This window comes from Mesoplodon mirus (genome assembly GCF_964341445.2).
Source record: "Mesoplodon mirus genome assembly, chromosome: 11".
NCBI classification, from domain to species: domain Eukaryota; kingdom Metazoa; phylum Chordata; class Mammalia; order Artiodactyla; family Ziphiidae; genus Mesoplodon; species Mesoplodon mirus.
In genome coordinates this window covers 41,255,235-41,396,959 of record NC_138987.1, presented here as the reverse complement: position 1 = coordinate 41,396,959, position 141,725 = coordinate 41,255,235, and the positions used below count along the sequence as shown (strand labels likewise).

The window sequence follows — 141,725 nt, the reverse complement described above, 5'->3', positions numbered from 1 at the left end:
GGTCAGAGCACTCCTGGTGTGGGTCAGTGGCCTGGGGAGGCGTCTCGGAGGATTGCTGTGTGAGCGGAGGGCTGAGAGAGATTGTTCTTTCCAGGTGGAAATGGGGGAGGGGTGAAGCTGGGAGCAGCACCAGCAAATGTGGGCAGGTGTGAAAGGAGAGCAGGTGTGCAGGGGGACCCACTGTGGCTGGGACAGGATATGAGACGGGGAGGGCATGGAAGGTGAGGTTGGACAGACGGGCAAAGGCTGGGCTGTGGAGGGCTGGGTGCAGAGTTTGGATGTGACCATCGAACTTTTTAAAAATCGAGGTATAACACACATGCTGGAAAGTACATAAAGTGCACCAATCTTAAATCTACAGGTTGATGAATTTTTACCTATGTATACACCCTTCTAATCACCCTCATCCCCGGCCCCCAGAGAGATGGCTTGTCCCCTTCCTGGTCACCACCCTCCCCACCAAAGGGAGTCGCTGTTCTGACCAGCAGCCGTTGGTTCGTCTGACCCATTTTGTACTTTCTATCAGTGGAATCATGCAGTCTGGTCTGTACTCTTTCACGCTGGCTTCTTTCACTCAACACGACGTCTGTGAGATTCATCCGGTCTCTCGCACGTAGCAGCAGGTCATCCTTTTGCATTCCTGTGTAGTGTCCCATCGTACACGCGTGCTACACTTTATCCATTAACCGGTTGATGGGCACGTAGGTTGTTTCTCTTCTTGACTCTTGTGGGTAAAGTGCTAGGAACATACCTGCACGTGTGTTTTGGGGATGTAAGTGCTCACTTCTCTCAGGTGTAAACCTGAGTGGAGCCTGGGTGGACCTGTGTTTGCCTTCAGAAGACACTTCCCAGTGGTTCTCCTAAGAGGAGGAACCACTTCACGCTGGCCCCAGCCGTGCGTGAGTTACAAGTGTGACAGCTGGGGTCCTGAGCTGATTTGGGGACATACATGCTGTGGACCATTTAGAAGTGGAGAGAGGCAGCGGTGGCCTGCATGGGGAACAGGCTTCAGGGTGGCTCCACTTGCTTTGCTGACAGCCTCGGTGTGGGCTCTGTTTGCAGGACACCTGAGACCTGTGGGTGCTTCTCATGCCCTGCTGCCCTGACCTGACAGATGCCCAGTGTCACCTGGGGAGATTCTGCCCCCACAGGTCTGGGGGAGCCCTGGGGTAACAGTCTGATGCAAAACCGCAGGGCTCAGACTCCTGTTGGAAAGCTCGCCACCCACCCATCTCCATCCCCAGCGGAGAACCGGGATGTGTGGATTGGGTCAGAGCTTGCAAGGCTCCCCAGATCCAGGTGTGATGGGCATGGCGTGTGTGATGCCCCTCTGCAGGCCGGACTCTGGTCAGGGCCTCCACCACCCCTCCCTCCTTCCTCCCCTTTGGGCTCCACACTGCCCAGCTTCTGTCTGCACCACCCGTCTCCAATCCCAGTCCCGCCACCAGCCCACCTGGTCCCTTTCGGATTCCTGCTCCCATTCTCACAATAGGCAGCTGAGGCTTGGAGGCGTGGCTTCAAGTGCCCATGTTCAGGGTGGCCCGTGGCAGAGCCGGGACTGGAGCCTCTGAGCCACAGCCCAAGCCCCTCCCGCTGCACCACCCTCAGGGCTTGTCCCTCCAGCTCCTTTCCCGGGGACACACTGAGTGTCTTTGCTCCCTCAGGGAAGGTCAGGGGTGGGGCTTCTGCAGCTCAGATTCAGGGGTGTTGACTTGGGGGGAGGGGAGGGGAGAGGGCCCCCTCCCAGCTTCACAGGCTGGGAAGGCTTCCCAGGCTTCTCTGCAGAGACTTTCCTCAGCAGGAAATCACCTCGCAATGGTTAACACCCACTCATGTGAGAGAAGACAAATTAAACGCCGCCTTAGGCTCTAGTGTAGCTGGAGCCAAGTGACCAGTCGGTCGCGTGACAAATGGGGCTGGAGCTGACCTTTTTCGAGATGGCTGAGGGGGCAGACAGTACGACAGGAGGCTCCCTGGGGGCGTCTCCCAGCATCTGGTCCAGGGACAGGGATCATGTTACAGGAGGGACAGGAGATCCAGGGTGAGGCAGGCTGCTCTCAAGGACCCTCTGTGGACTTGAACAACCAGACTGAGACCATCCCCAGGACGTGGAGTCCAACACCCTCTATCTGTCCATCCCAGGTGACTGGACTCCAAGCCCAGGTGACTTTCTGTGATGTCACAGAAATGAAAAGTGAAAGGATGACACTCTTTGATGACCTGCTGAAGCCTGTGTCCAACTGCAAGCTCTTATTCATCATCGGTGTCCCTGTGGCCCATCCTCCCATCTGACAAGTGGCCCCATGGACCACCTTCCATCCCACAAGTGTCCCCATGGTCCATCCTCCTGTCCCACGCAGTATCTCTGTGGTTCATTCTCCCCTCCTACAGTGTTCCCATGGTCCCTCCTCCTATCCTATCAGTGTGCCCGTGGTTCATCCCCCTGTCCCACAAGTGTCCCCATGGTCCATCCTCCCATCTCACAAATGTCTCCATGGTCCATCCCCCTCTCCCACCCACTGACAGGTGGTCCATTCTTCTGTGTCACACAATGGTTCTGGGGTCCTATCCTCCAGTTCCACATCACGTGGTGTGCAGAGATAAAACACCACAAGCAAGCAGTCAATTATGAAGATCTGTGTTTGGGACCTGAGCGCCGCTCAGGGGGATTGCTGCACTGGGCACAAGGCTTTGCTGGCAGAATTGTTATTCCAGCTGTGGGCCTGGGGGCTGTGTCCCCAGATCAGAGACCAGTGCCTCCTCTGGCTCATTTTCTTGCATGTCAGGTCCCGGGGGAGAATTCCACATCAGCTGCTTGATCTACATGGAGAACCAGCCTGCAAAGCTCACACGAACCATTGTCTTCATGGCTCAGCGAGGTAGGTATTATTACTATTACTGCTGTTATTGTTCCCCCTGCACCACTTTCCAGATGTGACACAAGGCACAGAGTGGCCAGTTCCTTGCCAAGGCCACTCGGGGGAGCAGAATAATGCCCTCCCCCAAGGATAACCACACCCTAATCCCTGAACCTGTGAATATGTTGCCCTACGTGGCAAAAGGGACTTTGCAGGTGTGATTGAATTAAATGTCTTGAGATGGGGATTATCCTGAATTATCCAGGTGGACCCAATGTAATCACAAAGGTCCTTATAAGGGGAGGAGGGAAGCAGGAGGGTCAGAGACAGAGAAGGAGATGTGCTGAGAGAGAGAGAAGGGGGAGAGACGAGAAGATTGGAAGATGGAAGATCCTATGATTCTGGCTTTAAGAACAGGAAGGGGCCATGAGCCAAGGAATGCAGGTCACTTCTTCCAGGTGCTGGAAAAAGCAAGGAAAAAGATTCTCCCATAGAGCCTCCTGAAGGAGTACAGCCCTGCTGACACTTTGATTTTAGGACTTGTGACCTTCAGAACTATAAAATAAGAAATTTGTGTTGTTTAAAGCCCCCCCAGTCTGTGGAAATATGTTACAGCAGCTACAGAAAACTCATACAGCCACACGCCCAGTATGTGGCAGAGTGCACACAGCCCAGGGAGCTGGCCCGACCTCAGTGCTGTCCACCATGGTGTCAGTGGGGCAAATGGCCGTGACTAGACAGCAGGGCTCACAGGCCTTGCTCGGCCACTTGGCTCTGGTCCTGGCTGGCATATCTGGGCGCTTCATTCCATTCCCCCAGCTTCTCACCAAGGATTCCAACGATGCTTGTTAACTGAGAGAAGGTGCAAGTTGCTTGGCTAAGGCAGGCGCTCTCAGCCCTGGCTGGGTGTGTGACTCTGAGAAGGTGCCTCAGGGGTCTGGGGACAGGGCCCAGGGTGTTGAGAACCGCTCACTGGGGACTTCCCATCTATTCAGGGCCCTCAAAATTGTTACCATTGAGATCACAGCCATGATCGACTTGGTGGAAAAATAAGGTATATTTCATCAAAAATCATTCTGAAGCGACCCTTCAGCTCTATTCCACACATTGAGGGTTTTGCAGGGGTATGTGCACGGGGACATTGAGGGTGCATTCATTCATTCATTCATTCACTCACTCATCCTGTGCCTACTGTGTACGTGGCATCCAGACATCTGGCTGTGGCTGGCTGGAGCATACAGTCTAGAAGGGAGACACACGGTTGCAGTCGAGCAAACCAACGCCAATTACAAACTGACAAGGAGATGGAGGAAGCACGTGGAGTCCTAGGCAGACGGGAGAGTCTGTTGGAGTGATTGGCATTCAAGTTGTCCAGTGCCTGTGATTGCGCCAGGCACATGGTAGGGCCTCAAGGACCACTTGTAAAACAAAACAGGCAGAGGGCAGTAGGCTGGCAGGCAGGGATGTGCCCACCATAGACTAGACGACGGTGGCTCAACCCTGGGGCCCTAAGCTGGGGAACGGGGCTTGATTCTTTTGAATCTCATCTTGACCACTTACTAACTTGCCACCTTGCTACGTGTGTTTATCTCTCAGCCTCGGTTTCCTCATCCACAAAATGGGGATGATCACAGCCCCCCCCCCCAGGATCGTAAGGATTCATTGGGAAAAAAACAACAAAACACAGAAAGCCTTTTGTAGAGTGGAGGGAGAGATGAGGCCAGAGCCAAGCTGGGTGGAAGGAAGGATGTTTACAGGGGCCTGGATGGGGGGGCCCGGTGGTGGGCATCGGGGTGTCCTTGGGAGTTTGTGGAAGGTCCAAGCTCTGAAGCGTGACCTCATCTGCACAGACCTCTTCTAAGGCCCTCCTAGGCCTTCAGCAAGATCCTTCTGGCTGCAGTGAGCAGGGCCAGATTGGACAAGGGGGTAGGACAGGAAGCAGGATGGCAGCGTGTGCTGGGGGAGGGGTGGCTGCGGGGATGGAGGGAAGCAGGTGGATCCCAGTGTCATTTAGGACTCAGTGGAGCTGTTTGTGTGGTGGCGGGGAGGGGATAGAAGGTGGGGATTTGTCATGATGACTCTGGCGTGAGTAATTGGGTGGGTGGAACTCCATTTACTGAAGTGGGAAGAGCAGGAGGGAAGCAGAATTGATGGCAGAAAAACATCAAGTTTGGTTGTGGGCAGTTTTGGAGAAAAGGCACAGAGAATAGAGGAAAAGAGGCAGAGGGGGAAGCTCCGGATCTTCCAGCGTTCATGGATTAAGGGGCGTGTCCTCAGCCCCTACAAATGTGGGGGGCAGGGTGGGAGGGGAGGACGGGGTCCCACGCCTTATTCCAGAAGGACTGTAACATCAGGAACACCTAATTAAGACTCTGTCAACGGGACCCGAGAACAGAGCAGGGTTATCCGTCGCAGAGAACAGTTGGGAAGGATTAGGGACAGCCACGCGTTTGGGACGTCTCGTGCTTTGTTGAGAACGCCACTCCCGGCTCTGCAGAAGGTTCTAGAACACCCGTCCAGGTGGAAACTGGACTGAACTCCTGCATAGAACCTCCCTTCCCCGAGGGCTGCATTTTCTCCCGGAATCCAGGCAGCCTGCACGCTTCACCCCTCGTCCCCATAGAACCTGGCAACCCCCTGGCCCAGGGCCGGTTTTTCTTCTTGGGCTCCTCTTCAAGGACGCTGACGAGCCCTAGACCGGGAGCTGCAGCCAAGAGGAACCTGGTGCAGCTGCCGCTGCCACCTGTCCCTGCAAACTCCGCCAAAGGGTGCCTTCCCCAGGGGGTAGGAGGAGTGTGGCTGCAGCCTCAGAGCCTGGACAGCAAGGTCCATCCTTCCCCCACCAGCTGGGCCAGGGTGTCTTCAGGAGGGTTTATGCTCCTTACTCCTCCCCCTCCCCTCCCCCTCCCCCCTCCCCTCCCCTCCCCTCCCCTCCCCTCCCCCTCCCCCTCCCCTCCCCTCCCCTCCTCCCTCCCCTCCCCCTCCTCCCTCCCCTCCCCCCTTCCTCTCCATCTCCTCCCCTCCCTTTCCCTTCTCTCTCTACATCACCACCTGGCTCACCGCTCACTTGTTCACGTGCTTCCTCAGTGAATACCTCGTGAGTGCTAACGTGGCAGGCACTCTGCCAGGTGCAGGGACCCACTTGCAGCGACAACAGGATGGTCCTTGTCCCCAAGGAGCCGACACTCTAGGGGAGAGAGAGACAGACAAGTAAAGCAACGTGGAAGACAGAAGGCACTTGGGAGGAAGGGTCAGCAAGGAGAGCCAACCTGACCCGAACAGGAGAAAATGAAATCCCACTGGAGCTGCTGTGGCCAGGGAGTAAAGAGGAGTCTGACCAGGTGTGAAGGCGGGAGATCGGAAGGAGGGACATTCAAAGGCCCTGTGGGAGAGATAGCCAGCAGCCAGGGGCATGAGAGGCTAGTGTGTTGAGCTCAGAGGTGAGAGAGGTAGGGCACATCAGGCAGGCAGTGATGTGACCTCTTCCTGAACCAAGGGACAGGCGTGCAAGGAGAGGTATAAGGGAGGCCTAAAGAAAAGAGTAAATAGACCAAGCCACAGCCACAAAGCAGCTCAATCCCTATCTGACTACCTGCCGAAATCAAAAGCATATTCTTTCTGGGGGAACACAGAGTCCCTGAAGTTTTTACACGACGTCTGACATTCAATTAAAAAAAAAAATCACCAGGTCTATAAAGAAACAGGAGCAGAAGGAAAAACATTGACTCATAGAAACAGACCCACAGCTGATCCAGAAACTGGAGTCATCGATGTGAAAATCAAAATAAACGTGATTAATGTGTTCAGGCATGTAGGTAATTGTGGGGAATTTTACCAGAGAACAGGAATCTACAAACCAAACCAAATGAAAATTCTAGAGTTGGAAAACTCCATAACTAACATCCAGAACTCAGTAGATGGTTTAGTAGCATATCGTTTATAGCTGAAGAGAGGATTCATGAACTGGAAGGCACATTTCCATAAAGTACCCAGAGTGACACACAGAGAAAAGAGAATGGAAGTCTTAGAAAAGAGCTTCTGAGACGTCTAGGATGTGCTGGAAAGTTCTGACGTGTGCAATCGGAGTCCCATCAGTAGCCAGACACACGGACGTCACGTGCCACCTAATGGGTTGCTTTGAATAGGACGCTGGCACCCTCATCTGGGACCCCCAGCCTCTAGAACTGGAGAAAATAAATGTCTGTTGTTTTAGTCACCCCAGCTTTGGTATTTAGTTAGAGCAGCCTGCGCAGACTAAGACACTCCTATAGAAAGGAACACATCGGTTCCCTTTTCCCTTGGGGCATTGCCGTCTGGATGAGATGCTGCCGGGTTCCAGGCACTCTGGCCTCGGGGATTCTCCACCATCCCCAGGGCCTGCTGCAGGCCCTGCCCTCACTGGTCCCCGCAGCTGGATGGATCTTCCCCAGCAGCCTGTGAGGATCCTTCCTTCTCTTTAGGTCTCTGCTCAGGCATCCCCAGGACTGAGACCGTCCTGACCACTCCAAAGCCCCCCACCCTCCCCGTCACGGTTAACATGCCTCCTGCCTTGTAATTCCTCAGGGCACGCTGCATGCCTGACAGCCTGTGTTTGTTCTCTTGTTCGTGAGACAGCTCTCTCATGGGAACGAGATTTCTAGGACTGAGCAATTTGTTGTGTTCATTGCTCGATCCCCAGTAGGGCCTTAATATGTATTTATCAGTTGAGCTAACGAACGAACGAACAAACAAATGAATGAATGAACGGCACATCGGGTGGCAGAGCAAAGACTGGGAAGGAGCCTGGGCCCTCAATGTGCCACGGAGCGGCCACCTGGGACCCCAGGCAAGCGGGCTTATCCCCTTTGGGGGCCCATTCGGGTGGGAGGCTTTGTTACTCCCCGCCAGGTCCCCAGTGCACCCCACACTTATGCCTGCCCTGCTGACCGTCTGCCTGGAGTGAGGGTCCCCCAGCTCTCCTTCTGACCATTGTGACCACAACGTGGCCCTGCCCCCTGACCACGACGTCTGGGGTAGCGCCCCTCCCCACTGACCTGCCTTATTCCCTTCACGACACGCGCTGTTGTGCTGTTACCTGAAATCGTCTCGCCCAGCTGCCTCCAGCCCCCGATGCTGCCCCGTGTTCTCTAGGCTACGACGGGGCAGAGAGCAGCTCAGCCCTGCTTCTCCCCACTTCCTCAGGGACCAGAAGGGCTCCTGGCACATAGTGCTTGCTCAATAAATACTGGTGGATGCACGGATCTCTATTTCACAGAAAAGCAGACAAACCTGGAGCAGTTAGGTGACGAATCAAAAGTCACACCGTTTATATCAGATGTGGTACCCAATTCCAGGGCTCCCTTCGAGGGACCAAACTGTCTCTCTAGAAAGACAAAAAAGAAAAAAGAGCAGGGAGAGAGAAGATGAGGGAGTGTAAAGGCCCTGAAATCAAAATAATATTTGTAGAAAGGTTTGGTTTGCTGGGGGATGAGAAATGAATTATAAAATCTATCCATCATGTACATTTCTTTCATCATGATGTACGCCGAGGATTCTGGAAACGTGGACTGTGGAGACCGAATGGTACCTCAGGACGCACCTACTACAGTCGCCCACTCGGTGCTTTCACGTCTTCCAGAGCAGGAGTGCAGGGTAGCACATTAGGTGTCTGTTGCTTGGAAAATCTGCCATCTGTGAGAAGATCAAGGCTGTTAAATTATCTCTAAAATAAAAATAAATGCTTAGAGTAGGAGCTGGGAGGGGCCCCCTTGTGAGTTCTATGTGTGAGTCTCAAGGTTTGGGTCTGAGCGTCTATTGTGAATGTTTAGGAACCTGTCTTTGCTATTTCCAGTTCTAGAGAATGTTCCAGGTGGTGAGGGAGCTGATGGTGGGTCTCCAGAGGCCAGGGGTCACTATGGGGTTGGCTTCCCCCTGAGCCTGTGTTGGGAGGTGCTGCTCTGGCCCCTGTCCTCCTGGGGCCCTGGAGGCGGAGCCCGTGCTTTTCCTCAGCCGGTAGGGGAGCCAGTGCCCAGGGGAGTCGGGAATAACCAGCCCCAGGCCGTGGGAAGGCTTTCTGGTGGCGGCTGAGCTGCCCACAGTGACTAAGAATGATGCGTGAAAATAACAGCTGAAAATGTCACCACCCACCCCCCAAACTTTCCAAGAAAAAAAAAGGAAACGTTGGCCCAGGGAACAGCAGTCTGTGAGCAAAATGAAGAAGCAACAGTTTATTTGTGGCCAGAGACTAGGCTTCCCTGAAATGAACAATGCTCGTGACTATCTTTGTCCATTACCCACAAACCAGCCGGTACCTTGATGGACGCCTGCGGCTGCAGCCCAGTCCATTCCACGCGGCAAGGCCCCTCCCTCCCACACCGGGAGCGGCACAAGTTAGTGGTGACGTGGCAGGTCAACTATGTAATGCAGAATATGCCACGTACAGTCCGTCAGCCTCGAGTACTCGTGTATAAAGAGATCATTCCTGTCCAGGCTGCCTCCCAGGGTGGATGCAAAGCTTTGTGAGAGTAACTGTGCTGTCCATCAGTTTCCATCAGTAAACCCCCTTATCACGACTGTCCTGTCCTTCCTTTTTTTTTTTTTTTTACATCTTATTGGAGTATAATTGCTTTACAACGGTGTGTTAGTTTCTGCTTTATAACAAAGTGAATCAGCTATACATATACATATGTTCCCATATCTCTTCCCTCTTGCGTCTCCCTCCCTCCCTATCCCACCCCTTCTTGACTGAGGTCTTATTTGATGGGTGCGAAGTGGAGGCCACCACATCACCCGAGGGGCTGTCCTTTGCCCCCTCCCGCCCCAACAGGAACCTACGATGCTCCCTGACCTTGGGTCTGAGAACAGCACCAAGTGCTATCCTCATGGAGACGGAAGGGGCTCCTGTCAACTGCGGTCGGGGGGCCCCAAGGGGCAGGGCATGCGGGAGTGCAAAGCATCCCGAGCAGCACGGGCCTTCCTCATAAAGGGCCAAATAAAGTACTGAAAAGTGTAACCAAATGACTTTGAGAGCCCAGTGACCTGAGTTGGAAGGAGAGTCAAAGGGTATCCCATCCACCCTGGGTAGGGCGGGATTGTTACCTGGATGCACAGATGCGGCTCTGAGGCCCCCTGGACTCGCCCCCGCTGTGCCCCACTCCCTGACCTCCCTCCTAGAGAAAATCCAGAAGATGTGGGCTGTAAGATCACTTTTTTCACTTTTAGTAAACAGGGTGATTTTAAGATTCTGATCATTACTAACAAGCCTTTAAAACCAGCCCTACTATTTACTAGAACAATCCAACAAGAGAGAACGATAAAATCTCAGACAGAGAGGAGAGGAGAGGGATGGGGCAGGGGAGGTGGTGGAAATGGGTGAGCGCAGAATTCAGGTAACAACATGGATGGCGTCTCTAGTTAGAATGAGGATTTTAATGCTGATGGTGGCTAATATTTATTCAGCTCTTACTGTGTGCCCGGCAGACTCTAGTGCTTTCCTGGGTTCACGAGTTTAGTCTGATTAACGACCACCCTGTGGCCTCCACATCTGCTCTTATCCCCAGCCCTCTGATGAGGTAACTGACGCTCAGAGACATGAAATGAATTACCCAGCATCATTCTGCCCGTAAGTGGCTGAGTCGATTAGATCATCTGTGTGTGTGTGTGCGCGTGCGCATGTGCGTGAGACAAAGAAAGAGAGCCTGTCATTGTCTCTTGATTTCCAGAACCTTCCCCTCTGAAACTGCGGTATTCACAATGCAGTTGATGAGGATATGAATGTATTTCTTGTGGATTTATTTATTCAGTCAATAATAGACTTGGTATCTTCTTAGGCTGTTTCTGACTATCATATTGCTGCACTCTGCTTCACAGTCGTTAGATTCGTTAAAAAAAAAAAATCCAGCCGTAAAGAGTTAGAGATGGGGGCACTTTCCTGGCAGTCCAGTGGTTAAGACTTTGCCTTCCAGTGCAGGGGGTGCAGGTTCGATTCCCGGTTGGGGAGCTAAGATGCCTAGGGGCCAAAAAACCAAAACATAAAAGAGAAGCAATATTGTAACAAGTTCAATAAAGACTTTAAAAATGGGCCACATCAAAAAAAAATCTTTTTTTTTTTTTTTTTTTGCTGCGTGTGGGCTTTTGCTAGTTGCAGCTAGCAGGGGCTACTCTTCGTTGTGGAGCACGGGCTCTAGGCGCACAGGCTCAGTAGTTGTGACTCGCGGGCTCTAGAGTGCAGGTTCAGTAGTTGTGGTACGCGGGCTCAGTAGTTGTGGCGCACAGGCTCGGTAGTTGTGGTGCACAGGCTCAGTAGTTGCGGCACACAGGCTCAGTAGTTGTGGCTCATGGGCTCTAGAGCACAGGCTCAGTAGTTGTGGCGCACAGACTTAGTTGCTCCGCGGCATGTGGGATCTTCCCGGACCAGGGCTCAAACCCGTGTCCCCTGCATTGGCAGGTGGATTTTTAACCACTGCTCCACCAGGGAAGACCCACACATTAAAAACATCTTAAAAAAAAAAAAAAGTCAGAGATGGCACACGGAGCAAGGCAGTGCCTTTGGAAACCATCCTGCCCAGACCTCCCTTATTTGAAACTTAGGGACGCTGGGGAGGCCAGGAGGAGGGAAGTGAGGTGGTGAGGGCAGCCTGAGGCCGAGCCAGCGCCGATTCAAAGCCCCCTGGCTGCCCCTCTGTGACCTCCCTCCTGTGGTCCCTCCTGGGACCCCTCTCCCACCCTACCCAGCTAACCCCGCTCCTCCTGTGTGGTCCCCGCTGTCTGGCCCTTGGCTGAGAATGGCTGAATCTATCCTAAATCTATCCCTGCTGCTGAGACCTCTTCATTTATTCATGCAAGAGACCCTCCTGAGGTTGTTCCCTGGGTCGGGATCCAATCCCACATGAACAAGTGACTCCCCACCCAAAGGGGGCCTGAGAGCCCCTCGCAGTGCAGCCCTGACGCCATCCACCACTGCCCGGATCATCCTCGGTGGAAACCCCAGTGTCAGACGCCACGCTCCTTCCCCTCTCCCTTGCCCTCCCACCAACATCCTCCAGTCCCTGCAATCTGCTTCTCTCTGGTCCTGAGTCCATCCACTTCTCTCCAAGCTGGGAAAACTCCTGGCATGTTCTTCAAGGCTCATCTTCATGTCCCCACCTTCACAAAGCTCACCCTTTCCACCAGGTGGGGATCCCCGGCCCCTCCTTTGGCGGCTGTAGCCCCTTATTTCTGTCTCTGTCCCAAATCCCAGTCAGGGTCTGTCTTCTTAGTGCAGCACCTGACACCCTATAAACACTGAGCAAGCATTTGTTCCATGAACAGATGCGTGGACGAGTAGAATCTATGACTTCTAATGCTCTGTAAAAGCCCTTCCACGCCATTGGCTCTCCCCACATTATCATATTTTTGGTCGAGGTAATTGGGGAAGATGGTATTGTTCCCATTGTACAGGTGAGGTAAGTGGGTCCACTACACCTGGGAGCCATGTGTGTGCCTTTCTGATCCTGCTCTGGCTGATGGTCAGACTAGAATGGCACCTGCTTGGTCCTTGGTGGAGAGTGGACACCCTGATTGGGATGTTAGTGTCGCTCATCGGATTTTTTGGTGAGGGTAAGTTCAATCTGGACATGTAGATTTTGAAGGTCTTTTAATGCTCCAATCTGAGATTTTCTGTTGACAATTGGTACAACATTAAGGTGCTTTCGGATCTTACATTTGCAAGTATCTGTTCATATTAGACTCTCAGAACCATGAGATTATAGAACTTTATACTCAATAGATCATAAAATTTTAACATAATTAAGAAAAAATCTAAATATACTCACAAGAACATGGATGAATCTCCCAGAAATTATATCAAATGAAAGAAATGAGACACAAAAGGGTACGTACTGTGTATTCCACTTATGTGAAGTTCCCAGACCAGGCAAAACTAATTTATGGGGACAGAAATCAGAACAGTGGTTGCCTCTGCAGGGGTCGGGGTGGAGGGGATTGAAGAGGCACAAGGGAACTTTCTGGGGTGGTGGGAATATTCTAGATCTTTATTGAGGTGTGGATTCTATGAGTGTGTACATCTGTCGAAACTCATAGGACTATACTCTTAAGATCTGTGCATTTCCCTGTGTGTTAACATTTGTATTTGAAAGATAAAGACGAAAAGCTCTAGGGATCCCCCTCTCCTCTATGTAAACGTGTCCCATGTCGGGGAACCCACTGCCTATGTCACAAGACACCACCCGGTGACAACAGGGACCCTCTGACATGGGCCCCAGGGGCCCTGGCCAGCTCCTCCTCTGCAGCCAACACCCATCCAGCCCCCACCCAGGTCCTTCAGGGGTAGGAGAGCCAGGGCTGCCAGATGGCTGAGGGACCAGCTTTATGACAGCCAGGTGACCAGGGTTTGGGCTGAGGGGGTGAGCCGTCCATGTAGCACTCGTGCTGTCAGCAGCTTGCACTATTTGTAGGATGCTATGTCTTCTGTGTAGTGATTCATCCTTTCTACTTAAGTACATCAGTGTCTTTAGAACACAAAGCGTGGCATGAAAACAAGTTCTGCAAATGGGGAGGGAGGGTGTTTACATCCCAGACCAGAAACCAGTAACTTGGAATCCTGGAATTTATGAGCTGGAAGTTTGGGGGCCACTGAGATCCCCACCACACACACACACACATACATACACACACACACACACACACACACACACCCCAACCTCTGTTCTTGCTCAAGGGACCATGCAGAGCCTGCAACATATGCGGTTATCTCTTCATGGATCACGTCTTTTTCTTTGGAGGGTAGGTGTGACTTGGGGAACAGTCAAAGGAATGTAGATGAAAAAGAAACGGTGTAGAACCTTGAATAGTGTGACTGCAGAGGGACACACCTGAGGTGACCCCGCTGGGTCTGCCCTGGCTGATCCCCTCTCCCTGGGTGTAGGTGTGCCTTGGGCCTCGCTTCTCCCCAGAATATGGAGACAGTGTCCGTCCTGGGATCGGGAGAGTCATTTGTCAAAGGTTTCAGGATGTCACGCCCTTGGTTATACCCCCTTGCCTAAGACTCCCTCTGGGCAGAGGAAGTGGGAGACCCTCCTTCACTGGCTTTGGGGAAATAGGTTGCCGAGCTGAGAGGGTCTGCAGGGGATGCGGGGTAAGAGCTGCAGGGGCCTCTGGGAGCCGAGAGCAAGCCCTGTTGACACCCAGCAAGAAGACGGGACCCCAGTCCTGCAACCACAGAGCACTGAACAGGCCTGAGGCAGGACCCTGGCCTGGCGGGCACCTTGGTGGCACCTGTGAGACCCGACCAGAGGGCCCACTGAGCCGGCTTCCCACCCGCAGAAGCTGTGAGATAACCAACGTGTGCATCTTTGCCAAGTTCGTGGGATTCAGCACAGAGGAACAGAAAGCAAGTACAGCAAGTTACTGTCCTACACAGGGGACTTGGTGTTCGTATTTGCCTCTAAATCCTGGGAGGATACAGAAGCTAGTAACCAGGAGAAGCTGGTTACCTACTGTGTGTGTGGCGGGAAGGTGACAGGGGTGCCGGTGGAGAGTCTGTACTCTACACCTCTGTTTACTTGGCTGATTTTGCAAAAAGTAAATGTCGAAACCTATTCAGAACCTGAGTAAACTGACGGTGACTGTGGTGATAGTGATGGAGCCACTGTCTGAGGCACCGCATGTGAAATAACTCATTTAAGCCCTTCACACCCCTGTGAGGTGGAGGCTATTATCACCTGCACTGGGGAAACTGAGGCCGCGTAGCTTCCTATCTCCCTTGGGCTAACAGAACCCTCCCCCCGACCCCCCATCCTCCGGAGCTGGGCTCTGGGCCTGTGTCCTGCTCTGCTCGGCCGTGTCTCAAGTCCAGGGCTTGCCGAGGAGGCCTGAGAGCCCGCCGTTAATGCAGGCAGGGCAGGGCTCTCAGAGGCTGGGGAGGTGGGTGTAGGGCACCTGCAAGGCCTTGGGTGCCAGGGTGACTATCACAGCTTGGCAGACTCCAAACTTCATAGCCTGCAGTTAACTTTCAACAATCAGACCTGGGAGGAGGCTCCTTTACATTCTGGATATTTCCACACCACGACCTCTGTAATTCACGTCTCTATGCGTTAGCATCCGCCACCGTCCCCTTCACTCATTCTTGAATCTGCTTTGTTAAAAATTCCAATGGAAAAATCTCCTTTGATTTAAAAAAATTTTTTTTCTTTAAAAAGGAGTTTGTATTTCTAACCTTGTCATTTTACGTGTATGAGTTAGATTTCGTCAGCGGATTCTTTGAGTTTCTGTATTTCATTATACTTTACTATTTTGGGAGGTCCATATGCAAGGATTGTTTCACAGGTACCATGTCTGATCTCAGTGTGTCTTTCTTTGGTTAATAAAAACCACAGTTTGTAAATCAGGCATAAAAAAATGGCATTTCCCTCAGCTCCCAGGATGATGCAACGGTAAATTCAGCAGCTTATGTCTTCCTTAATTTTTTTCCTTTTATTTCTTTTGTCTCAATTTCCCTGGGGAAGGCCCTGCAAATAATTTCTTTAGGAGGTAAGGAGAACTGTGTTTCTGCTAGTTTTTTTTTTTTTTTTTTTTTTAGATTATCATCAACTGATTTTTAATTAATTTATTTATTTTTGCTGTGTTGGGTCTTCATTTCTGTGCAAGGACTTTCTCCAGTTGTGACAAGTGGTGGCCACTCTTCATCGCGGTGCGCGGGCCTCTCACTGTCGCGGCCTCTCTTGTTGCCGAGCACAGGCTCCAGACGCACAGGCTCAGTAACTGTGGCTCACGGGCCTAGTTGCTCCGCGGCATGTGGGATCTTCCCAGACCAGGGCTCGAACCCGTGTCCCCTGCATCAGCAGGCGGACTCTCAACCACTGCGCCACCAGGGAAGCCCTCTACTAGTTTTATTTTCATGTCCACGTGCGCCTGCCGAATATCTCCACTGTGTCAACCGGCTGTGAAGCATCCTTCTTAAGTACCCACCCCACCCACGGGGGTTTAATTATACTCCTCTTCTCTCTCTCTCTCTTCCCCTTCCTCCCGGTGGGTCGTCTTGAATCATGATGGAAAGGGCAGCGGAGCAGAGGGGTATAGAGTTAAAGACACTGAAGTTTGACTCCTGGGTTTGCCGCTATCCTGTTTGCTTTGTGTCCTTGGGTAATTGCTAAACCTCTCTGGTTCTTGAGTTCCTACCGTCAGTGGGATCATCTCTGCATCTCTATAGTGTTGCTGGGACAAAGGACCTCTTTACACAAGATGGTTGCTGTCACGATTGTCGTGAATCATCCTTAATCAGTGCCTGGCACACAGAAACTAGCCGTTAGGCAAGCCTCCTGCAGTGGACCGATTGCCAGTGTGTTTGATGGGTCATCGTGAGATGGTCTACACAGTGAACAGGTGGTTATGGCCAGGCACACATCAGCCTTGTGGTTGACTCTCCTAGTGGACCTGGACAGCCTGGAATCCTTCTTTCTCTACTGAGGCACAAAGGTGCTTCTACCAAGGGCTAGGATCTGCTGCAGCAAAACCCAGGTGTTGGGCTTCCCTGGTGGCGCAGTGGTTGAGAGTCCGCCTGCCGATGCAGGGGACACGGGTTCGTGCCCCAGTCCGGGAAGATCCCACATGCCGCGGAGCGTCTGGGCCCGTGAGCCATGGCCACTGAGCCTGCGCGTCCGGAGCCTGTGCTCCGCAATGGGAGAGGCCACAACAGTGAGAGGTCCGCATACCGCAAAACATCTGTAGGTTGGGTGGCCCACTCGGTTCACAGACGGCTCTGGCACACTAGGGTGGTCCCTGGGCCCTGTGAGTGTGTCCTGTGACCTGCCTCCCTGGCCACAGCAGATTGGTCCATGGAGTGACCGACCGTTCACCCCAGTTACCTCCCTTCCCTCCGCGTCTACGAGGATTAACGATGTACAGTGACTGGTCACCACCGTCCCTTCACTCCCCAGTCCTGGGTGATACAAGAAGATGGGCACCTGCCACTGAGCAAGTGATATGTGACCTGAGCCTTAGAGGTCAGGAGGAGGAGAAAGGAAGAGGGGTGAGTATCGCAGGATGCGGGGGAGAAGGTGCAGAGATTCAGGGTCCTGCACAGGTGGGCTCGGCACCGGGTGGTGTCTAACCTCGCCACGAGGAGGCCAGCAGCAGCTCAGGCAGTGGTCGACCCAGGCATTTTGCAACCCGAGCAACTGAGCAGCTCCCATGGGTCACAGGAAGGTCTGAATCCCAGAGCCCCACACACCCAGATGCCGCTCGGTGCAGCCAGGCTGGAATCAGCTCGCTTTTTCCTGGAATCTTACGCTGAACAAGCATCCCCGTCCTTCCCCTCTCTCTCTCGGGGAACTGGCAAAGCAGAGGCCCCTGGGGTGTTTTTATTTTCCTGGAAGCTGAGAGAACTAACGTGTGCTATGTGCTTTAGTGTGTGATCTTCATAAAACCCATAACTGTGTTAATTTAAAACCAATTTCATTTCCTTTTAAATGTGGCAAAGTCACTGGTCTTAATTCAAGGACTCCAGTACCTGAGGTGTGATGTGGTAGGCGGGTCGCAGGGACAGAAAGGAAAGAAAAAAATGCCACTTGGATGTACTGAGACCCCCAGGGAAACCCCTGGCGGGGAGAAGTTCTGGGGGATTTGAGGTTTCGTTTCAGGTTGAGGAAATGTTTTTGATGTTTCCCTTTGAGCAAAGCTCCCCACTGGACCAGAGCAGCGGGGTGGCCCAAGCAAAGACACTTGGAGTTCAGTTTCCTGGGATTTGCCCTGAAGCCCCCCAATGCCGTCAAGCCAGGAAATGCTCTCAGGGGCTCTCAATAGCACATGGGGGTCCCCAGGATGGAGTCTGGGTCACAGCCAGGTGTGTACAGTGATCTGGACTTGTAGAATCTTTGAATCTTAGACTCAGGAGGCAGGGACAGTCCTGTCTCTTGCCTGTTTGAAAACCAGCCCTAGGAATTCCCTGGCGGTCCAGGGGTTGGGACTCCGAGCTTTCACTGCCGAGGGCCCGGGTTCAATTCCTGGTCAGGGAACAAAGATCCTGCAAGCCATGTGCTGCGAGGCCGATAAGATAAGATAAGATAAGAAAACCAGCCCCTTAGCAGGGCCTCTTGTGCTTTCAGGACCTGGAACCAGACTTGCCCCACACCCCAACCCTCTGATGCTCCAAGTGCTTCTCTTCCTGAATGGGCCAAGCATCTGTCACCTACAATGACTGTCCATAGCTTTTGGACCAGGGCCCAGGCTCTCCTTTCTCCCAGCCCCACCCTGCCAACTCCACACTCCTGCGACCCCCAATGTCTTTCCCTGCTGAACCCCCATTCTTAATTTCACTTTGGAGCCTTTTCTGTTCTTTCGCTCAGAACTTCTCCCCCAGTCGTCTTATATTTCAAATCTCAATTTAAATGCCACTCCCCTGGGGAAACCCTCTCTGATCCCTGGAATCTATCAAGGGCTGGGGCCAGGGGCTGCAGACACAGTGCCTAGGCTCCAGGGGCCCGCAGCCTGGTGTGGCTGACAGAGCTGCAATGGGGCAATGACAGGGCAGCAGGAGAGGCCCTGGCAGGGAGGCACAGGTGTGTCGAGCCCTGAAAAGGACAGGCGTCCCCTCCCTGGGAAGCCACGAAGTTGGCCCGAGGAGACGGATAAGGGACTTGGTGCCAGAAGAATGGCCCTGAAAGTGGAGGACCCAGAAATTGGTGAAAGGGACAGAAGCCCCTCCGAACCACTGGCCCCATCAGCTTGTGCTTGGGGCCGCCCGACTGCCATTCCAGCAGCTCACTTTGCAGCCCAAGCTCAGGGTGCCTGTCACCTCGGGTGCCAGTCGGTGAGAGACACAGCGCTTGTAAACCGTGTACCTCATGGAGCCTTGTCCTGTGTCTGAAACACGCCGATGTCCCAAGAAGAGGAGATGCTGAGCACAGGTGACTTGGGAGGGCGACACCGGCACTGCGGGAGCACCCACCCCTGGAGGAGAGCAGTGTTTTCTCCTGACGTCTTTCCCCACCGCAGTCCCTCCCTCCTCCTAACCTGCAGGAACCCTCTAAGCTATTTCCCCCTTTGCAATCGACCCCACCCCCGCACACCCAGGAGCTGGTTCTTTCTAGGTGAACAGAGAAAAATGGCACCTAATTAAGATTAGATGTGCTGTTGTGGTTCTTTGAAACTTATTTCCCTCTGCAAGTTAATAATCCCTACCGATCACCCCTTTCAGGGCAAATAATTCACCTTAGGAGACAGTGGCAGTGTGCACTGTACCTGATTCACCTTAAATGGCTTTGAACTTTTAAAGTGCCCCCCCTTTAATGGTGTTGTTGAAATAGCTCAGGATTCTTATAATGATTGTAATTACAGCTTCTGTTTAGTTAGTACCAATGATATACTAGACACTTCACTTCCATTCTCTCAGCTTCTCAGAACACCTCTGCAAGCCAGGAATTATTCAGAGAGAGAGAGAGAGAGAGGGAGGGAAAGGGAGGGAGGGAGAGAGATGAGCAGTTTAAAGGGAATCAGGGGACTTCCCTGGTGGCGCAGTGGTTAAGAATCCGCCTGCCATTGCAGCAGACACAGGTTTAATCCCTGGTCCAGGAAGATCCCACATGCCACAGAGCAACTAAGCCCGTGCGCCACAACTACTGGGCCTGCGCTCTAGAGCCCGCGAGCCACAACTACTGAGCCCGCGAGCCACAATTACTGAAGCCCACGCGCCTAGAGCCCGTGCTCCGCAACAAAGAGAAGCCACCGCAATGAGAAGCCCACGCACCGCAACGAAGAGTAGCCCCTGCTCTGCACCTAGAGAAAAGCCCGCATGCAGCAACGAAGACACGACGCAGCCAAAAATAAATAAATATTTTTTTTTAAAAAAAGAAAAGTTAGAGATTAGGGGTAGATATCACACGACTTAAAGTCACACAGCTGGACAGATTTGAACTAAACCTGCCGGCCATGCTTCCTCCATCCCACAGTGAGGCTCTGATTCAAGCATCTCAGAGCTAGGAAGGACCTTAATCTCATCCCCACCCTGCCGGTTTTATAGGTTAAGATGCCCACCGTCTGGGGGAGATGAGGACAACTGCAGAATTCAGAGTCCTTGGGGAGGAGACCCCAGGGGGTCCCCTGGATGAATGAGGATTTGGGGATGTCTGTGCTCGCTGGGTGGGGGCTGGGAGGAGGTGGGGTGATAGCCAGCTGGACCTAGGCCAGCAGAGACCTACATGCTGGGGCTGAAAAGGAACAGGAATGTGCCTGGAAGGGGACAGACTGCTGCCAGGTGGGTCTGCCGAAGAAGCAAGCGGGCCAGGACCACCAGTATCACCCCCGAAGCTCCCGCCACCACACCGCGCCCCTTCCGGCCACTTGATGTCACAGGTATTTACAGCGCTTCCAACGGGCGGAATCCATTGTAGATTCCCGTGCTGTTAGGTTACCCAGATCTCTGTGCTCTGCAACGAAACCACCACTTAGCCAGAAATCAAATAGAAGCAGCAGCAACCAAGCGGGCAGGGAGGAGGGGAGGGAGGGAAGACAGTGCAAAGGCCCAGGGATGACATGAGCGTGAGCTTGGGGAACATGAGAGACTGCTGGTGTTCCATGTAGTTGGAGTGACCGGTGAGGCTGGGAGGGGAGGGCGCCAGCTCTCCGAAGCTCTCCATCCTGGGGCTGATGACTTTGACCCGGGGAGGGACATATTCCCATTTGGTGAATGAGCTGAAAGGAGGCGGGGCCGGGGCAGCAGGGCCACAGGAGGTTTCCAGGTGAGAGAAGCATCCAGGTAGTCGTGGGCACGGGAAGAGCCACTTTGCCGTGGGACCTGGGGCCTCACTGTCCATGGGGGCAAGAGCCGGCTTGGGGATGGCCCAGGCTACTGAGCAGCATGGGTGGGGGGCCATTCACCCAGGTCCCAGATGCAGGGGGAGGAGGGGGCTTGGGGAGGGGGGTGTTCTGTTTTAGACACATTCTGTTTACTTCTCCGGGGGGATGTCCTCACAGACATACCTGGAAAGTGCACGTGAGGGAGGCCACCTGCACGGAGACGGAGATCTGGTAGCAAATGGTCATTTCCCTTCCCCCAGTTCAGGCAAAATCCTAACAGCCAAGCATGACAGCACTGAAAGCGGTATTAACAATTTGCACTTTAATATATATATCAACATGTAAATATGTATACTTATTTATAAAGTTGTGTTTATGAGTACTTAAGTTTAATATATTGTCTATTATATATTAATACATATTATAAATTTATAACTATTAAATAATCGTTAAAAATTTTAAATTTAGAACAAGGTTTAAAGAAATTCCTGTACACGATTTAGCTCCCTTGCCCAGAGTCTTGAGTTGGCACTACTCTGCTTAATCCCACACTGTTTGTTTAATCCTAGGCTCAAGGCAAACCATTTCCGATTCACTTTAGTTTCTTTATTTTATTTTATTTTTTTATTATTATTATTATTATTATTTGCAGTATGCAGGCTTCTCACTGTTGTGGCCTCTCCCGTTGCGGAGCACAGGCTCCGGACGCACAGGCTCAGGGGCCATGGCTCACGGGCCCAGCCACTCTGCGGCATGTGGGATCTTCCCGGACCGGGGCACGAGCCCGCGTCCCCTGCATCGGCAGGCGGACTCTCAACCACTGGGCCACCAGGGAAGCCCTATTTTTTATTTTTTAAAAATATGTATTTATTTATTGGCTGCATTGGGTCTTAGTTGCAGCTCACGGGCTCTTTGTTGCAGTGTGTGGGCTTCTCTCTAGTTGTGGCGTGTGGGCTCCAGAAGGTGTGGGCTCAGTAGCTGCGGCGTGGGCTTAGTTGCCCCGTGGCATGTGGGATCTTAGTTCCCTGACCAGGGATCCAACTGGCATCCCCTGCCTTGCAAGACGGATTCTTTTTTTTTTTTTTTTTAATTTTTTGCCTTATAACAAATTTAATCAGTTATACATATACATATGTTTCCATATCCCCTCCCTTTTGCGTCTCCCTCCCACCCTCCCTATCCCACCCCTCCAGGCGGCAAGACGGATTCTTAACCACTGGACCCCCAGGGAAGTCCCCTGCTTCCCTTTAAACTGCTCATCTTGTCCTCGCTCCATCTCAAGGGCCCCTCCCACTTTGACTCCAGAGCCGCTGGGACCGGCTTCCTCCAGGTGATGGAGGTTTGCTCTGCCATCCCTCTGGCTCAGCACATCATCTGCTCGTCTCCTGACGTGAAGCAAAATGAAATACTCTGGAAAGCAGGGGCCTCCCGGTGATCTCCAGAGCAATCTTCACATCAGCTTTGGACAGATATTCCAGAGTGTCCTGGGGTAAGTCCCCCTAACCTAATCCCCCCCCCCACCCTCATGCTGTGCACCATACAGGCCTGGCTTTCCTTATTTCCTCTCCAGCTTTGCCACCAGTGGTGGGTAGAATGGTGGCCCCCAAAAGATATGCCCACATCCTAACCCCTGCATCCTATGAAGGTGACTGAAAGTTCTGGGACCAATTCCGACATGGAGCGGGGTCCCCACCCCTCCAAGCAGTGCCCCAACACCAGCGGGGCATCCTAAAATTCAACTCAGTTCCGACACTATCTACCCGGAGATGGCAACAGATCCCACAGATTAAGGCTCCGTTCCCTAAGACCGCCCCACTTCAGTGCCAACCTCAAGTCCAAGTTCTTACCTGTGCTTACAAATCAGAGGTTTCCATGACCCCCTCCTTGGGTTCAATTAATATGCTAGAGCGGTTCACAGGACTCAGGAAACCTGCTTACTCACTAGATTACCAGTGTATCACAAAGGACCTTAACAGATACCAGTCAACATCCAGATGAACAGATACACAGAGCAAGGTCCTGAACAAAGGAGCTTCAGTCCTCGTGGAGTTTGGGGCCCTGCATCGTGGAAGCCTTCTGGTTCCCCAACCTGGATGTTCTCTGCACCCTGTCCTTCTGGATTTTTATGGAAGCTTTATTGCTTTGGCACGGTTGATTAAATCATGGCATTGGGCATTGATTCAACCCTCCAGGCCCTCTGCCTGGTCCAGAAGTCATGGATGTGGGGCCTGAAGTTCCAACCCTCTGACCACACAGTTGGACCTCCTGGTAACCAGCCTCAGCCCTAGGTTTCCAAAAGGTGCCTCATTAACATAACAAATGATGCCCTTAGTGATTTTGATGAAGGGGTATGTACCATCAAGCGCACATCCTGGAAGAAGGTTACCGCTATTCTCAAGGAACAGGTACCTTAGTTAATGGTTTTAGTGCTTTTCTAAGTATGGGAAGATGCAAGAATCCAGGTTCATAAAAAATTTCTCCTGAAAATATTTAACTCTCTGAGGGCCACTTCTGTCAGTTTTCCCAGAGCACAAAGTGCCTCACCCTGATCTTTGCCCTGAATTCCTTTCAGGGTGTATTGTGGCCACTACAGTGGATAATGGCTTGATTCTTGTAGAACTGGAGGGTGGGCAACATTCTTTAGTTTATAATCCCTTCCCTTTTGATCTTAATTTCAACCAAAGTTTGGGAGACATTTCTCCACCAGTTTGTCCCACTGGTCTAGGAATGCTCATTCCCAGGTCAGGTGAGGATTTCATTGATGGGCCACTCAATGTGCTATTGGTAGACTGTTAACAGCAGCCAAAAGCCTCTGAACCACCTGTCTTACTAGTCTGTCAAGGAAACGGTTCCCTCTTGTTGCTTCTTCCCATAGCTAGAGTTACACTATGACAGTCATTGATCTTATAGGACTTATATTTGCTCAATCATTGCAAGTGGCCTAATCATCGTTAATTTTATCTGAGGCTCAGCCACACATTTGGTAATGCAAGAAACAACAATCATGCATTTGGTAATGCAAAATAGGCAGAATACAAGTAATACAGCTAGTGACATTAATTAGGTCATAAGGGAAGTATTTAAGCTAAGAACTTCAATTAGGTGCAGCCCAGTATCTCTCCAGGTCATCTGACCAGTCTATTCTGCACCAGTCGTTATCTTTAAGGGAAATGTTATGTTGGCACTGTACGTAAAGCTCACCAGAGATATCTGCACGTACAAGGTGAGTGGTGGGTCATCAAGACCCCATCATGATTGAGAAAGGAATGTTATCTCCTAAGGAGTTACATGGCTGGGGCCAGAAGGAGAAAAATGGATTTTTATGGTTGAGCAGGTGTTTCTGCCGCTGGGGACGTCTGCCTAATGTAGATGCACAGTGCACACTAGAGGACAGGGAGAAGGCCCAAACGGGCCGAGTAAAATTTTATGTTTAAATATTTCTTGTGTTGCCTTAAAATATGAATTTTTATTTCATCACCTAACACATCGCCTGTCACAGTTAACCTTCAAAAGAGTTAACTTTTGGGGTGAATAGTGGGATACGTACATTCTCATTCTTTTGGTATATCTTTAGCCAAACAGACCTTAGACATTTTTTTTTTTTTTTTGTGGTACGCGGGCCTCTCACTGTTGTGGCCTCTCGCATTGCGGAGCACAGGCTCCGGACGCGCAGGCTCAGCGGCCATGGCTCACGGGCTCAGCCACTCCGCGGCATGTGGGATCCTCCTGGACTGGGGCACGAACCCGTGTCCCCTGCATCGGCAGGCGGACTCTCAACCACTGCGCCACCAGGGAAGCCCCAACATTTTTTATTAGAATTTGAGGAACACCCTCTTGGGAGCTGGCCTTTCGGCAGGACAAGTGCCCGGATTACTTCTGGGTCTAGCTGGGATAAACGCCTGCAGGAATCTGCATGTCAAGAAATAAAAGTTGATGCAAAGGCAAGAACAGACCTGTGGAAAGAGCACAGATTTATTATAATCTCTAACTGACTAAAGAAATAGAATGTAATGCATATGAGTTGTTTTGTGGTGGATAAATATTGAGCAGGGTATAACTAAGATCTATATTGATGAATGTTTAAAAAATCCACAGATAAGTTGTTTCACCAAAAACTTTTTTGGGGGGCTTCCCTGGTGGCGCAGTGGTTGAGAGTCCGCCTGCCGATGCAGGGGACGCAGGTTCGTGCCCCGGTCTGGGAAGATCCCACATGCCGTGGAGCGGCTGGGCCCGTAAGCCATGGCCGCTGAGCCTGTGCGTCTGGAGCCTGTGCTCCGCAACGGGAGAGGCCACAACAGTGAGAGGCCCACATACCGCAAAAAAACAAAAAAAGCAAAAAAACCTTTTTTTTGAAGAAAAAAGCTTTCTGTTGTAAATAGAAGGGTGTGAAGTCAGGAAACAAGGGAAAGAATAATCAAACAATTCTCTGGAGAAGCCTCCAAGAAGTATGACTGTAGGAGGGCCCTTCCTACTGATTAACCGTTAATAGAGTCTCGGGAAAAACCCGAGTTCCTGTTGCTCTCTCTTCTGGGAATGACCTGCCAAGCCGAGAGGGAGAAACTCAGTCAGCCTCCTAAGGATGCTGGGGGCTGGGGAGCTGGCAGTGGAGCCCCAGGTCCGCAAGCATCACTTCGTGGCTTGAGGGGAAATAACGCCGTCATGCTGATAAAATGATGAGGCTGAGCTATCAGTTATGATTCAACGAAGAGCATCCAGAACAATGGCATGTGGAGTGACTGAATTCTAGAACTGGAAGAACCATGCTGACGTTGGATCTGATCTCTGTTTAACAGAGAGGAAGCTGTGTCCTAGAGAGGTGAACTGACGGGCCCAAGGTCATCGTGTACCAAAGAAATTGGCCTTGGCCTTGGCCAAAGATGGGTCTGGCTTTTGTCCCCGGCAAAACTTTAGATTTCTTCTAAACCCTAGGAATTTCCCGAGAGTAAAATTTTATTTTTATTTTATTTTACTTTTATTCTTTTATTTCCCTAAAGAAATATAAATTTCTTTCTTATTCCTGGAGTTTCCCTCAGACCACACCTGGCAGTTTATGCTGGTAAAGGAGGCTCATGATGGGCTGCAGAATGGAGCCCCAGTAAAAATCCTGGACCAAAAATCTTGGTTGCACTTCCCAGGTTGGCCGTGCTACGTGCGCATTGTCACACATGGATGCTGGGACAGTATGCATCCTGAGGCCAATGGAAGCTTTGAGTTTGGAACTTTCCTGGACTCTACCCCACACATTTCTTCCTTTGGCTGGTGTCAGTCTGTATCCTTCCCCTGATAAACCATAACCATGAGTATAACAGCTTCCAGTGAGCTCTACGAGTCTTCCAGTGAATTATCGAAACCGGTGGTGATTTGGGAACCCCTGAACTTGCAGTTGGTGTCAGAGGGGAGGGTGGTCTTGTGTAGAAGATGCCCTCCTACTCTGTAGTTGACCTTGACTCCCTGAGGTTGGGACCAGCTGTCTTGGGCAGACAGGGCCAACTCTAGGAATTCATGCAGTGAGCTTTGACTGAGCCAGGGCTGGCATGCAAAGCAGAAGGGCCCTTTAGATGATGACAAGGCCAGTGGTGGGACGGAGTGGGCAGAGGTGGAGAGCCTTGTGTGAGCAACTGAGTGGAGTTAAAGGACAAGAAAACAGGATCCCCTCCCAGAAAACAGTTTGCACGTTTGCGCTGCAGAGGGAAGCCAGGCCAGCCCCTCGTGAGTAAGGCTCTCCAGGGTGGTCAGAATTCCAGGGAAAGGCAACCTTGGGATTGAAGGGTGTCCACGGTTTGCAAGGGCAGAGGCTGGTGACTGAGAGGTGAGGGACTGCCCGAGTGACCCTAAAACCAGGAAGGACACACACAGTCCATGTCCAGTCTTGACCCCAGATCTGTGTTTGTCTCCTATGGCTGCTGTTACAAATTATCCCAAACAGTGACTTAATTAATACAACATTGTAAATCAACTATACTTCAGTTAAAAAACGGACAAATAGGGCTTCCCTGGTGGCGCAGTGGTTGGGAGTCCGCCTGCCGATGCAGGGGGCGCGGGTTCGTGCCCCGGTCTGGGAGGATCCCACGTGCCGCGGAGCGGCTGGGTCCGTGCGCCATGGCCGCTGGGCCTGTGCGTCCGGAGCCTGTGCTCCGCAACGGGAGAGGCCGCAGCGGTGAGAAGCCCGTGTACCGCAAAAAAAAAAACAAAAAAAACAAACAAACAAAAAAAAAAACGGACAAATATAAATAGCTAAAATCATAATCGAGTCATAGGAGTAGAATCATTAGTTAATTAAAAAAACAAACAAACAAACAAAAAAACCCCACAGTGGCTTAAAACAGCACGAATATATTCTCTTACAGGCCTGGAGGTCACAGGTCTGAAATCAGTTTCATGGGGTAGAGCCAAGGCGTTGACAAGGCTCCATTCCGACCCCTCTCTCATCTCAGTGGCAATGACATTCATCATTGTCACAATCTAGTGTTAAGAGCAACACAACAGGGCCTACAGGCAGCTCCCGAGCTGCGGCAGGACTCCCCTCTGTGGGGCCCTGGGAGAAGGCTCGCTAAAACCTCGTCCTTTCCTGGTCAATGGGCAGCCTCATGGGTGTGTAGCCTGGGCAGTTACACAGGGTCGGGCACTCAGAAGGAGTCTGTGCTGGATTGAATGCTCTGCTGTCACTGCCTTGAAATTCTTAACCATTTTTGAACAAGGGGCTTGCGTTTCATTTTGTACCGAGCCCTGTAAATTATGCCGCTGGCTCTTGCCCAGCCCTAACCCCTTACCTCCAGCAAAGACACCTAGAAATGAACTTCATAGTTTTTTGGACACTTCACATAATTTTGGTTAATATTTCATTGCATTTTTCTGGCCTAAGCATTCGTAAGTGTTATTACTGTCCCTGGGAATAAAGTTTCTGGCAACAAAGGATGTCCTTGTAAGGCGTTCTTTTCATTAAGAGAGGCAATATTGTCAATGAAGATTCAAACACAGGCACCATTTGAATTAGGGAGTGATTCTTCCCATTTAGAAGACGGTCTCGTTTTTAGAAAATGATTCCCTATGGAATTCCTTTAAATAGCCCACTTTCCTAATGCATTTTTAATGTGTTTCAACATATTAAAAATTATTTACACGCAGTCCTCCCAGGTCTGTTCATTTAACCAGTGTGCTGACTCCCACTCGGTGTCGACCCTGCAGTGTTCTGGAAGGACTGTGACCGGCAGGGCAGGGAAAAAAGGTGGTCCCTCCCAGAGGAGCTCCGCCTGTTGGGAGTGGCCTGCCCTGCGGTGAGCAAGGGGACAGGGGGGCGTGTGAGCCCAGGGAAGAGTGCAACTACCCAGGGAGCCCGGGACGTTTTCCCAAAGCAGGGGAGATGCAGATGGGACCCGATGGGATGCCCTGGAGCTTGCCAGGCGGAAGCGGGCAGGAGTGCGAATTCCAGGGACAGAGGAGCTTGTCACAGGGGCTGAGGTTTGAAAGTGGGTGGGGACTCTGGGAAGACCCCAGGCATTGTGTGTGGGGAGGAGGGGGGTCGGCTTGGTTGGCTGCAGATCAAGGGTCCTCGTGCTAGTCTGAGGAGGCAGGCAAAGGGCAGTGGGGAGAGAGGAGTGTCACCCCCAGAGCCGTGTTCTAGGAAGATAACTGCTCATGGGAAGGCAGATCAGAGGCTCACGATCCTGGAACTGTGGGCAGCTGAGAGGCGCTGTAACAGTCATCGGAGAACAGTGGGGCCCGGGCAGGCGGAGGCCCTGGGGGCTGGCAGGTAGGAAGCTTGCAAACAAGACCTGCGGATGGCTGTCCCTCAGAGGGTCCTGAGGGTAGGACGCACTGGGGGGAGAAAAGATTTTACCTGCTGCACGCTCCATCACATCTCAGGATCGGGGCAGGAGGGACAGGTGTCAAGGGAAAAGGGGTCCGACGGGCCTGGTCCAAGTCAGGTCTCAGGGGGAGAAACTGTGTCCCCGGTGTCACAGAGAACCTGGTTTGAGGGCCCCAAGCCAGAAGGCCCTATTCAGTGGCTCAGAACAGTGCTTGTTTTATTTCCCACAGGTGCTACTCTCTCCTCCAGCCAGAGTTCCGTGTGACCAGAGCCTCTTGCAGACCAGACGGGGTGGGACCCCCGGACGCCATGGGACAAGCAGGGCCATCTCTTCACCTGGGTGGGGGAGAACCACATCTGGCTACAGCCAGTCCATCGTCAGAGATGCGGAAGGGCTGGAGCATCACTACCCTCCTTGGTCCTGGGGTACAGGCTGATAGGTGGCATCTCTCCCCTTTTCTTTTTCATTCAGAGCTACTGTGTGTCCGCGCTGGGCCAGCTCAGGGTGTCCTTTGGCTGCTCCCAAGCTCCGTTTCCCTGTCATTGGCCAGGCAGTGAGAGAAATCCAGGCTGGCCTGTGGGGCTGGGGAGAGGGCAGCCCGTGGTTTTGGGGGAGGAGGCTGGTCTGAGAAAATGAAGCAGGGGTGGCTATGACCAAGGGGAGGGGCGATGCAGCTTCCCTGGTGGTGGCCAGGCCCCTTCCTTTTACAGACGAGGAGCCTGGCTTGGGGAGAACAGCAGAGCATTTCTAAAGCCTCCCAGCAAGGAGGGTGCAGGGACCAGAGGGGAGCCCCCGAGCTTGGGGTCAGCCCCCTCTGTCCCCAGCCATTTCCTGCAGTGGGAGGTACCGTGGCCTTGTGTTGGCGGAAGTTGGAGGTGCTGCCCCCTGGATCTCTCACCTGCAAGGACCTTGGCAAATGCTTTCATCTCTTGAGCCTCAGCGTTCTCACGTGGACCACAAGGCTCAGAGGCCCCTCTGGCTCCGAACCCTCACGGGGTCACACGGGGATCAGACCAAACGAGGTGCCTGGGCGGTCCTCTGTGCAAGTTCCAGACCAAAGCTGCCCAGGCCTCCCCCAGGGGCCGGCTAGTGCCCTGGGCCACCTGGACAGAATGCGGGGACAGGCCGCTTCCTCTGTTAGAGGCAGCCAAACAAGAGAGGACAGAAAGGGCCGGATGCAAACATTTGTTCCCAAGGGAAATGGGTGTTGCTGGCAAACTGGAGTGTTCTCTTCCGCTTTCAAAGCGCACCAGGTCAAGCAGACCCAGGATGAGCCGCCAGGCGAGTTATTGGTGTGACACGCATCTGTGGCCGCCGAGGAAAACAGCATCTAAATATCACCCAAGATCAAGGCCATTCACTAGAGGGCCTGGAACAGGGGTCAGTGTGCACCTGCTGAGGAATGTTCTTCATGCTGGGACAGGGCGTGGTGCCAGTGACCTGGTTTCCTTTGCGGAAACGTGCAGAATGTGGACAGACCTGACTTTCCTTCCGTGGGCTGAACAGAAAGAGCTCCTGACAAAGATGCTCCTGTTCCCCTCCCCTACTCTTCCCGTCTGCCCCTGGGTTTAACTGTGCTGCAGGCTTGGTATCTAAACAGCTGCCATCTTAGCCTGAAGCCTTAGAATAATCCTGGGGTCCAGTGTGTCTTGGGTTTTTTTGTTTGTTTGTTTGTTTTGCATTTTTAGGAGATCCAGTACATCATCACCTCTCCCGGGAGAACAGCCTTGGGTGAGCAACTGTTTTGAAATCCTTCTCTGGCCACTGTCAGGCAAATCCTCAGAACTTCCATATTCACATATTTTCTCACATACTTAGCTTTCTCGTTCCTCCCTGATTTACAAACCTTGAGCCATCTTCTAATTCCCCAGTAAATTAGTAATTATTCCCATTGACACTAGTTCCTGGCCCCTTGCAACGTTATAATCACGATCCTCATCTCAGCATTATAAATGTTATTAATACCTCATAATTCCTTAACTACTCTTCTCGCTAGTGACTGCCACGTGGCCGTTGAGAGATTTTTACCTGTGTCCTCCCCAGAGAGTGACAAGGCTGGGACTAGAACTTGTACCCCTGCTTCCCAGCCAACAGTGTTCTCAGGCCACAGCGGTCAGCCCTCGGGCCAGTGTTTGTTGGGCATCTTTTGTGGGGAAAAGGATCTATTGTTTTAATTAACTTTTATTGGAGTAGAGTTGATCTGCAATGTTGTGTTGGTTTCAGGTGTACAGCAGAGTGAATCAGTTATACATATACACATATCCACTCTTTTGTAGATTCTATTTCCATATAGGACATCATTGGGCATCTTTTGTAAGCCCAGCAGAGCTGCGACGTGGGGGTCAGGACACCAAGCTTGGACCTGGGCTAGTTTCGGTCAGAAACAATTACTTACCAGCTGTGTTTCCTTAGCTAAGTCATTAGATAAGTTGGCCTCAGTTTTCTCATCTATATAATGGGGTTGCTAACACCTACCTCAAAGGATCACTGTGAAGGATTAAAATGAGACAACATGGAGGCTTCCCTGGTGGTGCAGTGGTTGGGAGTCTGCCTGCCAATGCAGGGGACACGGGTTCGTGCCCCGGTCCGGAAAGATCCCACATGCCGCAGAACAGCTGGGTCCATACGGCAAAATAAAAAAAAAATAAAAAAATAAAGAGACAACGTGGAAAGCCCTTAGCATGATGTCTGGCATTTAACATGCACTTCACTCAATAAGCAGCTTATTCTCTTTTTTTTTTTTTTTTCCGGTACGCAGCCCTCTCACTGTTGTGGCCTCTCCCGTTGCGGAGCACAGGCTCTGGACGCACAGGCCCAGCGGCCATGGCTTACAGGCCCAGCCGCTCCACGGCATGTGGGATCTTCCCGGACCGGGGCACGAACTCGTGTCCCCTGCATCGGCAGGTGGACTCTCAACCACTGCGCCACCAGGGAAGCCCAAGCAGCTTATTCTTATGATAACTTTAAAAGCCTGTCAGGTACTTGGCACAGGGTGGGTGCTAACAAGGGCTCTCTAATTTGGAATCTGCATGCGAGAGGAGAAGCAGGGAGACAGGGTGGGTGAGACAGGAAGCAAGGCAGTCTTCTGCTGCTTTGGCATTCAGCTAACTGAATGGGTAGAGAATAAAATAGATTTTTTCGAAAGTCCTTGAAAGTTTTTGATGAGCTATGGAAAAAATATGTGCTGAATATGTGAATGAATAATTGAACTCACTTTCTATGCCTGCAAACATCAGCCACCGAAGGAAGAGGTAGCGGGATTTGAGGACAGTAGAATATCAAGGTTGAAGATGGGTTTTCCCCCTCATCACGACCAGAGGCAGAATATTAAACCCAACCCTCTGGAGAGTATGGGAAGTACCACCTGATGCAGCCAGGCCGGGGTGATACTAATTAGGAGAATCAAGTCCAGCCTCAACCCTCCAACCAAGGAGATTTAGGACTTTGATCAGGGTGGCTCCGAGAAGGAGGTGGAATTCTCAGATTGGGTGAGGGGTGAGCCTTGGTTGAGGAAGGAAAGACGGGGAGCATATTGGTGTCCTGGGGTGGCCATAACAGAGTCCCACAGTGGGCAGCTTTATTTTATTTTAATTTATTTTCTTTTTTGACCGAGCTGTGCAGCATGTGGGATCTCCTTTCCCTGACTAGGGATCAAACCTGCGCCCCTGCATGGGAAGCGTGGAGTCTTAACTACTGGACCACCAGGGAAGTCCTCCAGTGGGCAGCTTTAAACAGCAGAAATGTATCATCTGAAGGTTCTGGGGACCAGAAGTTTGAGATCAAGGCATTGGCAGGGCCGTGCCCTGTCTGAAGGCCCTAGGAAGGAATCTGCTCCATGCCTCTCCCTTGGCTTCTGTGTTGCCGGCAGTCCTAGGTCCGATGTCACGTGGCCTTCTCCTCTGTGTCTGTCTCCGTGTCTCTCCTTTTCTTGTAAGGACACCAGTCATACTGGACAAAGGGCCCACCCTACCCCAGGACGACCTCATCTTAACTTGATAACATCTGCAAAGACCCTGTTTCCAAATAAGGTCACCTTCTGAGGTTCTGGGAAGGTTGTGAGTTTTTCGGGGACATATCCGACCCCATACAGGAAGGAATGTGAAGGAGAGAAGGAACAAGCGGGACTGACCACAAGCCTTGCTCCCCCTCTGCCTGCCCCTGCAACAGGACCTGGCCGTTTGTGGTTCACAAAATGTCCCCCAAACAAGCTTGGGGGAGGGCAGGACCATAACACCCCAACCTCGTCATCTCCCCAGCCTCCCCCTCCCCACTCACCCAAACCCGCTCCACTGTCCCGTCCCCCAGGCCAGAATCCTGAGGCTGCCCTGGACACCCTCCTCTCTCTCGCTCCCCTCCCCTCCCCTGTCAACCTGTGTCACTTTCACCCTTCCTACCCCATGGGTCCTACTGCTTCGCTCCATCCTGGGTCCCCGTCCCAGCCTCCAGGGTCGGGGGCTGAAACCCCTCCATCCAGTGGTGGCCGAGTGACTGCTGATGACCGGCAGGTCCTCGCCCCAAACCTTCAAGGCCTGTCCTCTTGGCCTCTGATGCCAGGACCTCTTCCAGGTGGCTGCTTCGCAGGGGTGCCATGTGCGCTTTGGGGATCCAGCTGAACCCGGCACTGGCAGTTCAGGGGTGGGGGCCACCTTGTCTCCTGCCCACTGCAGCCCGGGCACTGGTCCATCCCAGCACCCACTGCACAGCTCACTTAGCAGTGTTGCCCAGGAGGAGGAATTCCATTCGCTTGCTTAACGTGACAGCCAAGCTTCAGACCCCCCAGCCTCAGCCAGTGGAAAAGACAAGCGCAGGATCCCAGAGTGACACCATGGAGCCCCGTCACCAGCCCCCAAGAGGCTAAAGTCTGGGCAGATTTGGGGCAGCACATCAGGGACCACAGAGAGTTACTGAGCTCTTCTCTCGGTGCTCAGACCAAACTTGCAGCCCCTGCTTGGGATCCCACCCAGATACCCTAACCATCAGAGTCTCCCTCGGACGCAACCCCTCCCTGCCCTACCTCTCGGCCCATCAACCCGGTTTGTTTAGGGCAAGATCACTGTCCACTTGGGCTCACAGGTCAGACACGCAGAAGTACTGGGGAGTCCTCTCTGTCCCCGCGGTCTCGCCTGAGGTTGGCCTCAGCTCTAAGCACCCCCTTACCCCCTCAACCCACCTGCCTCTCCACCTGGGCAGGGCCAGATCTGGCCCGTCCTCCCAGGGCTGCATCCTAACCTGTCACCCTGACCCACATCCCCTGACATCTGGAATCTGCAGACAGTGACACTGTCACGGCACTTTATGTGTCAATGGCTCCCCTCACCTATTGACCATCCCAACTGCTTTGGGAGGCGTCTGGCCTCTGCCTCTGTTCCTGGCATATCTCCATATCTCAGGATAGGGCAGTTGCCGTCTTGCCCTGACCCTCCCGTGCCCCCTGAGGCTTCTGTGATCACCTGTGATGCTCCAGTCTCCCGAGTGGGCGTGGCCTATGGGTTCAGATTCAACAAGAGAGAAGTAGCTCAGCTCTCTCCCCTCGAGTAGGACAAGTCGGAAACCCTGGGTCCCATCGCGGTAACCTGCTCCTTAAGTCACCTTGCTTGGGCTTCCTTCTTAGACCCCACAGGTTCTTCTTGGGATCACCCCCAGGGATCACCTCCCAGCTAAACTCCTTCAATTGAATCCTAGTCCAGGGTCAGCTTCTGGCTTAAATCCAAGCTAAGCCACCACCTCCTTCCTCTCCCGGCATAGCTGTGTCCACACCCACCTGTGCATTTATTCCTCCACGCCAGAGCTCACTGGGCCCCTCGCCCTGCAATGCCCTGCCCACAGCTATACTTTGAAAGCAACGGAGCTCAGACTCAAGCCCAAGCCTCCAGGATCTCAGTTGTCACTGACATCTACCAACTAGGTGACTTGCAAGTAAACTAACCGCCTAGAGCCTCAGTTTCCCCACGCAGAGTGGAGGTGATGGCAATCACCCCAGGGTGTCGTGAGGGGTTAGTGACATAATAGAGTGTGAAGCTCGCCAGTGGAGATGGGGACTGCCTTCTCGGTGCTCCCCACCCTGTTTATACCTCTTGCTGGCATCTATTCTGGGTCCTCTTCTGAGGTGGTGGGTTGACGGTGTTGTCCCCGTCAGACTGGGAGCCCCTTGAAGGTACCAATGTCCCCATAGCCTCCAGCACGACACCTGTCGCGTGAAGCAAGAGCCAGTTCTTTCTCACTCTGTTCCCCGACAATCACCACCCTGGAAGCACTTTGGCTTAGTCCACGGAGAGGAGAACCAGGCTTGGGGTCAGACAAGTCAAAAAGAACTTCCACTCTTGCTCTGCAGAAAGGTTCCAGGCTCAGAATCACGGCTGGGTCAGAAATCTGGAAGTAAAACCATCACAAATGAGAGAGAAAACCAGAGAACCAATTCCACTCTCGGGTTCATTTGGTCTTGCACGTGCAAAGGTGAGAGAGACCGAGGACTTGTCCCCCTTCCCCTCCCCGCCTGCGTGTTCCCTTCCTCCTTATAAGGGGGCATCCTCCATGTATGTGCAACACATAGACACGTTCTTGAACAAGAACTGCTGACTTAGAGCCTCTGATGATGTGGGTGTGAAAGTACTAATTAGGATGGAGCTCTAATAATAGGAGCTTTGGGACAGAGACAGCGTCAGGTGGGACCGAGGCTCGGCTCCCGTGGGGACGCACTTGCCTTCGCGGTACCTGCAGTGGGGCTCCAGGCCATCAGGAGTGCACCCGGGGAGCACCTATCCTTCTCTGGGCACTTTCTCACTTGATGTACATCAGCCACTTTTACCAGGGGAACCAGGCCTCGAAAGCAGTTTCTGACTCCCAAGATGGCCAGGTACCACCTTCCCACTCTGTCCTTCCCAGAGAAGTTTGTGCTGGGAGCTGGTGCAGGGATGCCCCCCTGAGGCTGTGGGCATGGCGGCCGCACCTTGCGTACAACCCCAGTCTCTCCAGTTCCCCATGCTCCTCCCGGCGGGGGTCCAAGAGCGTCTTCCTTTGGGGCTACCTCCTCTCGAATTACTAAGAGCTGCATTTGGGGATCTGGCAGACCCGGGTTCAAATATAGGGCTCCCAACACACAGCTGTGTGGCTGGGTTAGTTCACATCGCTGCACCTCAGTTTTCCCATCTGTAAATGGGGCATCATGTTACTATTTCCCAGGGCTATTATGAAGAGACAATCAAATAACATACGTAGCAATACCTAGTCAGTGCTGGCACTTGAATGTACGTCCTCTGCAAGCGCTAATTCTAGTCTCCTCCCCCGCCCAGCTGCCACCTTCCTGGTTCTAATTCTCTACCTCAGCCCAGCCGACATCCGTTTTGGGGGAACAGAGGTGTCCACTGGGGCTGAGACAGAGGAACAGATTGGAGGTCTGCTGTAGAACCTAGCACCTATCATTGGCAGTGCTGTATAGAATACTTAAAATTCTGCCTACAGGGTAGATCTGCTGTCATGTGCCCTTACCACAAAAGAAAAAAGAACAAGTTTTTTTGTTTGTTTGTTTGTTTGTTTGTTTTGCAGTATGCGGGCCTCTCACTGTTGTGGCCTCTCCCGTTGCAGAGCACAGGCTCCGGACGCGCAGGCTCGGCGGCCATGGCTCACAGGCCCAGCTGCTCCGTGGAGCGTGTGGGATCTTCCCGGACCGGGGCATGAACCCGTGTCCCCTGCATCAGCAGGCGGACTGTCAACCACTGCGCCACCAGGGAAGCCCGAGGAACAAGTTTTTAATAAAGGAGGCGGAGGGAAACTTTTGGATGAATAAGTTCATGGTCTTGATTGTGGCGGTGGTCTCATGGGTATATCCTTATCTCCAAAACTCATCACGTTGTACACAGGAAATATATACAGCTTTCTGTATTCCAGTCATACCTCAATAATGTGGTTTCTCTGGGTTTTAAATTCTGCCTCTGAAAATCATACTGTTGTTTGCAGCGTAGGTAAGAAAATGCATGGGTAATAGGAAAACAGCCACACCACCTCCACAAAGCTTTTGATTCTGAACCTGTAATAACAGCAGGAAGGAGACCCAACTAGAAGGGCAGGTGGCCAGAGGTGGTGGAAACGCCCTGGGTTTGGAATCAGACAGCTCTGAGCTGGAATCTTTTTTTTTTTTAAATAGATTTATTTATTTTTATATTTTTATTTATTTATTTTTGGCTGCATTGGGTCTTTGTTTCTGCTCGCAGGCTTTCTCTAGTTGCGGCGAGCGGGGGCTACTCTTCATTTCGGTGTGCGGGCTTCTTGTTGCCATGGCTTCTCTTGTTGTGGAGCACGGGCTCTAGGCACGTGGGCTCAGTAGTTGTGGCTCACGGGCTCTACAGCGCAGGCTCGGTAGTTGTGGCGCATGGGCTTAGTTGTTCCACGGCATGTGGGATCTTCCTGGGCCAGGGAAGATCCTGGACCCGTGTCCCTTGTATTGGCAGGCGGATTCTTAACCACTGTGCCACCAGGGAAGTTCCCTGAGTTGGAATCTTGACTCTAGCCCACTCTGGCCAAGACCTGGGACAAGTTATTAGCTTCCCTGGGCTTCTAAAAAGTCCTTTACAAAAGCGAGTAATTACATCTGCCCCCTGGGTGGGCAGGAGGCATGAGATTTACTTAGATGATGATGTAGTGAAACAGTCTAGTCGGCCTGGGGGTGTGGGCACATATGGTGATGGGTAACCCACCCATGCTGGTTTCCTTTCTCATCTCTCCCTCTTTAAATACCCAGGGAGCCTCAGCCTCACACTGGCACCCTCAGGACCTCCATCTCAACGCATCAGAACCTTCCCCATCCTGCCCCTCCAGAGCAGTCTTGTGTGTGTGTGAAGCGATTTGGGATTGCAGGAACAACCTGGTCTGGTTGATTGTCAACCTATAATCCACAACACAGAGGATGCGTCCTTCCTTGTCAGCTGACTTATCAAGAGGTGTATAGTTTAGAAATGCGACTGTGGATCAACGAAGGTTTTTGCAGGGAAAAGCTTTGAGACTTCTTGGAAAAAGTGTATTTGAAACAAAAATTTCAAACTGTAGTCAACCAATGTCTGGCTGATATCCATGAGGCGAACCCAGGAGGCCGGAGCTCCAGTCTGTCTCCCCCCTGACCTTGAACAACGTCTTTCCACTGAGTGCTGGGGCAGGAAGGGCCCTTACAGGTCAGAGAGGGGAAACACCACCCAGGTATCCCTGGTCAGGGAACTAAGATCCCACGTGCCGTGGTCAAAATAAATGGAAAAAAAAAAAGCGGGAGCGGGAGTGGGTGGGATTTGGACACAGGCACACAGGGTGGAGGCCACGCGAAGACCTAGGCAGACGTCAGGGTGATGCGTCTACAAGCGAAAGAGCGCCAAAGATGGTCAGAAAACCTTCAGAAACCAGGGGAGAGGCCTGGAACTGTCTCCCTGGGAGCCCTCGGAAGGAACCTGCCCTGTGCACACCTTGATCTCGGATTCCGGCCTCCAGACTATGAGAGAGTAAGTGTCTGTTGTTTAAGCCTCCCTGTGTGCGGTGCTTTGTTACGACAGTCCAGGAAACTTCCACAGGGGCCCTGTAGTAAGTGTTAATTTCTGCTCTGGACCAATCAGCCACATGGAGTTCCTCAAACTCACTTGAGCCAGGCTGCATCCAGAGTGGTTGGATCCCTGTACTGAGAGGCTGTGGGAGGGATTAAGTGAGCACCACCAGTGGACAGATGCTTAAGGGAAGAACTTCCTTTCTGGAGATCATTTCCTTTTTTTTTTTTTTTTTGAAAACAGCACTTTTAGGAAAAAATATATCTATAAGTCTGCGTTCAGAGCAGAGGCCCTGAACACTGCAGGGCGAGTGGGTCCTGTCTGGTACCTGGAGGAGGGGATGGGCAGCCCTCCCTCCAGTGTGTCAGCGAGGGTCCAAGGGGTGGGGACTGTGCTGTGCTGGACGTGTGTCCAGGGCATTCGTGGCGCCCCAGGTCGTGTCCCCGTGACTATGAGCAGGTCCTGGTAGCTCCTCTGTGCCTGCGTTTCCTCACTCGGTGGGGGGTGATCATCACTCCTGCCCTCCCCGGCCTCTGGAGCTGCTGTGTTGGTGGCATCAAGCAGACTCTCCGAGGGCCAGGGCGTGGAGTTGACAAGGGATGTCAACGTGTTTCTGGAGTGCCGTCCACGTGCACAGCCCCCCGGGGGGAATTCTGAGGCCCCAAACGTCCTGAGTTTCCTCCACCACCAAGTGTGATGCTTATTTGGCAGGAAACCCTGCCCTGAGCTGACAGGAGGCTCTTCACTGCTCTCATTCCACTTCTGGTGAGCAGAAGTGCATCTGGCTGTGGAAATACGGAGGTTTGATTATTGAGGAATGAGACGACCTGCTGGAGAGGTCAGGAATGTTTGGTACACACTTCAGGTGACTATTAAAATCTGAGAAATTTTGGTCACTGTGTATCAGAACGTACCTGGCCCCGTGCTGGGTGCTTGCTAGACATCGTGCCGTCTTCTTATGAGCAGACGCAGGAGTGAGGGTCCCAGAAACCGCCCGAGAGGCCAGAGAGCTGCGGGACAGTGGGACCTGGAGTAGAGCCTGTGCCTGCTCAGTGGAACTAAACTGTGTGTGGGATTCCTGGGGCCACTGTAACAAGGTACCACCGACTGGGGAAGGGGCACTTAAAACCACAGAAATGTTTTTGTTCACAGTCTGGAGGCCAGAAGTCCTAGATCAAGGTGTCAGCAGGGCTGGTTCCTTCTGGAGGAGAATCCTTCCCAAGTCTCCTGCAGCTTCCTGTCGTTCGACAATCCTTGGCGTTCCTTGGCTTACAGACGCCAACCTCTGTCTCCGTCGTCACAGGGCCTTCTCCCTGTGTGTCTCTCTCCGCTCCCCTACTTATAAGGACACCAGTCACATTGGATTGAGGGCCCACCCTGATCCAGTACAACTTCATCTTAGCTAATGACCCGAAGTGTGTATGATGTGGGGCTGGAGAGAGGAGAGGATGGCTCCAGGAACTGATGGGTGGGGCTGCTGAGCTCAGACTAGGATGTGTTGAGTGGAGATGCCCAGCAACATCCAAGGGGATGCACTGGGGCAGCTGGGGTACAGGTCTGAGCCTGCCAGTGTCCGGCAGGTGTCTCCCAGGCACGATACCGCTCAGCCTCTGAGCTGGTAGGCAAGTGACTGGACAGGGTCTGGCCACCCACTTTGCAGGAAGCAGAGTGACAGTCTGTCATGCTGCTGTTTGCTCGATGGCTCGACGCGGGGAAGCAGTTACTTTTACTCTGGGGCAGAATGTCCCCCTTGCTAAGTAAGCTCTTCATGGTGAGTCTTCAGAGGGAGGAGTGAAGAATTGATGTGTAGAAATTAGAAGAAGTTCCCAGAAAAGGTGGCATTTGAAGTGACTCTTGGGGGATGAAGAGGATTTTAAAAAGTGGGTTCTGAGAGAAAGGGCATTCCAGACGGAGGGCATAGGGAGGGCACAGCATGGGCCAAGGGAGGGTGTCCCGGCGTGCAGGATGCTTTCAGGGAAAAGTGTGTCTGAAGCAGCAGCACAGGACTCCTTGTAGGTTTTGTTTTTGTTTTTGTTTTTGCTTTTTCTCCACATAACCAGTTCCCTCACTGTCAGAGAGCACCCAGTCCTAGGCCTTTGTCACTTGCTCAGGAATTAGGTAACTGAAAACAACAGAGAAGAGGATCATTGACGGAAACTTGCAAACAGCACCATTTCCCAGCCAGACTCTGCCTGAGGCTGTGTAGGTCATGGACAGCTTGAATATCCTCTCTGTTGATTTAATTACATACATGGCCAATGAAATGATTATGAAATTTTACTGAAAAGCCAGTGACATTTACAGTGATTACAATAGGAACCCTCTCGCATGCACTCTCCCTCTGGCCCTGGGAACACTGGTCCCTGGGCAGTCCACTTTCCCTGGCTGGCGTCCAGGCCAGCTAAAGTGCTAAGTAGAGGGGACACCATCCAAGTTGGGCTGAACCTGGAGTGGAAGAAGCCAGAGTCAGACTTTTTGTTTTGCATTTGGTGAGCCCTGCTTTTCCCCAGCTGGCGCTAGACGAAACCGATGACAGCACTTAGCACACGCATTAGTTTTCTGAGTTTTTGACAAAGCTCACAAAGTAATCAGTGATTCCTCACTGAGTGTTTCCCAAAGGCTAGGTGCTGGCGGTGGGGAGAAGCCCCTGGTGTTTGGGGGGCCCAAGAAACACAGAAGTCACTTGTGGCAAATGTCCTGACTAGGAGGTCAGAACAACACTGGGGTCCCGACCTGAAAAAAATTCCAACAACTTCTGCTGACAGTAGAAGCAAGGGGCGGCATGTTGGCACATGCTGAAAGGGGCCATTTGTTAACTGCCTGTGCCTGGGTATTTTTTGTGCTGCAGAGGAATACGAAGCTATAATGATTTATCGGTGTAAATGTTTAACGTTTACTTTGAGTAATACGGTTGCACCATTTCTCCCCAGCATCTCTCAAACATACCAGGATGCTACCGATACGGCACAAAGCTTTCCGACGTTAATTGGTAAAGATGGTAACTCCACGATGCTAATCGACTCGGAGACATTAACCTCCTGGCTGCGGGGCTGGGAGTTTTGAAATGCGATCTCGGCAGCTGTAGTTATAACTGTTTAATGTCATATTGACCGGGCACGTTTACGATTTTTAACAACAGTCTTAAAAAGTCCAGTGACATCTGTTGAGAGTTTAATTGTGAGTGTAAAAAAAATCATTAAAGGAACAGTCAAGAGATCAATTTTCATACTGTTTAAATAACACGGTGGCCATCAGGCGGTGGCGGAATCTGGCGACATGAGTAATTTAATCTCCCAAGTCGCAGCTCCAGTGCACAGGAGGCAGTAGGGGAGGGAGGCGGACGGAGACAGAGAAAGAGGGAGCAGGGGGAAAGAGGGGTCGGCGAGAGCCAGAGGAGAACAGAAATGGAAAAGTGGACATTTCCCCTCCCACCGGAAAGTATCTCCAACCCCGGCCTCAATCTGGGCGTCCGGTTTTCCTCGGGTTTGGCTGGGGGCGGGGGCAGAAAAGAGGAGGAACGGCTGGCGCGAGCGGTCCGGGGGCTAGTGCCCCAAGACGCGGACTCGGGAGTTTGCGCCCCTCCGCGCCGCCACTTTTGTTCTGCGCTCCAGGCGCCGGGCCGCGGCGGGGCGGCAGTGCGCACGCGCGGGCGGGGCGGGGGCGGGGCGGGGCGGGCGGCGGGCTCCGGCACCGCCCCCCGCCGCCCCGGCCCGCTCCATCCGGGCACTGCCGAATTAGCATCGTGCCGCGGCACAACTTTGCCGAGGCCCAGCGAGATACAGGCGCACGCGCCGGAGGAAATATAGTCCCTGCTGGCTGGCGGCTCTCGCGGGCGGCGGCGGCGGCGGCGGGGCGGGCGCGCGCGCGCGCGCGGGGCTGCGCGGGGCTCCCGGCGCCGGGGGGCCATGCGCCGGGCCGCGCCGGCAGCCTGGGGACCCGGCGCAACTTGCCGGGCAGCCTGAGGAGTTGGGGCGGCCGCGGGCTCGGCGCCGCGGCGCCCGGCCGCCTTTCTTCCCCCTCGCCAGAACCCGCCTCCCTTTTGGCCGTGGGGGAGGGGGCTCGTGTCCCCCCCTCCCCAGAGACCCGGTCGGCCCCCGTCCGCTCCAGCCCCCGCGGAGCCGCGCAACTTCCCCGGAGCCGGGGCCAAAGTGAGCGCAAAGTGCTGCCCAAGTTGCCGGGATGGAGCTGCAGAGCCGGCCCGAGGCGCTCGCCGTGGAACTCGCGCGCCACCAGGTAGGCGGTCGGGGGCTGCGGGCCTGGGGTCGGGGCTCCAGGCACCGGAGACCCGCGTCCTCTTCCCCGTCGCAGGGTCTTCCGGGCTGGAGGGGCTCGGAGGGGCCCCTCCTTGAGCCTGCCCCAGGGGCGGGTGGAGTATGTACATGAACGGACCCCCCTTTGGGCTTCCCCTCTGCCCCCCCCCTTTCGTACAATCCTGCACAGTTTGGGCGTCGAGGGCCCGTGGGACCCGAGCCTGGTGTCTTCTCTTTCTCGAGCAGGGTCTGCAGGACAGGGGTCCCGGGAGGGGACCTCTTGGTGCGCCTGCCCGGGGTGCGTGTGAGAGTGTGTGCGCCGACCCCCTCCGGCCCCCATACCCCGGTGCAATCCTGCACAGTTTGCAAAAGTAGTTTTGGCGATTGTTGCTCGGGCGAGCAGCGGCGTGGCGGCCGGAGCCCGAGCGGTATTGCGGCGTGCGCGTGTGTGTGTTGGGGAGATTAGGACGCGACTTGAATATTTATGAGCTTTGCTCGACACGGACTCGCCGTGTTTACTTGGCTCTTTGTTCCTCCCCCCTCCCCCGGCACACACTCACACTCACTCGCACACGTACCCCGGCCTGCAAACTTGCACGGCTCGGGCCGCGCCGCCGGGTGGCCACGGCCCCCGCCCCGCCCCGCGAGCTGCCCAGATGCGGCGGCAGCCACAGGTAAGCGGCCCCGTGCGGCACTGCCCGGCCGCCGCGCGTGCGGGACGCGGCCGGGGGAACTTGGGGCGCGCGGCTGGCGGCCCGGGGGCGGCGGCCCGGGGGCTGCGGCCCGCGGGCCGCGGCCCGCGGAGCTCCGGGCGCACTTGACGCCCGGGGCGGCCGGCCTGAGCCCGCTCCTCCGTGTTTCCGCAGAACGGCGACCTCAAGAAACAGCTCCACGAGAGGCAGCCGCGGATCGCCGCGCTCAGCGACAAACAAGTAAGCGAGCTGGAGCCTGCCCCCCGCCTCCCGCCCGGGGTGGGGAGGAGGGGTCGCCGGGCACTTTGGCAGCACCCTGAAAAGTGCCGGCCTCGGCGCCGCGCGCTCAGACTCCCAAAGGAGTCTCTCCAGCCCTCAAAGTTACCCGCCTCCCCTTTTCTGGAAAGAAAGAGCCGGATTCTTGGAGGCCGAGGGGGGAGAGCGCGGCTCTCGCGGTGGCCGAAAAAGAGAAGCTGCACTTAAAAGGCGGCGAGCAGCCCGGCGTCCATTTTGAGTTGGTGGACATGTTTTTGGAATGTGGAAATTTCTCCCGGCTCAGTGTCCCCCCGCCTCACGCTGTTGTGAGGGTGGGGGGGAGAGGGGGCGGTAATTCGGGCCTGGACACCAAACTACTTGGAAGCGATTTCTGGGTTCCGTTGCAAATCTTATTTAAAGAATCGTTCCTCCGGGCTCCCCTCCCCTCCACTTCTCCAGCATCACTTTTATTCTTGGAACCTGACGCCAGCTCCCGGGGAACAAAAGAAAGGCGCCCCCAGGACCCCCCCAGTTCTGCCCCAACTTTGGTCTCCGGGCATCAGGTGTAGACTGGGACACGCAAGAAGCTCCTTGCGATGGGGGGCACGGTCGCCGACCCCTCCCGGCCCCTCGGCGAGGAAAAGTTGTCCATTGTGACTTAGTTGCGCTGAGCTCAGCGGTAGGGGTTTCAGCACCACGAACAGATGCCGCCGCCGGAGCGCGGCCGGCCGCGCGCCCCCGCCCCCTCCCTCCCCGCCGCTCGCTCCCCTCCCCCTCCGCCCCTCCCCCTGCGCTCCCTGCCGGCACACGCACTCCCGCCCCTTCCCCGAGCCGCCCGGAGCCGAGAACTTTGAGCGGCGCAGCCAATGGCGCTCTCGGGGCTCCGAGGCTGGCGGGGGCGCCGGAGCCCTCCCCGCTGCCCCCTCCCCCCCTCCGCCCGCCCCGCGGGCCCGCCCCCGCCCCGCCGCGCCCCCGGGCCATCGATCGCGCTTCCTTCGGAATGCCGGCCGCAGCCGTCAGCATCAAACTTGGCTCGCGCTGGCCCCCGCCCCCCCACCGGCCGCTGAGCTGGCCCCCTTCTTCCTCCCCCAACTCCCGGTGGGGGCGGTCCGTGCAGAAGCCCCCTCCCCGGAGGGATTGGCGGTGCGGGGAGAGACGTGGACGAGACTGGCGGGGGAGAACTCGGAGGCCGGGTGTTCATTTCGAGTCTTTAAAGTTGAAAAGTGGTGGGAGGGGGCGCGCGGGAGATGAGGGGGCCGGGGGTTGCGGAAAGAAAGATGGCTGTTCCCGCGGGTCCGCGCCTGGTCGGGGGCACCCGGCTGGACGGGAGGGTTGGGACGAATGCATTAACCCCTTTCTGGCGGTGCCGCGGCCCCCCTCCCCGGCCGCGCGCGCCCGCCCGGCCCGCGCCCCCGCTCAGGAGTGGAAGCTTCCATTCCCGCCGGAGCGGGGGGGGCCGGCGCGCGGCCCCGGCGAAGTCGGGAGTTCGCGGGGGGAGGGGACCCAGGCCCGGCATTACCATTTTGATTGCTTTGATGCCATTTTTGGAGGGGGAGGGGTTGGAAGACCCTTCTCCGCTGAGCACAAAGATGTTTAATCACTGTATGGAATCAAATCAAATACTTTCTTTAAAAAAAAAAATCCACCACCAAATCTGGTACAGTGTGATAGCCGAGGGTTACTAAGCCTTTTTTTCAGTGGGTAAAACGGCAAGTTGTTGACTCTTATGCTCGGAGTAGAAGATTTAAAAGAGAGAGAGAGAAAATCCAATAATCCGGCAGCTTTTATCGCAACAATGTCTCTTTATGTGTGCTTCTACATGGCAGTAGTTTTACTGTTTGGAGTGGCTTTTCGGAGCTTAGGTTTGATCATTTCTGTATTGTAGCAACTATTTCAAGGCTGTTTAAATTTTTATGATGATAGTAAATGAGTGGCTATTTATTATCTGTCATGCTTGAATTTAGATGAGGCAGAGAGAAACATTTGAAAATCATGTTTGAAGGTTGCGGTGCCGCTCGGCGAAGGAACTGTCCTACTCCAGGCTGCCTTTGCCTTTAAATTTGAACTCGGAGAAGGATGCTTGTGAACGGAATGTACCTCCATCTTTTTGTGTGTGTGTGAGTGTGTGTTTAAAAAGAAAGAAAGAAAGAAAAAACCAAAAACTTTTGTTCTCTGGCCTTTTAAAAATGTTTCTCTTTTAAATGACTAAAAATAACATCCGGTAAGTATCCAGCGTTTGTCCTGGCCATTGGAACTTGTGTTTGTATCTGTAAGTGTGTTGTTTTTCCTTCTTCCTTTGTGGCATTTTATATAGCAAGGGCTCATAAAAGAGGGAGGGAGGGCCTGGGGCTGTGGTGTAGCATGCTAATAAAGCTGCCTTGTCTCTCCCAAGCTCCGCGGTGAAATCCTTCAGAGGTCACCTATGAAATGAGTTGGGCAGACTTAACATTTACTGTCTTTCTCTCCTTGGGAGAGTTTGGTGGAGATTGGCAGCTTGGCTGGGGAAAGGTCGATGCATGAGCTCTTGGAGGTGATTCGGGCTGCACCCTGGGCTTTGAAGAGGAGCAGTAGGCTCTGCTTAGTCACCCCAGCGCCTGCCCAGGAGGAGCTGAAATGCCGGATCAGGGATTAAAAAGCCAGTGTTTCAGAGTTTGCTTTTAACTCAGCAGAATAGTAAAGGTAGTGTCCCTTTAGTGATGTGCTTGGGGAAAAACTCACACCATCTTCATCTCGGGAGATGTGGTTTTTGTCCTGCTCCCGCTTGGAATATGGGATAGAGAGGTTACGTTTCAATTAAAAGTGCACATGAGGATGATGAGCTTGATAGTAAAACGGACAGATGACCCCATTATCCACATTTGTTAGAGATACAATAGCAGCGAGTAATACCTTTTGGTGCCTAGCCACCAATTTCCCATTCATGCCCTTGGCACTGGAATTTATTTAGTTATTTCTAGAAACATGGACAAGTGCTTAAAGATGTTTATCAAGGACTCCTAGAAGAAGATGGGTTGTTTGTTGGTCAGAAGTAGAGAGATACAAATTCTGTGTAAGTGTCCAGCGTTTCTCCCACCATTGGTGGACTAGGGGATAAACAAGAAACCAGTTTCCATAGGACCGTGCTATTTGAAGACAGAGTTCATATTTTTTCCTTAAAAAAAAAAAATAAAGAGAGAGCTGTGGGGCAGTTGGTCAGATCTGAGTTGTGAGCCAGCCCGCTTTGGCTAGGCTGCATTCCCAGGTGTGGCGGCCCCTCACCACTGGGTTGTGATTCCAGTGGAAGATGGACCCCTTCCTTGTCTTTAACAAGATATGATGTGTGAAGACTTCATTAGTTGCTCCAGTGGTTTTACACCGTGAATTTGCAGCACATGCAGAGAGGCAGTAACATTTTCATCTAAATTGTCAAGCAACAAGCACTTCCGTGTAAATAACAGACCCATCATAAATCCTGGAGGGTTTGTGTTTTTTTCCTCCCTCTTTGGAGTTCTCGGCACAACATGTAGATGCCACGTGAAGCAGGCATCTTCAGACCTGAACTTCACGCAAGTTCAGCTTCACCACAGAGTGAGAGGAGCCTCCTGTATCAACTGCAGTCCGAGCTGGCGTGGCGGAGCGCACTGGCCTCCACCCCAGTGAACTTGGGGCCTTGTGTGCTGCTCCATCCGTCGACTTGATGGACTCTGGATTCTAAGGGGATGTCCTCAAGTGCAGCGATAAAAATATGTCTTCTTGAAAGGTATTAAGTATGTGGCATTCGCCCAGGCGCTGAATCACATCTTCGCTGTGATTCACTAGCTATTGTACATTGGACACCAGAGGGATTCCACAGTGGAAGCGTCCACCAAACAAAATTGCAGGGTGGGTTTATTCTGAAAGCACCCCAGTTGTTTTCAGTCCTTCGGTAAAAGGATGTGCCATTGTCCAAGCTCTGCCCCCGAGTCTGCTCTCATCCAGGAGGCTAAATTTTAATCTTCCTGACCTAGAGTTCAAGATCTCATTCTTAAAATAGCACCATTACATGTGAAAGAGAAAACTAATGCTGTCTCTCCAAGCTCCGCCTTTCATATTCTGGAAAAGAGCATGGGGTTGAGACAGCAGGGGCCCAGTCCTGGCTTTGCCCGCTGCCACCTGCTTGGCCTTGACCCCTGACTCCCCTTCCCATGGCCAGAGTCTCCCAGACCCACACTTTGAGCCATATTCCTGGGGCCCCTCTTACCCTCCATCTGTCCACCCCTCTGGTCCCTCCCCCATCATCCCTTAGCTGGAAGATTACAGTAGCCTCCACACTGCATCCACTTAAAAAAAAAAAAGCTTTATTGAAATATAATTCATGTATCGCATAATTCACCCATTTAAAGTTTACAGTTAAGTATTGTTTTGTACGTTCACAGATATTTGCAGCCGATCACCACCATCGATTTTAGAGCATTTTCCTCATCTCAGAAAGAAACCCTTTGGGTATCATCCCCGCTGCACATCCCACCCCCAGACCCTAAGCAACCGCTAATGTACTCTCTGTCTTTATAAATCTACTTTTTATCGCTATAGAGTTACTCTTTCTGGACTTTCATGTGAATGGAGTTATGTAACATGTGGTCTTATCTGACGGGCTTCTTTCACTGAGCGTAATGTTTCAGGGTTCATCCAAGTTGTAGCGCATGTCAGTACTCGATTCTTTCTTACGTCTGAATAATAGTCCATCGTATGGGAGACCGCGTTCTGCATCCATTCACCAGCTGATGGGCACTGGGGTTGTTTCCACCTTTAGGCTCTTGTGAAGAGTGTACTGCGTTTCCTCGCGCCCCCTCTGGTTCATCCTCCACCAGAGTAAGTGTCTTAAAACTTGAACAGGATCATGGTGCTCCCTTGCTTGAGACCTTCCAGTGGTTTTCCGCTGCTCTCTGTGGGGGTTGACCCTGCCCCCCTGCTCGGCCCCCGACACTGCGGCTCCTTGGCTGTTACCCAGCAGGGCCTCGGGTACCGCGAGCATCTTCCTGTTCTGGAGACTGCTGACCGTTATCCGTCCTCATCTTTTCATAAAAGTCCGATGTCTCTGCTAGACCATAAGTCCCTGAGGAGCAGGGGCTGTGCTGCTCCGCCCCCTCCCCCTGTGTTCTGAGAGCAGTGCCTTGTCGGGCTGGATGCCTGTGGGTTGAACGAGCAGATGACTGTAAGAAGATAGGTGTGCGATCTGTGCTGATGAGAAGCGTGGCCCGAGAGGAGCCCCTGGGAGTCGTCCTTTGTAGGCTTGTAGTAAACAGAGTTTTAAAATCATATGTTTGGAATGAGCAGGCAGAGATGAATAAGACTAGAAGCTCCCTGGTCTCGGAAACCTCACAGGAGAGCGAGGTGCAGGTAACCATGTGTCAAGGAAATTCCAGGAAAGTTCTGTGAAAACCATGCCTTGCGGGCCCCTGGAGATGGAAGACAGCTTCCTGGGGGAGAAGGGTCCCCAAGGACGCCTGGGGTCGTGGACAGGAGGAGCCGGTGGCCCAGCTGAGGGCTAATGGCCTGAGAAAACCTGCAGGTGCTGGCGAGTTTCTGGCAGTGGAACCATGGGAGAGAGACAGACACACAGCAGAGAAGGCAGGCTGGGGCCGGAGCCAGCAAGGCACCGAATGCCAGGTGAAGGGCCTGGGTTTTGTGCCAGGGCTGGGAAATGGCCGGGGGCTTTCAGGGCTCTGGTGCTGAGGGGAGATTAGAAGGGAGAAGCGTGAAGGAGGCCTGAACCCACTCCCAGCTTGGCCCAGCCGTGTGAGCTCCCTGATGTCTGTCACCTGCGTAGGAGGCTCTTGCAGGGATGGTGGCACCCATGTGTGACGTGGGAGAGGAGAAGAGGCTGCTGGACCCGGGGTGACTGGCACATAACAGGCTGTGAGGGCAGGGACTTGTGCTAAACCTCCCCCTCCTGCCTTCACCAGAGCTTCTTAGGGCTGAGAAGTTAGTGGGGGGACACTTCTGGAACCCTCTAGAAGATGACTCGGTGGGCATCTGTGCGCGATTGGTTTAAGGGAAAAAAATGTGTGTGTGTGTATAACATATTTACATTTATAGGTTATATTTTTATTGTTGACTTTGTTTTTTTACTGTTTATAAAGTGTATAATAACAAATAGTAATTACAGTTGACCCTTGAGCAACGTGGGGGTCAGAGGTGGCGACCTTCTGCACAGACACTGTGTATATAGTTGGTCCTACATGTAAGGCAGGGCCTCTGTATCCGTGGATTCAGCCACCCGTAGATCACATAGGACTGCAGTATGCACTACTGAAAAAATCTGTGTGTAAGTGGACCCGCATATAAGTGGACCCGCGCAGTTCAAACCCACGTTGTTCAAGGGTCAGCTGTGTATCGATTTGTGCCAATAAATATGCGTGAAGTCTATGCAGTGTATATAACATCAGTTGACAATTTGTCCAGGATTATATTACCAAAATGAGAGGAAGAATTTGTTGAAATAAGACAAATAATTACCACGCCCCTGCTAAAGTAAAATCTTGCTGAGGAAGGCAGTGATTCTTGCTATTATTTCTGTAACATTAGGAGCTAAGGAAGAATTCGACTTTTAACAAAGTTTTTATTGTAAAAGCAACACCTGCTCGTTGGGGAAAAAATTCGCAGCGCAGATGTGAGAGTCATAATGCGTGACCCCTCTTCTGCCCCATCCTACGTGTGGACGAGAGCAGCGCTGGCTCTGAGGTGTGTTCGTAGGATGTGTTCTGTGCGCACGCGGCGTCTGTAACATGGGTAAACGTGCTTAGTGGATATGCTACTAAGCATGCTATGCCTAAACTTGCTTTTGGCACTTGGCATTGTGTTCCGGACATCTCTTGGGACCAATGCAGTTTAATTCCTCAAACATTTAATAATGGGCTCCTGCCTGGTGGAGGATGCTGGGGTGATGGTGGGTGATGTGCTGCTGTTAGTAATAGGGGCATCTCATGTTATAAGGCTTTACCCTTGCGAAGTGGTTTTCCTTGGTCTCTGCTTGCAGAAAGTTTCACATGTAGTTGGGGAGGCTGGCGTATCCACCGTTACCTCTCCCGTGAGCTCTCTGCAGGATAGGTTTAGCTCGTGGGCTCGGCCAGCAGCAGACGGGGTGATGTGCTGTGGTGAGGTGCATGGGATCGCTCTCTGGAGGTGACATTCGCACCTGTGGAGAAGCAGAGACATTGCACACCCAACGCCCTGCTATCTGCAGCACTGATCTTCTTCAGTGGGTCTGTTCCATCGCGTCTTTTTATTTGATTGTCGTGATCGTCTCACGGCTTGGGTCAGGTGGGGCAGGTGAGAGAAGGGCAGCTTCCCAAGGTCAGATGGCTTGGGACCCTGGAGAGGGTGCCCTCTGTTCAGTCCCTGCCTGGCCTCTAGCTGGCCCCCTGCCTCTAGGGTCTGACAAAGCGTAGCTGGAAGAGCAGAGGCCTGACAGTCAGGACACCAGGGCTCCTATCCCAGCTCTTTGCCTCCGGCTGTGTGGCCTCGAGCAAGTCATTCTGCTTCCTTGAGCTCTGTTTCCTCTCTGTAAAGTGGGTGTAGTAGTTGTAAAAACTACCTCACCGGGTTATTGAGATGAAATCAGGTCGAAGATGAGAAAGTGCATCTAAACTACTGAGCAGAGCAAAGGGGTTGATCTGAAGAGAACTGTGTTGGCTGCATCAGTGACCCCAGGACACTCCTGCCACGCCCTGCCCTGCACCTGGGGGGCTGGAGCCTTCACACTGTTGCTGGTCCCTCCTGGTAGAGGTTGACGGTGACTGCGCCGCCTTCTCTGCCAGTCCAAGGAGTTGGCTCTGATACGTTAGCCTCTTAAAACACCTGCTGTCGGAACTGTAGGATTGATTTCAATCAACTTTGAATTTTTTCAAGGCGATGACTCTGATGATAACTTTGGTAATCCCATGATGCCTCATTAGAGCTGCTGGCTATGATGATTAGCCCTGTGATTTAGCGGGTTTTTCCTCCAACGCCTTTGTCTATTCAGGACCGAATTGCGGGCTTGCCGCCGTTTCTGCTCCACTTGCACGAGCTGATGCCTGAACGTGGCTGCTGTCCGGTCCGCCAGCGAGCCCGGCTCGGGGCCTGAGCACGTGGTGGGGGGCCCTGCCCGCGGGGCAGCGTCTCGGGCGCACCCTGGTCACGCACGGAGGGCTTGAGGAGGCCCCTTTGTGGCGTGTGTTGGCTCGCCCTCCGAGGCCCTTGCCGCAGACATGGGAGGGCTTTGGGGGAAGAGATGGTTTTCTGGAGGAGGGTACAGCTGCTGTTCATCTTCTCCACACTGTTTGGAATTTACAGCTTTTAAGGAAATATAACTCTGGATTTGACTTTCCTTGCAGAAGAGTCCCGCTAAGAAGGCTTTTCACTTTTGTCTCCGAGAAGCATGTAAGAAAGAGGCTAAGCACGGGCTTTACAACTGGGTAGACTAGAGTTGTAAACCCCGCTCCGTGCTTTGAAGGCTGTAAAATGGGGTAACAGTGCAGCGCCCGTGAGACAGCCGAGAGCTGGCGTGTGGGGTGCTCGGGAAATGACACGGACGTGGCGCTGGCAGGATTAAATGAGATGAGACGTGACACTCGGGCCATGGTGAGCCCTCAACAGGTGGGATGCGGGCGTCACAAGTCACAGCTTTCCCATCTGATGCTGACCCTGGGCCAGGCCCCTTCTAGTGCTCTCCACGGACCAACTCGGTCACTGTTCACACAGCCCTTTAGGGAAGGCCCGCTCTTAATTACCGTTTTACTTGGGGGATGGCTGAAGCCCAGAGAGGTTGAGCGGCTTGTTGACATCACACGGCTGGCAAGGGGAGGAGCTGTGATCCAGTTCTGGGCCCTTGTGCCCTTGTGATCTTAGCCCCTACGCTGGAGCCTGTGGCGGAGACATGACAACACTTTGTGCCCTGCATATAAAAAGTTTGGTGTGTCACGTAACTCCAGGGCATGTGTTCCAGTAAAAGGAAATGGAGATAGTATGTCAGAGAGAACCAACCACCAGCGGGTTAGCAGCTGTTTGTGATAACGAGTGGGAATTTCACCCTGAAGTGGAAGGTTGTGGAACTTGGGAGGGGGCCTGGGTCTGCATCCGGTCTCTGCCTCTGGCACCGGGCTGGGGAGTGTGGGGCAGGCTGGGTGAAGTGAGGGGTCTCGGCAGTGCAGAAGCTGAGCCAGCGGCGGGCGGGAGGTTTGGACTTGACCCCGAAGCAGATACTCCTCCACCCCCTGCTTTGTCATCCCCGCTGTGGCCTGAGCCCCTCTCTGGCTTGGCTACTTCAATATTTCCTGTTATCACTGTTGCTGTTTTCTACTTTAAGGTGGAGGCATCTTTCTCATTTTGAAACGGCCTCTGTTCTCCAAAGGAACCAACATGCTTCCTTAAGTTTTTTTTTTCCCTTTGGGTCATTACTTATTGTTTAGTAGTAGTTTCCGAGTGTGTGATGAGAAATGCTGATGCAGTTTTGTTCTGGTGATGACCTCTGACTGCCACCAGCGGGCGTCCCTGAAGCCTCAGATGGGCTGTGCTTTGCTTTTTTTTTGGCTTGGCACCTGTGTTGATCTTGTTAAAGCACAGCAGAAAGAAGTACATCCATGGGGAATTTTTTTTTCTTTTTTTGTTCAGGGTTGAGTGGTCCTTAGCCCCCAGGTAAGATAAGGTCAGGTTGTGTGGGTCCTTGTCTCAAAGTGGGAACAGTGCTGCTTCCCAAGCAGGGTTGTCCCAAGGGTCAATGAGGACGTGTGTCTCGAGTTCCAGGTGGAATTCCTGGCTGGCCTGCAGCGGGGCAGCTGAGTAATAGGGGAGCTGTTATCAGCATAGTTTATTAACAGTCATATGAGAAACAGGGACCTGGCAGTGCCCCAGAGATGCAACTGCCATGGAGAAGTAGACGGGCAACTGTAGCTCTTTGTTGGGACAGAGACTTCTGGGTTGCTTCTTTGTCTCCACAGACGGGTGTGTCCGCAGTTGGGACTGGGCCCTAAATTGGGATTTGGTCTTTGGACCCGAGACTTGGTCTGATGGTGTAAAACATAGGATGTGCAAGGCCGGGGGGCCTTTGCGGGGCACCTCCCCAAGCCCCCTTTTTCCAGCTGGAACTACGGCCCTGAGTAGAGGTGGTGATGGCACCCGGGGGCCCCGGGGGTCCCAGGGCTCCAGTCTTCCTGACCGCAGCGCAGCCACACGAGAAGCCCGTGGTTTTCCTTTAAGCCATTAAATTCTGTTCTCTGGTATTTTGTTTCAGAAGCGGCTTGCCCACAGGGGTGGCCGCTGTTTGAGACATGCTGGGGTCCCACACACGATGCCCTCGTGCCGACAGTGGGGCTGCTGGGGGCACAACACAATAGTTTTCAGAAGGTGGTCATACTTTCAGAGCAGCTGGCTTCCGGTTGGCACAGGTCGGGGTCGCAGCTCTGGCAGGACACAGTGCATTCTGGAACTGTCCGTTTTATGAAACTTATTGCATCAAATTGACTGTCGATCTCTAGGTGCAGGTACGTTGCAGGAAGCTGAGTACCTGCCGGGCCTGCTCGCCGCCCAGACTGCCTGCATGCGTGTCTGCGCTGGGGGGTGGAGACTGGTTGTGGACGTGTGTATGGCCGAGGCCGTAACCTACACATTCACAAATGGGGAAGCGTCTATCAGATTTTGCAAAGTCACCCTCCAAAGTAGAAAAGGTGATAAAAAGCACTAATTTGGGTAGGGATCAGTCTTTAGGGGAAACAGTGGCTGCCTTTTGATCTCTTGGGTGGAGGCAGCAGAAAGTTACTTGAAATGGCAGGTGGGGGCCCAGCAGGCCATCGTGGGGGACACCGTCATCAGTCTGGGGAGAAGCTTTTTGCCCCAGGAAAGAGAACAAGGCAGGGATGGGGCAGGCAGAGAGAGGAAGGGAGAGGGGTGTGTTTCCTTTCCGTGTAACTCAGGCGGAAAGCCAATCTGCACATGTAAATGAACTTGAAAATGCAATTAAAAATATATACATATTAGAGACTGTGATCCAGAATTTACTGTGAGATGCAGGTTACCAGGTGACAAGCCGCATTCCTTACAATCAGTGACACTAGCTCTTCTCCGTGATTAATGCGTCTCAGTGGTGATGAATGCACCCCAGATGAACGCCGCATTATTCCTTAAGCTACTGCCCCGCTGAGTGCAGAGTTTTCTGTGCCTTCATCACCAACGTCCTTCTCCTAGCTGTCACTGCCAAGGGGACACGGGCTCAGGAAGTTTCCTCCAAGGGCTTGTCCTGGCTCGACGAGAGGTGACAAAACAGTCAGCCGTGTTGTTGTGGACAGAGGTCAGAGGGGCCCTGGATGCTGTTACGGCTGCAGGCGCTGGGAAGTGGGCACGTGGCAAAGAGCGCCCGGCTGGGTCTTAGAGCAGGATCTGGGGCCTGGGAGGCCAGGGAGGTGCGGCGTCCGGGGCTGGAAGGGGACAGGGTGGCAGAGCCCCTGTGTCTCGTGCTGCTTTGTGTGTCCTCCAGGGTGTGCCCACCAGCGTGTGCAGAAGTGAGCACTTGGATGGTGAGGGTGGCAGCCACAACTCGGTGCTGAGTTGCGACATTCGGCACATGCTACTGGGCGCCCAGTCTGTGCTGGGCACTGGGGACACAGCAGTGGACAGAATAGGCCCTTGAGATGTGCTCACAGTCCAAGAGGGGAAACAGGCAACAGGCAAAAACCATCATAAATGAGTTATGGAGTTGGTGGGAAGGTGACCAGTGCTCTGGCAAAGGGTAGAGCGGGGGAGGTGTGCAGGGCTGGGGGCAGGTGGCTATTTTAAATAGGGTGTTCGAGAGGGGCCTCAGGCCTTGGAGCCAAGGCCTGCAGGAGTAGCTGGAGGAGTGAGCCCTGTGGCTCTCTGCAGGAAGAGTGTCCCAGGTAGAAGGAACAGCTCGTGCAAAGGCCCTGAGATGGGTCATGCCTGGTGTTTCCTGTGGAGGCCAGTGCGGCCGGGAGAGTGAGTGACAGGTGAGTGTGAGGGTGGAGGTCAGAGAGCTGATGGAACAGGGCGGCAACTGGCCTCTCCAGCACGGCTGACCCCCACCTTTAAATCACCGACTGGCCGTGATGAAGAAGAGAAAGCGGCCCTTTCATGGGGCAGAATTTTGACTAGACGCTGGAAGGTACCAGAAGGCCAATTTCAGCTCCAGGTCTGGTGGAATTCCCTTACAGAGAGATCTGCCTGGGGCTAGAATTAGTTGTTCTGAGACCTTTGACCGCCAAGGCAGCACCTCATAGCAAAGGGGAAGCTGCACCAACGCCAGTTGGGTGGGAGCCCAGGCTCATCAGGGTTCCATCCCTGACCAATCCCAACCTGAGATGCTCTGACCCTCGCCGGATCACAGACTCTGACGCTGCGGGCAGGCTGGAGAGCGGTCCTGCTGAGGGCCGGGCCTGCTGGGGAGTCATGCCCTGCGGCGCGAGGGGACGGGGCAGGTGGGGCAGCCAGGCCAGCGCCACCCCTGCCATCACTTGGCGTGGGCCCCAGGCAGCCTGCTTTTTTGATTTTTTTCAAGAGGAGCCAGAAACCCATGCTTATGAGAAATCTGCAGTTTAGATTTGGGTGGTATGTTATGGCCTTTTCTAGACGCATTGGCCCAAAGGACACTCCACAGCCCAGACCGAACCTGCATCCTCTGGTCGCCCTTCCGAGTCCCCTCGTCCGGCTCCATCAGGCTGGCCGTGATCTGGTAATTCCCTGCCTCCGTGTCCCCCGCTCACCATCCCGCGTGGTACCTACATTCAGAGCTATGGGGCGAGTTGGAGTCAGATCATGAGCCCTGAGGTCCAGCGAGCCCGCCGCCCCGGAGCCCCCAGCGCTGTTATGGGGGGAACAGTCGCTGATGCTGCGACTAGAGGGCCGCTGAGTTTCTTCAAGAGCCTTCGTGTCTCATTTAGATAAAGAAGTGGCACTCAAATATATTTCTGGAAATAAAACAGTCCCGCCCCCAGCCCCGGCCCAAGTCAGTGGCTTGTTGAAGTTAGTTTATTAATGAGCCTGCTGAGTGGGCTTGAATGGGGGCTGCGCTCTCATATCGCGGATCTAATTATAAACATGAGGGACGCTACCAAATAAGCAGCCTTTAAAGGGAGAAGAGTCTGACAGCTTGGTTTAAAGTGTCCTTTAATGAACTTCTTTGGCACTTGTATCTTAGCAACACATTTTATTACGTCCCGGTGCAGCTGGACTCGGGCACGGTAATTTATCCCCCCCCCCAGCTCCCCCCACTCTGACTTTCTTTGGTGACTGGAGGGAGGAATGTACTGACCCGGTTTTTCATGGCTGGGCTTGCATCCCTTCTGCTTTGTTTAGTTGATGAAAAAGGCAAACAGGGTGCCGGGAGCAGGGGACCTTGCAGGCCGGCAGGAGGGACGGTGGCCCCAGCCTGGAAGGTGGGCGGCTGCCCAGCTCGGATGCCGGTGTCGCAGGCTGCCTTGTGGACATGCTGAATCTCTCTCCAGCACACCCTGGGTTTGGGTATTTTTATCTGGACTTCTTTCCTGTTTTGACACTAATTTGGATACGGCGGAAGTAGGGACATTTGCAAATCTTTCCTCGTAATCAGCAAGCCTGTGAGTGGGGATGGGAAGTGTTCTAGATGAAGTGGACGTGGGGGAGGGCAGCACAGGAGCAGGGCTGGGGCACTGGGCTGGGGGGACCTTCCGGCCTGGCTGCTCCTCAGCCCAGGGACCTCGGCCGGTACTTCCCTTCCCTGAGTCTTAACTCTCTCTTGTCTGCTGTATGAGGCTCCTGCGGCTGCTGTAACAGAGCGCCACGTGCCGGGCAGCTTAAATCTACTCCCTCCTGGTCTGGAGGTCAGAAGCCTGAAATCAAGGTGCCTGCACGGCCACGCTCCCTCCAGAGCCAAGGGGAGGATCCTTCCTGCCGCTTCCAGCTCCTGCGGGCTGCTGGCGCTGCTGGGCTCGCGGCCGCACCACTCTGGTCTCTGCCTCTGTCTTCACGTGACCGTCTTCCCTCTGAATCTGTGTCTTCTCTTCTTACAAGGACCCTAATCATTATATTTAGGGCCCCCCAATCCAGTATGATCTCAACTAATTATATCTGCAAAGACCCAATTACCAAATAAGGTCACACTCTGAGGTTTTGGGTGGATGTGAATTCTGGGGGTGGGACACTGTTTAACCCAGTGTATCTACCAGTTGAAGCTAGTCACGCCTCCTCAGATTATGGTTGGGGGTCCAAGTAGGTGGAGGTTCCTCCCTGCTGACCCTGCCAGGGCCTCCTTCCCTACAGCCAGGAGCCGAGATGGAGAAACAAAGGTGACCTGCCCCGTTGCAGGAGTGGGCTGGCTGTGTCTGCTGAACACATTACCTTCTGGGGGTGGGAGGATGGAGCCTGCACTCCCCTGTGGCAGGTGAGAATGTGCCTTTACTTCTTCCAACAACTTTGAGTCCTACTCCCGTCCCCATTTTTTTTACTTTTTTTTTTTTTTTTTTTTTTTTGGCCACACCACACAGCCTGCGGGATCCCAGTTCCCCGACCAGGGATCGAACCCAGGCCCCCCTGCAGTGGAAGCGTGGAGTCCCAAACACTGGACCGCCAGGGAATTTCCACCGTCCCCATTTTTCAGGGGATGAAACTGAGGCTCAGAGCAGTGCAGTTACTCATCCAGGGGCTTAGCTTGGGCTGACATGAACTGGGGTGGCCTGGGTCCCCAGCCCCTGCACCGACTGTGTATCATACCAGCTGCTACCAAGACAGAACACCCAGCCTGCGCAAGCAGCTGGCCCCTGCCAGCAGGGCCAGTGTGCTGCCAGCCCAGGGACGCCACACGTGTGTACGGGATCTGAGGTTCACCAGCGCCCCCCTTCCCTGCATCTGATGCCGTGTGGCCCTTGGCACCTTGGGGAGTGGCGGATTGGGGGGATCCCTGTTGCACTGAGGGTGAGGATGCCAAATCCCTGCTGCATCCCCAGGGCTGATGGATAAGCTTTGATCTTTCTGAGTCAGTTTCTGCATCTGTAAAATGGGCTAACACTTTACCATCTTCCTCAGAGGGTAATCGTGAGGATGAGATGAAAAAACACAAGGGGAAATCCGGCCTGTGGGCTCGGAGGGCTGGGTGTGGGGCCCACAGGATGAGCAGGAGGCCCCAAGGGTCATGTGACAAAGGGCGGGATGTCATCCCACCAAAGTGTGTAGCTGGTTGCCCAGCAAGTCGCCTGCCCAAGTGGCTCCTTTGCACATGTGCGTCCCATTCCCCCAGAAGGTCCTGGAGTCCAGGCGAGACTCAGGAGGAGCTGTGGGAGCTGCCTCCCAGTGGACACACGTGGGGCCACGTCCTGCCTCTGCCTCTGCAGGCTTGGCCATAGAGACCTCTTCTGCCCTGCGCCCCGGGCTGCGTGCACGTGTGCTCTCCTGGCTCCCAGGTCCTGCCAACAGGTCGGGGTTTAACCGTCGTCCTTTAGGCAGTGCCTCCCCGACACCCACTGCCCTGGGCCCCAGTTCTTTGCCTCCAGTACCCACCCCCTGATGCTGCTACTCCAGTGATTACTAGAGAGTGGGAGCTGCGTGAGGTAGGGCCCCCCCGAGGCCTCTCCTGTCGCGCTGGCTCTGGGCACATTGCAGGAGCTGGCCAATGGCCTGGCCCCTGGGGGACTGGCCGTGTGTGGTTTGTAAAGGAATCCTTTTCCCCTGGGCCACTCTTTAATCAGGTGCTTCAGTGTGGACCTGCGGAAACATTTGTTGAAAGACCATTGGTCATTCAGTTGGTCATTCAGCCAGTATTCAGTGAGTGACCATTGTGTCCTCGGCGCCAGGTGACCGTGGCCTGAGAGGTAAAGAGGAGGAGGTGGCCTTGGGTCATCGTTATTATCAATATTGTTGTCATCAGTAAAAGTCTGCTTTACCCCATGTAGGTGCCTGCGTGTCCTTTTACCCCTACCCCCCACCCCGCTCCATCCACCCCTCCTAATTCTCTAGGTCCTGCCCTGTGACAGATGTCAGGGACTTGGATGTATATGAGACACAGCCTCTGAGAACAAGAGTGAGAGGGAGAGCGGGGGAGAGGAAGGGAGGGAGGGGGAGCGAGCAGGCCGACAGCCGCTGCACCCAGCTGTCACGGGGGCTCTGGTACAAGCCTCTGGGGTGAAGCTGCCGGTAGCGGGGGTGGCGCTCAGTTCTTGCTGGGAAGCATTAGAGTGTGAATCTGCCCATTTGACAGATGAGGAAACCGAAAGGTAGAGAGATTAGGTGACCTGCCCAAGGCCCACAGCGAGTGAGGGGCAGCACCTGGATTCTGGAAGCTTCTGCTTGACTGCAGGAGGCCCTCTTACACCCACTTTGCAGATGAAGAAACTGAGGCCCTGCGAGGCCAAGTAACTTTCCCACCTCACCAGCTCCAGGTCCCCAGCCAGGTCTTCGACCCCAGAGCTTTCCCTTCTCCTGGGCTGTGCTGGAGGAGGAGTCCTGCAGCCACGGATGGAGGAGCCCTGCCCACCGTCCTGACCTCGAGCTGGCTCGGCCGCGCTCACACTGCCCGCTCCCTTCCCTTCCTGCTGTCCACTCCCCTCCCAGCTCAGAGTCCAGTTCAGGCTGCAGCTCATTCGCATTGCTCTGCGCCCATCACCACCGTCCTCCTGAGCGTCCACTCTGACCCGGCAGGCAGGGCGGCACTGTCCTTACGTGCCACGTAAGCTTCAAGTGGCTCTGTCCAAACCCTTGCAGGATCCTTCCCTGGAGGGGAGGTTAGCGGTACTTCCTAAGACTGCAGAGGGTGTGGAGGGACGGGAATTGCATGGAGCTGAATTTTGTCCTAACCTCAAGAACTTTCTAAGGATCAGGGTGTGCATGGAGAGAGCTGGCTACCCCAGGAGGTAACAAGCTTCTGCCACAGTGAGGGATGCTGGGGGTGTTTGCACGTGGGGTTAGACGGGGCCAAGTGGGATCCCCTCCGACCAGGAGTCGGCCCAGCAGTCTGAGCAGTCTGTGGCCCCAGCCACGGCTCCGTTTACTGAGTGCATACTGGGAGGCACCAAAGGAAGGGAAGTCCAGGGTTCTTGGCAGCCCCTTCCCCCTCCAAACCCAGCTGGCCCCCTGGCCAGCACAGAAAAGCCAGTGGGGACGCTGTCCCGTGTCCCTAGGTGAGTCCTCCTGCCATGTGCCTGGATGGAGGCCAGCAGAGCCAAGAGTCAGGCTGGAGGAGGGGGAGGCGATGGAGGCGGGGGAGGCGAGCGCAGCACAGAGCCGCCAGCCAGGACACGGCCTCTGGAAAGACCCCTCTTTCTCCAGGAAGGTTTACTCATTCTCACTTCACATCCTTGGTGCACAAAGGCGAAAATTACAAACGTTCATGACTGACTTGTGCCCCAGCTGGAGTAAGGCCCGCTTGTACTGCTCTGGACAGCAGCTGAGGCTGTCCCCGCCCCTCAGGGACAGGTCCCCCGTGACAGCCCCGAGAGGTGGGCAGGCCCAGAAGTAGGCTCAGGAGGGGGACCTGTGTTGATCCCACTGTTGACCGTAGCAGCTTCCCTTTGGAGGTGCACAGAGCTCGCCTCGGACGGGCAGTTAGTGGACTTTTGCCTTTTCTTTTTTTGTTAACACACCATGGATTTGTTAAGTAACACTGAATATTCCATTGTGGAAAAGTATATAAGACGTAAGATTTACCATCTCAACCATTTTCAAGTGGACAGGTCAGTGGCGTTAAGTACATTCACGATGTTATGCACCCCTTACCGTCATCTCTTCCCAAACTGAAACTCTGTCCCCGCTCAACACAACTCCGCATCCCCCTCCCCCAGCTCCTGGCAACCGCCGTTCTACTTTCTGTCTCTGAATTTGATGACTTTCGGTCCCTCTCTAAGTGGGATCATACAGTGTTTGTCCTTTTGTATCTGACTTATTTCACTGAGCATAACGGCCTCGAGGTCCATCCATGTTGTAGCCTGTATCGGTGCTTCACTCCTTTTTAAGGCTGGATAACATTCCATCCTATGTATACACCCCCTCTTGTTTATCCATTCACCTGTTGATGGACATTTTAGCGATTTCCACCTTTTGGCTCATGGGAATAATGCTGCTGTGAACGTGGGGATACAGGTTATCTGTTCAAGTCCTTGCCTTCAGTTATTTTGGGTACATACCAGAAGTGTAATTGCTGGGTTGGACTTTTGCTTTTCATCGTAGACAAACCCATGGCAGAGAGAAGCTTGAGCTGTTGCCTGGGTCGTCCCGAGTCTAGACAGTCTAGGGTCAGCCCCCTCCATCAGAGCGACGTCCTGTGACTTTGGGATCCCTAGTTTTGACATCATCATCTTCTAGGGAACTTGGGGTGTCCCCACTGGCTTCCCAGTCCCTGGCCAATCTCTGCACTGTGGAGGTGGGTGTGGGTCATGTGGATGCAGCAGAAGCATCCATGAAGCCTGTCGGTTCCTTCAGTGCACACTTTACAAAGGGGAGTTCGTGTCTACGAGGATTTCCCCCGCTAGAGTTTTGTGTTGACATTAAAAACATGGACAATGGGCTTCCCTGGTGGCGCAGTGGTTAAGAATCTGCCTGCCAATGCAGGAGACACGGGTTCGAGCCCTGGTCATGGAAGATCCCACATGCCGCGGAGCAACTAAGCCCGTGCACCACAACTACTGAGCCTGCGATCTACAGCCTGCAAGCCACAACTACTGAAGCCCGTGCGCCTAGAGCCTGTGCTCTGCAACAAAGAGTAGCCCCCGCTCGCCACAACTAGAGAAAGCCCCCGCGCAGCAACGGAGACCCAACGCAGCCAAAAATAAATGAAATAAAATAAATAAATTTAAATAAAAACAACGGACATTAAACATGTGACCTGCTTGTGGTAGTTTGTGCAGACGTTACAGTATGTGATTTATTTTCCATTTTTTTCCTCTTACAATGATTAGTTAATGCAGATATGGGACCGATTCCCTGGAGTCCTCTCACTCATTAACGACTAACATCTATACAGCGGTGTTTTGGTGTATCCAGCACTGCCACATATATTAACCTACTGGAAGGTCACGTTTCACGGGTGAAAAAGCCATGTCTACGGCCCCCATAGGTAAGAACCCAGAGGAGGGAGGCCCATGGGCTTCGGAGGCCGCTTCCTGGAGCCACTGTCACCACGGCCAAGTCTTGCTCATTCCCTGACCAGGGGTTCAGGGATGTCATTGTTGAAAGGTTCCCCAAGTCTGCTAATGAAATGGCTGGCTCTTTGAGTGATTCCTCAGCTGGGTTCCCTCGCTGTGTTGGCCTGGCCTGGCCCAGGGTGAGGTACGCCACCGCCAACTTGTACACAGGCTCCTCCAGGAAAAGAGTAGCAATCCACAGACTCTTCGCAATTAAACTTCTTTTTCTGGCATTAGTATTTCTTAAACTTTTGTTGTTTGGGCTCTAGCAGAGGACAAAATGACTTAAGTAGCAGACAAAAACGTACAGTTGGCTGTGATTATTTTGAGGACTAGGAAGATGTCTGTTTTTGCGTGCAGATAAATGCATTTCTGTTTTCTACAGTAAAGTCTTTTCTTGGTGGGATTAGATATGTCAGTAGTTCATGGCGTTCTGCAGTATGTTATCTCTAGGCTCTGCTTTTCTAGTTCAATTTGACAGATGGCTGACCAAATTCTCCAAGGATTCCCTCTTCATCATTCCCACTGGCTGAGTCCTTTCTGTGACAGGGAGCTTACTACCTCCTGACAAGTCCACCCAGGCCTGGACAGCTCTGAGTTTCAGGGCAGTCCACCTTGTTTTGAGGCCCATCAGTTCTCCTACTTCCCATCCATCCATCTACCCACTGGGGGAGACCTTTATGATCCATGGACCGGTAGGCAATGGAGTGTGTGTGTGTTGTGTGTGTGTGTTGGGAGCTCCATAGAGTTAAGAACCGTAAGCCTCAGTGTCTGCCGTCAGGGAGCCGCTCATTACCATGGAGAGAGCAGTTAGACAGCAGCCTGGGATCAGGATGTGATGACCAGAGATGGCAGCCAGTGGTGCTCTAGGAGGTCAGAAGACGGGGAGACTTCTTGCTCTAAACCTTGACCCTGAACAATTCCGTGTGGTTTCAACTCTCAGGTCCCATCTCTGATCCTTGTTTGCCTTGTGACCTTGAGCGGGTTATTGACTATCCTTCAGCCTCCTTTTACTCACCTGAGAAGTGGAGATAATACGAGCAATTGCCTGTAGAACTCGAAGGATGGGGCAGGGTGATGGATGGTAGGAGCTTAGCAAAGAGCCTGGTGCACAGTGAGGGCTCCGGAGAAACGAGTTCTCACCCTGTGTCTCTAGGCCAGGCCACTGTCCTCCGCTGCTGAGCTTCGGAGACACCCATCTCTCTGGAGTCCCACTGGCCTCAGCTCTCATCCCTACCACCGTCTTGCCAATTTCACCTCCTAAATGTTTCTCTCACTTTTTCCTGCCTCTGCTACTCCAGTTCACCTCTCAGCAGCCTCCTGACTGCTCTCTTTGCCTTTAGGGTCTGTCTTCCACACCACCACTAAGGTTGTCTTTTTAAAGTATAGTCCTTAGGTGACTTCTCTGTGCTTAAAAAGCATGTCCCACACCCCACTGCCCACAGCAAGAGCTTCACATCTTCCTTAACCTCTTGCCCAGGTGAGCTGAGTCAGGCAGAGGAGCTGCTGTGTTGAAGCTGGGGCCAGGCCTAGAGCCCCACCGTACAGCCTCAGGTCCAACTCCAGGACCACTGGCAGGTGGAGACACCTGGGGCAGCGGGGAACACAGTCTGTAAGTCAGGAACTTGAGGAGGAACATTCAGAAGTTCTTTGCAGTCAGTAGACAGGGCCTTTCATTTTCTGGTTTCAGAGAACTTCCTCAGCCTCATCTCCCAACACGGAGCTGTTAACCATTTCCCAGACATACTAAATGCCTGTGGGTCACGGGTCTTAACCTAGGGCAGTGCTCCTGCCTGGACTGCCCTTTCCTCTTGAACAAGATCCTGACCACCCCCCAAAGCCCAGATTAGCTCCTTACCCTCAAGAAAGGCACCTCTGGATTCATGTGGATTGGGTCCTACTGGTGGTAATGATGGTCACGGTGGTAATGGTGGTGGTGGTAGTGATGATGATGGGGCCAAAGGGGGTGGCAGGGATGGTGATGCTGGTGATATTGGTGGTGAGGATGATGAGATGATGGTAATAAAGGGGATGGTGAGGATGGTGATGTAATGATGCTAGTGATGATAAAGGTGATGGTGATTATGGTGATGATGGTGAAGTGGTGATGACATCAGTGATGATGGTGGAACTACCATGTATTGGCCACTTCCTGTGGTAGGTCTGCGTGTTTCCAGTTTAACTTACTTACCATCACACAGCACATTCCTATGAGGAAATATCATCCCCACTGTACACTGGAGGGAACAGAGACACGTATCAGGTGCTAGTGCCGCTCAGCCTTGGCTTTATTACTTTGTGGCGATCAGACCCCTCAGTAAAATGTCTGTGTCTGACACACAGGCTCACAGCAGTTACGTTTGAGTTAATGGATAGTGGATGTGCCTTAGAAACTGTAAACGTGATGAAAATGTTGTTGCTGTTATATTATGTCCTAAAGACAAGATGTTTGTATAAAGAAGAAGAAAAAAGCTTTAAAAGTTCTAAAGTCACTTATGTGGACACCCAGGCAACAAAGTTCCTTGTGCACCACCTGGGAACCCCCTACAGAGTTAAAAACAAGATGACGTAAAACACAAAATGCTGCTAACATTACTTTTAAAGACTGTGGGGCTCAGATTGCGTGTTTCGATGCAAACGCATCTTTCTTTGCAGTTATTTTTGTGACCTTTGATGTCACTCAGTAGGTCTGAATATCCCAGGTCAGCTCCTTGGAAGCTGTCTGTTCCTCTTCTGTCTGAGCCTGCAGTTCTGTTGGCCGCCAGTGGGCACCGCTGAGGTCCTGGAAGGAAATCACAGGCGTGGAAAATGGGATATGATTTTTCTTGAAAATTAAAACTTTAAATGAAAAACAACAACAAGATAAGTAATCCTACCACCTTAAAAATGTACTTGATAAATTGTGGAGCAAGATTTAATACAGATAAGTATACTTGTCAAGTATTTTCACGGATGTAATTGCTACTTAACATATTTTTTAACTCTCAGGTGACCCTTTACTCTTGGCTAGTGGTTTCAGGCTTTGCAAAGACTCGGGCCCTGCTTGAATCTTCGCTCAGGGCCCCTCAGAGCCTGCCCCTTGACTGCCTGCATCTGAATCTCCCAGGAGCTCGTTTGCCAGCAGATGCCTGGTGTCACCCCACACTTGTGGAACCAGGAGCTTCACCACTGGGCCCAAGAGTGTGTGTGACAGGCTCCCCTCAAGATTCTGGAGTCCCTGAAGTGTGAGGACCAGGGCTCAGGGTGAGGATAACCCTTCCCCTGGCCACCTGACCAAACGGAAAGGTATGGACAGCATGCTTCTTCAGCCCTTACTGGATCTTTTCCTCTTTTGTGATGATGATGGAGATTATTGTGGTGATGGTGGTGATGGTGGTGGTGATGATGATGGTGATTTTGTGATGATGGTGGTGATGGTTGCCATCCCTTGCTATAACCTCAGGGAAAGATTGAGGAGATTAGAGCCTGGAAGGAGAGGCCCAGCTCGAGTCCTCACATTACTCATCTCACACACTTGGGTAAGGCGTGGAAACTTCCTGAACCGCATTTGCCCTGCCTGCAAAATGGAAGTAGCAATATCTTTACTAGCTGTAAGGCTTCTGCAAATATTAGTGGTTTCATTATTAAAACTCAGAGGACTGTACTCGATTCTAACCATGTGACATCTTTACGTAAAGAGGGAGAGGTGGAAGGAGGACCAACAGTTTGTGAATAGTCTGATGTCAGGCTGTTGTCCCTTATATTTGATGTATGTAGATATTTCCGTTCACTTGCATTGGTCCCTCTAGGTTGAATTTTAAAACGTATTTCTTTTAAAACTTTAAAAAACAAACCCAGAAAGTGCAAAAGATAATCTGGAGTCGTCATCACCTGCCCTTTGGCCTGGGTCCCGCGTCCCCGGTCCTGGCTCTTGCAGGCTGGCCACTGGTACCCGCCGGCCGCCCCTCCTCACAGCCTCGGCTCTCCTCTCCTCGCGGGGGCCTTGCCGTTCACGGTGCTGCCACCGCTGCAGTCTCTGCCCGGGTTGGCGAGCTCCCCGGGCCGAGTGGCCTGGGCGGCTGGTCCTCGCCAGGAGTCACCAGCCAAGGCCAAGGAGTGAAAGCAGCCCGGCTCTCTTTTCCCATTTTAGGTTATTGAATAGGTTTCCCCCCACTTTGCCTTTGCTCTATCCAGATCAGATTTTGTTTTGTCCACTGGAGCTTCATCCCCTAACTCCGTGGGCTTTGATCTCGCCGTCGCAGTTGAGGCGTCTTCTCTTGCCGGCCGCTCCTTCGGCCCAGGTGCCTCCTTCCTGACACAGAGCATGCTGCTACTGTAATACATACTCACCCCTAATGACCTACTTAAAAAATAAGCATTGATTTCTAGATAAAAATCACAATTAATTTTAAATGCCCTCTGTAAACCTTGTTACAAATAATTGCCAGAAACACACAAAGTCTGAAATTAATGAAAATCGACAGCCTCATTTGATGCAGGGTGTGCTTCTCATTTTTTCAGTTATGTATCTGAGCCTCGTGGATATTGCTTGGGCAGAAGCTGTGGCTGCAAGATGCCGGGTGGGGGGATTTGCTGGAGGACACCATGCAGGAGTGGGAAGCACATGGGTTTGGGGTTGCCCAGTTGCTGCTGGCAGCCCTGCCTCCTCTTTTGGTGGTTGGATGACCTTCTGAGCCTCAGGCTCCTCATCTGTGAAATGGGTTTAGTAGTAGCAACCTCCCAGGATCACTGGCCAGTGATGGCAAGGATGCGCCTGGTCAGAGTCAGTGGTCCGGGCTTAGTCTCACCCATCTTCCTCCCCACTCTCCCTGCAGCAAACCAGCCTTGCAAAGTCTCCATGGTTTCATTCATTCCCTCCCTCCCTCACTTCTGCTGCCAGATAAACAGAAGCTGACAGGAGGCAGAGAGGACAGGGATATCAGACAGTTCCTGTCATCTGGACAAAAGCACTGGCCTGGGAGTCGGGGAATGACTTGGTCCAGGCCAGGCCTGCAGACCCATCCACGAGGACCTGTTTCCACCAACCCCACTCCTGTGCTCTCGAGGCTGGCGGGGTGGTCGGAGTTGGCGTTTTCCGAGGCAAAGGGAGCCGGCCGAGGGCCGTGGCTGGGAAGCTCTGTGATCACCTACCCTCCTGGTGTAACGCAAGCCCCTCTCTCAGCACTGGGTGGGTGTGTAGGGCGAGGAAATTCTTCTGCAGGATTGCTATAGTAACTGGATGCATTTATATTAAGTTGCATTCATGGTCAACCCTTTGTCAGGTTCCATTCCAGAATTCTCAGAATCACGCCGGTGTGTCCTTGAGCAGAGCACCCTGTAGCCTTCACATTGCCTCATTGGTCCCTGTGTGGCTGTTGTTTAGGCCCACGGAGGAGCCAGTGCCACCTTCCTCCCGCTTCCCCTTCCTGAAGGAGCACAGGTGCAGGGCCAGACCCGCCCAGGACTGACGCTTAGGTCCTGCTCTTCACTGATCACAAATGCTGGGCGGGTACTTAGCATCCTCAGCACCTCAGTCTCCTCAATCTGCAAGCAAGTAGAGGGGCATCTGCCTAATCGTGAGGCTGTTTGTTCAGTGTTGGGAAAACAGACGAGCAGCACAGGGCCCCTTGCCCTCGACGAGCTCACAGCCAGGTCTGGCGACAGATCAGAGCAGCCCAACTGGTGAGTGGAAGTGGGGGGCTCAGAGGTCTGTGGGATCCTGAGAAGGAGCCACCGGTCCAGCCAGGGGTGCAGGAGACTGCATCCCCGAGAGGGTGAAGGTGACACAGGAAGGGTGCTTAACAGATCATGCAGGCTCCATTGTGACAGTTTCTTGCCTCCCTTCCTTCCTTCCCTCCCTCCCTCCCTCCCTCCCTCCCTCTGTGTCTACTTCCCTCCTTCCCTCCCAGTCCCCAGGTGTCTCCTTCCCTCTGTCTGTCTCTCTCTTTGGAAGCTCTGGACAGTAAACGCTGGTTCTGCATCAGATTCCTTCTATGCCTTTGGTCCCAGAGACAAATAAATGGCACCCCCCATGTCTCTGCAGACAGTGGCTACAGAGAGGAGAGAACAAAGCTCGGGGGTTACTTATTTATTTCTCGCTTTGCAGAAATGTTTATTGGAAAGCAGCACGGCAAGGTGGAATGGTTTGATTTGATTAGCAAGTCTAAATGTATTAGCAGCAAGACAGAAATGATATCACAATTAGCGGTAATTAGCTGTGCTGATGACTCTGGGTGGCAGTGCCGGGTGACAGATGTTGCTTCCTGGTCCCGGGTTAGACTGGGAGGGCACTTCTACCCTTGTGAAGGGACTTGGCTCCCCGGAGCGCCTAGGACCCCAGCCCAGTTGTCAGCAAGTCTGAGTAACAGCTAATTAGTCACATCACAGAGACGTATGCCAGACCTACTGGTGCTGTGTAAAGTGACTTCGTGATGTTTGAGGGGGCAGTGGGCTTGACTTTGGGGGAGCCCGAACCCCCCCCAGCCTGCCCTGCATTGGCACCACTGATGACAGCAGCCGTGGATGGTTTCGTTCCTTTCACATCTCTTCACAGGTCCTTTGTCATAACACAGCCCCTCCCAACGCTGTTCATTCAGGTTTACCTGTGGCCTCTCTCCCCGAGACCAGGGCCCGGCCAGGGCTTCAGCGAGGACCTCTGGAGTGCCTTTGCTGATGCAGGGTACATGCCAGTAGTGCTTTAAGGTGCTGGCATAGACTCAGGAGACACCAGGAACTATGTGACCGCATGTTTACAAGTTAGTTGACCTCAACGTGTGTTGTCAGTGACCTTGACAAGGATGGAGGATGGGATGGAAATGCCCAAGACTCTACCTGTCCTCCGGGAGTTTCCAAACTTGCAGTGGGGAAGCCAGAGAAGCAGCCATCCTGCAGAAGCAGCCGAGAGCTTCTTGGGTGATGAAAATGTTTTGGAACTAGATGGGAGGTAGTGGTTGCCCAGCTTTGTGAATGTACTAAATGCCACTGAATTGTTCACTTTAAAATGGTTATTTTTATGTCAATTTCACTTCAATTAAAAAAAAAAAAAAGTGCTAAGAGATACTTTGGAAGCCCAAACACTAAACTGGGCACATCTCAGAGGCTTTAGTGAGATAAAGTTTCTGAAAACTCAGTGCTCATAAGGGGAGATGATCACGGATGCTGAGTCTGCCTCTGAGGTGGGAAAGAGCTGGAAGGGTGAGGAGGGGAGAGGCATGTCCGTGAGGCCTGGGGTGCAGTGAAGACCCAGACGCAGAGGTGCGGTGCATCCTTTGGGGGAGAGGTGGAGAGAAGCCGGCAGAGGTAAGACCATGTTTCCTTTCTGCTTCTGGCTGCCCTCCAGGGACTGCAGGAAGGGAGCAGTGTGGGCCATCTTTATGGCTGGGAGGAGGCTGCCACGATGGCCCCAGGCTGCCTGGGCACATTAGAGACCAGAGCAGCCTCTGGAGTGTGGCCACCCTTTTCCCTGGCATCACGGGTGGACTTGGCCTCAGCAGCTGCATCTGCCAGGGCTGCTCGGAGGGGCGGCCCCCAGACAGCAGCTCCCCCCCATCCCCACAGCCCCCAAGCCATCAGGAGGGTCCGAATCGAGTGCAGCAGAGAAAGACAGATGTGGTCTGCCCACGGGAGCCGGGGGTGGGGGGCGGGCGCTGTTTGTCCAGAGCTGCCCGAGGCCATGTGGTGGGAGTGTCAGGGGAGCTGGAAGGGGTACAGCTTGAGGAAATGCTTTGTGAACTCAAAGTTCAATTTCAGTTTAAGGGATTATTATGGGCGGTGGGCAGCAAAAGGAGTGTTCAGCTGTGAACTGGGAACATGAGTTCTCCTGTAAGGCGAGGTCCCTAGGGTGGGTGGGTGGCCTGCCTCGCTAGGGGACTCTGTGCAGAGCCCATACAGAACACTAGCCTGTACAGTCCCCCAAAGGACACATGTTTGGTCCCTTGGAATGAAACCGTGGTCCAGAGCTTTCCTACCGGGCCTGGGGGATTGGACAGGCCTTCCTAGAAGAGGAAAAGCATAGCTGATCAACATGTGAAAAGCCTCTCGGCCCTACCTGAGTTAAGGAAATGCTGGTGAAAACCACAGTGAGATTTCATTTCCTCCTCATCAGATTAACCTCAGTGGAAAGTGCTGACAGTGTCCAGGGCTGGTGGGCGTGTGTACCACCTGAACTCTATGCAGTGCTTGTGGGCCAGAAATTGGAGAATTTTGAAAACAATCTGGAGTCTTCTAGTAAAGCTGAAGATAGATACACACACCCTGTGACCAGAAATCCTACTTCTAGGTATATACCTTAGAGAAATTCTTGCACAGGTGTGCTAGGAGACCCGCACATACCCAACAAGTAAAAGTGGTGAGAGCTTGGATGCCCCCTGACGGTAAATTGATAAACAGCTACATGCCTGGCTTGTGTAGCAGCAAAAAGGGATGAGCCAGGTTACCTGCAATGACAACAGTGAACTTAGGAAAGTGTACTTGAGTCCAAAAAGGAAGTCGCAGAAAAATGCTTTGGTATGAGTCCATTTATAGAAAGTTCAAACCGTGTAAAACAATATATATGTTTATATATTTATATATATTCATAAACATATTTATAAATATATATAAATATATGATATATAAAAATGTATATTTATAAACATTTGGTAGACTATAAAGAAAAGTCAGGGAATGATAAATACGAAATAATAGTTACTCAGGTGGAGGGAGTAGGGAGGGCAGGCAGGGGTGTTTCAAAGCTAGTGTTCATTTTCTTTTTTTAAAAATTAATTTATGTATTTTTGGCTGCATTGGGTCTTGGTTGCTGTGCGCAGGCTTTCTCTTGTTGCGGCGAGCGGGGGCTACTCTTCGTTGCGGTGTGCGGGCTTCTCATTGCGGTGGATTCTCTTGTTGTGGAGCGTGGGCTCAGTAGTTGGTGGTGCACGGGCTTAGTTGTTCCACGGCATGTGGGATCTTCCCAGACCAGGGATCGAACCCATGCCCCCTGCATTGGCAGGCGGATTCTTAACCACTGGGCCACCAGGGAAGTCCCTCATTTTCTTTTCTTAAGCTGGTACTTTGTACACAGATGGTATTGTTATTCTTTAAATGTCATGCACTTTATTATTTCTAGTATCTCTTCAGTACTTAATAAAAACCTTAATAAAGTGAATCTGCGGAATGGGGCATCCTGCCTCAAACCCACTGTGAGAGTATGTGCTTTAGGCAGGCGGATGGGTCAGGGCTGTCCTTGGCCATAAAACCTCCAGGGACAGGGCACCTCCCGCTTCGTAGAAGAAAAAAGTTGTGTAACTTTTGGAAATAAGGCAGAATGGTCAAAAGTGTATGAAGCCAGCTGCGTATATGGTGAAACATAAGTCATAAATTTGCTTTTTTTCCTAAAGTAGCGTAAAGGCCACATTTTAAAAGTTTTGTTTTTAACCAAGATGTATCTCTAAATGAAGCAAAACTGATTAGCGCCCCCTCCTGGGCAAGGTGAGAAGGAGCCTTGGCGACTCTAGCGGGAGGAGGGCTGTGACCGCGCTGGTTCAGCACCACGGACAGCGCCCCCGCCCCCGCCCCCGCCCCCGCTTCCCTGCTTTGGCGCAGGCGCACCTTGCCGAGTGGGGCAGCTTTGCTGAATGAGGATGCCTGGAGCCTGGAGCCCTGGGCTGGCATCCTGCCCCTTGCGCTTGTTAGCTGTGTGGGCTTGGGCATATTTCTTAGGGTCCTGGAGCCTCAGTTCCCTCCTGCCTTCCTTGGAGGGGAGATAAGCCGGGAAGCTGCTGCATGGTCCCCAGCATGTGCTCTGGGAGTGGGTGTCCTGGTTAGAAAACGCTTTGTGCTGTGGGAGGGGAAGAGGCTCCTTTCCCCAACACAGGTGTGTCCAGCACGTGTCTCTGTGAAGTGTCTAATTAGGTGACAGGATGGTCACGGGGGCCAGGGTGAGCAGGTCAGGGTGGGAGAAGCCAGATTCGTCCTGCCTCTGGGAGTCATGTGACATGTGGGGGACACCATGAGTGGTGACTAGTGTCACCAGGCTCTTCACACACTTCCTAGGCTGATGGCACAGGGGGCAGGGCGGAGGGGAGCCCTGCTGTCGCTCTGCAAGGTACCTGCCCATCTGCCACCTGCACTTCCTGCTCAGGACCAGCCTCAGGGTGGCCAGAGGAGGACGAGGACAGGAAGGTGCCAGTGTTGCCTTGGGCTTGTTCCAGGGGTGGGGCAGGTGCAGGGAGCAGAGGTGTCTCAGCCAGGAGCTTGGACCCTTGACCATCGGTCTCTGAAGAGGGTGGCTTGATGCACATGGTGGCGGTGGTGGCAGCAGCTTCTGGAAAGTTCTCTGCTCTTTTCTCAGTGAAGTGAGAAGCAAGGACCTCGACCATGCGTGTGGCTGGGGAGCAGGTTGAGGAGGCATGAGGACAGAGGCGAGGGTGGGGAGTCATCAGTCCAGGAGAGGATTCTCTCAGCTTTAAATTCTGGGGCATCTGCTTCTAGTCACAACAACACCCATCTGTTAATGCACATTTCTTTTTTATTTATTTTATTATTTGTTTATTTATTGGGTACTGGGAGTATTACATGATCTAGACTCTCAATAACAAGGAAAACATTCCATCAGTTGAACCAAGTTGGTTGGCATCTTCATCTCTGTATCCCACCCTGGCCTTATGAAGTCTAAATCACATTCACACTGGGCAGCTCTGATTTGAACCATGAACCCAGCGTGGGTGCAAGGATTCCTGCTGTTTGAAGACCTATCCTTCTTTCTCCTTGATTTCTGGCCTGACGTGTCATACACTGTAGTCAGAGCTGGTGAGGTGGTGACAAGGGCTGGAAGTGACCAGCTGTGGGCACAGTGTTTGTCTAGCGATAAAACTCAACCTAAGTCCAAGGGAGCTGGTGCTGTGTGGCACCAGCACATTTGGGTGTGCATGTTGTGTCTGTGAGAAGGTAAGCGTGGGTCACATCAGGGCATGTTCGTGAGACCCCTGTGTCCTTACACATGTGTGTTTACACCATCGCACACCAACGCTTCAGGGCCAAGAGTGGAACTGATGTTTCACTCCTGTCTGTTGTCATAACTGCTGTGACCCCAGCCCAAAGCTGATGGTGCTTTTGGATAAGGCGGGGTCAACTTAGTCCAGGGCTCCATGACACAACTGCCCCTGCCAAGCCATAGACTTGGATGATTCATCAAGTGTTCAAAACATATGCACCCAGTATTGTTTCTGCTCATTCTGCCTGTGTTGTCTCTTTCCTGCCTCTTCTGACATACCTGCTAATCCTTTTTTTTTTTCTAATTTATTTTTTGGCTGCGTTGGGTCTTCGTTGCGGTGCGCGGGCTTCTCATTGCCGTGGCTTCTCTTGTTGCGGAGCACGGGCTCTAGAGTGCAGAGTCAGTAGTTGTGCACGGGCTTAGTTGCTCCGTGGCATGTGGGATCTTCCCCGACCAGGGCTCGATCCCATGTCCCCTGCATTGGCAGGCGGATTCTTAACCACTGAGACACCAGGGAAGTTCCCCTGCTAATCCTTTAAAAATTGATTTGGCACCTCCTCTGAGAAGTCTCCCCTGACTGCACAGTGCTGGGCTAGGTCTTCCCTTGCTGGTTGCACAGCTCTGGGAACAGGGACCACATTCTTTTCCCATGGTGCCTTGCCAAAGCTGGGAACATGGTACGTGCTCAATATGTGTTCGTTATATTTTGGAATAGTTATTTTCCCCCTCCCCTTGCCAAACCTGAGAGGATTTTTCTTCAGGTTCACTGTGAGAACCTGATGGGATTCCTGGAGGTAAAACCCCAAAATGCGGGCCCCACCCTTAGACTGGCCCCTAGGAGTTTTTAGCCCTCAAGCTCTTCTCCACTCAGCTTCTAGCAATTTGTTGAAGTTACCTTATCAGTGTTGCTGCCAGTACCCAGTTGCCCAGCTTCTGCTCCTGGTAAGCTCTGATTCTTTGTAGCCACCTATCTGTCTGTGTGTCCAGGCAGCCTCCTGCCTCCCCTCCTTTGACCTTCCAGGTACCAGGCTGTACTAGGGCCCCAGTTGTCTGGCAGCAAAGACACCATCCCTGCTGAGTAAGGAGCTCCCTGTCTGTCGGGGCAAACACCCACACAGCCCTGGTGGAGCTGGTACACTGCTTAGGAGAGGGAAAGGGCTGGGATCATATTAGTCCCAGGGGGACAGCTCCCCCAGGGCCAGGCACAGAGGAGGTGCTCCTTCAGTGTCTGTTGACTGACTGAGTGAGGGCTTGCAGTCCCAGCTCTGCACCTGGCTCTGCCCAGAGCATCCCTGAGCTATGCCACGCAGAGGAGTTCGGGCTCAACTCTGTGGGCCGTAAGAGCCCCACCCGTTCCCTCCACCCACTCGGAAAGTCAGCTCAGCCAGGACTAGGTTCCAGACTTGTTTGGCTTTTCAGCGTTTTTTCCACCCCCTTAACAAAATGATGAGAAAAGCATAATAGGTCAAAATGCCTAAATCCATAACTCATTATACATTTTCCCAAAGTAAAAAAAAGGAAATAAAGAGGAGAAAAAAGAAAAGGAGTTCTCCTTAATCACCTTTCACATGGCCATTAACAACATCAAAGCGATTAGGTCTGGAAAAACCAACCTGAGTCATAGTCATCTCGGTTGGTGAAGAATGCAAAGGCATTTGAATTTCAAAGCCCAGCCTTTATCTCTCGTTAATGTTTTCTGCTCTGAGGGCTCCCCCAAGACTCAGCTGTGGTCTGTCAGGGAGCACACGAGTGTGAACGAAGTGGCATCAGTGCTCACTCTACAGCATTCGCTGCCACAGTGCGGGCAGCCCCGTCGTGAGCCCGCGGGACCCTCCTCCTCGGCCCCCCACCCCGCCCTAACCTGGGAGTGCTTAGCCTCGAGGACCGAGCCGGCTTCCTTTCTGTTTGTCTGCAGCTGTGGGGCGCCTGTCCAGTGCCCAGGTGGGCTGCGAGGCTTGTAGGATGGAGCACCTCTTAGGGTGCCCTCGGTCCAGCAGGGAGACAGACCCAACCCCTGCGTGTGAAGGGTCAGCACAGACAAGTCACGGCACACTAGGACCCAGGGGACAGAGTGTCTACTGGGCACATGGTGGAGGCTTCCCAGAGACAGAGGCATGGGTGGGTCTGTGTTCTCCAGCGGGCAGGCGGGCGGGACAGCATGGGGAAACCAGACTGCCTGAAGGCCAGACCCCCTCTCGGCTGCCCGTCCTGTCCTGGAGGTAATCAGGGCTGCGTTGGGTCCCTCGGGCATCTGCAGGTACCTGCGGTCAGTGGTGGACACACCGTGGACACGCCCAGGGTGGAAATGTAAAGCCCCTTCTTTCCATCTTCCCGACTCTGGAGGGTGGGTCTGCCTTGCGTGCTGGGTGCCTCGGGCCAGTCCGGCCAGCCCTCATTGGCCCCTGCAAGAAGCTGAAATCCTGAAACCAGCTGCAGTGCGTGGAGAAGGGCCACGTCCCAGGGACTTGTAACAGGCTTTGTGGGCATGGGGTGAGGGGTGTTGAATAAGGAAACGCCGTGAGTGAGAGACTCCCAGGGTGTGTTAGCACCCCCTTCCGTCCCGTCCAGCCCTGGGTGCAAGGAGGGGAATACTTGTAGTAGAGGCCGGACCTGGACGCCAAGGCGTCGTTCCCCAGAGCAGCTGGGGGAGCCTTGACCACACAGGTGCCCAGCCCCACCTTTGCCCGCCGAGCCCACAGCTATAGGGAGGGCGGGTGAGTCCAGCCTGGGAATTGCTGCTGCTGAGGGTGGCAGCGGTGCAGAGGTCACTCCTCTGTGCACGGGGGGGGGGGGGGGGGGGGTTGCCTGCACGTGCCTCACTGAGCTGGCTCAGGGGTCTGCGTTGGTGCATTGCCGGCAGTTATGCAGTGGGTAGCGGTGGGGCTGCCTTCCAGCACACCTGGCCCTGCCCAGCCCTGTCCTCACCTGGCCCAGATGCTGCCTATGGTGTTGTGCCAGCATCTGCCCAGTAGCCTTGCAGAGTGGACTGGGAATTGCTGGAGTCCATCCTGAGAAAATAGTGTGCAGAAAAGGAGTCCCCTGGCTCTTCTCTGCAGGAGCAGGTCACATGGCCAGCCCAGCTTCCGCGGTGGGGATGCACCACCAGGTCATGTTGCCCAGGGCCTCGAACATGAGGAGGCTCAGGATTTGCTGACCTTTCTGCCATCTCAGGACCCTTTTCACGTGCCTCCCTAGAAGTGGGCATGCTGAGTGGTGAGGCAGGCATGCTGTCCTAGCTTTCTGACGAGCAAGCTGCGTGCCCTTGGGCTGGCCGCACAGCCTCTCTGGGCTCTGCTTTTCCCTAGTATCAAATGCTGGGAGGGGGCTGTGGTCTCTAGACCTTTCCAGAGCTCACCTCCTGTGGCTTCGTGAGATGACCCTGCTGTCGGGGGACGTGAGGGTGACAGAGCCATGACCCTGAAGGTTGCCAGAGAAATGGGGTGGGGTTCAAGTCTCAGCTCTGACACTTAGTCGCTGGATGTCCTTGGGCCAATTAATTAACCTCTCTGTGCCTCCATTTTCTCATCTGTAAAATGGCCTTTATAGGATTGTCACAAGGAGCAAAGGCGGCAGTGGAGATTTATCACATGCAGCCTACAGTGGCAAACAAACGCTAGACTGTATTATCATCGAGCTCCCCCTGGCTTCTCGGCCTTTCATACACACGCTCTCTTGTTACTCTCACGCATGTTTGTCGGTTGGTGAGCACAGGTCTGGGGGTCGAACCCGAGGCCTCCTGACTCCACAGGCCAGGCCTCTGACGAGGAGTGAGCATTGTGGGGGGCGGGGATCTGAGGGGCAGGAACCCCACAGCTGTTAGATGTTTGTGCCGCTACCTGCAGGGTGTCCTTGGTGCTGGAAACGCCCTCCTGCTACCTGACGGGAGCGGGGCCAGGCCGCACCACCTTCGCATGGAGGCCGTGCTGCTCAGACCCTTGTCAGTTGGTTCCACGAAGCCAGGGGTGACCCTGTGGCCACAGGAAGCACCCCTGACCCTCCGAGCACCCGCTGACGGTATCCAGGTGATCCTGGCTGGGGCTCCAGCTCCTGTGGGGAGGAAGTGGTGTGTGCAGGGGGTGGGCAGCTGTGGGCGGGCGAGTGCTTGGCATTCCGCTTGCATCCAGGCTGCCGGGGTGGGCTGGTGCCTGCCATCACCTGGTACCTGGCTCTGTCTCGCATGTGACTTCCCAGCCAGTGGACGGCATGGCCTCAGCCCGCAGGGCACCGTGTCCAAGCAGAGCAGGGCCTTGGGGCAGGGGGTGCCTCGCGTGGCTGACTGAGGCCACGCTGCTCCGGGGTCCACCGGCCGCCTCCGTTGCTCAGCTGTGTCTCAGCCGTGCTCGGACAGCGGCTCCGACGCCTCCCCTGTCCCGCTGGGCTGACCACGCCAGGCTCGAGGCCCTGCAGGAGAAGGTGCTGGACAGACCCTTCCTGAGGCCCTGCCCGCTGGGTCCTGGGTCAGGCACAGACCCTCGTCTGGAGCAGAAGGTCTGGGTGCGATGGAGGGGATCCAATGTGGGGGATCAGCTGGGCCCACGGGGCTGGGAAAGGAGTCGGGAAGGAGCCACTGGGCGGGTCTTGAAGGACAGTTGGGAACTCAGGCTGCAAGTTGGAGGGCTGAGAGGGGCTGATGAGCAGGCGCAGGGCCAGGGAACGTGGGGAGAGCCTGAAGAGACAGGGTGCGGGGTGCGGAGGTGGGGCCAGGAACGGCGAGGCTCCGGCTGGGACAGGCGATGTGCTCCGGTGCGGGTGTTTGGAAGCTCGGAATCCTGTTTCCCTCCCCTGCCCTTCTCCAGAAGGAAGGCCCAGGTGGAAGTGGCTGCAGGGGTGGGAACGGGGAGCGTGGTAGGGGATGTGCTGTCCAGGGCTGTAGTGCAAGCACAGATCCCAAAGGACCAGCATCTGGTGGGTGGGGGAGGGGCAGGAGGCTGGGGGAGGGGAAGTCCCGCAAAGCCCATCTCCAGGCTGGTGGTTCAGGCCCATGGCTTCCAAGGCTGAGGCTCAGAGTAGCTGGGGCGTCCACACCAGGTGGGGCAGCCTAGCCGGGAGACCCACCAACCACAGAGGACGGAAAGGGTGGTAATGAGCCCTGAGATGCATCGTTTCCCAACCACCTCATCTCGGGCGTACGTACAGGAGGCTAAGATCAGGGAGGTTAAGGTGCTTGCCCGGGCTCACACAGCAGAAAGCAGTGAGCATAGGTTTGAGCCACGGGCTCCGCTCGGAGAACCATCCAGAGAGGCATCTTCAAGCTCAGTGTTTAGTGAGTCTCTGGGAGGCCCAGCGGCAGGTCTCTCCCTTTGGGCTACGGGTGACTTGGATCCAAACCCGGGGATGGAAGAGCTTTTATCCTCCCACCGCCCCATAAATAAGTCGAGGAGACCCGTTTCTTGTCTAAAGCCACATTAGAACCTTTGCTGCAGGCAAGAACTTTCCCCCAGAAAGCTCACCCTGGGAGGTATCTCCCTTTAAAACGTACTTATTAATCACTGTAGCTGAAATTAGCATAATTGGTTTGTTCGAATGCGGGGCACAGTGAATGGAGCTCTCTCCTGTGGGGTAGGGGGGCTGCTGTCTTACTGCTGGAGGCGGGGTGTGGAAGGGACGCCCAGTGGGAGGGGCCAGGGCCAGGGCCGGGCCACACGCCGTCCCTACCCTCTCTCAGGGCTGGGGCGCTCCGTCAGCAGAGGGACTCGACTGCAGAGTGTGTCTTGGGGGGTTCTGTGTTTTGAGGGAGATGGTGGTCAGCACCATGCAGGGAGGACAGAGGCCTGGGACCTGCGTCGGGAATCGTGTCATGTGGCAGCTGCCCAGCCAGACGCCTTCTCGTTGGCCTTGTGGTGCTGAAGGGAAGCTGAGACCTCCAGGACCCTTCCCAACACCCAGCTGGACGCGACGGGGCTCGGGTGGGAACGCAGGCCGTCTTTCTCTGGAGCCGGTGCCCTTTCGGAGAACTCTGAGTGCCCTCTGTCTGCCAGGCTTTTCTCCATCACGAGGGATTCAGTGAGTTGAGCTGAAGGCGGGTCCCACGCATGTTCACAGAATTGATCTTTAGGGCTGGTCCTTGGCATGCTCCTCCATGTGGAGAGAGAAGCCCTGAGCAGAGGGCTTGGGGGTGGCCCTGACTTTGCGGGTGTTTTTGCCCTTCAAGAATTTCCTGGCTCCCATGGTGCGGACGGTCAGGGAAAGGCCTCGGGGTCTCGGAATTAAAGCAGAGTCTTAGGTTAGCGGTTAGCGTCTGAACTCTGCCTGGCTGTTTAGAAAGCACCTTCTTTCCTTGAGCAGCACTTTTGGCTTGGGATGATGATAATGATGACAGTGATTACCCCAAAAGACTTGGAGAAACAGCAGTTGAGCCATCTTGGGGCCACCGGACCGGCTCCCTGGAGGGGACTTCGTATCAGTCATTTTTTCTGGGTAAAAACAAACCCGTAGGCACTGGAACAGCAAGAGTCGCCTCACCCTGAGTGCCCTGCGTGTCCAGCGTTCCTGTGTGACATTCACCCTGTACTTACCAGCGGTTGCCTCACTCCTCGGGCCACCGCTCAGGCTCATGTGACCGTTCCCTTCTCATCCTCAGATGAAGAGGGGGCCGGGGACCCATTTCACAGCTGGCAGAGGGTCCCTGTGGAGAGAGCACTTGGCTTGGAGCAAGACCTTGATTCTGCTACGAGGTGAGACCTGGGGTGAGCGCTTGCCACCCAGAGAACTCAGTTTCCTCATCTGCAAAATGGACTTAGTGCCTGCCGCCTGCTCCCTGGGTTGCTGAGAGAATCAAATGCTCATGGAGGAGCCAGCCGGTCCTTTGTCAACCATGAGATGCTGCACAACTCGCAGGAATCATTGCTGGTTTTATCATCGTGGTCACCTTGGCGCTTGGAAGAACAGTCCTGCAGGGTGTCGATCTGTATCAGGCCAGCAAGGCATTCCTGGGAGACCTCGGTCCTCTGGCCACGTCGTGAATAGGGTCTGCCTTCCTCTGTCCCCCGCCCTGCACCCCAACCCCTGTTCTATGAGGGATGAGAGCAGTTCTCCTTGTATCCACCCAGCATCGTGTCCCCTGTGAGCAAGACACGGGGGTACAAGCGACCCAGCTTGTGTTAACTTCTCCAGGGAAACAGGACCAGTAGAATGGGGATAGATAAAGTATAGATATAGATAGATATACAGTTGACCCTTGAACACCACGCGGGGTTAGGGGCGCCGACCCCCTGAGCAGTCAAAAATTCGCTTGTAACATTCTAGCTGGCCCTCCGTTTCTTTGGTTCCCCATCCACGGATTCCGGCAGCCTCGGGTCGTGTAGTTACTACGGTCTGTGTTTATTGAAAACATCTGCGTATTAGTGGAGCACGCAGTTCAGACCTGTGTTGTTCAAGGGTATATGACTTAATGATAAGGAATTGGCTCAGGCAGTCCTAGAGGCTGAGAATTCCCAGATCTACAGCCGGCCAGCTGGAGTCCCAGGAGAGCTGGTGGTGTAAGTTCCGCTCCAGAAGCTGACTGGCCCGAGATCTCAGAAGGGCCCACGTCAGTTCAAGTCCAAAGGCAGGATAAGGCCGATGTCCCAGCTCAAACGGTCGGCAGTAGGGGCTCCCCGTTTCCCAGCCTTTTGTTCTCTTCAGACCCTCAGTGGATTGGGTGAGGCCCACTCACATCGGGGAGGGCTGTCTGCTGTCCTCAGTCCATGGAGTCAGGTGTGAGTCCCAGCCAGAACTGCCCTCACAGACACACCCGGAATCAGGCGTGACCACTTGTCTGCAGCCCCACAGCCCAGTCAAGCTGACACATGGTATTAACCATCACACAGCTTTTGGGGAGACCGGGCCTTCGAAAGAGCCAGCAGTCCCGGGGTGCAGGACACATCCCCTAATGCAGCCCGGAAGCGTGGAGCAGCCAGAAGTGACTTCTAACTGGCAGAGGAGAGACGGGGGTTTGGGGGGGTGTTGCAGACAGGGGGTGGCCTTGGGCCTTGAGGGGCAGGAGCGCCCGCCGTGTCTGCACGGTGCCACCAAACTGCACTGTGCCACACAGATTTCCTTAATTTTTAAGGCAGTGAGAAAAAGAAAAGACGTCTTGACGTTCTCTCTCAAAGCCAGCGTTTGACATTGAACTTAGGTAGCTGAGGAGGGAGGTGGGCGGGGGATCGTCTCTGCAGGCCTGGGACAACTGGAAATAGTCAGCAGAGATATGTTCGGGAAATAGGCCCCTTGGCTCGTGGAGGACTCGGCCTCCCAGGATGTCTCGGGATGGTTGTTTCTTCCAGGTGGATGTTTATTTAGCATTTACCCTGTGCCAGGCCTTGTGCTGGACATTGGATGCACGACAGTGAATAAGCGCCCTTGGAAGTGGGCTTTCAGTGAGGGTGGCATGTGGAGAGAAGCGTGTGGTTGCCTGAGCACCTTGGGAGGGCGTGCTCCTAACTGCACACCGGCGGTGCATCCACGCTGCTCCGATCCCGGGGCTCCCGCGACTTCAGGGAGCTGGCCTGGCTCACTTGTGCCTGGCTCGTCCCACGCCCTTGCCTTCTCTCCAGTTGGACCGCATCCCTGTGTATCCCTAAACACACTGGCCTTGTTCCCGCCTCTGGTCTTTACCTAAGCTGTTCCCTCTCCTAGAGCGTCTTCCTTCATGTTCACCCGTCTATCATCTGCACATTTTTCAATTCTCAGCTCTTTGTAAAGACCTTCTGGCTCTCCCTTCCCTTGGGTCCTTCCGCTGCACCCAGCACGCTGTCCTCCAGAGCCCCTGGGCCCTTTCCTGCATGTCTCTAACACCTGCCCACCTCCCCACCCCTACCCTCCGGCTTCCTCTGGGGGTCCGAGCCACTGCAGCAGGTATTACAGATGCCTGCTGAGTGAGTGGACACTTCCAGAGGGCTTGGGGTGGGATCCTTCATCTGGAGCACAGTTAGAAGAGAAACCACAGCAGGAGCAAAGGCACCGAGGCACCAAGGGGCCCAGGAATTGTGACAAGTTCCGTAGTTGGAACATGAAGCATCCAGCGGGCATGTGAGAAGATGGATCAGGACAGAGGGCCATCATTTTGTAGAAAACTTTGATGACCCAGACAGACCGCCAGAAGGCTTTCCAATCCCTTGTTCTGAAATGGGAACATATAGTCAGTGGTTACCGTGCATTCAGGGGTGCTTCTAACAAGGAAGAGACCAAGACAGACGGAAAACAGGGTTGAAGAGGATGAGGAGAGGGGCTTCCCTGGTGGCGCAGTGGTTAAGAATCTGCCTGCCAATGCAAGGGATACAGGTTTGAGCCCTGGCCTGGGAAGATCCCACATGCCACGGAGCAACTAAGCCCGTGCGCCACAACTACTGAGCCCACGTGCCACAACTACTGAAGCCCACGCGCCTAGAGCCTGTGCTCCTCAACAAAAGAAGCCACAACAATGAGAAGCCCGTGCGCCACAACTAGAGAAAGCCCGTGCGTAGTAACAAAGACCCAACACAGCCCAGAATAATAAAATAATAAATAAATAAATAAATAAATTTATTTAAAAAAAGGATGAGGAGGCCATGCAGGAAGCAGGAGAAGCTCCCCCAAACTTTCAATCAAAATCCTCCAAGAAATCAGGCAATCTGCAGCATCCATGAGATCAGAAGAGGCTAAAAGGAGGAACAACCACAGACCCACAAGAACCGTTGGAAATAAAATATACAGTAGTTGAATTCAGTAGTCAACAGGATGGTTGGGAGGTCTCTCCAAAAGTAGAATAAAAATGATAAATAGGTGGGAATGGATAAGAGCAATGGAAGAAATTGACGAGGAATTCCAGATAAAACAAGGAAACTGACAGAACAGGACCAAAGAAATATGAACATTCTCCGTAATTGAAGGGCACAAGTTTCCAGATTGAAGATGCCTGACGGTCCACCGGCACTGCACCACCATGAAGTCCACAGCACGGGGTTTGAGTTTAGGATTCAACCTTGGGGAGCCAGAAAGCACGATCACTCGCAAAGGAATCAGGAAGGCAGGAGCTGTCTCAGCAGTGGCCCTGGAAGCCAGAAGCCGGTGTAGCTGGTGTTCAAAAAGCTGGAGGGTAATGCTTTCCAGCCTAGAATTGTGCTTGAAGACACACAAGGCCTTGGAAATGTGTTCACATGCTGCCTTTCTGGGTGAGGTGCTCCACGAAAATAAAAGAATTAAACCCAGAAAAGCAGGGCATCTAACAGCAGGAGAGGGGCCCGGTAACCTTGGGAGAAGCCCATTTAGGTTGGAGCAGGAGATGGAAGCTTCCAGAAGAAAAAGGAACTGACACCTCATTGTACAGAAAAGGGTTTTCTAATTCAATCAGGGAATTTAGGGAAAAGTAGCAAGAGGATCATAGAAAACCAAGCCAATGAAAACTCAAGGCCGGAAAAAAAGTAGTTGTGAGAGAGAGAGATGACTATTGATTATGGACATGCCTTATTTAAATACAAATAAAAATTAATTTAGAAACTCCCCTGGAGGTGGCATGGAGGTTGAGCAGCAGCAAAGTGCCCGGGACCTCGCGCACCAGCCCTTCCACACAGGCCTGATTCCCGTCACTCACTGCATGAGTCTGCTTTTGGCCTTCATAAGGTATTTTGTGCATATAATCAGAGGGAAAAAACTTTTCCAAGAAAGTTAACCCTTGTAAAGAACGCCATCCTGTGCTTGACCCACAAAAGGGCTGATGAACACTTCTTGGCTGTGCTCGCAGCTCGGGCAGTGGAATCTGGTCCCTCTGCAGAAGGGCAGGGGCAGCCAGGCCATGACTATGGGTCCAGGGAAGCATCCTGGGTGTTGGGTGGGGCTGGAGGAAGCCTGGGGAGCGAGCAGGGCAGGAAGGATATAGGGGAGGGTGGCGGGAGGTGGGGCAACGACCACAGGTAGGGCTCCCACCAGGGGAAGGAGGATGCAGGATGATGCTCCAAAGCATCTGGGATGCTGCCCTCAGAAGAGCCCTTCCTCCCGTCCCAGCTCCCGGGAGACCAGGTGAGGGAGGTGAGAGGATCAGGAGGTACCACTCATCCCTGAATTCTTCCCGAGTTTCCTGTTTCAAAAGAAGGCCAAAAGAGGGGTTCAGAAATGGGAACCACTGCCCTGGGAGTGGGGGCGGGCTCCCCGAGGGCCTCGCGCTCTCTGAGCAGTGAGTGGAGGGTCCCCCAGGGCACCAGCCCCCGCTCGCCTGGCCAGCGGCTGCCTCGTAGAGAGAGCCCACCAATTCTGAGTCCCATGATGCGTGATAAATCCCAGTATATCTGCTATTAAACAATAGCGTCACGAGGGCTGCATTGCCACCTGCAATGAGTAAATTAAATATTGACGATTTCATTGACTGTTAGATTTAATTTGGAGCCATCTTGCTGGGGCTGTAATGGGGCTGGAGATGACTTACTATTTAATCCTGGCTGTCATCCCTGTTAAGCGGTGAGTAATGAGGGAAAGATATACTTGTCATGGTGACACGGTCCTGACTGTCGGGCGCCCGGTCAGGCCTCCACCCCGTCGGTCTGGTGCCCGGGTGGTTGGGCCTGCCCTCCATCTGGACAGCCCCCGGCTCTGTCATTCCTCCTCGGCTCCTCCCCAGGTCGGCTCTCAAAACCTTGTCTTCTCCTGGGAGATCTCATCTCACTTTGTTTCCCCCGGAGGAGCCTGGATCTCTGGCCTTCGGGGCCAGCCTGTTGGGACTTTGCTTCGGGACATACACGGAGCATCTGCTCCATCGTTTCCTGTATCATTGCAGTTAATGCTCACAACCGCCCTGCGATCACAGGTCGTGATGACCCAGATGAGGAAACTGAAGCCCAGAGAGGTTCCTGATCTTCCTGAGGTCACACAGCCAAGGGGTAGTGAACAGGATTCTGCACCAGGCTAAGTCCAGAGCCATTGCTTCCGACCAGGGAGTGTGCCACCACCTTCTGCCCACTCAGGCCTGAGCCAGCTGGATCACTGGCCTGTGGTCCATTCTGTGGTTGCTCTGGGCTTAGCTTGACCATGGCTGCTGGGCTGCCTGCCTGCCCACCCACCCCATGGCGCTGCTGTCCTCAGTGGCTCACACCTCCTTGCTTTGGACATCCCTTCTCTTGTCCCTGGAGGGCAGCCCCTGTGCCATGTGTCAAGATCTGCCCCTTCTTCAAAGCCCGACTGAAGTGCCTCGTCCAGCGCTACCTGTACAGTTGGGTAGGACGCCTCTTCCCCAGGGCACACCCTTGGATGGAGCGGATCTGGTGTCGGAAGGCCCAGGTCTAGCCAGATCAGCTACATCTTGCTTGGTGGCCTCGGGCAGGTCACGTCACCTCTCTGAGTCTGTTTCAAAAGATGTTAACAAGGGTAAGAATACTTAGCCCACTAGGTTGTTTGGGAGCCGAGCTGAGACAGGCTAGTAATAATGGCAGCAGCTGCGATGTCCTGAGCACACGCCCTGCGTTGGAGTTGGTCCTTTTTTTTTTGCGGTACGCAGGCCTCTCACTGTTGTGGCCTCTCCCGTTGCGGAGCACAGGCTCCGGACGCGCAGGCTCAGTGGCCATGGCTCACGGGCCCAGCCACTCCGCGGCATGTGGGATCTTCCCGGACTGGGGCACAAACCCGTGTCCCCTGCATCAGCAGGCAGACTCTCAACCACTGCGCCACCAGGGAAGCCCTGGAGTTGGTCCTTCTGCTTCACGTCCCTTCTCTCTATTCCTTACAGGAGTCCCTCAGAGTAGACAGTGGGGGAGATGAGGCCCAGAGGGTATGTGCCCTCCCCAGACCCTCACAGGTACTGAAGGACAGAGCTGGGAATCAAACCTGAGCCCGTGGGATTGCTTAGCCCAGGCCCGGAGCCCCATCCCCTCATGGTCCAGGCTACCCTCAACTTGTCACAAGGCCACCACACTCCTGTGCTATGGAGTCTTCTCTGTTTCCAGCTTCATCAGTGCTGTGTAGGTGTTTGCATTCGAAAAGCACCCCTCACATCCCTCCTGACGCTGGCAGCCTGGGTTCTGAGTTAACTGTTTCGTAGTAGCTGTACTCTGGGTGACCTGTCCCTCTGGCTGTCCTGTCTGGGGCCTTTGGTCCAGTCAAGGCTCTTCCTCCTGAATGGAATGGATGGTGAGGCCCAGCCACGATCTTTAGCCTTGTCTGACCTCCAAGTGTCCCCGGAAGTCACAAGCAGCCCCAGAAAGAATCGCGTTGTCTGCACGCATGCACACACGGTTGGATCTGGACATGTCCTTCATCTCGCTTAGCTGGGTGGTCAACAGACTTCCTGAAAACGGCCAGACGGTGCATCTTCTCAGCTTTATGGGTCACAGGGCCTCTGTCGTAACTACTCAGCTCTGCAGCTAGCTGTCAGGCAGCTGTGGACAGTACGGAGAGAACGAACAGGTGCGGTTGTATTCCAGTACGACTTCATTCGTGGACACCGAATATGTGAATTTCATGTAATTTCCACATGACACAAAATATTCTTTTTTTTTTATTATTTTTGGCTGTGTTGGGTCTTCATTGCTGCATGCGGGCTTTCTCTAGTTGCGGTGAGTGGGGGCTGCTCTTTGTTGTGGTGCGCGGGCTTCTCATTGTGGTGGCTTCTCTTGTTGTGGAGCACGGGCTCTAGGCGCACAGGCTTCAGTAGTTGCAGCTCTCGGGCTCAGTAGTTGTGGCTCGTGGGCTCCAGAGTGCAGGCTCAGTAGTTGTGGCACACAGGCTTAGTTGCTCCGCGGCATGTGGGATCTTCCCGGACCAGGGCTCGAACCGTGTCCCCTGCATTGGCAGGCGGATTCTTAACCACTGCGCCACCAGGGAAGCCCCCAAAGTATTATTCTTTATTTGATTCCCACCCCCACCCCCGCCACTGCCGCTGCGAACCATTTGACAAATCCTAGCTGGGGGGCTGTACAAAAACAGGCAATAGGCCTGATTTGACCTGTGAACCATAGAAGCCTGGTGGCTTTCCGGGGACCCAGGGCCCCCTTGTTAAAGATGGAAGGAGCAGAATCTGAGTCAAGATTCCTCGCTCTCCCACGTGTGTTCTGCAGGTGCGCTGTGGGAGGGTTTGAACCTGATGGGGTAGACTCTATGGACTTGGTGCGGGAAGGGATGTTGCCGTGATGGTTGAAGTGATGGTTTTGTGCTTCTCAGTTAATCTGGAGACCCGAATGGCCCCAGAGAGACCAAACAGATGCCTGCGGAGAAACAAGTGTGACAGGATGGAAGCTGGTAAAGTCGGGTCAGGACCTAACACGGAGATACATCCCATGTGGCTCAGGTTGGCTGGGTTCGCCTGAGCGGCTCCTGGCCACAGAGGCTCTGCTGGGGAGGGGGCAGCTTCATTTGCTGAGACCGTATAACCCAAGTCTTCCCAGGACGAGAAAAGAATTCAGCAAGATCCCTGTGTGTGGGGGGCTCAGAGGTAAAGATGAGCCGCTTGCTCACAGGAGTGGCTCAAAGTCCCGGAGTGCTTGGCCCCAGAGGAGGGAGGGGCCGATGTGTCCTGGTGGCTGCGGATTCTTTCAGCGGCTGGAAAGTGCTGAACAGCACTGGGTGCTGGCAAAAGTATCTTGCAAGGGGATTTGGGAAGAGAAAGGAAGAAGCTGTGGCGGATCAGTGCCTTCAGGGAAGAAGACCTTGACAGCACTGCTTTAACCTCATGGGTTGTGCAGCTTCCCTTACTCCCTGCAAAAGCAGAGGCCCTTCCAGGGGCCAAGGAAGCTCCTGAAGAAGATGGACCGAAGCTGGAGGACCGGGCTGAGGCCTGGGAGCAGTGATGGGAGAAGGGCGAGTCCATCCGGGAGAGGAGGCAGATGGGGAGCCCCAGCTGATGGGGGAGGGGGCACCTTCAGGGCCAAACAAGACAGAGTCGCAGCTAGGAGGCAGCATAACCCCGGGAAGCCAAACCCGCACACCTGGAAGCTGCGGGTCTTGGGCGGGGGCGGGGCGGGCTCCCCTGGGGAGTCTCCATTGTAGCAGGAAGCCCCCACTCCGATCCCCTCCCCAGCGCACTGGAAGAGAAAGCAGTCAGAGGCGTTGGCTGCGTTAGAAGATCCTCTCCGGGGCTGGGATTATGTTGCGAGCAGAGACTAATTAATAACTCAGAGCAGGAGAAATAAAATGAAAGGGAACATGGGAAACCGAAAAGTGATCACACCACGAAAGCCCAGTGGTGCCTGTGACTGGTCGGGTCTGCGGATGACTTGGGGGTGACTGGAAGGGGCCCTCGGGAGCTTCCAAGGTGGAGCGCCCGCATGTTACAGTTTCCAGTTAAAACCAAGCAAACGGGGAAGCCACACTGAGATCAGAATGTGCCTCCTGTCCCAAAGTGCGGGACCAGCGTCTCTTCCCTGGCAGGGGTCCTCGGTGTCCCTGAGGAGGTCACAGTAGGGGCTGTCTCCTCTGGCTCCAGTGCTCAGGCCGGGGTCCGGCCTGGAACCTGGGCTCCTGGCACCCAGCCCACCCACCCCCCACTCTCCCTGGGCTGCTACGGAAGAAACCCCAGGGTCTCCAGAATGGGGGGGAGCTAGGTCAGTAGGCTGAGCACCCCCTGCTCAGCTTTCCTGAGGGCCGACCAAGGGGGGCCCTGAGAGTTTTCAGTGCCTCCAAGATTCCAAGCCCACCCCCTCGTGCATTGAGTAAAGTGGTGAGGTAGGCAGAGTGAGGAAAGAGTGATCCGGGCAGAAGGCACAGCCGTCAGCCTTCCGTGGAGCCCCAAGATTCAGGTGTGTCCAGGCTGCCCCCCTTGTGCTTGCCCACAGCTGTCTGCCAAGGTCAAGGTAAGCAGGGACCAATTACCCCTGCCCCCATCCTGCCATCAGTATTTGGGGGAGCCTTGTCGGGTGGCAGAAGATGGGGATCCCAGGACCCCCAGCACTCTCCCTGCCTCCACTGCAGCCCTCTCAGAGGTGCTTTGCCCTGAGCCCAGGTGCAGGAGCCCCGAGCAGAGCAGAGATCTGGGGCCAGGGCCAGGGCCATGGATGGGAGACAAGCCCAGGCTGCCCGCTGCTGTCCTGGGACCCAGGCCACATTCACTCACGAAGCAGGGGTTTCGTAGAAAGCAGAAGCTTCATGAGCTCTGGGTTCCCTCTCGGGAGTGGAGGAGGTGCAGATTTAGGTGTGTGTCTGCATGGAAAGCACCAGACCTCACATCATCTGGCCAGAATGAAATCGCCCCATTTCACGGAGGGGGGAGCCGGATCAGACCCCCATCTCTCCCTCACCCTCTTCCTACCGGCTCCTGCGAAAACCACGTTGCCTATTCTTCCCGGGGAAGCACGGAGCCTACGGGCCTCCCAGGATGCGGGAGAAATATGAAAGAATTTACTCGTGAATGAGAGCTTGATCCCTCCTCCTGCAGCCCTTTCTACACACTAAGGGCTTTTCTACTCGTTATGTTATTCAAGCGTCGTCAGCGGCAATTGACAGGAAATTAAGGCAGGAGGAGGTAGGAGCGGGCCATTAGTAAACAGGTTCTAGACACAGTCCAACCTCTATGCAGAAATCTCGTGTGATCCTATGAGGTAAGCATCTTGCTCCGGCTTACAGGGGAGGAAACAGGCTCAGAGAGGCGGATGCTGGACAAGGCGAGAATGAGGGAGCGAGCGAGGGTCCCGCTCTGCCTGACCCCGAGCCTGACGTGCTCTTCCCCATGTCCTTCTTTGCATGTCCACGACTTTATTTCTGGCTTCAGAACACGGCATTCCTGGGGACTTCCTGGTGGCACGGTGGATAAGACTCCGTGCGCCCAATGCAGGGGGCCTGGGTTCAATCCCTGGTCAGGGAACTAGATCCCACATGCATGCCGCATCTAAGAGTTTGCATGCCACAACTAAGGAGCCCATGTGCTGCAACTAAGGAGCATGCCTGCCACAACTAAGGAGCTTGCGAGTCGCAGCTAAGACCTGGTGCAACCAAATACATAAATAAATAAATATGAAAAAAAGAAAAGAATACGTCTTTCCTCAAGTTACTCATTCACTGGCTCTGAGGGGCCCTGCCCACTTCTTCCTCCCCTGCCCTGAGGACCCTCTCCGCAAGGGGACACCCCACCCACAGGCCTGGCGTCCCACACCATATCCACTGATGGGGAACCAGGGTGTGCTGGCCTCACCCAGGGTCGGGTCAGCTTGCTGGTTGGTAGGCTGGGTTTGGAGCAGGCAGGGGCCGGGTGTGGCTGGACGTCCTGTGTGACTGTCAGTACATCTTCCAGCTCTGCTCATGCCTGTCTGTGGGTCCCCGGTTTGTCCCTGTACTGAGGCAATAATGCATTCGTGTTCCTGATGGCCAGGCCCTTGTCAGGGCCTACTGGTGGCCGTCATTAAGTCACGATCATTCCCAGAATCCAGAGGGACTTTAAGTGACTGGGGGAGGAAGAACAGCTTGAAATGGATTTTAGAGGCAAATACACGGTCTGGAGGCTCGCCCCCCCCCACCCCCCGCCCAGAACGCCATCCCTGATGCCACCAAGGCATGAAATGAGATGCACGTGGAAATGAGGTGCACGTGGAAACGAAGCTTATTTCCTCCCTGAATCTCCCTCGAAGGGATGTGGTTTTAGAGCACATTCATTGTCAGAGTTTACGCAGCCCAATGATGCGAGTGGTAGGTCGAGCTGCCTAGGTTCAGAGCCCTTCACAGTCTACAAAACGTCCTCCACATCCCACTTGATTCTTACCAGTGGGTGGTGGTGTCATTCCCATGTTGCAGATGGGAAAACTGAGGCTTGAAGTGGCTCAGCCTGTTACCGAAGGTGAAATTGTCAGTAGGGGACAGAGGACGGACGGTGAGCCCTGCACACCCTCTTCCTGCATTGACCCTTCACGTTGGACCTCAGGGCCCATCATACAAATGGGGAAACTGAGGTCCAGCCAAGATGAGGGCTTCGCTAGAAGTGAACACCCAACTCCTTACCCGGCTGGTCTCCAAAGACGTACTTGTGTCTCCCTGGCAGCTTGGGCGGTCTGCCCCCAGCACGGTTTCCCTGCTGCTGCCCTGGGTCTCGGCTCAGACGCCAGGCTGTGCCCGAGCTGCAGGCGCACAGCTGTGAGAGTGGTTAGAGCAGTGGTCAGAGCACAGGCCCTGCAGCCAGGCACCCGGTTCAGACCCAGCTCCCTACCCCTCCCAGCTTGGGCGAGTCACTAAGCTCAGTTTCCCGTATGTTGAGTGGGGATGAGACTGGTGCTTTTTCAAAGGGTTGTCAGGAGGAGATCAGCCGTGCCTGTGACGGGCCTGGACCAGGGCTGTTGTGCCCCGTGTCCCTGTGGCGGTTCTGCCCCAGGTTCTGTGTTCCGTGGTGCTGGGGCCCGGGACACCCTTGGGGCCAGCCCACTGCCCTGCGAGGGGTGCTGGCACTGTGTTACCAGGCCCCACCTCCAGGTTTCAGGTGAATGTCAGTCTCTTCTGTGAGTCCAGCTGGGAAAGGGGAGCGAACCCTCGGGCAGTGCCAGCACGAGGGTGGCCCCTGAGCCTGGCCTCCGAGGCCCTTCTGGCCCCAAACTTGCTGCTTGGTGCAGGCTACTCCCCATCCCCAAGGCCCCCTGCTCCTGGCCAGGCTTTTGCTCAGCTGTGCCCTTTTGTGGTCTGGTTCACTGTCACCTCCTCTGGGAAGGTGACATGCTCCCTCTGCCTCCCATGACCAGAGCAGACGGTCTGTCCACACTGAACCGCAAGCTCTTGAGGATGGGCTGCACGGAACAGAATGCTGCTTGGAACAGAATGCCGAACGAAGGAGGGGAGGGAGGAAGAAATCGATGATGGAGTGGGTGCAGCTCCGAAGGCTGGGCAGGGCCTCCCCACTCCCTCTGATACGGCCCCCAGTGCCCTGACCTTGGCCTGTCACCACGGACTGGACCAAGGACCTGCCCACAGCCCCCGTGCATGGCACACAGTAGGCGCACAGCTCAGGTCTTTGAATGGGGGAGAGGCTCTGAGAGTCCAGGTTGAGGTCCCCCCACCGTTGGTGTGGCTGGTGGAGTTGGCCGAGTTTCACCAGGTGACACTCCGTGTCCAGCAGCAGGTCAGAGAATCGACATTCTCGGCTTCCGTGGGACCTGTAATCTCTGGTCTTTCTGCCCCCCGCCTCCTGTGCCTGCTGTTGTTCTGAGCAATCGAGATGAAACGCAGGGCTGCAGGAGAGGAGGGGGTGAGCCTGCAGGTGCAGGACCTGAGCCACAAAGGGGCAGGCTGGCCTGACCCACTTGGGCAGACCGCCACACCTGGCCCTCGCTGTGAGCCCAGCGCCATGCAGCTCGCGGGGAGGCCTGGTGCCGGGGACATGGGGAGGGGCTGGGAGGCAAGCCTGCAGCCGGGACCTGGTGGTCCTTGCTGCCCCCCGACCCGGGGTCTTTGGGATTTCCCTCAAGTGGGTCACGGGCTCAAAGCCGAGTGACCTTGGGCAAGTCACTCATCCCTTCTGGCCCTCCGTGTCCTCCTGTGTGAAAGGGAACAGTCGTTGTGAGTGCTCTCCGGGGTCCTGAAGTAGTAAACAAATTCCGGGCTGCGTGACACACGGCAGGGGCTTGGTAAAAATGCTGGAATTATCATTCTCTAATCCCTCTTCTCATTCAATAAATATTTGTTGAGCTTTTAAAAATTGGAACGAGCTGGAATGTTTAGAAGTTCGCATACTAACACAAAATTAAATTGCACGAAATGGCGGTAAGCTGGCCAGTCCCCCTTTGCAGGTCAGGTGGACACCCTCCTCCCTGCCATGCCCTGCAGCCCCGCCCCGGCCCGTCGCTTCTGCTCCCCCTGGACCGCAAGTCCGCCTCCCTGGAGGCCTCGGGCCCTGGTGTGTCCCACCCCACCCCCGGCCTGGCTGGAGCGAGTGGGCAGGAAGGGGAGGTGCCAGTGGTGGGAGAGCCCCCGTGTGTCTGGCGCGCCACTGCCCAGCCAACTCCTCAGCAGGGCGATTCGGGGATCAGGTGTCCCAGGTGCACAGAGGCCTCGTGAGGGGTGTCTATTCCCGCCCTGGCCTGTCTGGTCCTCTCCCTCGAGGGCTGCTCGTTCATTGTTTTCACCCTCAGCACTCTGGGGGACTCCAGGGCACCCACCGTCTGCACCAGGGACAGGTGTGGGTGCACTTGGAGGGCTCCCTGGCCAAGGGCAGGGGGTCATGGCTGAGAGCGACGCTCCTTTTCCCCCTGAGTGAGGGCCAATGAGATGGGCTCCCTTTGAGCTGTGCCCCCTTTTGTGTCCTGGCCCCCCGGGTGTGCAGGGACAGACCCAGGCAGGGATGGTGTGAGGGGCCCACACATCTGTGCAGCTTGAACAGAAAGCCCCCCCCCCTCCACCCCGAGAGCCCTGCCTCGCATCCCAGCCTGGTCCATGATGTCCTCCGATAGCCCGACTGACCCGGGCAGTATCTCGGCCTCCTGCTCTGGCCCCCTGGGCTCGTGCCTGCTTCTCCCTCTGGCTGTCCTTCATAACTCGAGACCCCAAATGTGAAATTAAAATATCTTTCTGTCCAGTGAGCCTTGGCGCTCCGCATGGCCTCATTATTCCGGCTTATTAACACGAGGATGGGGAGGATGCGGTGCTGGACCACGGCCACCTAGGAAGTCGCTCGCAGCAGGAGGGCTCAGCTCAGCAGCGCTAACGCCGATAATTAGAACTGCGCCGAAGACACAGGCTCCCGCAGAATTTAAGGACCGGGTTTCATGTTTGGAGTGTGGAAATAATTAAGTTGACTGGAGGGTTTGGAGCAGTCCTGCCCAGAGACCGGAGGATCAGGCCCTCTTGCCACCAGGAGGCGTGAATTTCCTTGTGATCTCACCGCGTGGTGCCTGGTGGAGGATGGTCATGTTTTGGGCACGTCTGCATTTTACCTTGACGGTTCCCTTTTACAGACGGGGAAATCGAGGCTCAGAGCGGCAGTAGTTTGCCCACGCGCTGTACTCCCCCAGCCCCTGGTTGTGCGTTTCTTGAAGACAGGGACTTCACCTTTTTCATAGCTTTGTCCCGACCAATGAACTCTGGGCTCTCGCTGGGTTTTTCGTGACTTGTGTCACGTCCTGCTTAAAACACCCCCAGGTCTCCATGCCTTGTCCCTCATATCATGTGGCCTCCCTGGGGCCCCCTGCACCTCCTCCCTGGCCTCCCTGCCTCCACGTGTGCAGCCTCTGGTCCCTGTTGCGTCTCCGAGCTGTCCCTTCACTGCGGGGGCTGCTGTTGATCGGTGCAGCTCTGCGCGTTTGCTGCAGGTGCTGCGTGCCTGGCCCAGGAGCCCGAGTGAGGTTTGGGACGTCCTCTGTCCCTCTTAGTCCTCAGCCAGCACCCCTTCCCTGCTGTTTCAGGTGCTTTTGATGCTTTTCAGAGACATGAGAACAAAAGTATGCAACAGGACAGTAAAGTCCTGTCCACGATTGTGAGGCCCGTCCGCATTTTATTTCCATAAATGGCCCACGTCCATTCCATTGCTTTCCTCAGCGCTACCCAGAAATCATACCGATCCCGATCCCAGTCCAGGGGCCCCTCCTGGAGACGGGACCTTGCTGTTCAGGCCCTAATTCACAGAACTAGGACTGCGGATTCCCGTCCAAATGCAGCAAGGTGCCTGTGAAGCCTCTGAAAGGTGGCAGGGGGATGGGTGTGGTGATCCACGTTCTCCCCCCAGCTGGGCGTGGGTCTGCGCTCCCCTCCAGTGGCACCCCCTTTTCCTTTCTTCCCACGAGTGCTGGAGCTACAGCTCTCGCTGTTTTTTTTTAAATATACAATTTTTTTCTTTAAGATATAATTTACAAACATTGAAATGTACAGGTCTTAATTGTACTGTTTGATGAACTTTGACAGTTGTATACACCCAAGTAACTTACACCGCGATGGGGATGGAGATACAGTCGTTCCCATCTCCTCTGGAAGTTCTCTCAGGCACCTGCCCCATCAGCTCCCCCAGGGCAGCTGCTCCTCTCACCTCAGTGAACTCCATGTGGATGGAACTGTCAGTAAATGGCCCTCCTGTCCCGCTGCGTTCTCTCGAGGCCCCTCCCTGATGCTGGCATACCTGCCGTCCATTCCTGTGCATCCCGTGGCCCTGATGTGTCACCACGCTTGTCCACTCTCCAGTTGATGGACATTTGGGTTGTTTCCACTTTGGAGCAATTATGAATGAGGCTGCTCTGAACATTGGTGCACACGTTGTTTTGAGGACACTTTTTCATTTCTCTGTGTCAGTACCTAGGAGTGAAACTGCTGGGTCCGAGGGCACAGGGTGTGTTTAATTTGCTAAGAAGACTACCAAATTCTTTTCCAAAGTGTTACACCCATCTCCCACTCCCCAGCAGTTTGTGAGGGCCCCAGCTCCCACCTGGCCCGGGGAGATGGAGAAGGCTTCCAGGACAGGAAGAGGGGCAGGGATGAGCCCAGGTGTGACACGGGCAGAGGGGGGGCAGTGAGGGGACCCCTTCCTGCCGTGGGAACCCAGGAGGAAGAGATGGCTTGAGAGGAGGGGGAGGGTCTGGAGCTCAGAGGAGAGGGGTTTGGGGATCGGTGCGTGCACAGTGAGAAGATGAAGACTGTCGGCCAGGGGCCAGAGTTTCTGCCAGGTCAGGGGGAGAGCGTGTGGCCTTGTGGTTGGGCGCCCACAGAAGCCTCTGCAATGAGATGCTTTGAACTGGTCTGTTTGCTAGTAGCTTCTCCATCCCTGTCCCCGCTGCCCCGGCAGCCCTGCCCCAAATGGATGCTGCTGGGAGGAGCCCTCCAAGGCCGCCTGTAAGTGGGGGTAACGAAACAGGCCCCATTGCCATAGCACTCACCATTCATCCCAGGAGTGAAGACAGCAGCGCTGCTTTCCTCAGGACACTCTGGGGAGGTGTTTTCCACTATATCTCGCCTATGAGGATTTGTCCCTCCCTGTTCCCCACTCCCCAGCACATCTACCTCAAATTCTAAAGCTTATTTTTTAACACTTTACTCATTTCCAGTCAGAAGTACTGTTTCCCTTCTAAAAAAAGCCTCAGCAGAGAGGACAGAGTGTTGAGTGTCCTCTGAGGGCAGCGGGCTGGGGGCGCCCCATCCCCAGGCACGGCCCAGCTCAGCAGGTCACTGGGTCCAGCTCGGCGGGCTCTGCGTGAGGCCTGGGCATCCTGGGGGAGGGCAGAGACAGGGCAGGACCACCTCTTGGTGAGCTGAACTCCTTACATTCCTGATTCTCACTGATTCTTCACCACCCTGTGGATCTGCTTTCCCCACGCCCATTTTATAGGTGAAGAAACTGAGGCTCAGGAGGGTAGGGAGCCTAATCAAAGTCCCAGCTGCCTGAGAATGTGTTGTCTTCCCTCTCGTGGTAGCTACCATTTTTTCCGGGACTCCTAGGCTCCAGGTGTGTGCCACATGCTTCTCTTTTACCTGTCACAGCAAACCTGTATGGATGGTACGTGTCGCTGCTTTACAGATGAGAAAAGCAGAGGCTCAGGGGCTTTGAGTAACCTGTGCAGGGTCTCATAGCCCTGCGGTGACAGGACCGGGCTCTGACTACAGGGCCCCAGGCCGCTTTCCTGCTGCTCCCTGCTGGCCTCCTGGGGAGCGTGCTGGGGGCGCAGGTGACAGTGGACTGGTCTCCACGACTCTCCTGGGAACATCAGTGGCAGCTTTCGCACGTGTGGGCACTTGGCTGGAGTGGCATTTTGGAGGCTCTGCTTTTTTCCTTGATTCAGAGTAGGTATTTATATTGTGTGTGGGCGTGTTTAACCAGGTGTCAAGATTTCAAAGGCCCCAGGAATTTCCCCTTGGGCAAAGCAGGCACTGCTCTCATTTCTAAAGCATAGAGCAGAGCTGCATGTACGGGGCTCCCATCCTGTGTTCTCCCCTCTACTCAGTGTGAACTAGCCCAGTGGTGACGCTCTGGGGCCCCAGGGCTTGGGGGACAACCTCCAGTCCCTGAGCAAGGAGGACGGCCTCTCTCTCTGTGTCGGAGAATCACTCCCAGGGAGGGATTCTGATTGGCTCTGCTGGGTCACATGCCCACCCACTAGCCCATTAATAGTTCCCAGATAATCCATTGCTGTGATTGACCAGGCTGGGTCTGGCACATCACAGTGCACTGTTGTACCCCAGCCTGTGTGTGTGAGATGACTGCGCTGAACCCCGCGGGGACCCCGAGCTCCTCTCCGCGTGTCCTCCCTTCCTCCTCTGGCCTGATCTCATCCTGCGGGTCAGGGTTAGGAGGAAGAGAAGGAAGGGCAAGGTTGATGTAGTGGAAGGACCATCCACTTTGAGGGCCAGGGCCCCCCTCAGGTCCCCTCCCACTTGCATCTCGCCAGCCTCTTGCCTGGGGCAGGTCACTTTGCCTCCTTCCACTTTCCTTGTCTGCACGCTGGGGTCCTGAACTCACCTCCCAGACCCGAGGAAGCCACCTAGACACAGAGGTGCTTTGTCAACAACGGTCCACACCCTCACACCCTTGCCTTCCTGGCGGGACCTCCATCCACCTGCATCTCCACTGGCTGAGCAGCGTCGGATCCTGGCTCACATCCTGGCCAAGCGCTTGCTTGGAGCTTGTTCCCCACAGGCAGGGCGGCCACCTTGCCTTGCTCCCTTCTGTCCACATGGGCCTGGCGCAGGGTAGCTGCTCAATAAACGGTGCCAACTAGTGCCAACAGGTTGAGAAAGTAGTGGCGATTTAATCCTGTGTTTCTATTGGCTGCTGGGTCAGGAAATCAAACCAGGAGCCGATTGCCAAGGGCAGGACCTTGCTCCCCCAGCCAGACCCTCTTTGCAGGGCTCTTGGGAGCCTCCAGGGTTGCTAGTGTGTCCTGTATCTTGGTCTGGGTGGTGGTTACTTGGCTGTAGGCGTTGGTCAAAATCCGTCGAGCCATACACTCAGTTCTCCGGTTCACAGTAAGTAAACTGTCTCAGTCTTACCTGTGGGCCCCCCCTTTGGAGAGCCAGGCGCCTCTGGGGGACCGGTGCTCCCCCCACCCCCCGACTGCCCACCTGAGGTTTGTCACGGGGGGCCTCTCCCGATAGGGGAGCGAGTCGTGGCCGTTAGCAGGCTCCCCGGTGCGCCACGCAGATGTACGTCCCCTAAATTAGATTCTGGGCCGTCAGAGGCGGCAGGATGATGAAGCCGGAGCCCGTGGGGGGCGTGCGCCAGCTGATCGCACGTGGAAATTAGGTTTCCTAAATGACTTTTCCGGATGTCCAGGGTCGGCAGGGGGCGGGCTGGGGCAGGCTGTTAGGACACTCCCATGGATTGCATTTCGCCGTCACTGTGATTCGTATTGAGGACGTGTGGTGGGCGGTGGCTGCCTGTGGCCCCCCGGGCCTGGGGAGCAGCTCCGGAGCCTCCTGCCAAGGAGCAGACACGACTGCTCCCAAGTCTGGGGTAGCGGGGAGCACGAGGCGAGGAGGGGGCCAGGCGGTCCGTGGGGCCCAGGAGACGGGGAGGGGCCGGCACCCGCCACTCCGTGCCTTCCTCTCGCCCCAGGCCGGGGGGGGGGCAGCCCCTCTTCTCCGGGGGAGGGAGCGGCCCCGGTGACCCCTCTCCTGAAGCCCTGGACAGGAGCCCACGCCCTTCTGGTGTCGGATTTTGCTGCATCGTTCCAGGGGGCAGACAGAGGAAGGAGAGCCGGCCCCAGGGTCTTCCCAGGATCCCCACGAGGCTGCAGCCCCAGCCCCTGGGTCCTCTGTGGCTGACACCACCTCGCCCCTCCTGCCTCAGGGCTGAGAGACTGGCCTCCTCCCCAAGAGGCAGCCCCTTCAGTGGGGATGGGGGAGCTTCCAGCCAGGGGCTGCCATCCAGGACTGCCCGCCCCCCATCCCTGTGACTTTGGACGTGCCCCACAGGCAGAGCCGGGCAGCAAGGCGGATGCCTCGCCCTCGGGATACAGGGACCCAGGGGGCCCAAGTAGGGGGATTCGACAGGGGCTCCTGACCGGATCCAGCCTCCCCCAAGTTCAGTTCTCTTTCAGACCCGGCGTTTGCTTCCCAGCTGAGTTGATGGGACGCAGCCACGTAGCTGGCCCTGTGGACACCTCCACCCCAGATCCCGCGTGGCTTCAGAGACTGCCGTGTGGGGGGTGTTTCCGGCATGCACCCACCCCACACCTGTGGTTGCCGGGGGCTCGTGGCTCTTTTTTTCCCCACACTCTCAAGATCACCGCCCCCAATACTTAGTCCACGACGCCATTTAGAGTATGTAGCTCCTACTAAATAGCATAAAATTACACCCTTTCAAGTTAATTAAACCACTTTGCCACACTGGGGGCTGCTGAAAGGGTGTTTTAAATGTCAGCGCCGGGTAGCCACTTGTGTTTTCTGGGGCTTTCTGATTAAGAACGGCCTCCCCTGTAAAGACCTCTGCCTTGGTTAAGTGGCCCTGGGCAGCCTGCCTCAGCTGGCCCCGCTCGGTCGGGGTCACCGGGACCCAGCCTGGCTGGAGCCACCTGTGCCAGCAGCTGGTTGCCCCAGGCACACTCAGTAAAACTCAGTTGGCAGCAACCCTGGGATCCGAGCTGCAGAAAATGACTCCCCTCGTGAGGCTTGAAGAAGCGGATTTTGGAAGAGGGTTCTTGTTTTAAAGACCCAGTGCTATGGTCTCCCGAGGGTCACCTGGGTATAGCTCCCTTCCCCCGGGAGCTGCAGTATACTGGGGACCACTCCCCAAACCCCGGGAGAGAGCAGGATGCCCAGGGTGTGGGCGCCCATGGGCAGGAGCCTCACGACCGTGGCCAGCACCAGGAGGGGACATCTAAACTGGCCTCTGCAGCACTGTTGGCCACTTTGACCCCTTGCCCCTCCAGGGAGGCGGCTGGCATGTCCCAACAGGTGAAAATGCACCCCAGCCCCCCGCTCCCCCAGCCCCAGAGGGCTCCGCCCTGGGCCACAGTTGGCACTTTACACCTGGCCTCGGGTCCTGCCTCCGTTGCAGCAGCCCCGCTCGGCCCCCTACACTGGCCAAGAGCCTGCATTGGCTACCCATCACCCTCGGGAAATGGCCCGAGCTCCAGGTGTGTCATCGAAGGCCCCTCCTCACCAGGAGACACATGTACGGTGGTTCATTCACTCTGGCGGCTGGGAGGTTTTCCATCCTGAGAACATTCCCGTTGATCCATCCCCCGCAGATGGTCTGACGGTCCTGTTCCCAGTCTTGCCCATTGCAAGTGCTGTCGTGAGACTGCTCCCGTGTGGTCCCTGTGCACGTGGGCACGGGTGGCCCCGGGTGTGCCCAGAAGGGGAACTGCAGGCTTGGGCGTGCTGGTCTTCACTTCATCAGGAGACCCCACTGCCCTCTGGGGCCAGTGCTGTCCCCCTCGAGTCCTTCCCTCCCCCTCCCTTGTCACCGCGACACCTGGTCCCTGATGTGCATTTGTGAATCGAGGACTCATTGAATGACTCATACCAGTGGCTCGGTGCCAGGTGACTCCCACCCACCCCTCTGGTCCTGGGAACAGGGAAAGTGGTGGGTTTTTTTGTTGTTGTTGTTTTTAAATATTTATTTAATTAATTAATTTGGCTGCTCCGGGTCTTAGTTGCGGCATGTGGGATATTTAGTTGCAGCATTTGGAATCTAGTTCCCTGACCAAAGATCGAACCTGGGCCCCCTGCATTGGGAGCATGGTGCCCTAACCACTGGACCACCAGGGAAGTCCTGGGAAAGCGGTTCTTGATCCTCTTGCTTTGGAGGTGAGGACAGGGGTGCTTGGTGTGACCCAGGCCAACAGGGGAGTGAAATTCAAGGGCAGGTTGGTTGGTCCCCCCCCGGGTATGTGCTGGGTCCCAGCTGTGGACACCGGCGTGGGCTGGGAGGAGACATGGGGCAGCAAAGGCAGACGTGCCTTTCCCTGGGTTTTCACATGAACCCCCAGAGGCCTCTGCAGGTTCCATGTGGATGAGCTCGGGGCCAGTGGAGGCGGAGAGCAGGCCTGGGGGCAAGGATCCTGGGCCAGCAGAGTGCGCCAGCAGCACAGGGAACGTCTCAGTCGTTCCCGGCAGTGATAAAGGCGGCAGTCGGATTTCATCTGTGAATAATTAACTGGTTTCACACGACAGTGGAAGTGGTGCTTATGTTATATTAATACTTGCTGATGTTGCAGCTTCGTTGTTATCTTTGCCCCACATCACAGTGATTCCATAAAGATACGGAAAATTGCAGCTCGACAAGCTGCCCAGTTGCTCAGTGGGCGCGGGGCGGGAAGCAGGCCACCTTCTCCCGGGGCGCCCGGCGTGGTTCCTGGATGTCTGGGGCTACTGCCCCACTTTCCTCACCCAGCCGGACAGAGGCAGGAGCCTCGTGGGTGTGGAGTGCAGGGGCCCCTCTCTGGTCAGCTCAGCACACACTTTCCCAGCCGGCGGAGGGGCTGGAGAAGCAGACGCTCCCTTCCCTACCATCCTTGAAGGCCCGCAGATCTGACGGTGAGCGTCCGGGGCCCCAGCTGCCCTGACCTGACCCCAGGGCCCACTGTGGGACACCAGCCTCCCAGAAGAGGTTAATCGAGGTCACGGGCACTGTGCCCGGATACAGGACGCTCAGGACAGAGGGCATTCCTCCTCCTGCCGGGAGCCAGGCTCCCGGGGGCCTCCTGCTCTGTAACCGCACTGCCGGCTGGAGCCCAGCCCCCCAGGTCAGATGAGAAGACAGAGGGACGTGGGCTGTAGAAACGTTTGTCCCTGTGTAGTTACTTAGTCTTGTTCCTCGGGGACCACCGCTCCAGTGATAAAGTCTGAGCCCCTTAAGGATCAGGCTGTGACCCGGCCTCGGCTCTCCCTGCCCAGCCTGGAAACCCTCAACTGGCTGCTGATCGCACCACGGGCTCCCGGCTCCCAGGCCACGCTCGCTGGCCCTCCTCCCCACCAAGCTCCAAGCCCCGAATCCTTTCCTCAGGCTCAGCGTCCCAGCCCAGGGTTCACCTTGCACCACGAGTATGTTTGTGGGCATCTGAGCAAGGGGTGATGCCAGGGAGGGGCCGGCAGCCCACCTGGGATGAAACCAGGGGACAGATCTGCAGGGACATTTAGGGACTGAGGACACAGGGGCCCCAGGAACCCCCCCTCCCAAATTGTCTGGGGTTCCCACATAGTGGCCAAGGGCTCAGGCTCTGGCGAGAGCCGGGCCCTACCACAGGCTGGCCGTGGGGCACCGACCCCCTTTCTCGACATCCCTCGGTGGGGAGGAGGCATGGCAGAGGTAAATGCTCTGGTAAATGGGAAGGGAATTGGCAGTACCTGGCAGGCTGCCTTTAGCAAAACTCAGCTTCTGCTTTTTCATTCTTGGTGGGCGATGAAGAGACACAGAAGCCCTGGGCGAGCTCCTGCCCGGTCCAGGCATGGCGCGACACCCCCTGCTGTTTAGACACAGCAACAAGTTGCTCCTGTGCAGACGACCATATCCCCAATCACTCAGGATGCAGACCTTTCCCGTGAACTGATTTGGGCTGTGCTTCCAGAAGTGGGCGGGGTGGGTGGCTGAAGGTGACCAGCTGGACGGCTGCTTTCCCTGCTCTTTTTTTTTTTTTTTAATATTTATTTATTTATTTATTTAGGCTGCACCAGGTCTTAGTTGCGGCATGCATGTGGGATCTAGTTCCCCGACCAGGGGTGGAACCTGGGCCCCCTGCATTGGGAGCACGGGGTCTTCCCCACTGGGCCACCAGGGAAGTCCCTGCTTTCCCTGCTCTTGAATGATGGCTTCCCCCCCCACCACCACCCCGAAGGAACCAGGAAGCGTATCCTGGGGTGGGCCCCAGGGGTACAGACGACCTTCTCTTACACCTCGGCAGAGGGCAAAGGCTCAAGGCTCTGGGTCAAGAGCGTGGCCTCGGGACGTCCCTCTCCAGCCCCAGGGCCTCAGTGGACAAAGACTGCCCCGCTGGCTGCCCTGTGGTAGCAGGTGAGCCCTCTTAGGAGCCTTGCCCACCTTGTTCAACGCAGTCTCGACAGGAAACACATCGTGTGGATGTCATTTCTTTAGGACAGCTTCCGTGTTGGTTTTTCTAGAATTTTATCTGCATATCTGTGTTGACATAGGCACTGGCCTTCATATAGACGAGGAGAAACCCAACCCTCCTGAATGTCCCACAGCAACAGCCTGGTGCGGAGGGGGCTGAAGACCAGAGACGCCGAGCTGTGGCCACCTGACCAGCCCGTTCCCTCCCCAGGGCGGTGGTGCCAGTTTCTGGGGCTTAATCCCAACGTCCATGGCTAGTGCTGCCCTCACCTTGAGAGGGCCCTGGGGCCCACTTGGAGCTCCACGAATATCACCCCCAAGTCTTCAGAAGCCCTATGAGAGGGGAAGGTTGAGCTCCCATTTCTCAGATGGGGAGACTGAGTCCCAGACCACACAGGTAGCACTGGGTATGGGAGATGGGAGTGAAGGCTGCACCCTCTCCCCAGGAGGCCTTCAGGAAGGACCTGGCTTAGCCGGAGACTGATGTCCAGGGCCACCGGGAGTGTCCTGTGGGAGCTGGCCCTGCACAGCCTTCTTCAGCTCCCCCCTTCCACCGCCCGCTGGCCCAGCACCTCCTTGGATGGATGGACTCTTGACGTCTGAGTCGTCCATGGCTTGGCCAGTCATCCTAACCTCCTGACGGCCTTTCTTCCTGTGTCTGCTGGCGCTCTGGGCTCCGAGCGAGGTTAGCGGACGAGGAGCCATCGTGGCTTCCTGTGTGTCCTGTGTGTCCTGCACCATGGCGTGGCCCGTTCGGGGCGGGGCAGGGCAGGGTCCAGCCTTCCTCCAGCTGCACATTCCTTCTCTTCTCGCGGCTGCTTGCTCTTAGCCAAGAAGAGACCTGAGCTTTCAGCCGAGAGTCCCGTGGCCTTAGGAAAACACCTTCAGCCTCTGGGCCTGAGTTCCTCCACCTGTAAACCGAGGGGGAGACTGCTTGGTGCCCACCAGACACTCGCTTTGCGTCGTTTGGTTTCTCTGAAGGGAAAGCAGAGCTCCCTTGGCAAGTCCACTGAGCACCCATTGAGAAGTTTCTCTCCTTTGGGTTCTGAGATTTTTTTTTTTTTTTTGCCGTACGCGGGCTCCTCACTGTTGTGGCCTCTCCCATTGCGGAGCACAGGCTCCGGACGCGAGGCTCAGTGGCCATGGCTCACGGGCCCAGCCACTCCATGGCATGTGGGATCTTCCCGGACCGGGGCACGAACCCGTGTCCCCTGCATCGGCAGGCGGACTCTCAACCACTGCGCCACCAGGGAAGACCCTTGGGTTCTGAGATTTTAAAATAGAAAACTATTCCCTGGATCCGTATCCCGCAGCCTCTGAGCGGCGATCTGTGGCCCTTTCTGCCCAGTGATTGGGTCATGATACGTGGACGGGAGTTCAGAGGGCAGGATGTGTCTCTCTGGTGACGGTCGGTGAGGACAGTCACTGCTGGTGCAGCTCACGGGGTCAAGGCGCTCCGCCCCCTCCATGTGTGGACAGGAGCCCGGGCCCCCGGGAGCGTGAGAGCCAAGTGTCCCCCAGAAGGTGGTGCGAGACCACACGGCCACTACCCGCCCCAACTGCATTCCCAGGTGGCTCTTGCCATGGCAACCCCTCTCTGGTGCCATCATATGAGAAAGCCCCTCTGTGCGGCCAGCTCTGCCAGTGCTGGATGGAAATAAGTTTTTAAAATGGCTTCTGGTGTCCCGGGTGCAACCGTTAGCAGGGTTGGGCCTCCTCTGGGGGCACGTGTCTGAGGGTCGGTGGTTTGGGTTTGGTGGGTCAGGCTGGAGAAAAGGCGTGTGGAAGCCCTCAGTGTCTGTACATGCCCCCACTCCACCAGCCTCCCAGACTCACACTCCAGGGAAACCCTCTGTGCCACCAGCGTTAAATCGAAAATGTGTGAACGTTTCCAGTTTGGGGATGGATGCTCCCTCCAAGCTTCTGGAGGGTCTGTGTTTGGCCCGGGGCTGAGCTCGGTCTGCCTCGTGCTCTCCCGCCCACTGTGACAGTTCACGCTGACAGCCGTCCTGAGAGGTTGGCGTGAGGTTGTCTGTGGTTGACAGCTGTGGAAACTGAGGGACGGAGAGGCTAGGGAACAGCCCCAGGGCATGCAGCTGGTCAGGGTCGGAGGTTGGGTTCAGGGTCAGGAGAAAGACGCATGGTGTGTCCAGGGACAGGCCGGGTTAGAGCAGGCGTCAGCCCTGAATTGTGAGTCCCGTGAGTGGGGAAAGTTCTGGAAAAGGGCGTCCAGGTGGGGCATTGCCCTGCGTCTCTACCTCCCCGGCTATGAGGCTTCAGGAACTCTCCCTCCTCTCAGCCCTGCCCACGTGGTCTGGGGGAGGAGCCATGACACCACGTGGAGCCCAATCCGTCCCCACCCCCGTGTCTCCTGGGTGCCTCCCACCTGCCTCGGCTGCGACTGAGCTTCTCCAGGGTTTTCCAGGCTGCCTCAGGGACTCCACCGATGCAGAAAAAATGTGAAGTTATCTTTGACTTTTATACCCCTTTTTGTCCCCCTTAAAATGCTTAGAGCTGTAACCGCAGTCATCTGCGGTTTATCTTGTTTATCTTTTTTTTTGCGGTACGCGGGCCTCTCACTGTTGTGGCCTCTCCCGTTGCGGAGCACAGGATCCGGACTTGCAGGCGCAGCGGCCATGGCTCACGGGCCCAGCCGCTCCGCGGCTCCCGGACCGGGGCACGAACCCGTGTCCCCTGCCTCGGCAGGCGGACTCTCAACCACTGCGCCACCAGGAAAGCCCAGGAGCTCGTTTATCTTGACAAAAGTGTGGCTGTAAGCTATCCGGTGCTTGTGAAATAGCCTCTGAGATGATTGTTTCTGCTGGTATCGATAAATTCCAACACGGAGCAGAAAGGTCAGGCCCTGCCTGATAAAATGTCTCTTCGGCTTGTTAATTAAAGGTTTTTAAGGATGTGGAAAAACGCGCTCTAGGGTAAGCCTTGGAGCGAAGAGAAGCAAATAGATGGCGATCACAGGATGGACAGCGGGTGGAAAGGGGGCTTTGGTGTTCCCGGAAGAAACCCACGGTTCCCAGAAGCGGGGTGGCGGAGGGACCCTGCTCAGAAGCCTCTTTGTAGCAAACTCCTCCCCAAAGCCTGGGACTTCGGGCTTTGACCCAGGGAGTCATCCGTTCTTCCGTGTTCCTCCGGCTGCTGTGGCACAGAGGGCACCCCACACACGGTAAGGTGCTCCTTAAAGAGCCATCAGGCACCCCAAGTCCCTGGCAGTAGTATAAATGCCAGCCGTCGGGTTGGAGTCAGGCGGTATTTTAGTTCATGGAGTCAGCAAGCGAACCATCTTTGTGCTGTGAACATCCCGCAGGCGTTCAGTATTTCCCCCGTGGCGGGTCCTGTTTCTTGGTAACTGAGTATTTGAGAACGAGGTCAAAGTAAAGCTCCCCCTATCTTCCCCCCTACCCACTCCGACCTCGGGGGCTCTGCCCCCCCCAGAAGCCTCCACCCACCCCTCCCTCTCGTGGTCCCCTCCCTCCCGCTCCCTGATTGCGAATTTCTAAGGTGTGTGGACAGATGTCCCCGGTGTCCCAAGTCAGGAGAGAGGACTGAGCGCCGACCTGCGGTGAAGGCTTAGAACCACAGATGGTGGCATCCACAAGACAGGCGGACCACAGCAAAAGAGGTACCCAGAGAAGAATCCATATGGAAACACACAGGACACAGGCGCCCACGTGGATGCCAGAGAATGGAGTAGCTGGTACAAAAACACAGCCGGAAATGGACACACAGCAACCCTCATGCCTTTCCGTGCAGAGACACACGGACTGGAAAAACACACAGACGGCACACGCCCCTCGTCCGGAGGGCTTGATTGGGCATCTTAGCCAGAAGGGAGTCCCCAGGGAAAGCAGCTTTGTGCCTGTTCTCTGGCTCCTGTAGGTGTTGGGCATGGATTTGCTCTTGTGTTCCTGGGGCCCTGGAATCTCTGGCTACCTGTCACCTGTGCAGGGATCCCTGCACCCAGGGGACCACACAGCTCCGCTCACTGATGGAGTGAAGTGCCCGTGTGGGCCTTTCATCACGGAACCTGCTGGATGGACAGGCCAGCTTCTTCTCATCCTGTGGTCCCCAGGTTGATGGAATCGTCTGGAAGCTTGTGAGTCAAATGGCGCTCCCTTCGTGCCTGCCTCTCACCTGCCCAGGTCTGGGCCGGGGCCCAGGGGTTGTGATGCCGATGAGACAGCAGGTCCAGGGGAGGGAGAGGGCACAGCCTTCCTTGCGCATCCCTTTGTAGAAGCCGGGCAGAGCCTTTAAAATGGGCATTGGGCAGGGCTCACTGAGCGGTGCTGGAGGGGGACTGAAAACGGCACTGTGGATTGAGACGCTTCCTCTTAAAGTGACCGCGTCTGTTTGGATGCTCTCTGCCTTGCATATAAAGCTCTGTTCCAACAAACGTCCACAGTGAATTTCCAGTTAAATGTGGATAATTTGGCTTTATGCAGAGAGGCAAGCAGCTGGCTGGAAGGACGTGAACCTCAGAGTTTTGCCCACTTTAGGGCAGGTGGAAAATTCTAGAGGAGGGAGGAACCATCCCATCATAATCAGGAGAAGCAGCTCTGTGGGTGGTGGGCCTCTGCTGTGTCATTTGGAGAAGGATGACACTCATTCCAGGGACAGAGAGCTATAAGGGGGGAAGTAGGGGGGTTATTTTTAGCAGCTTTGTTAGAATAATGTATACAATAAATTGTCATATTTAAAGTGTGCAAGATGTTTGACATAGGTCTACACCTGTGAAACCATCACCGGAATCAAGACAGTAAACACACCCTTGACCCCCAAAAAGTTCCCTGTGTCTTTGATCCCTTCCTCCGATCCCCTCATCTCCACACAACCTCTGATCCCTTTAGATGAGTTTGCATTTTCTGGAATTTCATATAAATGGCATCATACAATAGTAAGTCCTTTTTTTTGTCATGCTCCATTCAGCAAAATTACTTTGAGATTCATCCACGTTGTGTGTATCAATTGCTTATTCCTTTTCTATTTCTGAGTCATATTCCATTGGGTGGATTTGCCACAGTTTGTTCATCTGTGGACCTGTTGATGAACATCTGGGCTGTTTCCAGTTTGGGCGATCACAAGTAGAGCTGCTGTAAACGTTCTGGAACAAGCCTCTGTGTGGGCGTGTGCTTTCATTTCTCTTGGGTAATGCCTAGGGGTAGAATGTTTTAGTTGGGACTGCTATAACAAAATACCACCCACTGGGGGTGGGGTGGGGCTTAAATAACAGACATTTATTCCTCACAGTTCTGGAAGGTGGGAGGTCCAAGATCAAGGTGCTGGCTGATTTGGTTTGCGGTGCAAACCCTCTTCCTAATTTGCAGATGGATGCTGTCTTTGTCCATTCTGGCTGCTATAACAAAATACCACAGACTGGGTGGTTACTGTAAACAGAAGTTTATTGCTCACAGTTCTAGAGGCCGGAAGTTGGAGATCAGGGTGCCAGCATGGTCAGGTAAAGGCTCTCTTTCCGGCTGCAGACTTCTTGGTGTATTCTTGCCTGGGGGAAGGAGCTAAGAGTCTCTGCAGCCTTTTTTATAGGCACGAGTCCCATTCATTTCACCAGGATTCCCCCCTCCTGGCTTAAGCACCTCCCAAAGGCCCTGCCTTCTAACATCATCACATTGAGAGTTAGGATTCCAACAAGCGAATTTTAGGGGGACACAAACGTTTAAACCATGGCAGGCTCCTTGCTGTGTCCTCACGTGGCAGAGAGAGAGGGGAAGCAAGGCCTCTTAGGTTTGTCCTCATGAAGACACTAATCCCATCGTGAGGACTCCACCCTCATGACCTGGTCACCCGCAAAGGCTCCATCTCCAAAAGCATCACACTGGGGATTAGCGTTTCAACATACAAGTCTTGGGGGGACGGACATCAACGTTCAGTCCATAGCATTAAATGTATATTTAACTTTCTGCGAAACTGCCAGACTGTTCCAGTGTGATTGCACTGCATTATGTTCCCAAGAGTAGTGTATGCACTGCTCCACATCCTCACCAGCTCTGGACTTGGTCAGCCTTTTTTATTGTAGCCGTCTGAATGGGTGCATAGTGGTGTCTTAGTGTGGTTTAATTCACATTTCTCTAACGAATGATGTTTAGTATCTTCATTTGCTTATTTGTCATCAGCATATCTTCTTTAGTGATGTGTTCTCTTCAGATCAGTTTTTAATTGGGTTGTTTGTTTTCCAGTTATTGGGTTTTGACAGTTGTTTTATACATTCTGGATACAAGTCCTTTATCAGATAGGTAACTTGCACATGTTTTTTCCCAGTCTGTGGCTCGTTTTTTCATTCTTTTAACACTGTCTTTCCAACGTCAGGAGTTTTAAATTTTTTGAAGTCTAGTGTATTAATTTGTCCTTATATGGATTATGCTTTTGGTGTTGTATCCAAGACACACACTGTGTGTGCCTAACCCACAGCCCCAAAGATTTTCTCCTGTGTTTTCTCCTAGAAATTTTACAGTTTTAGGCTTTACATTTAGGTTTCTGATCCATTTGGGTTTTTAAAAAAATATGTGAGACGTATGTCTTGTTTGTTTTTAATATATGAGTATCTACTTGTTCCAACACCATTTGTGAAACTATTGTCCTTTCTCCACTATGTTAATGGAATTTGCAGCCTTTGCTGAAAAATCAATTGACCATATATGTTTGAGTCTATTTTTGGACTCTGTTCAGTTCCATTGATCTATTATTTGCATAACTGAACACCTATACCACACTGTCTCGATTACTGTAGCTTTATAATAGGTCTTAAAGTTGGGAAATATAAGTCCTTCACTTTGTTTGTTTGATGTTGTTTTGGCTATTCTGGGTTCTTTGCATTTCCACATGCATTTAAAAAGGACCTTGTCATTTTCTACCCTTTTTGGGGTGTATTTTGATGGAGGCTGTATTGAAACCATAGGTCGATTTGGGGAGCATTTACACCTTAATAATACTGGCCTCTGATCCATGGTTATGGTATGTCTCTCTCTTTATGCAAGTCTTTTTAAACTTTCTCTCATCAGTGTTTGAAAGTTCTCAGTGTACAGCTCTTATACAGCTATTGTCATATTTATCCCTAAGTATTCCTCATTTCTTGATGCTGTTATAAATGGCAGGTAAACATTTTTTTTTAATTTCTAAATGTTCTTGCTAGTATATAGAAATACAATTGCTTTTTGTATGTTGAACTTGTATACCTACAACCTCACTAAGCTCAATTATTAGTTCTAACAGCCTTTTTTTGTAGATTCTGTCAGATTTTCTACGTAGTTGCTACCGCCATCTGCAGGGACAGTTTTATTTCTTCTTCCTAATCTGAAGGCCTTTTCTTTCTTTTTCTTGCCTTATTGCACTGGCTAGGACTTCTAGTCCAATGGCAACAGGAGTGGTAAGAGCACATCCCTACCTCATCCCTGATCTCAGTGGAAAAACATTCATCATTAAGTATGATGGTAGCTGTTCATTTTTTATAGATGCCTTTTATCAGGTTAAGGAAGTTAACCTTATTTCTTGCCTTATTGCACTGGCTAGGACTTCTAGTCCAATGGCAACAGGAGTGGTAAGAGAACATCCCTGCCTCATTCCTGATCTCAGTGGAAGAACATTCATCATTAAGTATGATGGTAGCTGTTCTTTTTTTTTTTTTTTTTTTTTTTGTGGTATGCAGTTCTCTCACTGTTGTGGCCTCTCCCATTGTGGAGCACAGGCTCCGGATGCGCAGGCTCAGCGGCCATGGCTCACGGGCCCAGCTGCTCCGCGGCGTGGGGGATCTTCCTGGACCTGGGCACGAACCCGCGTCCCCTGCATCGGCAGGTGGACCCCCAACCACTGCGCCACCAGGGAAGCCCTAGCTGTTCATTTTTTATAGATGCCTTTTATCAGGTTAAGGAAGTTACTTTCTCTTCCTAGTTTGCTGAAATTTTTTATCATGAATGGATGTTGAATTTTGTTCAGTGCTTTCTCTGCATACATTGAGATAACCATATCAATTTTTTCTTACTGATTTTCACATGGTGATGCAGCCTTGCATTCCTGGGATAAGTTCAACTCATTCAGGATGTATTATCCTTCATATTATTGCTGGGGGTGATTTGCTGACACTTTGTTAAGAATTTTGGCCTCTGAGTTCAAGAGAGAACCTCTCTGGTCACTGGTGGTTTGGCTGGCCCCAATTGAGAGATGCCTCTCCCCATCAGGCAGGCTCATGGGGTACAAACGTGGCCATGTGGAACCTCCCTTTCATCAGCTGTAGGTAGTGGTGATTCCTAGAAAAGGGACCTTAGGCAAACGGCACCCCAAAACACATCCTCTGTATTTGTGTGGGCCTGGAGTCCCTGGGAGCGTGTCATCTCCCATCTCCACATCCTAAATATCCACCCTGCTGCAGTTGTGGCCATCCCATCATGCACTGGAAAGAGCCCTGACTCGGAGGCTGAGATTTGAGTGTGTGTTGGGGTGAGCCCTGGTCATGGCCCCTCCTGAGTTAGCACAGTGGGGACATATATCAAGGGCCCAAAATAGTCCTACCTTTTAAAATTTCTACCCATTGATGGACTTCCCTGGTGGTGCAGTGGTTAAGAAGCCGCCTGCCAATGCAGAGGACACGGGTTCAATCCCTGGTCTGGGAAGATCCCACATGCTGCGGAGCAGCTAAGCCCGTGTGCCACAACTACTAAGCCTGTGCTCTAGATCCTGGGAGCCACAACTACTGAGCCCAAGTGCCACAACTACGGAAGCCTGCGCACCCTAGAGCCTGTGAGCTGAAAGTACTGAGCCCACGTGCTGCAACTACTGAAGCCCACACGCCTAGAGCCCGTGCTCCGCAAGAAGAGAAGCCACCCCAATGAGAAGCCCCCGCTCACTGCAACTAGAAAAAAGCCCGCGTGCAGCAGCGAAGACCCAGTGCAGACTAACTAACTCACTAAATTAATTAATTAATAAAATTCCTACCCATTGATTGCTGTTTTCAGACGCTGTCCTACAGAAATACTTTGTGATGTGGAAATGGCTTTATCCATAGAGATGTATATTGTACCACTGTTTATTAATCGGAAAAGGATGGGAATAAAACCCAAATTCCTAGGAGGATGGGATTGGCTGAGGAATAGCATGATGTCTGCTGAATGAAAGACCATATAACCATTAAAGGAGTGATTTATGGAGATTGTAACAACTTCAGGAACCCTTACATGTGTCCTTAAGTACAAGTAGAGACACAGGTTACACATCACATTCTGTTTGGTGTGACTGGTGCTGTGTCTTTGGGTAAAATGAGGGTGGATTCCACTCTGGGGAAATGAGGAAAGACAAGTCCAAGGAAACCGGGAAGGAAGGAAACTCCAACTTTAGCATGATTTTTTTCTTAATAAACCTTCGCTTGTTCTTTCTTTCTTTTTTTTTTTTTTTTTTCTCTACACGGGCCTCTCACTGTTGTGGCCTCTCCCGTTGTGGAGCACAGGCTCCGGACGCGCAGGCTCGGCGGCCATGGCTCACGGGCCCAGCCGCTCTGCGGCATGTGGGATCTTCCCGGACCGGGGCATGAACCCGTGTCCCCTGCATCGGCAGGCGGACTCTCAACCACTGAACCACCAGGGAAGCCCCCCTTCGCTGGTTCTTATTAGTAGCCTCCTTTATTTTGTCAAGATATACATCATGGGGGCTTCCCTGGTGGCACAGTGGTTGAGAGTCCGCCTGCCGATGCAGGGGACACGGGTTCGTGCCCCGGTCCGGGAAGATCCCACATGCCGCGGAGCTGCTGGGCCCGTGAGCCATGGCCGCCGAGCCTGCGCGTCCAGAGCCTGTGCTCCGCAACGGGAGAGGCCACAACAGTGAGAGGCCCACGTACCGCAAAAAAAAAAAAAAAAAGATATACATCATGTTTACTAAATAACCTGTCCTGAAATTTGGCAGGATTATTGACGTCACAACTATAGGCAGATTGAGCTATGTGTACTCTGTAAACTTAATGTGATTTTTATAAATCTAATAAACTCCTTATTCTCCCTTCTCTGTCTTTCCTGCTCTATTCTCTCTCCCTCTTCTCTGTCTCTCAGACTTTCTCCTTCCTTCATTTTCTTTCTGCCCCTTCCTCCCTCCTTTTCATTTTGCATGTTTGTATGTTCATAGGTCAAATAAAATAACAAAAAATGTTTGCAGGGAATCAATATGAAAAAAATACAAACAGGTTACAGAATTCCACATACAGCTATAGAGAAAATGTACTTGAAAGGAAGCTAGGGCTTCCCTGGTGGCACAGTGGTTGGGAGTCTGCCTGCCGATGCGGGGGACACGGGTTCGTGCCCCGGTCCGGGAGGATCCCATGTGCCGCGGAGTGGCTGGGCCCGTGGGCCATGGCTGCTGGGCCTGCGCGTCTGGAGCCTGTGCTCCGCGAGGGGAGAGGCCACAACAGTGAGAGGCCTGCGTACCGCAAAAAAAAAAAAAGAAAAAAAGGAAGCTAATGTGAGACAGTGATAGTTTTCCGGGGATGCCATTCTCTTTCTTTTTCTGGTTTCCAAAATTTCTTGCATGATACATATTACTTTCATGATTTAAAAGCTTACCATTAAGAGAGGAAAGCAGAGTTCACTGTCTCCAAGGCACCCCTGCGCCGCCAGGCTGGGGAGAGTCGCCGGGTCCCAGCTGGGTGGGGTCGCGTGAGTCCCGGTGCCATGTCCTGTCTCAGTGCCGCCCTCCTCTGTCTTCCAGGCTTTGGGAACCATCACTGCAGTGCCTGTCACGGGTCCTCAGGTGAGCTCCTTGCAGAGGTTGGCCGGGCAAGGAGCGGCAGTGCTACCTCAGGTAAGCAGCCTGCGGGTGGGCCCCGGGCTGTCTGTCTGTCTGTCTGTCCACAGCCCCTCAGCAGTGAGGTTTAGGTGAGCCCTGAGCTGGGTGTGACGTCGTGGGAGTCCCTTTCCTCTCCTGCCTCCTCTGCCTGCCCTTCAGAGGAGGTGTTTGGACCAGACCCAGTTTTTCACACAGTGAGGAATTGAGAAATCAATTTAGTGGGTCATGACCAGGATTTTTTTTTTAATGGAATAAACTAGGCTGGACTAGAAGACAGCAGAAAATACCAAGACGCATCATAAGCACTTTTTCGTGAACAATTTTTTTCTGGACTGGATCATGACGTAATGGAGATTTTTTTATATATAAATTTATTGATTGATTGATTATTTTTGGCTGCATTGGGTCTTCGTTGCTGCACGTGGGCTTTCTCTAGTTGTGATGAACAGGAGCTACTCTGCGTTGCGACGCATGGGCTTCTTATTGCAGTGGCTTCTCTTGTTTCGGAGCACGGGCTCTAGGCGTGCAGGCTCAGTAGTTGTGGCATGTGGGCTCAGTAGTTGCGGCTCGCGGGCTCTAGAGCACAGGCTCAGTAGTTGTGGTGCACGGGCTTAGTTGCTCCGCAGCATGTGGGGTCTTCCCAGTCCAGGGCTCGAACCCGTGTCCCCTGCATAGCAGGCAGATTCTTAACCACTGCACCACCAAGGAAGTCCTAATGGAGATTTTTGAATATGGGTCACAGTCAAAAAAGTGTTAGAAACTCTGGACAAAAGGGTGCATTTCAGGAGACAGCGCAGACGCCAGGCCATAGGCCTGGGTTCCAGCCAGGGTCCCCCGCTGGGCTCTGCACTTTGGGCAAGTCATCTGGGCTGCGTCTCCTCGTCTTCAGAGAGGGTGGTGCCAGTGCCTCCCTGGCGGCCGTGAGGACTGAATCGGGGCACAAAGCCTTTGTAGCCAGGCCTGGTCTGGAGCAGAAGCCTGCTGGGTACCGCCCAGTATGCAGCTTTGCGGGGCACCTGCTGCTGAGCTGAGAGGGGCTGCCAGCTGCACAGGCGACAACGGCTCCTGCCTGTCCTGGGGCTGCAGGCCTGGGCAGATGCCCCCAGCTCGAGGACAGTGAGGGGCGGCTGCCCTGGGCCCTCTTGTCCTTGTGGCAGCCTCGCTGAATGCCCACCTGTGCTGAATTAGACAGGATCCTGTCCCCAAGAGGCTCAGATTCCAGGAGGGGGACAGACAGAGAATCAGACGATTTGAACCCAGAGTGATTGGCCTGAATCAGAAAGATTCACGGGGGCTATGGGAGCCTTGAGGAGGCTCATAGCCTGCCTGGGGGTCAGGGAGGGCTTCCTGGAGGAGATGGTGCTAGAAGCAGGGCTCTGAGGGTAGGAAGTCTTGCTAGTCCAAGGTGGAGGCAGGCTTCAGGGGACGAGCACCCCAGAAGGATACTGGAGCATGAGGACACGGGGGTGAGAAAAGGAGGCAGGTGGCAGTGGGGAGACCGGAACCGCAGGGCTGGTGCCACTGGAAGGGGAAGTGGGAGTGGACATAGCACTGGAGACGTCAGCAGAGGCCTTCTGGGGACCTTGGATATGGAGTAAAATGGAGCTGAGCTTTGCCCGTCAGTGACTTGATGGCTGTGAGGAGCTACGGAAGGCTTTTGAGCAAAAGGGAGGGTCAGGACTGGGCTCCAAGGAAAGGCTTCTGCTCAAGGTCAGTGCTGTTTTCCTAGGAGTTTTCACTCCCACGTACACCCCTCAACTGTAAAAGTCCAAGGGCCACCTCTCCCTCTGCTCCAATATATGCGTGCACACACACGCACACAGGCACACACACCCACGACCAGAGCCCCCGGGCCAGTCAGTGCACGCCCAGGGCCTGGGCAGCCTTGGCAGGTCCATGGTTTCTCCGCTGCCATCTCCTCACCTCTAACGTGGGAGTCCCTGACCAGGTCATGTCTGTGCCCCTGTCATCTGCCGTGGCTGTCATCACCCCGTCTGTGTGTCTATCTGACTGTGCCACTGTCCCTCCCTCCCCAGGTTAGGCCAAAGACTCTGATTCCAGACAGCCTCCCCATCACCCCGGGCCGGGACCGGCCACCCAAGCAGCCCCCAACCTTCCAGAAGGCCACCGTGGTCAGTATCAAGAACCCCAGCCCAGCCCTTCCCACTGCCAACAACACCGTGAGCCATGTGCCAACGCCTAGCAGCCAGCCTCGTGCCCTCGCTGCGCCTGCCACCGTCACCTCTCCTCTGAGCAGTGCTGGGGTAGCCTATGCCCTCATCTCCACCGCCCCCAGCAATGCCAACGCCATGGCCCCCAGCACCGCCGTGTCCGTGGTCAGCGACAGCGTCAAAGTCCAGCCCCTCCTCATCAGTGCCGACAACAAGGTGAGGGTGCCTGCGGGCAGGCTCCCCGAGGGGCCAGGTGAAGGGGGCCTGGGCAGAATGAATGACCAGATGGCAGAACGATTAGGTGGCCAAAGGAATGGAGTGTGAACAGAGGACTGAATGAACAGCGTGGGAATGAACAGTAAGTGAATGAATCAGTGCGTGAATGGGGGGGTGGGGGTGGGGCGTGTACCAGTGAATGAATAAATCAGTGGTAGAATGAATGGTGTGTGAATGAGGGTGTGGATGAATGAATGAATTGGCGTGGGAATAATGGGGGTACAAGGGAATGAATATGTGAGCAAAAGACTGTGGCTGAATGAATTAATACCAGTAGGAAAAGAATGATTGGTCGATGGATGAATTACTTCACTTGTTGGAATAATTAATTAATAAAATGTGTGGCCAAGTGGACAACTGGAAGAGTCTCTGCCAACGGAGGGAGATAGTCAAGGACTTTTTGGACCCTGGGTGCCTGAACGGAATAGCTATGATTTTGTTGCCAAGATTTAAAACTAAGATCCTCTTCCTGTTCCCCTCTGAGCTCCTTGATGATTGTGTCAGGTGTTTGGGGCTGCACAGGAGGTTCCATTTCCTCTCTTTGGTCTCTTTTCCTCTGTTTCCAATTCAGGGTCCACCAGGCTGCCCCTCTCTTGCTTATGGCCCGTGTCCCCTACTTCCCAGCCCTAGTGTCAGCCACTCTCCTGCAGCCGTATGTTATTGCACTCAGTATATTTCTGGGTATGTTTTTGAGCTCTCCCACTTATGGACAGTATCCCCAAGGATTCTCCAAGCCTAAAGAATTATCGCCAGCCAGGGTCGGATGGCAAGTTCCAGTGAGGAAACGTGCACCCCAGGATGGTACCTGGTCCAGAGGGGGTGCTTAGCAGACGTTTGTTGGTTGAGTGTGCTTTTTTCACTGCAACCTCACTAGCATTCAGTGTTGTCATTTTTAAATGCTTTTTGCTCCTTTAGTTGATGCAAACAGATGCTGGTCGTGGAAAGTGGAATTCCTTTGGTTAGTATTGAACTTGAAGGTTTCCCTGTACTTTTCAAGAATCCTGTCTCCTTCCATGTGACTCATCTGAGGATATTCTTTGCCCTTTTTCTGCGGGGGATCTTACTGTTTTCTTCCCATGAATATAAAAAGGGAGGATTTTTTTCCATCCAGAGAATTCTGGGATTTCAAAATTATGTTACAAAGAAGAACAGAGTCCTTTCCCTTAAGCCAGCAGAAAAATGGGATGCATTTTCTCTTCATGTGTAAGAGCTTCAAATTCACAAGTCACAGAAAACGAAAAAAAAAAAAAAAAAAAAGTCTGCTGCAAGTATCCGAGAAAAAAATTCACAAGTCACTATGTGTTCTTAGGAGGGAAAAACAGTTCGAGTCAGTCCTGGTTGAGGCCAGACCCAGGGCTGCTCCTGGTAAATTCTTTTACCTAGATCCATGAAAAAGAACGATTCTTTCCCAATTCAATGTCCAAAAAAGTAAATAAGCTAGATGATTCACAGGTGAAGGCAATTGTGGCCTAGGGAGAGGCCGGGCAGCAGAAGTCAATCTCAAACTTCTCAGCTCCAGGCACCTCACCCCAACCAATGAGACCTGCACCCCATGAGGACCGCTGGATCGGGGCTGCTCTGCCTGATGCTGAGTGGGGTCTAGACTCCTCTCCCCCTCTCCATCCCCCCAGGATTGGCAGGGCCCCTCAGAGTGAGCAAAACGGGACCTCCTTTCTCCCACCTGCCCGAACCCCCAGGCCAGGTTTGAGCACCTCAGAAACAGTGGCCTGGGTGTGTGGGGGTGGGTGGGGCAGGGCAGGCAGCCATACAGACCCGGGAAGGGTCCCAGCCCCTCTGCTACCTAACCTGATGACCTCAGGCAGGGAGCAGGTCTGAGCCCTCTCAGCCTCAGTTTCCCTGCATGTGAGCTGGGGAGAAAGAAACCAACCTGCCTTGAGTTCTTGCCACCTGAATCTTCACAGCCGGCCTGGAAGTAGGTATTGCGAAGGTGTGACTGATAAGGAAGCGGAGGCTCAGAGATGTGCAGTGGCCTCCCTGAGGGCACACAGCCGGGGGACAATAGCACAGGAGTGGACCCAGGCCTTCTGGTTCCTAAACCAGGACCGATTCTCGTGCAGACTCTCCTTGGGGTGCAGGCACCCCGTGGACTGGAGAGGTGGGTGCAGGCCTCCTCGTTCCTCTGTGATCGCGCCATTCGAGGCCCTGTGCCCGTCTGGGGCGGACACACCTGGCCCTGGGCTCTGTGTGCCTGCCCTCCCTGGGCCCTCCAGTTCCCCCCCTCACCCCTCTGCCCCGTCTCCAGGTCATCATCATTCAGCCTCAAGTGCAGACGCAGCCCGAGAGCACGGCGGAGTCGCGGCCGCCCACAGAGGAGCCATCTCAGGGAGCTCAGGCCACCAAAAAGAAGAAGGAAGACCGGCCCCCGAGCCAGGAGAACCCCGAGGTGGGTGGCTGTGGTCTGGGGGCCGCTGTAGGACACGGCTGCCCAGGGAGTGGGGATGGGCCTCACTCTGACAAGCCCAGAGCACAGCCGCCCTGGGCAGTGGGAGCTCCAGGCAGCACTGGCCCAGTGAGCCGAGGTCTCAGCCTTTGTGTGTCCCGGATTTGCTGCCCGAGCGGCAGCGTGGGGCAGTGGTTAGCACCAACCGTAGACCAGACTGCCTGGATTTGCATCCCAGCGCAGGTGTGGCGGGGTGCACGGGGGTGGGGAGCAGATCGCGTCTGTTTCCTCATCTGTGAGGATGGCACAGGTGAGTCTGCCTTCCTGGCGGCGTTTTTGAGAGGATCCCACGAGTCAGTGTCTGCCGAGGCCCCAGAACAGTGCCTGGGCACTGCTGGCTGTTACCCACCACCCCAAGCCCCCGCTGTCACCACCCGTCCCCCTGTCCTCAGGACCCTCCGTCCAGGGGACAGCGCTGCTCTTGGCACATGTGGCCCTAAAGCAGCCCTGCTCCTCCCTCCACCCCACTGTTCACTGAATGTCTGAAGGTGGCACAGCAGGACCCTGAATGCCTTAAACATCAGCTCTTTGTGGAATTTTTGGTCACAGCAAGCGACATCCTTGTGTTCCTGCTTGCATCCTCAGCCATCCTGGGCCCAAATCACCACCCCCTGGGCCTTTCTCCATGTGACTGCCCCTGCCTAGCCCCCATTTCTCTCCCTATTGACTGGTTTATCTTACAAGATTCCCTTCAGAAACCATCTCCTCCAGGCAGCCTTCCCTGACCACCCATCCCCAGCAGGCAGAAGAGATCCCTCTGGGCTCCTCCAGTTCCTTCTGATTCTTTTTATCAAAGTGCTGTCATCCAAAGAAGTCATTCATCCATTCATTTGTCAATCGTGTCTTAGCCTTTGCTGCAGGCCAGGCTCTGGGCTGAGGGTGGAGACACTGAGACGGGGCAGATGTAGTTCATCCTGGCTCTAGGGAAACTCACTCCTACTGGCAGACACAGGCACGGCCACTAGGACTTGAACTTGGGTTAAAAAAATGTCAGGTGTCAGAGAGTTACAGATTCTGAGCTGTGAGATCCAGGGAGAAGGAGAGAGCCGTGTTTCCATGTGGAAGGACTGCGGAAGGCCTTGCAGGGGAGGGGCACAATCGAAGGGACCAGGGGAACAGGTGGGGTTTCAGTAAAAGAGCAAGAGGCAGGGGGAGGGCACTGCCTGGGCAGAGGGGAAAGGACTCAGCACTCCCAGGAAAGTCAGCTGGTCTGTTTGGACCGTGGGTAGCATGTGTGCGTGAGAATTTCTAGACATGGGGTTAAAGATAGACATCGGAGCCCAATCCTGGACGACCCGATGCATGCTGCCGAGGTGGAACTGGATTCCTTGGGTAGTGGGGAGCCATGGAATATCTTTGAGCATGAGAGTGACTTGGTTATTGTGCTTTGACATGTCTAGAAAGCCTGCTGGGAATTCATAGAGTCGACCAGTCACCGAGGCTGAGATGGAGCCAGTCTCCTCTGTGGCCTCAGGCCCATTTCTGTCTCAAGAGAGACAACGCGTTCCATTTGGTGGCAGTGCATGAGCCCCTACCGTATGCGGGGTGAGGCCTGGGGCCAGCTCGCAGCTCAGGCTCCCATGAGCACCCTTCTGTCCTCCCATGGGGTTTGCTGCACCCTTAATTTTCGGGAAGGTTTTCTGGGTACATTTTCTTTGTTCTTTCAAAGTATATCTTAGTCAATTATTGTGCATTTATACAATTAGTATAATTACATCTAATTACATAATTAGTGTAAATACGTGTAATGACTTAAATAGAACTTGCAATTACAACACGTCCTGGTGTAAAAATCCTTATTAAAGTTGCTTTCAGAAGAGGGCTGGGAGCAGTCGTGCTGCACAGACGCGGGTTTCGTGGCGGCCTTTGAACCTGTTCGTGAAGAATCTAAGTCAGGAGCGCTTGAGGCCAGAGCAGCAGCTGCCCCAGAAACTTCACCCGCTGAGCCAGGCGCGGGCTCAGGGGTCCTGGGGTGGGGCGTGGATTTGGGGTAAAGAGACACTGACGGTTGTTTGTAAGGCTCAGCTGTACGGTGGCTTCTGGGGTAGCGGCTGTCGAAGTCTCAGTGTCCATACACCCCACACGCACAGCACCTCTGAGCCCGCAGGCACCTGTGAGATGAGATGAGATGATAGTGCCCGCCCAAGGCATCGAAGGGACCCGCGCAGTGAGCCCACCTCTCTGCCGAGTGAGCCTTCATAGCTAACTGCGCTTCCTCCCCTTCTCTCCCGCATCCTCCCAGCAGCTCTGCGAAGTAGGTGGGGCAGGAATTACAGTGTTCATTGTACAAAGGAGGAGGCGGGCTGAGAGAGGCCAGCGTGTCCGCCACTCGACCCAGACAGAACTGGGGCTCCAGGCTTCTGCCCCAGGCCCCATAGGCTCCTTCTTGTCGCAAGTCCTCTACCTTCTTTAGGACAGAGCCTGCCCTTTTCTGTGCTACTCATTATCCTGGCCTCGGGCAGCATCTGTCCCAGCTGGTCACCCTCAGATTAGCACGTGCCCTGTGGAATGACAGCCAGAGCAGGAGTTCCAGCCCTGTTCCAGCCCTGCCACACGCCAGCCCCGGCCGCCTCTCTGGGCAAGACCTGTGCACACGGATGCTCCCTCCTTCCACGCCATCCCTGCTGCCACAGCCCCGGTTCCTGCCCTGGCCCTGCCCAGGCTCCCAACCCCTAGATGGGTTCTTCTGCAGCTAGAAGGATCTTTCTGCAATCCAGAAATAATCAAGTCACCCGTCTTCTTTTTAAAAAAATTCTTCCATTTAGAATTTATTGAGATGTAATTGGCATATTACATGGTATAAGTTCAAGGTGTGCAACATAATGATTTGATATATGTATATATTGCAAAATGATCACATGGGTAATTGTAGTTAACGCATCCATCACCTCACATGGTTACTTATTTTTTGTGTGATGAGCACTTTTAAAATCTACTCCTGCAACTTTCAAATTTACAAGACAGTATTGTTAACTTCAGTCCAATGCTGTACAGTACTTATTTATCATATAACTGGAAATCTGTAGCTTTTGACTACCTTCACCCATTTCCCCCAAGCTCCACCTGCTGCCACTGGCAACCACCAATTTGTTCTCTGTTGCTAAGAGTTCATTTTTTTAAGATTCCATGTATAAGTGAAATCATAGAGCATTTGTGTTTCTCTGTTTGCCTTATTTCTCTCAGCATAATGCCTTCAAGTTTCATCCATATCATCAGAAATGGCAGGGTCTCCTCAATTTTGTATTGGTCACCCCCTTTCTTGAAACCCATCAGAGCACAGCCCCCATTGGGATGGCTTTGAGTTCTCGCTTGGACCATACCTCTCTGCCGCAAACCCTCAGCAACAACAGATAGCATGCAGGAAGAACCAGTAGTAAAGATGTAGCTGTGCATCACCGTGTCCCAGAAACACAGGCAGTGAGCACGACGGATACTCCAGACTGTGGCCCCCAGGTTCAGAATCAGATGAGGGTGACCAGGCAGCTCCCAAGGGGCAGTGGGTCCCCAAAATTCTTCTGGCAAGAGAGGAGCAGAACCAGGCCTCCCTGCTAGTCCAGGAGCCAGCCTGTGCCTGGGGCCACCCCTGGGCTGGGCAAGGCCAGGGTGACTGCACACTTGCTATAAGGCGAGGGTAAGCAGTAGGGAGAGAAAATGAAACATAAAACAGAGAAGAAAAGAAGCAGTGCCCAAGGTGAGTCTGTAGACAGAATTGTAAAACACATGATGCAATCTAATGCTAAGAAGGGCAATCAATAAAATCAACTTTTGGAACATGAATTTATTCAAGATGAAGCTAATTTTGTGGCGTATTCATAGCAATGACTTTTAAATATGTTTAGGATACTCAAAGAAGTTAAAAATAAAGGAATAACATCCACTTGAAATAAATAAGGAATAATGAAACAAAAAATCATGAAAATTAAACATCAGACAGTTACAAAAATTATTTGAAAATCTGGTAATGAAAAACATGGTGATTGAAATAAAATTAATAGGATGAACAGAGGTAATTAGTGCTTTGGAATATGGCACCACTGAGATAGCACAGAGATGCAAAGAAGCATAAAAAATTGTATATATGTAATTTTATATATATATAAAATTATATATATATGTATAAATTATATATTCATATATATATATATGAAGCAGCAGAACTGAGTGGTGTGGGCGGGGCCTTGCTGAAGGCCAGGGAGCTGCAGGTTGCAGAAAGAGTCATCCATACTGAGGACCACAAGTCTGTATTCAAGTGCAAAAGGACAGGCAGTGTCTATGAGCTGCACTTAGGGTAGACAGGACTGGGACCACACAAAGGAATATGGAAAGAGAACCTCCGTAAGGCCTCCAGGAGCAGAGAAGGTGCCACAGGACTCTCCTTGACCTTGTTGGGCAGCAAGGAGGCATGATAAAACAGAATCCCACTGAGGCACCATATTTGAAGAGTGAAGTCAGTACAAAGCCGCCGTAAGGAGAAATAAGAGAAACAATTTTTACCATAAATAAAAAATACTACCGCCAAAGTCCAGTATTCTACTATGAATTAAAAGAAAGAAATCAATACAGTAATCACTACTAAGGAGGAAACTGCAGTGCTGAAAGACAAGGACTGAGGGAAGAGATGGCTAAATGGCCGAAGTACTGGAGGGAGGGAAACGTGAGCTGAAAATGTTCAGGAAAAAATAGGAAGACCATCACATAAATACATAACTGGGGGAGCACAGGGCACCGTAGACACAGCAGAAGACAGAGTGAGACCTAGGAGGCAGGAGTGAGAGAAGTATACAAAACAAGAAAGAATGGATTTTTAAATATTAGGAAGTGGTACCTAGAGAAGACAAGCAAAGAAGATACAACAGGTGGATAATTGGAGGCTTTAAAGAAGAAAACCGGGATGTCGGGGCAGAAGAGCTACAGTAAAACTTGCCCACGGTTCCCTGTGATATGAATTTGGCTATGATGTGGTCGGCAGTTTGCTCCTGTTATGTCAGTGACGGTGGGCTGACGTTATCTTCTGTGGAGGAAGGGCTGGAGGGAAGGGAAGGCTGAGTGGGGAACCAGGAGGCAGAGCATGGGCTCCGCTAGTATTGGCCCAGCCCAGTCTTCCCAGTTCAGGCCAGTGAAGGGGGTGCCAGGACTGGCAGATTCCTAGGGGCCACTGTCCATTCAGTCACAGGACCCTAGAAGTGACATTGAAACCAGGTGGCACCAAATTGCAGCCTGCGCTGGCATCAATTGGCTGAAGCTTGCTGGACCTCAGAACCCCTGTTGGAGCAGATCTGCGGCCACCTCAGTCATTTTTAGTAGTCTTGTGTTGACATGAGCACACGTCTTACAGGATTGAATCTGATGGGCCTGACTTTTCATGGTGTGGTGATGCTTCACTGTTTTTAAAAGATAATTCAAGGGACTTCCCTGGTGGCACAGTGGTTGAGAATCCACCTGCCAATGCAGGGGACATGGGTTTGAGCCCTGGTCCGGGAAGATCCCACATGCCACGGAGCAGCTAAGCCCATGCACCACAACTACTGAGCCCACATGCCACAACTACTGAAGCCCACACGCCTAGAGTCTGTGCTCCGCAACAAGAGAACCCACCACAATGAGAAGCCCATGCACTGCAACGAAGAGTAGCCCCCGCTCGCTACAACTAGAGAAAGCCACCGTGCAGCAACCAAGACCTAAAGCAGCCCAAAAAATAATAATAATTAAAAATTTTTTTAATTTAAAAAAAAGGTAATTCAAGAAAATTTATTGAAATAAAAGGAGACTTTAATTTCTATACTGCAAGGACACACTAGGTACCAGGGGAAGTTGACATGTGTGCTGGGTTGACATTGGGTCACAGCCCAGTAAAGTCACTGACTTAATGGAAACGAAAGGATACGTAAGCATCCAGGCAAAAGCAATCAAGTCGCTTTAGAGGGAGAACAACTGGGCCGGCTTCTCACTTTTCCATAGCAACCATTCAGTCCAGAACACAGGAGAGCGGGAAGAGAGAAGGGAACCCAAGGATCTTAGGTGCAACCAAGATGTCCTTCACATTGAAAGGCCACAGACTAAAGGTTTTAAATCTGCCAAGAACTCAGGAAATGATGTTCCCATGAGCCATTCATGAGAAACTACTAGAAACTCAACCCCCATCGACCACGAGACGCTTGGGAAAGCTTGGCACCAACGCTGGTTGAGCGTCGTGCATATTTAACTACAGAGTAAAACAAACAGGATAAGGGTGCTGGAACAGAATGTAAATATTACATGTATAAGATGACACATAAATATTAATGTGTAAGATTCACTTAAGTGAACAGAGCGAGGGAGAGAAGGTAGGAGGAATAAGCTTTCAGATTGTCACGTTTGTAGAGTTGGAACTGTCAGTGGATCGAAGAATATGATTTAAAGCTGACAAATTGAGGCAAACTATTTTCAACAGCATTGAAGTAAAAACTGGAAAGAAGGAGTAAACAGTCGCTATTTGAGATGCTGCAGAAAACCCAGGAGAATCTCAGTGGAAAAACTGCTGCAGACAATAAGAGAATTCAGCGTGCCGGCGGGTGTGATATTAACTTACAAACGTCAGTAGTCTTTAGAGAAACACATAGCAACCTGTTAGAAGCTTTCTAGACAACTGCATTTGTGATTGCAACAGAAGGATGAAATGCCAAGGAATAAACATGATAATCAATACCTGTTTGAGGAAAAGTTTGAAACTCCTGAAGACAAAGAACAGAAGCACCTTGTGGTTTTGGAGAGGAAAATTTAATATTATTAGGTTGTCGTTATGTCCTAAGTTAATTTATAATTTTAGCATCATCCCAGGAAATATACCAACTGACTCCCTCATTCTCAGAACTGCCGAAGATGGTTTCTAAACTTCACATGAAAAAATAAACAAGAAGAGCCGAGGAAGCTCAGAACAGGAAAAAACAGGGACGGGATTCTAATGCTATCAGATTACTGTAAAGCCTTGAAAACTAAAAGTGAGGTGGTAGCTCATGAATAGATGGGAAGATTTAAGGAATGGAATAGAGGGCCGTGTGTGTGTGTGTGTGTGTGTGTGTGTATGATAATCTAGTGTGTGATTCACTCTTCAGTGAAAAGCGGAGAGATGGAATTTTCAATCAATGGTATTGGAAAAAATGAGTGGCCACATGGAATAAAATGAATCCATATAACCATATACGACAGGATGAATGCCAAATAGATCAAAAATTTTAATGGAAAAAGTGAAACTCTAGGTACTAAGATAAAAATAAGCAACTTGCTTTCTAAACTCAGAGTCTCTAGCTAAGATGCAAAAATCCAGACACTGCAAAAGAAAATACTGATAAATTCTACTATGTACAATTTTTAAAAAGTCTATATGGCCAAAAAAAAAAAAGCACCAGTGGGACCTAATCCCCACCTCCCTAGATGGGGGCTGTGCGTAGTGACCTCCTCCCAAAGGTGACAGCGTGGACGGGGGTGGGGTAAAGAGGGACTTTGCAGAGCAGACGCCTGACAGCCACACCTCAGCCAGGTGATCAGGGTCAACATCACAGTGATCAGCCATGTTGACGGTGCGTGCGATGCGCCGAGGGGATGGGATGAGGGCCCTTCACCTCTGTGGTCTCCCTGCAAAACCCAGGACCCCAGTCTAATCCTGAGAAAAACATCGGGCAGATCCCAGACAAGAGTCTGCCTCCAAAATTCCTGGTCAGTCCTCAAACAGCCAAGGTCATCTAAAACAAGGACAGTCTGAGAAACTATCACAGCCCAGAGGAGCTAAGGAGACAGGATGACTGATGTCATATGGGGTCCTGGGTGGGGTCCTGGGACAGAGAAAGGGCATTAAATGAAAACTAAGGAAACCCAAAATAGAAAAGCCGCGTTAACCCTTCTCTGTTTCCTTCCCTCAGAAAATCGCCTTCATGGTAGCACTGGGCCTGGTGACAACGGAGCATCTGGAAGGTGAGGATCCTTGTGGCGGAGCTGGGCCTGGCCTGCGGGGTGGGGCGGGGGGTGGCTGAATTGGCATCAGACAGAAGCAGTGGGTCTCGGATTCCCAGTCAGATGGCAGCACCCGGGTGTGACCCACCTTCTGCGTGGTTGATGCCAAGTGCCAGGTGGTCATCACAGAGACCAAGGCGCCTGCCTGCTTTCCCAGCCTGTGACTGTGCACAAAACCCACTGTGTCTATTTGAGGGACCTTGTGCATTCCCTGCCTCCAAGTTGGAGGCAGCACAGTGAAGTGATAAGAGCAAGGTGCCCAGCTCGGCCGTTACTAACTACTCAGGCTTGGGCAAGTCACCCAGCTCCTCTGGGCCTCAGTTTCTGTGTCTGTGAAATGGGACAATAACCCACCCTTCCTCCTGGGACTGTTGTAAAGAACCAAGAGGAGTGCCCAGCACCACCTCCCCTGCTATCGAACTGGTCCATGGGCCCTGTCTGCCCCCAAACCCATCGGTGGAAACCAGAACATCATTTGAGCAGACAGGTCGGCGTAACATTACAGGTGCTGTTTGACTGTCCCGATAAGATCAATCACAAATGAGGTCTGTGCGTCGTCATAGAATCTAAGGGCCTGGAAAGCATGGAAACCAACCTTCTGGTTGCACTTGTGGGGAAGCTGAGGCCAGAGAAGTTGATTTTCTTGCTCAAGGTCCCACAGCCAGTCAGTATCAGGCCCAGGCTGGAATCCAGGTCTCCTGACTCCCAGCTCAGGGTGTTTTCCACGATTCTGACCTCACCGCTAAAATTATTTTATAAAGTGAAAACATCCCTACACCCCAGGTAAATCTGGATTTGGGAAGGAAAACTAACTTGCTTTTCCTCCTTAAAATCGAGGAAAGGAAGGGAATGAACTGAATCCCCCAGTGCCCGAGGCACTTACAGGCTTTAATCTCAGGTGGAGGTTCTCTCCATCACAGCAGGTGAGTAACTGAAGCCGGGGGAAGGGAAGGGACCTGGGGAGCCCACACAACTCGCCGGGGCCTCCCGTGCACAGCTGAGTCAAACGTGCCCAGGAGGTGGGTCCAGGCCTTTCCACAGCCACCTCCCTTTGCATTCCCTGGGTCTGACTCGCTCTCTGGCGGCAGCTGGGGTGTAGATCTGGGTGCAGAGGGACAGGAGTGTGGCCCAGCCACCCAGACCCCCAAGGCTTCACTGACCTGCCCCCAGTGGGCAAGTCTCATCTGAGCAGCCCCTGCTCGTGGCCCCCTTCCTTCTGCTGTGCAGGGCTGGAAGGGGTTCTCTGAGCTTTCCATCTGAATGTCTGAATACTCCTGCTTGAACTTGAGTGTAAGGAATCCAGCTCTGCTTGGCGGCCTTTGAGAGCTATTTATGCTCTGCCTTTGGGGTCATGGAGGCAGCCTGAGGCAGCGGGACTGGCCTGCACATCCAAGTCAGAGGTCCTGTGTTCAAGCCCTGGCCGTGCTGCTTACAGCTGGGTGACCTTGGGCAGGCTCCTTCCCCACTCTGAACCTCAGTCTCTTCATCTACAACGTGAGGAAAACCACATCTTCAGACTTTGCAGGGGTGTCGTGGCGACTGAGATAAAAGCACTCTGCGAATACATTTGGGAATGTTGTGATTTTTATAAATCATACTCATTGTGAAAACTCTCCTCCCTCTTGCCCATGATACCCTAAATACTTAATTTATTTGGACTCTATCTTTTCCCAAAGAGGGTCTGAGTTTCCTTACAGGAAACACACAAATAATACTGAAACAGTTTCAGAGAAGAAATCAGGTCCAAGAGACAGAGATTCGGAAATAATGTCAAAACAGCTACACACAGAGAGACAGGGCCCACCTGGCAGTCAAAGCAAAGGAAGAAAATGAAAATGAGGGGGAGAGAAAACCCAGTTCTCGAGCTGCATGAGGCCCACCACGCCGGCCCCCATCAGGAGGACTCGTGCCTGGCGTTCTGGGGGTCAGGCTGCCGAACAGAGGCTGCACCTGCCCTTCCCAGGAGCCCGGAGTCCCACCCTGCAGCTCAGCCAGGCCAGCGTCTGACCAGCAGGCATCTGCTGTCCCCAGGGTCCCATGAGAGACATCCCCGGGCCAGAGGATGGCACACGGGGCCTTGCTGAGAACAGGTGCCTGGATTCTGGGTACCTCCCATCCTCCCACCAGTCAGTCCTTCAGCCTGGGGCCAGCAGGTCCGTCCTGCCTCGAAGTGAGCAATTCCCGGGGCACCCACCCGCCCGGGGCCACTCTGGGGCGCGGATGCCAGGCAGAGGGGCTGTAGGGCAGGAAGGGATGGTGGCGCCCGGGGTTTGCAGAGGAGGCATCCAGGGTCCTGGGGCAGGAAGATGCCAGTAACTGCTGCATCTGTGCCTTTCCAGAAATCCAGAGCAAGCGCCAGGAGCGGAAGAGAAGAAGCACAGCGAACCCCGCCTACAGCGGCCTCCTAGAGACAGAGGTGAGGGACCCGCCGTCTCCACACCAGGGAAGGGGGAGGCTCCCCTGGGCTGGCCTCCCTCACCTGCCCCTCCAGGGATTAGAGTTCAGGGAGTGCCATCAATAATTCTTTCTTTACCTCCTGGGCTCAGAAGCAGTTGAGAGACAGATGCAGAGGATCGGGATGTCAGTGGGGCGCCTCACCTAGGCTGCCCTGGGGGGTGTGGTCGGGATGGCGCTTGCAGCCGGCTCCGATTCTTCACCCTGATTATCCGACATGAGGTCTGCTCGCAGGCAGTGCTGGCCGCCTGGGCCTCCCGGGACCACTCGGGCCCAACTTTGGAGCCCGGCCAGCTTGGTGGAGCTCGTGACTTGGAGAGCCAAGAATGTGAGGCCACAGAGAGAAAGTCCCGGAAGGGGCTGGGCTGAGTGACGGTGGTTCCTTGTCTCCCCCCGGGAGGAGGGAAGGGAGCGGCCGTGACTCCAGCTGACTTCCCTCCGTGTGGAGGCGCGAGGCCAGGAGCAAGAGACGTGGCCTGGCATGCCCGGCTTTCCCTCCTCCCGACGCCCTGAGCCCAGCTCCCCTTCACACGGCGGTACCCCGGCTCCAAGACTGTTTCCTCATGGTGGGTAGCGTGCACTTCCCCCAGATAGCCGAAACTGGTAAAATAGGGCATTAAAGTGAACTCCAAGACAGGGAATTCCCTCACAATCCAAATCCCGTCCAGACTCCCTGCCCGGGGCCCGCTGCGGCCCTGTAAGGAGATGATGAGAGTAACCAAACACCAGCCAGTGATGCAGTGTCAGGACTTAAGGATGCCTTCCGGGGAGCACCTTGGCCCCCTCCCATCAGCACATTCCCAGGGAAAAACTGAATCCAGAATGAGATCTTCTTGCCTTTGCAAATTAAAGTCCAAAATTCTAGGCTAAAATCCAGATGTCATCTCCCAGAAGCTGGCTCTGCAGAGGCTGCCAGCAGCCTTTCCCAGATGCCCTGGGCTTTCCTAGGGAATACTCCCTGGAATCTTCCCCGAGAATGGAAGCCATTGCCTGAAGGCCCCGAAGTCGGGCAACCCCCTGACATGGAGCCATGTCTGCAGAGGCCAGGGCCTGGCACATTCCAGAGGTCAGCAAGACTCTGCAGGGCCCGGAGGAGGGTCACCGATATGCCATGCTCGCTTCCCCTGGGGTGTTCGTCAGCCTGGGCCAGTGGTCCCAAACCTATGGCTCACAAACTGGCCCTCACTGGGAGGGAGGCTCCCGTGGGTGGCCCTGTGGGGAGAGCCCACCTGTGTCTGCGTCGCCTGGCTCCCCAGCCCGCCCGCCTGTCCTTGCTTGTACTGTCCCCCGACTCCTGCTCGGAGAACACACGTGTTTATACCTGCTCACTTCCTCCCCAATTTTCTGAGCAAGCCATGTCCTGAGACGGCCCCAAGCGCTGGGCCCCATTTGTGAGAGTCACAGAGCCGTTTCTGCATCTCCACCCAAGGAGACAATGTGTCCTCTGTACAGTATGGGCGCTGTCCCCTTGGTTGTGCTCACTGATGGAAGCGTCCCCTGCTCTGTGGGCATGGCTGTGACCTCTTCTCCGAAGCCTGTGGCCACGGCCAGAGATGACCTGATTAGCGAATCAAGAGCCGATGCAAAGCCCTGTGACCTTGAGCCCTGGACACATATGTAGCCCAGGAGTAGCCCTCCTGTGGGTCCCTCCCTTGGCCCTGAACACAGCCCAATCATGTCGAGAGAGATGGGTTTACAGCCCATCACCCAAGTCTAGAACCATCTTCTTGCCACAGCCAAAGCCATGTCGAACCACCAAAGTCTGAACCCACGTGGCCTGTGGTTGCTAAAGCCCAGGACTAAAGCCACCTTCTGGAATATACCAGGAACTTCCATCTACCCGTGATGTTTTGGGCACCAGGGGCCACTCTTTGTGGTCAGGGTTCCTGGAACTCATGCCGAGAAGTGGGGTTTAGCGAGCCAGTCCATAATACACCTCATTTCCCCACCTGACCCCAGAACCAGCTGAGAAAGAAGATACAGGAGGAACACAGATGGATAGCCACATGTCAGCTTTGTTACTGATTTGCCCCAATCGGAGAGCCCTAACCTTCCTGAATGAGGCAGATATTCCCACGGGGAGCAGGGATGGACCCGTTGGGCAGAGCCTTTGCTGGCTTTTGCCCTGGCCAACCTGTCTCTCCCCCTCCCCATGCCCCTGTGTCTGTACCCGTTTCTGCCTCTGGCCGTGGGTGTCCGGCTGGAGCCCGGAGCCCAGGATGGGGAGCCTGTCCTGGGTGAGCCCTGGGCGGGGTCAGTGTCACCCAGGAGGGCTCCCCACGATCTGGTGGTTTGGTTTGGTTTTCTGTCCCCTGCAGAGGAAGCGGCTGGCGTCCAACTATCTCAACACCCCCCTGTTCCTCACAGCAAGAGGTAAGCGCTTCTCCCGCAGGGCAGCTTTGGGGCTGGGCTGGGCCGTACCTCCCTCCACAGGCAGCGGCCTGGCTACCCAGCCTGCGCTGTCCACAGCAGCGGCCACATGGTTGCTGACCGGCAGATAGCGCATCACAGCTCACCAGGCCCCCTGCGCCATGGCCACGCTTGTCCTCACATACCACGTTACCTCCCTGGGCCTTGGTTTGCTGATCTATATAAAATGGGCCCATAATAGTCCCGGCCTCTCAGAGCTGGGACAGTGACAGGAGGGGTGAACGTGACAGCACTTTGTGAACTGTTGAGTGCTGTGTACACGCAGGAACTGTTTTTCCCACTGGATGGTATGATTTCCAGAAATTAAAAAGAAAACTACTTTTTGTGATCATTAAAATACGTGGTTTGGCATCACTCACTAGAATGGAAGTGCCTTATGGCTGAAGACGAGCTGACAGTAAGTCACTCTGAGGGACCCCTGGAGCGATGTTCCCTGCGCTGGACAGCTCACAGCTGCCATGTGCCTCGGGGAGCTCAGGGGCCACCATGAACCTATCTCTGGGCGGGTCCTGGCCATGACTGGGGCAGAGACTGTTACTTCCATGGTGCCCTGGATGAGAACCCAGGAGTCACTGGGGCCTGTGACACTCCCGTCAGGCCCTGGGTGAGGACCCAGGAGTCACTGGGGCCTGTGGGGTGAGGACCCAGGAGTCACTGGGGCCTGTGACATTCCCACCAGGCCCTGGGTGAGGACCCAGGAGTCACTGGGGCCTGTGACACTCCCATCAGGCCCTGGGTGAGGATCCAGGAGTCACTGGGGCCTGTGACACTCCCATCATGCTCCTTTCACACTGGGCCTCATGGACTCCAGTCCTGACTGGTGCCCCTCCCGTGCCCTCTAACATGCTCTCCACACTTCTTCCCTGTGCTAGCCAATGAGGACCCCTGCTGGAAGGTACGTGTGCCCTGGTCTTCACGCCTGGTTGGGGGGTGGGGCATGCTTTCCATACAGTCCAGGTAGGGTCACTCCTGGCCGGGGGCACGGGACCCCAGCATCCTGCTTCCCTGGAGTGGAGCTGAGGGCCTCGGGCTCCGTCCTCGGTGCTGAGGGCTTTGTACAACACCAGTCCACTATTCAGCCTGCCCAGCAGAGTTGGACATCACCACAGGGCTCAGCCCGCAGGTTCAAGCAGGAGCCCTCTGGACGCAGGGGTACCGGGAGCCACGAAGCCCTGAATGGAAGCAGCCGATGCTGGGTGCCTGTGTGTTCTGTCTGGCCTTGCTGTGTGACCCTGGGCAGAGCTGGTCCTCTCTGGTCCTCATTCCCTACCTCATAAGGGACTGGACTTGGGTCTCAGGGTCTCACCCCACATGCCCACATTTCGATGATTGTGCGAGACCCCAACCCACCACACATGCACCACGTCCCTGCTTCCCAGGATGCTGGCTGGTCATGACCTCATTTGTGGGCGCGGCTTCAGAGTTTATTTTCAGTGTCTTTCTTTACTGAGTTTCAGATCTAATTGTAAAAGACATTTCTAGTCCCTACATGCCTGTAACAGTCAAACCGCTAAAAAGCACCATGTGATGAAACTCCCGTTAGGCCGTGCTGTTTGCAGCCATAACCCTGCAGTGTCGCAGGTCCGGTGCCGTGGCGGGCAGCCTTTGTCTGCAGCCACCCTGTAGCTGTAGGCCGGCCCGGGCGTGGAGACAGGAGGTGCCTTGAGCCCGAGTCCTGCTGCGCGGAGCCCACACACCTGGAGGGGTGCTGGCTTTGAGGCAGGAGACCCGGATGCTGCTGGTTTCCAGGCCTGTGCCCCCTTGGTCATCACCCCTCCTCCTCCTCTTCCCGAGCTGCTGAGAACCCTGGTGGAAGAGCTGGGCCCCAGGCAGGTCCTGCACCCCAACCCCCAACTCCCAGCCCGGCTGACCTGCCTCCCACCCTCCCGTCTCTTCCAGAACGAGATCACCCACGATGAGCACTGTACTGCCTGCAAGCGAGGGGCCAACCTGCAGCCCTGCGGTACCTGCCCAGGGGCCTACCACCTCAGCTGCCTGGATCCGCCCCTCAAGACAGCACCCAAGGGCGTGTGGGTGTGCCCCAAGTGCCAGCAGAAGGTACAGGAGGCTGTGTCCCTGGGGAGCGGCCGCACCCTCACCCTCACCATCTCCCGGAACCGCAGGGCCCTCCTTCACCGGGCACAATGTCTGAGGCCACTCAGACCATCTCTGCTTCCTGGGCCGTCCCCCGCGTGAGCAGAGACGGGGAGGGCGGTGGAGGGGTGAGGAGAGGAACTGGGTGAAGAACAGGGCTTCGCAACTTGGGCACAATTGACGTTTGGCCCAGGATAATCCATTTTGGGGGCCGTCCTGTGCACTGCAGGGTGTTCAGTGTCCCTGGCCTCCACCCACTAGATGCCAACAGCAGCCCCCATCATGGCCACCTCAGACACTGCCGGTTGAGGACCACGGGTGTAGAGTGAGCAGAGGTTCCCTCTGCAGCTGTCTGACTTGGTGACTCCAGATTTCCCAGGGAAGAACCGAACTAACAACACAAACCACAAAAAACAGTGCCAGTTAGCACGTTTGATCTCACTGATGACAACACGCAAATGAAAAGCTATCAAATTAGCAAAAACGACAACACTCCCTTCTGGTGACGGTGCGGTGAAGCGGGCACTCTTACATGTTGCCTTAAAGATGTGTACTTTTTTTAAACCCGGCGTCTTGCTTTGGGGAATAGAGTCTAAGGAAATAGTCATATACAGGTAAAGTTCTGTGCAAAAAGAAGCCCCTCATCCTTTCTTTATAAAAGGGAAAAGAAGGAAACAGCCTGGCTTCCCCCCAGGAGTTGGTGGAGTAGATTCCAGTGCTTTACTCAGTGAGATGTGGTCATTGAAAATGATTTTTTACAAGGATTTTGCGATCCTTTGGGACTTGTTCACCATGTGGGATTACATTTTAAAAAAATAAAAATAGGACTTCCCTGGCGGTCCAGTGGTTAAGACTTCACGCTTCTACTGCAGGGGGCATGGGTTCAATCCCTCGTTGGGAAAGATCCCACGTGCCATGTGGTGCGGCCAAAAATAAAAAAATAAATAAAAACAAAAAACAGGTTTTATAGCTGCTGTATAGTTTGATCATCAGCCGTCCGAGAAGAAACAGTGTGCGGAATAATAAAAACCTGGGACAAGATACCTGTGTTTGGCTGGGTGGTGGGGAAGTATCAGCATTTTTAAAAGTAGGCTTTTCTACAGCATGTATTACTTGTGAAATCATTGGGCAGTCATCTTTTTTTCAAACAACACAACTCTCGTGAGCGCCTGTCACTCTGGGTTTTGCGGGGACCTAGGGAGAGGGTGGCTATGACAGTCCAGGAAGCTCATCCCCCCACCAGCCCGGGTTACACAGCCAGGGTGTGCCGGGCCCCGGGCTGCCCACTGGCTCAGTTCCCTGTCTGCCCTCCAGGCCTTAAAGAAAGACGAAGGTGTGCCCTGGACCGGGATGCTGGCTATTGTGCACTCCTACGTCACCCACAAGACAGGTAAGAAAGACACCCTCGGGATCTGGGAAAGGGCACCGATTCCCTTTTGTCTAACCCTGCCCCTAGACCACTGGACTCACTTTGGGCCCAGCAGAGGCTGTTCTGGGCAAGAGCTCCCTGGGACTAGTCCTGGGTGCAGGGCAGTTACTGCAGGGATGGAATTCCAGTCCCCGTGCATCCAGCGAGAGCCGCCGGCCCCTGCAGGAGGATGTGGCCAGAACGACCTCTAGGCCTGGGGTTCTTTCTACCTCTCCTGCTCAGCCTCGGCCCAGCCCCTGCTGGCCTGCAGTTCCCTGTGGGGCCTGGTCTTCTCTTTCACAGTCAAAGAAGAGGAGAAGCGGAAGCTGCTGCAGAGGGGCAGCGAGCTACAGAGTGAGCGCCGACAGCTGGAGGAGCGGGACCGGCACCTGGCCTCGGCAGTGAAGGTGCGCGGGGCGGGGTGCAGCGTCTGCCCTTAGAACCACAGGGTGCAGTGAAGGTGCGCAGGGCCGGGGTGTGGCGTCTGCCCTTAGAACCACAGGGTGCAGAGTCAAAGCATCGCTGTCTGGTTGCTGAGGCCCCAGGAGAAGACAGACTCACCACCATCACTTAGCAAGTCAGCAGGTGGAGAAGGCAGCTGTGTGACTCATTTGACAAATAGTTATCGAGCAGTTGAGCATCTGGCTCTACTGCTTCTCAGCTCTGTGACCTCAGCAAGGCCCTGACCATCTCTGAACCTCAGTTTCTTCTTGTATAAAGTGAACACAGTGATTTCTTCTCTGTAGAGTGGTGATAAACAAGATGATGGTAATGGTGGTGGTGATGATGGCAATGATGATGATGGAGGTGATGGTGGTGGTAGTGGTGATGGTGATGATGGTGGTGATGGTGATGATGGAGGTGATGGTGATGATGGAGGTGATGGTGGTGATGGTGATGGTGGTGATGATGGTGGTGATGATGGAGGTGATGGTGCTGATGGTGGTGGTGATGGTGGTGGTGATGGTGGTGGTGATGGTGGTGATGGTGGTGGTGATGGTGATGGTGGAGGTGATGGTGATGGTGCTGATGGTGGTGGTGATGGTGATGATGGAGGTGGTGATGGTGATGATGGAGGTGATGGTGATGGTGCTGATGGTGGTGGTGATGGTGGTGATGGTGGTGGTGATGGTGATGGTGGAGGTGATGGTGATGGTGCTGATGGTGGTGGTGATGGTGATGATGGAGGTGGTGATGGTGATGGTGGAGGTGGTGGTGATGATGGAGGTGATGGTGGTGGTGGTTCTGATGATGGTGGTGATGTTGGTAACAGCAACTGGTAAAACCCTTTAAATGTAGTATCCCGTTTAATCCTCTCCATAACCCTATGAAGAGGCTCTGTGATTATTCTTAGAGTTTGGGACGCAGACTCAAGGAGTTTATTTGCCCAGGCAGCACATAATTACAACTCTAACTCGAGGCGTCAGTCCTTAACCACTTCACTGTGTCGCCATGGTATATAAAAGGCTAGAAATGGCCATGAATACAGCAGGCCAGAGGAAGTGCAGAAAACTGGCCAGTGGCCTGAAGGTCGTCTGCAGGGCTGCACTTGAGCCAAAACAGGCTCGGAGCTTCCTCCAGCGGCAGAGGTAGATGTGGTCAGCTAGGCAGCCTCACAACCACGAGGCAGCACGTTCCCACATGCCTGCAAAGCACATCATCTCCCGCCCTGAATGTTTAAGACAAACTTCTCCTGTGGGTCTGGCTGCCGTTTAATTCCATTTTTCGCTTCTGCCTAGTGTGCGTGAGGCCCTCTTCCTGGTTTCTTTCAGCCTCTGCGGTGGAAGGGAGGGGCTTTCCGAGAAAGCTGAGGGGTGGCTGCCCCAGGTGGCTTGTGTCACTGAATTCTGAGACCCTTCTCTCTGACACCCTCCCCCTGACAGAAATGCCTGGAGCTTAAGACAAGCCTGCTGGCCCAGCAGAGGGGCACCCAGTCGTCCCTGGACCGCCTGAGGGCCCTCCTGAGACTGATACAGGGCGAGCAGATGCTCCAGGTCACCATGACGACCACCAGCCCCGCCCCGCTGCTGGCCGGGCCCTGGACCAAGCCCTCAGCAGCGGCCATGCACTCTGCCCTCCAGCACCCCCCAGGGCACAACTGACCCCAAGGGACCCGTCTTCACACCCACGGAAAGTCACTGGGACCCTGCTCACAAGACCTGAGGGTTCTGTCAGCCTTAATTCATAAACACTATGAATTTCAGACAAAAATAAAACCAGACAGAGACAGGAAAGAAGGGAGAAGAAGCTGAGTGAGAGTCCTAGAGCCAGGATGGGTGGGGACGGAGTCCTGCACCCTTCAGGTCAGATGGGACGCCCGGAAGCCAGGTCGGGGCACAGAGTCAGCTCCCTGCTGTTGGGGGGGCTGCCCGGCCCTCCGGCTTCTGGCCACAGCTGTCTCCTCGGCCTCGTGCCACCCCCGCGGGAGAGAGAAGGGCCGAGGTGCCCTGCGGGAGGGGAGCCGAGGACACGACGTAGCCAAGTAGTAGAGCTAGTTGGGGCGAGAGGCGGGTAGCAAATCTAGGTAGACTCAGCCGCCCGCCCTCAGGGGCCGTCGGGCTCACGCCAGGCCTTCCAGAACGCCCGATCCGTGTTGTCAGTGTTATTAGCGTTCAGAATCGCAACTGTTTAACTTGAAGGAAGCTCCCCAGGGGACGCTGCTGTGGCCCGGCCAGGCCTCCGTCTGCCCCCTGGTCTTGGGGGCGCCCTCGCTGCACGCCTCCTTCCTCTGCTGATGTTTTGGACTCATCTTGCCCTCGATGTCTTTTTCTCATGGAGTTTCTGGGCGAGAGATGGAGCTGCAGCCACGCCAGGGAGGCGTTTGGCAGGTTTTCTATTTTGGGTTGAATCGTTCAACTTAACGACTGAAGCCTTTTCTTTCCTCCTTTTGAAGAGCCGATAAAAGTATTCCATTCCTCTTTTCTTGCCAGTACAGACACTATGCCAAAAAATAACTTTACATTTTTGTATGGCGTTTTTATTGTGAGATATTTAATGTGAAGGGGACCCTTGGTGACTTCTTTTCCTGTTCACAATGGTCTCTGCTGCCCGGAATGAACGGAAAACCCCTGGGGTGGGGGAGCTGCCAAACCGGAGGGACCCAGAGGGTTTTTTAAGAAGTGGGAGGAGGGGGAGGAAGAGAGGGCGGTGGCCTCGGGAGACTGAAGGGTCCCTCTTGCTGTCTCCACGAGAGCGAAGGGTGCCCGCCGCCCTGCATCCGGGGTGGGCCATGCGGGCTTGTCACGCCCACTGGCTTCTCCAGTCCCGAGGGACTTAGCACAACAGGATGAGCATCCGGGAGCCACAGGACTCCCACCCCCAGCACATCACACGGTGCCGAATTGCATTGAACATACGTGTGCGTGTGCACACGTGGCCCCATGCACGCATGCACGCACGCTGCCAGGTGCAGAGCAAGGAGGCTGGCCGGAACCCCGCAGACTGCCATGGTCCCTCCTGTCATTTTCACGACTCCGGGAGAAACTGTGCTGTACGATACAGATCTATTTTAATACACTCAACACTGGGTTGAACAAGATTTTTATATTCTTTTATTGATGAACAAAGTGAACTGTAAGACACACGTCTTATATATTGGTTACTCTAGATGCCAATTATGCATTACCGCGTGGCTTGCGATGTAAATGTCTTCAGGTTCCTTTTTTTTTGTTGGTTGGTTTTTCTTCTTGGATGGATTGAATTAAATTTAAAAAAAAAATGTAACGGGAAGATATGAAAGGTTGGACCCGGGAGGGGTAGCTGCCAATGTGTCTTGAGACTTAGTTTTTTGGACCAAGGAGGACCGTCCGATGGATAGTGGGACTAGAGAAAGTGTTTGTCTTAAATATGTCGATGTAGTTTTCCTTCTGTACGATGCATTAAACTCGATGGATGATTTCAAAGCCCTGTGGTTTCTTTCCTTGCCTTCAACAGAGAGGCCTCTGGGAGCACATGGGGCAGGGAGGTGGGAGTTGGAGAGGTTGAAAATCAGGGTCCTGCTTCCTGATCAGGTCCCCACCCCAAGGGAGGGAGGGAGGGAGAGAGGAGAGAGCTCTGGGGCGCCCTCCACGCACAGATTCCCCAGCCCCGGGAGGTGCACCTATTAGGGCCAGGATTGATGGTTGCAAGTACCAGGACCCAGGCCGGGTGTTGTGTGGGGCCCAGGGGCCGTGTCCACACTGCCCCCTCTCAGCATCAGTGTGACTGCTTTCTCTGCCTCCCGGGCAGTACCAAGCTCCCACAACCGCCCTGGGGCTTAGTCAAACTGGGAACAGCCCAACTGGGAAGCCGGACCCCCTGCATCCTTGCTGCAGACATTGTGCAGACGCCTCTGGTTGGCCCAGCTGGGAGAGGAGCCCACTGCTGGACCAGCTGTGGCTAGAGAATGGGACTGGATACAAAATGACTGCCCCCTGGAGCCCCCAGTGGGGGTCCTGTCCCCCCCGGCCCAGGTAACAGAGTCAGACTGCCCCAGCTTTTCTGCCTGATCACTGGGCGCTGTGGACCCCGGGTCTGTGCTCCCCCCACTCCTGAGCTCTCGCTGGCCTTGTCCAGCCTCCTGGGCTTCTGTCTCTGTGCCGGTGACTCCCCGGCCTTCCTCTCCAGCCCTGGCCTCTGCCATGGACCCGAGCTGCCCACGGCCAGCCCCACTGATGTCAGCAGACATCTCAAACGGCTCCGTCTCCACCAGGCCAACCCCTCCCTCACCTACCCCATCCTCGGGGGATTCAGCCTTCCTAAAAGGTGGGCTGGCCCTCCACCCCTGGCCACTGGCCATCTGTCAGCTGTGCCCTCAGAATATTAGCAGGATGTGCCCGTGTCTCACCACCCACACCACCACCTGGGTCTCAGCCACCCTCTCCCCTGGATTACCGCATGGTCACCTTCCCCTTCCCCCGGCAGCCAGTGTGACGGTGCCTCTGTTAAACCCCTGCTATCCCTCCTGGCTCAGCAGAAGCTGAAGCCCCCAAGGCCTCAGCGCCCGCCTCCTCCGACCCCTTCTGCTTCCCTTCCTGCTCTGCTCCACGTCCCCGGCTCTGTTCCAGCCACGTGGCCTCCGGGTGCTACGTGGAACCCACTGGGTCTGCTCCCACCACAGGGCCTTTGCACGTGCTGTGTCCTCACCCGCCTGCTCCTCCCCAGCTGTCTCCCTCACTTGCTTGGGGACATGACCACAGTCCCCTCCCAGTGCAGCTGTCCCCAGGCTCCCTCAACAAGACCTGGCGTTTTCTCTCCTTCCCTGCTCTGATTCCTGAGACTTTCATAACCTACTATGAGTCACCTTCGTATGGTTTTGGCCACTTTGTGAAGGCAGGGAGTTTGGAGACTGGAGGTCCGAGATCAAGGGGTAGCAACAGGGCTGGTTCCTTCTGAGGCTGTGGGACAGAATCTGTTTCTGGCTTCTGTAGCCTCCTCACCCCGTCTCCACTCCACCTGACATGGCCTTCTCCCTGTGTGCATGTCTGTGTTCAAATTTCCCTTTTTCATAAGAACAAGTCGGATAAGGATCCACCTTAATGACCTCACTTATACTTAATCATCCTATTTCCAAATCAGGTCACATTCACAGACACTGGGGGGTTAGGACTTCAACTCCTTTTCAGGGGGACACAATTCAACCCATAACAGACACCTTTCCGTAGGGTGTCTGCAAGCAGCTTCCCTGCGGCTTCTGCTCCCCGGGACCACCCAGGGCTGCCCCCCTTGCCTCGTCCATCCCCACAGAGCCCGCAGAGTGGACAGCCCATGATGTCATCCTGCCGAGGAGCCTGTTCCCTGACGACCTGCCATGTGCCCACCCCACCTGGCTTCTTTCTCGGACCTGCTCTGACACGTCAACCCCTCCCAGGGAACCTGAAGCACAGAGACCTAAAGGGAGACACCCAGGTCACACGGCCAGCAGGTGACTTCATCCCAGGCGGTGGTTCCCGGCCACTCTGCCTCTCTGGACACTGGACACTGGTCACATCGTGGGGCCTTTGTGGCTGGCTGGAGGCCACCCCAACCAAGCTGCATGCATGTGCACTCCTGACCCGGCTAGCGGGCCAGTCTGGGGCTGCAGATGGTGACCGGGCCCCTGGGTGACTCCACCAAGGCGTGAGGGGACAGATGAGGGAGCACAGGCTAGCTAAGTGCTACTGACACACACTGCCCTTCCCCACCCTTTCAGCCCAGACTGCGTGTCCCACGGGGTGGGGGGGCCGGTAAACTCTGCTCTGCCCCCAGCCCATCTCTCAGACTCCCCCATGGCTCCCCGAGAACAGTGCCTGCAGTTTCTGGTGATGCCGCTGGGTGGTTTCTGGTCCCCACCTTGATGTCCCGCCCTCCCCTGAGCAGCAGCTCAGACTGTGACTGGGGGCTCCCCCAGGGACTCCCAGGGCGTCCTGGGGAGAAGTCTGAGCAGGTGGCTGCCATCTGAGAGTGGTGTGAGACCACCTTCCAGGCCATACCGTCCAACACCCTGTCCTGCCTGCTCCGTCCCCTGGGAGGACCCACAGAGCGCTGGGTGCTGGCTGTAGCTGCTGCTACATCCACTGGCCACCTTCTGCGTGACGAGGCCCCAGCACCCACCCCCAAGGATCCTTGGTTTCCAAACAGAACGGAAGGACTCCCACCTACCGGCGGGGCAGCTC

General features: G+C 54.1%; 1 protein-coding gene across 1 annotated transcript; it reads left to right on the top strand.

Annotated features, from left to right (window-relative positions):
* Window positions 1-41,899: 41,899 nt before the first annotated feature.
* PHF21B (PHD finger protein 21B) lies at window positions 41,900-138,909 on the top strand. Its single transcript, XM_082635650.1, is given in 14 exon segments — window positions 41,900-42,186; window positions 43,070-43,135; window positions 113,736-113,828; window positions 115,850-116,237; window positions 118,421-118,476; window positions 118,479-118,664; window positions 126,617-126,668; window positions 129,047-129,123; window positions 131,480-131,534; window positions 132,464-132,486; window positions 133,491-133,649; window positions 135,000-135,075; window positions 135,397-135,500; window positions 136,977-138,909. Coding segments are annotated over 14 exon segments (1,608 nt in total). The 5' UTR covers window positions 41,900-42,132; the 3' UTR covers window positions 137,196-138,909.
* Window positions 138,910-141,725: the final 2,816 nt, after the last annotated feature.